This window comes from Phalangium opilio, unplaced genomic scaffold (genome assembly GCF_054372755.1).
Source record: "Phalangium opilio isolate 3A_F unplaced genomic scaffold, DU_Popi_V2 ptg000082l_1, whole genome shotgun sequence".
In the NCBI taxonomy this organism is placed as follows: Eukaryota; Metazoa; Arthropoda; class Arachnida; order Opiliones; family Phalangiidae; genus Phalangium; species Phalangium opilio.
Genome location: NW_028324189.1, coordinates 15732633 through 15873508, shown reverse-complemented (window position 1 = coordinate 15873508; position 140876 = coordinate 15732633). Strand labels below are relative to the sequence as shown.

Below are 140876 nucleotides of genomic sequence, written 5' to 3'. Positions count from 1 at the left end.
ACCACTGAAACCATTATTTTTATCCTTTTTGCTTTAATTCAAGCAAATGTAACGATATTCATTCAAAAAACTGTTAAAATTCAATTTTTCAATAAGAAATCGTTGTCACGGATTTTGTATCTTGAAGAAGAAAAACATGCGATTTTTTCGGTACTTTTTTGAATGCATTTTTTTCAGGAGAAATTTTTGACCGAATTCAGCTTAATTCCCTATAAAACACTCATTAAAAGTGATTTCATCTCGATTGAACAATAATAAAGATGTACCTCGATTTTTAATAATATTTTCAAAATCGACGTTTCACGGCCAAAGAAGCATATTTTGAGTATTTCTTCACTATTTTCAAAAATAACCACTGAAACCATTATTTTTATACTTTTTACTTTAATTCAAGCAAATGTAACGATATTCATTCAACAAACTGTTAAAATTCAATTTTAAATAAGAAATCGTTGTCACGGATTTTGTATCTTGAAGAAAAAAACATGCGATTTTTTCGGTACTTTTTTGAATGCATTTTTTTCTGGAGAAATTTTTGACCGAATTCAGCTTAATTCCCTATAAAACACTCAATAAAAGTGATTTCATCTCGATTGAACAATAAATAAAAATGTACCTCGATTTTTAATAACATTTTCAAAATCGACGTAACTCGGCCTAAGAAAAACATTTTGAGTATTTGTTCACTATTTACAAATATATTCACTGAAACCATTATTTTTATACTTTTTGCTTTAATTCAAGCAAATGTAACGATATTCATTCAAAAAACTGTTAAAATTCAATTTTTCAATAAGAAATCGTTGTCACGAATTTTGTATCTTGAAGAAGAAAAACATGCGATTTTTTCGGTACTTTTTTGAATGCATTTTTTTCTGGAGACATTTTTGACCGAATTCAGCTTAATTCCCTATAAAACACTCATTGAAAGTGATTTCATCTCGATTGAACAATAATTAAAAATTTACCTCGATTTTTAATAACATTTTCAAAATCGACGTTTCACGGCCAAAGAAGCTTACTTTGAGTATTTCTTCACTATTTTCAAATATGTTCACTGAAACCATTATTTTTATACTTTTTGCTTTAATTCAAGCAAATGTAACGATATTCAATCAAAAAACTGTTAAAATTAAATTTTTCAATAAGAAATCGTTGTCACGGATTTTGTATCTTGAAGAAGAAAAACATGCGATTTTTTCGGTACTTTTTTGAATGCATTTTTTTCTGGAGAAATCCTTGACCGAATTCAGCTTAATTCCCTATTAAACACTCATTAAAAGTGATTTCATCTCGATTGAACAATAAATAAAAATGTACCTCGATTTTTAATAACATTTTCAAAATCGACGTTTCACGGCCAAAGAAGCATATTTTGAGTATTTCTTCACTATTTTCAAAAATAACCACTGAAACCATTATTTTTATACTTTTTACTTTAATTCAAGCAAATGTAACGATATTCATTCAACAAACTGTTAAAATTCAATTTTAAATAAGAAATCGTTGTCACGGATTTTGTATCTTGAAGAAAAAAACATGCGATTTTTTCGGTACTTTTTTGAATGCATTTTTTTCTGGAGAAATTTTTGACCGAATTCAGCTTAATTCCCTATAAAACACTCAATAAAAGTGATTTCATCTCGATTGAACAATAAATAAAAATGTACCTCGATTTTTAATAACATTTTCAAAATCGACGTAACTCGGCCTAAGAAAAACATTTTGAGTATTTGTTCACTATTTACAAATATATTCACTGAAACCATTATTTTTATACTTTTTGCTTTAATTCAAGCAAATGTAACGATATTCATTCAAAAAACTGTTAAAATTCAATTTTTCAATAAGAAATCGTTGTCACGAATTTTGTATCTTGAAGAAGAAAAACATGCGATTTTTTCGGTACTTTTTTGAATGCATTTTTTTCTGGAGACATTTTTGACCGAATTCAGCTTAATTCCCTATTAAACACTCATTGAAAGTGATTTCATCTCGATTGAACAATAATTAAAAATTTACCTCGATTTTTAATAACATTTTCAAAATCGACGTTTCACGGCCAAAGAAGCTTACTTTGAGTATTTCTTCACTATTTTCAAATATGTTCACTGAAACCATTATTTTTATACTTTTTGCTTTAATTCAAGCAAATGTAACGATATTCAATCAAAAAACTGTTAAAATTAAATTTTTCAATAAGAAATCGTTGTCACGGATTTTGTATCTTGAAGAAGAAAAACATGCGATTTTTTTCGGTACTTTTTTGAATGCATTTTTTTCTGGAGAAATCCTTGACCGAATTCAGCTTAATTCCCTATTAAACACTCATTAAAAGTGATTTCATCTCGATTGAACAATAAATAAAAATGTACCTCGATTTTTAATAACATTTTCAAAATCGACGTTTCACGGCCAAAGAAGCATATTTTGAGTATTTCTTCACTATTTTCAAAAATAACCACTGAAACCATTATTTTTATACTTTTTGCTTTAATTCAAGCAAATGTAACGATATTCATTCAAAAAACTGTTAAAATTCAATTTTTCAATAAGAAATCGTTGTCACGGATTTTGTATCTTGAAGAAGAAAAACATGCGATTTTTTCGGTACTTTTTTGAATGCATTTTTTTCAGGAGAAATTTTTGACCGAATTCAGCTTAATTCCCTATAAAACACTCATTAAAAGTGATTTCATCTCGATTGAACAATAATAAAGATGTACCTCGATTTTTAATAATATTTTCAAAATCGACGTTTCACGGCCAAAGAAGCATATTTTGAGTATTTCTTCACTATTTTCAAAAATAACCACTGAAACCATTATTTTTATACTTTTTACTTTAATTCAAGCAAATGTAACGATATTCATTCAACAAACTGTTAAAATTCAATTTTAAATAAGAAATCGTTGTCACGGATTTTGTATCTTGAAGAAAAAAACATGCGATTTTTTCGGTACTTTTTTGAATGCATTTTTTTCTGGAGAAATTTTTGACCGAATTCAGCTTAATTCCCTATAAAACACTCAATAAAAGTGATTTCATCTCGATTGAACAATAAATAAAAATGTACCTCGATTTTTAATAACATTTTCAAAATCGACGTAACTCGGCCTAAGAAAAACATTTTGAGTATTTGTTCACTATTTACAAATATATTCACTGAAATCATTATTTTTATACTTTTTGCTTTAATTCAAGCAAATGTAACGATATTCATTCAAAAAACTGTTAAAATTCAATTTTTCAATAAGAAATCGTTGTCACGAATTTTGTATCTTGAAGAAGAAAAACATGCGATTTTTTCGGTACTTTTTTGAATGCATTTTTTTCTGGAGACATTTTTGACCGAATTCAGCTTAATTCCCTATAAAACACTCATTGAAAGTGATTTCATCTCGATTGAACAATAATTAAAAATTTACCTCGATTTTTAATAACATTTTCAAAATCGACGTTTCACGGCCAAAGAAGCTTACTTTGAGTATTTCTTCACTATTTTCAAATATGTTCACTGAAACCATTATTTTTATACTTTTTGCTTTAATTCAAGCAAATGTAACGATATTCAATCAAAAAACTGTTAAAATTAAATTTTTCAATAAGAAATCGTTGTCACGGATTTTGTATCTTGAAGAAGAAAAACATGCGATTTTTTCGGTACTTTTTTGAATGCATTTTTTTCTGGAGAAATCCTTGACCGAATTCAGCTTAATTCCCTATTAAACACTCATTAAAAGTGATTTCATCTCGATTGAACAATAAATAAAAATGTACCTCGATTTTTAATAACATTTTCAAAATCGACGTTTCACGGCCAAAGAAGCATATTTTGAGTATTTCTTCACTATTTTCAAAAATAACCACTGAAACCATTATTTTTATACTTTTTACTTTAATTCAAGCAAATGTAACGATATTCATTCAACAAACTGTTAAAATTCAATTTTAAATAAGAAATCGTTGTCACGGATTTTGTATCTTGAAGAAAAAAACATGCGATTTTTTCGGTACTTTTTTGAATGCATTTTTTTCTGGAGAAATTTTTGACCGAATTCAGCTTAATTCCCTATAAAACACTCAATAAAAGTGATTTCATCTCGATTGAACAATAAATAAAAATGTACCTCGATTTTTAATAACATTTTCAAAATCGACGTAACTCGGCCTAAGAAAAACATTTTGAGTATTTGTTCACTATTTACAAATATATTCACTGAAACCATTATTTTTATACTTTTTGCTTTAATTCAAGCAAATGTAACGATATTCATTCAAAAAACTGTTAAAATTCAATTTTTCAATAAGAAATCGTTGTCACGAATTTTGTATCTTGAAGAAGAAAAACATGCGATTTTTTCGGTACTTTTTTGAATGCATTTTTTTCTGGAGACATTTTTGACCGAATTCAGCTTAATTCCCTATAAAACACTCATTGAAAGTGATTTCATCTCGATTGAACAATAATTAAAAATTTACCTCGATTTTTAATAACATTTTCAAAATCGACGTTTCACGGCCAAAGAAGCTTACTTTGAGTATTTCTTCACTATTTTCAAATATGTTCACTGAAACCATTATTTTTATACTTTTTGCTTTAATTCAAGCAAATGTAACGATATTCAATCAAAAAACTGTTAAAATTAAATTTTTCAATAAGAAATCGTTGTCACGGATTTTGTATCTTGAAGAAGAAAAACATGCGATTTTTTTCGGTACTTTTTTGAATGCATTTTTTTCTGGAGAAATCCTTGACCGAATTCAGCTTAATTCCCTATTAAACACTCATTAAAAGTGATTTCATCTCGATTGAACAATAAATAAAAATGTACCTCGATTTTTAATAACATTTTCAAAATCGACGTTTCACGGCCAAAGAAGCATACTTTGAGTATTTCTTCACTATTTTCAAAAATAACCACCGAAACCATTATTTTTATACTTTTTGCTTTAATTCAAGCAAATGTAACGATATTCATTCAAAAAACTGTTAAAATTCAATTTTTCAATAAGAAATCGTTGTCACGAATTTTGTATCTTGAAGAAGAAAAACATGCGATTTTTTCGGAACTTTTTTGAATACTTTTTTTTCTGGAGAAATTTTTGACCGAATTCAGCTTAATTGCCTATAAAACACTCAATAAAAGTGATTTCATCTCGATTGAACAATAAATAAAAATGTACCTCGATTTTTAATAACATTTTCAAAATCGACGTAACTCGGCCTAAGAAAAACATTTTGAGTATTTGTTCACTGTTTTCAAATATAACCACTGAAACCATTATTTTTGTAATTTTTGCTTTAATTCAAGCAAATGTAACGATATTCATTCAACAAACTGTTAAAATTCAATTTTAAATAAGAAATCGTTGTCACGAATTTTGTATCTTGAAGAAGAAAAACATGCGATTTTTTCGGTACTTTTTTGAATGCATTTTTTTCAGGAGAAATTTTTGACCGAATTCAGCTTAATTCCCTATAAAACACTCATTAAAAGTGATTTCATCTCGATTGAACAATAAATAAAAATGTACCTCGATTTTTAATAACATTTTCAAGATCGACGTTTCACGGCCAAAGAAGCATATTTTGAGTATTTCTTCACTATTTTCAAATATAACCACTGAAACCATTATTTTTATACTTTTTGCTTTAATTCAAGCAAATGTAACGATATTCATTCAAAAAACTGTTAAAATTCAATTTTTCAATAAGAAATCGTTGTCACTGATTTTGTATCTTGAAGAAGAAAAACATGCGATTTTTTGGTACTTTTTTGAATGCATTTTTTTCTGGAGAAATTTTTGACCGAATTCAGCTTAATTTCCTATAAAACACTCATTGAAAGTGATTTCATCTCGATTGAACAATAATTAAAAATTTACCTCGATTTTTAATAACATTTTCAAAATCGACGTTTCACGGCCAAAGAAGCATATTTTGAGTATTTGTTCACTGTTTTCAAAAATAACCACTGAAACCATTATTTTTATACTTTTTGCGTTAATTCAAGCAAATGTAACGATATTCACTCAACAAACTGTTAAAATTCAATTTTAAATAAGAAATCGTTGTCACGGATTTTGTATCTTGAAGTAGAAACACATGCGATTTTTTCGGTACTTTTTTGAATGCATTTTTTTCTGGGGAAATTTTTGACCGAATTCAGCTTAATTCCCTATAAAACACTCATTAAAAGTGATTTCATCTCGATTGAACAATAATTAAAAATTTACCTTGATTTTTAATAACGTTTTCAAAATCGACGTAACTCGGCCTAAGAAAAACATTTTGAGTATTTCTTCACTGTTTTCAAATATAACCACTGAAACCATTATTTTTGTAATTTTTGCGTTAATTCAAGCAAATGTAACGATATTCATTCAACAAACTGTTAAAATTAAATTTTAAATAAGAAATCGTTGTCACGGATTTTGTATCTTGAAGAAAAAAAACATGCGATTTTTTTCGGTACACTTTTGAATGCATTTTTTTCTGGAGAAATGTTTGTCCGAATTCATCTTAATTCCCTATAAAATACTCATTAAAAGTGATTTCATCTCGATTGAACAATAAATAAAAATGTACCTCGATTTTTAATAACATTTTCAAAATCGAGGTTTCACGGCCAAAGAAGCATATTTTGAGTATTTCTTCACTATTTTCAAAAATAACCACTGAAACCATTATTTTTATACTTTTTGCTTTAATTCAAGCAAATGTAACGATATTCATTCAAAAAACTGTTAAAATTCAATTTTTCAATAAGAAATCGTTGTCACGGATTTTGTATCTTGAAGAAGAAAAACATGCGATTTTTTCGGTACTTTTTTGAATGCATTTTTTTCAGGAGAAATTTTTGACCGAATTCAGCTTAATTCCCTATAAAACACTCATTAAAAGTGATCTCATCTCGATTGAACAATAATTAAAAATTTACCTCGATTTTTAATAACATTTTAAAAATCGACGTTTCACGGCCAAAGAAGCATATTTTGAGTATTTCTTCACTATTTTCAAAAATAACCACTGAAACCATTATTTTTATACTTTTTGCGTTAATTCAAGCAAATGTAACGATATTCACTCAACAAACTGTTAAAATTCAATTTTAAATAAGAAATCGTTGTCACGGATTTTGTATCTTGAAGAAGAAACACATGCGATTTTTTCGGTACTTTTTTGAATGCATTTTTTTCTGGGGAAATTTTTGACCGAATTCAGCTTAATTCCCTATAAAACACTCATTAAAAGTGATTTCATCTCGATTGAACAATAATTAAAAATTTACCTTGATTTTTAATAACGTTTTCAAAATCGACGTAACTCGGCCTAAGAAAAACATTTTGAGTATTTCTTCACTGTTTTCAAATATAACCACTGAAACCATTATTTTTGTAATTTTTGCGTTAATTCAAGCAAATGTAACGATATTCATTCAACAAACTGTTAAAATTAAATTTTAAATAAGAAATCGTTGTCACGGATTTTGTATCTTGAAGAAAAAAAACATGCGATTTTTTTCGGTACACTTTTGAATGCATTTTTTTCTGGAGAAATGTTTGTCCGAATTCATCTTAATTCCCTATAAAATACTCATTAAAAGTGATTTCATCTCGATTGAACAATAAATAAAAATGTACCTCGATTTTTAATAACATTTTCAAAATCGAGGTTTCACGGCCAAAGAAGCATATTTTGAGTATTTCTTCACTATTTTCAAAAATAACCACTGAAACCATTATTTTTATACTTTTTGCTTTAATTCAAGCAAATGTAACGATATTCATTCAAAAAACTGTTAAAATTCAATTTTTCAATAAGAAATCGTTGTCACGGATTTTGTATCTTGAAGAAGAAAAACATGCGATTTTTTCGGTACTTTTTTGAATGCATTTTTTTCAGGAGAAATTTTTGACCGAATTCAGCTTAATTCCCTATAAAACACTCATTAAAAGTGATCTCATCTCGATTGAACAATAATTAAAAATTTACCTCGATTTTTAATAACATTTTAAAAATCGACGTTTCACGGCCAAAGAAGCATATTTTGAGTATTTCTTCACTATTTTCAAAAATAACCACTGAAACCATTATTTTTATACTTTTTGCTTTAATTCAAGCAAATGTAACGATATTCATTCAACAAACTGTTAAAATTCAATTTTAAATAAGAAATCGTTGTCACGGATTTTGTATCTTGAAGAAAAAACATGGGATTTTTTCGGTACACTTTTGAATGCATTTTTTTCTGGAGAAATTTTTGACCGAATTCAGCTTAATTCCCTATAAAACACTCAATAAAAGTGATTTCATCTCGATTGAACAATAAATAAAAATGTACCTCGATTTTTAATAACATTTTAAAAATCGACGTTTCACCGCCAACGAAGCATATTTTGAGTATTTCTTCACTATTTTCAAAAATAACCACTGAAACCATTATTTTTATACTTTTTGCTTTAATTGAAGCAAATGTAACGATATTCATTCAACAAACTGTTAAAATTCAATTTTAAATAAGAAATCGTTGTCACGGATTTTGTATCTTGAAGAAAAAAAACATGCGATTTTTTCGGTACTTTTTTGAATGCATTTTTTTCTGGAGAAATTTTTGACCGAATTCAGCTTAATTCCCTATAAAACACTCAATAAAAGTGATTTCATCTCGATTGAACAATAATTAAAAATTTACCTCGATTTTTAATAACATTTTCAAAATCGACGTTTCACGGCCAAAGAAGCTTACTTTGACTATTTCTTCACTATTTTCAAATATGTTCACTGAAACCATAATTTTTATACTTTTTGCTTTAATTCAAGCAAATGTAACGATATTCAATCAAAAAACTGTTAAAATTAAATTTTTCAATAAGAAATCGTTGTCACGGATTTTGTATCTTGAAGAAAAAAAACATGCGATTTTTTCGGTACTTTTTTGAATGCATTTTTTTCTGGAGAAATTTTTGACCGAATTCAGCTTAATTCCCTATAAAACACTCAATAAAAGTGATTTCATCTCGATTGAACAATAATTAAAAATTTACCTCGATTTTTAATAACATTTTCAAAATCGACGTTTCACGGCCAAAGAAGCTTACTTTGACTATTTCTTCACTATTTTCAAATATGTTCACTGAAACCATTATTTTTATACTTTTTGCTTTAATTCAAGCAAATGTAACGATATTCAATCAAAAAACTGTTAAAATTAAATTTTTCAATAAGAAATCGTTGTCACGGATTTTGTATCTTGAAGAAAAAAAACCTGCGATTTTTTCGGTACTTTTTTGAATGAATTTTTTTCTGGAGAAATTTTTGACCGAATTCAGCTTAATTCCCTATAAAACACTCATTTAAAGTGATTTCATCTCGATTGAACAATAATTAAAAATTTACCTCGATTTTTAATAACATTTTCAAAATCGACGTTTCACGGCCAAAGAAGCATATTTTGAGTATTTCTTCACTATTTTCAAAAATAACCACTGAAACCATTATTTTTATACTTTTTGCTTTAATTCAAGCAAATGTAACGATATTCATTCAACAAACTGTTAAAATTCAATTTTAAATAAGAAATCGTTGTCACGGATTTTGTATCTTGAAGAAAAAAACATGGGATTTTTTCGGTACACTTTTGAATGCATTTTTTTCTGGAGAAATTTTTGACCGAATTCAGCTTAATTCCCTATAAAACACTCAATAAAAGTGATTTCATCTCGATTGAACAAGTATACTGCTTCCACTAATGGGTTTATACTCCTTGTTACTGTTGTATAGAGTAATCATGAGAAAAGCTTTAAAAATAAAGAGAGGACAGACCTTTTTTATCCTCATTCAAAAATATTTTTTGGTGCTAGAAAGCTTTAAAAAATCCAAACGGTTAGGCATTGGTAAAAAAGACAAATGATAATTTTCAAATCTAATGAGATAACGCCCACCTAGTTGAAAATTGCCGTTTTTTATCCGCGGGAGCCATTCTTAATGAGAATTTCGATGCTAGTAGGTTGTCAATTAAACTACCGGTATATTATTGTTGTTGGAAATTGGATATTAAGTCAAATTAAGTGGTTGTAAAGAGCCAGCAGGTTTTTGAAACTTCTTTTTGTGAGTATTTGATTTTTATATGTAAAATGGAGGAAGATAATGTTGAGAGTAAGTATGAAATGCGGAAGCGCAAAGCGCGGGAAAGGATGAGGGCAAAAAGGTCGACGTTTCCATTGGATACTTAAGGTTATATAATCTTCTCGACACGGAGAGGTAATATTTTGGTTTTCCCGACTTGTTACATCATATCTGAGACCTCACAACACCGCTCACGGATGGGCTCGAACCACCAACCTTTCGGTTAACAGCCGAACGCGCTAACCATTGCACCACGGAAGCCCAAAAATTAAATGGTCGTCAAGTATTGTGGAAAAACTTTGGCTTTTTACGTTACATTTGAGATCTTAAATCACCGCTCCCGGGTGGGCTCGAACCACCAGTCTTTTGAATAACATCCGAACGCGCTAACTATGGAGCCAAAGAAGCTCAAAAATAAAATGGTCGTCAGGTATTGTGGAAAAACTTTGACTTTTTACGTCACATCTGGGACCTCACAACACCGCACCCGGATGGGCTCGAACCACCAACCTTTCGGTTAACAGCCGAACGCGCTAGTCATTGCGCCACGGAAGCCCGAAAATGATATGGTCGTCAGGTATTGTGGAAAAACTTTGGATTTTTACGTTACATTTGAGATCTCACAACACCGCTCCCGAGTGGGCTCGAACCACTAAACTTTCTTTTAACAGCTGAACGCGCTAACCATTGCGCAACGGAAGCCCAAAAATTAAATGTTCGTCAGGTATTGTGGAAAAACTTTGAATTTTTACGTTACATTTGAGACTTCACAACACCGCTCCCGGGTGGGCTCGAACCACCAACCTTTTGGTTAACATCCGAACGCGCTAACCATGGAGATAAGGAAGCTCAGAAATGAAATGGTCGTCAGGTATTGTAGAAAAACTTTGACTTTTTACCTCTCCGTGTGACGTAGTCCAGGAGAGGTTCTGTAACGGCCGTGTCTGTGTGTCTGTCTGTGTGTCTGTGTGTCTGTGTGTCTGTCTGTTGTTACACCCACGTGACCGCGTTCGCAGTTTGCGTATCGGAGCAAACGTTTTCGCCATTTCCGAACTGCTTTCACAGTCACGGAAATGGCTCCTCTACTTGAGTTCTCACACCACCATCTTCTGGTCTTTATCCATCCCACACGGACACTAGTCTGTTCTTACTGGCTTCTAATCACCACCATCTTCTGTTCTTTGTCAATCCCACATTGACACCCGTCTGCACTTACACTGCCTTCTAACACCACCATCCACTGGTCTACCGTCTATTCCACATAGACACCAATCTGTATCATTGGCTTCTACTCCATTATCATCGTTTGGTTTTAGGATATACGCGGCGATCAGCTAGGGTTACGAGAAACGTCTTGCCGCTCCCTAAGGTAGGATCGCTACCAAAGGTTTTCGCATTTGCGGTTTTTCCTTACTATTATAATGGAAACGAATCGTATATATACCCCAAAATCTGAAGAAAGCGGGAAGAGGGGTATCCTTCACTTTAAACGTCAATATTAGCAAAGTTTGAGAAGGTAATAGGTATAACTTTATTTTAAACGATTTAACTATTATTAATGTTAATTATTGAAGATTAAAATAATTAAAAATAATTATATTTATTTAAATATTAAAGATAAACCTCTCGTGCAAAGAGAGAGATTATCATTGCCTCCTATATCTACCAAGGCCCGTGCATGCGATATATTTCCTTCATTGCCTCCTATATCTATCAAGGCCCGTGCATTGTGATATATTTCATTCATTGCATAAACATAAGCGAGATTGTTTTGGGAAAAAAATACTGCTTCCACTAATGGGTTTATACTCCTTGTTACTGTTGTATAGAGTAATCATGAGAAAAGCTTTAAAAATAAAGAGAGGACAGACCTTTTTTATCCTCATTCAAAAATATTTTTTGGTGCTAGAAAGCTTTAAAAAATCCAAACGGTTAGGCATTGGTAAAAAAGACAAATGATAATTTTCAAATCTAATGAGATAACGCCCACCTAGTTGAAAATTGCCGTTTTTTATCCGCGGGAGCCATTCTTAATGAGAATTTCGATGCTAGTAGGTTGTCAATTAAACTACCGGTATATTATTGTTGTTGGAAATTGGATATTAAGTCAAATTAAGTGGTTGTAAAGAGCCAGCAGGTTTTTGCCACTTCTTTTTGTGAGTATTTGATTTTTATATGTAAAATGGAGGAAGATAATGTTGAGAGTAAGTATGAAATGCGGAAGCGCAAAGCGCGGGAAAGGATGAGGGCAAAAAGGTCGACGTTTTCATTGGATACTTAAGGTTATATAATCTTCTCGACACGGAGAGGTAATATTTTGGTTTTCCCGACTTGTTACATCATATCTGAGACCTCACAACACCGCTCACGGATGGGCTCGAACCACCAACCTTTCGGTTAACAGCCGAACGCGCTAACCATTGCACCACGGAAGCCCAAAAATTAAATGGTCGTCAAGTATTGTGGAAAAACTTTGGCTTTTTACGTTACATTTGAGATCTTAAATCACCGCTCCCGGGTGGGCTCGAACCACCAGTCTTTTGAATAACAGCTGAACGCGCTAACCATTGCGCTACGGAAGCCCAAAAATTAAATGGTCGTCAGGTATTGTGGAAAAACTTTGGCTTTTTACGTTACATTTGAGACTTCACAACACCGCTCCCGGGTGGGCTCGAACCACCGACCTTTTGCTTAACATCCGAACGCGCTAACCATGGAGCCAAGGAAGCTCAGGAATGAAATGGTCGTCAGGTATTGTGGAAAAACTTTGAGTTTTTACGTCACATCTGAGACCTCACAACACCGCTCCCGGATGGGCTCGAACCACCAACCTTTCGGTTAACAGCCGAACGCGCTAACCATTGCGCCACGGAAGCCCAAAAATTAAATGGTCGTCAGGTATTGTGGAAAAACTTTGGCTTTTTACGTCACATTTGAGATTCCACAACACCGCTCCCGGGTGGGCTCGAACCACCAACCTTTCGGTTAATAGCCGAACGCGCTAACCATGGTGCCAAGGAAGCTCAGGAGTGAAATGGTCGTCAGGTATTGTGGAAAAACTTTGAGTTTTTACGTCACATCTGAGACCTCACAACACCGCTCCCGGATGGGCTCGAACCACCAACCTTTCGGTTAACAGCCGAACACGCTAACCATTGCGCCACGGAAGCCCAAAAATTAAATGTTCGTCAGGTATTGTGGAAAAACTTTGAATTTTTACGTTACATTTGAGATCTCACAACACCGCTCCCGGTTGGGCTCGAACCACCAACCTTTCGATTAACAGCCGAACGCGCTAACCATTGAGCCATGGAAGCTCAGAAAACATATGGTCGTCAGGTATTGTGGAAAAACTTTGGATTTTTACGTTACATTTGAGATCTCACAACACCGCACCCGGATGGGCTCGAACCACCAACCTTTCTATTAACAGCCGAACGCGCTAACCATTGCGCCACGGAAGCCCGAAAATTAAATGTTCGTCAGGTATTGTGGAAAAACTTTTGATTTTTACGTTACATTTGAGATCTCACAACACCGCTCCCGAGTGGGCTCGAACCACCAAACTTTCTTTTAACAGCTGAACGCGCTAACCATTGCGCAACGGAAGCCCAAAAATTAAATGTTCGTCAGGTATTGTGGAAAAACTTTGAATTTTTACGTTACATTTGAGATCTCACAACACCGCTCCCGGTTGGGCTCGAACCACCAACCTTTCGATTAACAGCCGAACGCGCTAACCATTGAGCCATGGAAGCTCAGAAAACATATGGTCGTCAGGTATTGTGGAAAAACTTTGGATTTTTACGTTACATTTGAGATCTCACAACACCGCTCCCGAGTGGGCTCGAACCACCAACCTTTCTATTAACATCCGAACGCGCTAACCATTGCGCAATGGAAGCCCAAAAATTAATTGTTCGTCAGGTATTGTGGAAAAGTTTTGGATTTTTACGTTACATTTGAGATCTCACAACACCGCTCCCGAGTGGGCTCGAACCACCAGCTTTCGGTTAACAGCCGAACGTGCTAACCTTTGCGCCACGGAAGCCCAAAAAGTAAATGGTCGTCAGGTATTGTGGAAAAACTTTGGCTTTTTACGTTACATTTGAAACTTCACAACACCGCACCCGGGTGGGCTCGAACCACCAACCTTTTGTTTAACATCCGAACGCGCTAACCATGGAGCCAAAGAAGCTCAAAAATGAAATGGTCGTCAGGTATTGTGGAAAAACTTTGACTTTTACGTCACATCTGGGACCTCACAACACCGCACCCGGATCGGCTCGAACCACCAACCTTTCGTTTAACAGCCGAACGCGCTGACCATTGCGCAACGGAAGCCCAAAAATTAAATTTTCGTCAGGTATTGTAAAAAAAATTTGGATTTTTACGTTACATTTGAGATCTCACAACACCGCACCCGGGTGGGCTCGAACCACCAACCTTTTGTTTAACATCCGAACGCGCTAACCATGGAGCCAAAGAAGCTCAAAAATGAAATGGTCGTCAGGTATTGTGGAAAAACTTTGACTTTTTACGTCACATCTGGGACCTCACAACACCGCACCCGGATGGACTCGAACCACCAATCTTTCGGTTAACAGCCGAACGCGCTAACCATTGCGCCACGGAAGCCCGAAAATGATATGGTCGTCAGGTATTGTGGAAAAACTTTGGATTTTTACGTTACATTTGAGATCTCACAACACCGCTCCCGAGTGGGCTCGAACCACCAAACTTTCTTTTAACAGCTGAACGCGCTAACCATTGCGCAACGGAAGCCCAAAAATTAAATGTTCGTCAGGTATTGTGGAAAAACTTTGAATTTTTACGTTACATTTGAGATCTCACAACACCGCTCCCGGTTGGGCTCGAACCACCAACCTTTCGATTAACAGCCGAACGCGCTAACCATTGAGCCATGGAAGCTCAGAAAACATATGGTCGTCAGGTATTGTGGAAAAACTTTGGATTTTTACGTTACATTTGAGATCTCACAACACCGCTCCCGAGTGGGCTCGAACCACCAACCTTTCTATTAACATCCGAACGCGCTAACCATTGCGCAATGGAAGCCCAAAAATTAAATGTTCGTCAGGTATTTTGGAAAAGTTTTGGATTTTTACGTTACATTTGAGATCTCACAACACCGCTCCCGAGTGGGCTCGAACCACCAGCCTTTCGGTTAACAGCCGAACGTGCTAACCTTTGCGCCACGGAAGCCCAAAAAGTAAATGGTCGTCAGGTATTGTGGAAAAACTTTGGCTTTTTACGTTACATTTGAAACTTCACAACACCGCACCTGGGTGGGCTCGAACCACCAACCTTTTGTTTAACATCCGAACGCGCTAACCATGGAGCCAAAGAAGCTCAAAAATGAAATGGTCGTTAGGTATTGTGGAAAAACTTTGACTTTTACGTCACATCTGGGACCTCACAACACCGCACCCGGATCGGCTCGAACCACCAACCTTTCGTTTAACAGCCGAACGCGCTGACCATTGCGCAACGGAAGCCCAAAAATTAAATTTTCGTCAGGTATTGTAAAAAAAATTTGGATTTTTACGTTACATTTGAGATCTCACAACACCGCACCCGGGTGGGCTCGAACCACCAACCTTTTGTTTAACATCCGAACGCGCTAACCATGGAGCCAAAGAAGCTCAAAATAAAAATGGTCGTCAGGTATTGTGGAAAAACTTTGACTTTTTACGTCACATCTGGGACCTCACAACACCGCACCCGGATCGGCTCGAACCACCAACCTTTCGGTTAACAGCCGAACGCGCTAACCATTGCGCCACGGAAGCCCGAAAATGATATGGTCGTCAGGTATTGTGGAAAAACTTTGAATTTTTACGTTACATTTGAGATCTCACAACACCGCTCCCGGTTGGGCTCGAACCACCAACCTTTTGTTTAACATCCGAACGCGCTAACCATGGAGCCAAAGAACTCAAAAATGAAATGGTCGTCAGGTATTGTGGAAAAACTTTGACTTTTTACGTCACATCTGGGACCTCACAACACCGCACCCGGATGGGCTCGAACCACCAACCTTTCGGTTAACAGCCGAACGCGCTAACCATTGCGCCACGGAAGCCCGAAAATTAAATGTTCGTCAGGTATTGTGGAAAAACTTTTGATTTTTACGTTACATTTGAGATCTCACAACACCGCTCCCGAGTGGGCTCGAACCACCAAACTTTCTTTTAACAGCTGAACGCGCTAACCATTGCGCAACGGAAGCCCAAAAATTAAATGTTCGTCAGGTATTGTGGAAAAACTTTGAATTTTTACGTTACATTTGAGATCTCACAACACCGCTCGAGGTTGGGCTCGAACCACCAACCTTTCGATTAACAGCCGAACGCGCTAACCATTGAGCCATGGAAGCTCAGAAAACATATGGTCGTCAGGTATTGTGGAAAAACTTTGGATTTTTACGTTACATTTGAGATCTCACAACACCGCTCCCGAGTGGGCTCGAACCACCAACCTTTCTATTAACATCCGAACGCGCTAACCATTGCGCAATGGAAGCCCAAAAATTAAATGTTCGTCAGGTATTGTGGAAAAGTTTTGGATTTTTACGTTACATTTGAGATCTCACAACACCGCTCCCGAGTGGGCTCGAACCACCAGCCTTTCGGTTAACAGCCGAACGTGCTAACCTTTGCGCCACGGAAGCCCAAAAATTAAATTTTCGTCAGGTATTGTAAAAAAAATTTGGATTTTTACGTTACATTTGAGATCTCACAACACCGCACCCGGGTGGGCTCGAACCACCAACCTTTTGTTTAACATCCGAACGCGCTAACCATGGAGCCAAAGAAGCTCAAAAATGAAATGGTCGTCAGGTATTGTGGAAAAACTTTGACTTTTTACGTCACATCTGGGACCTCACAACACCGCACCCGGATGGACTCGAACCACCAATCTTTCGGTTAACAGCCGAACGCGCTAACCATTGCGCCACGGAAGCCCGAAAATGATATGGTCGTCAGGTATTGTGGAAAAACTTTGGATTTTTACGTTACATTTGAGATCTCACAACACCGCTCCCGAGTGGGCTCGAACCACCAAACTTTCTTTTAACAGCTGAACGCGCTAACCATTGCGCAACGGAAGCCCAAAAATTAAATGTTCGTCAGGTATTGTGGAAAAGTTTTGGATTTTTACGTTACATTTGAGATCTCACAACACCGCTCCCGAGTGGGCTCGAACCACCAGCCTTTCGGTTAACAGCCGAACGTGCTAACCTTTGCGCCACGGAAGCCCAAAAATTAAATTTTCGTCAGGTATTGTAAAAAAAATTTGGATTTTTACGTTACATTTGAGATCTCACAACACCGCACCCGGGTGGGCTCGAACCACCAACCTTTTGTTTAACATCCGAACGCGCTAACCATGGAGCCAAAGAAGCTCAAAAATGAAATGGTCGTCAGGTATTGTGGAAAAACTTTGACTTTTTACGTCACATCTGGGACCTCACAACACCGCACCCGGATGGACTCGAACCACCAATCTTTCGGTTAACAGCCGAACGCGCTAACCATTGCGCCACGGAAGCCCGAAAATGATATGGTCGTCAGGTATTGTGGAAAAACTTTGGATTTTTACGTTACATTTGAGATCTCACAACACCGCTCCCGAGTGGGCTCGAACCACCAAACTTTCTTTTAACAGCTGAACGCGCTAACCATTGCGCAACGGAAGCCCAAAAATTAAATGTTCGTCAGGTATTGTGGAAAAACTTTGAATTTTTACGTTACTTTTGAGATCTCACAACACCGCTCCCGGTTGGGCTCGAACCACCAACCTTTTGTTTAACATCCGAACGCGCTAACTATGGAGCCAAAGAAGCTCAAAAATAAAATGGTCGTCAGGTATTGTAAAAAAATTTTGGATTTTTACGTTACATTTGAGACCTCACAACACCGCACCCGGGTGGGCTCGAACCACCAACCTTTTGTTTAACATCCGAACGCGCTAACTATGGAGCCAAAGAAGCTCAAAATAAAAATGGTCGTCAGGTATTGTGGAAAAACTTTGACTTTTTACGTCACATCTGGGACCTCACAACACCGCACCCGGATCGGCTCGAACCACCAACCTTTCGGTTAACAGCCGAACGCGCTAACCATTGCGCCACGGAAGCCCGAAAATGATATGGTCGTCAGGTATTGTGGAAAAACTTTGGATTTTTACGTTACATTTGAGATCTCACAACACCGCTCCCGAGTGGGCTCGAACCACCAAACTTTCTTTTAACAGCTGAACGCGCTAACCATTGCGCAACGGAAGCCCAAAAATAAAATGTTCGTCAGGTATTGTGGAAAAACTTTGAATTTTTACGTTACATTTGAGATCTCACAACACCGCTCCCGGTTGGGCTCGAACCACCAACCTTTCGATTAACAGCCGAACGCGCTAACCATTGAGCCATGGAAGCTCAGAAAACATATGGTCGTCAGGTATTGTGGAAAAACTTTGGATTTTTACGTTACATTTGAGATCTCACAACACCGCTCCCGAGTGGGCTCGAACCACCAACCTTTCTATTAACATCCGAACGCGCTAACCATTGCGCAATGGAAGCCCAAAAATTAAATGTTCGTCAGGTATTGTGGAAAAGTTTTGGATTTTTACGTTACATTTGAGATCTCACAACACCGCTCCCGAGTGGGCTCGAACCACCAGCCTTTCGGTTAACAGCCGAACGTGCTAACCTTTGCGCCACGGAAGCCCAAAAATTAAATTTTCGTCAGGTATTGTAAAAAAAATTTGGATTTTTACGTTACATTTGAGATCTCACAACACCGCACCCGGGTGGGCTCGAACCACCAACCTTTTGTTTAACATCCGAACGCGCTAACCATGGAGCCAAAGAAGCTCAAAAATGAAATGGTCGTCAGGTATTGTGGAAAAACTTTGACTTTTTACGTCACATCTGGGACCTCACAACACCGCACCCGGATGGACTCGAACCACCAATCTTTCGGTTAACAGCCGAACGCGCTAACCATTGCGCCACGGAAGCCCGAAAATGATATGGTCGTCAGGTATTGTGGAAAAACTTTGGATTTTTACGTTACATTTGAGATCTCACAACACCGCTCCCGAGTGGGCTCGAACCACCAAACTTTCTTTTAACAGCTGAACGCGCTAACCATTGCGCAACGGAAGCCCAAAAATTAAATGTTCGTCAGGTATTGTGGAAAAACTTTGAATTTTTACGTTACTTTTGAGATCTCACAACACCGCTCCCGGTTGGGCTCGAACCACCAACCTTTTGTTTAACATCCGAACGCGCTAACTATGGAGCCAAAGAAGCTCAAAAATAAAATGGTCGTCAGGTATTGTAAAAAAATTTTGGATTTTTACGTTACATTTGAGACCTCACAACACCGCACCCGGGTGGGCTCGAACCACCAACCTTTTGTTTAACATCCGAACGCGCTAACTATGGAGCCAAAGAAGCTCAAAATAAAAATGGTCGTCAGGTATTGTGGAAAAACTTTGACTTTTTACGTCACATCTGGGACCTCACAACACCGCACCCGGATCGGCTCGAACCACCAACCTTTCGGTTAACAGCCGAACGCGCTAACCATTGCGCCACGGAAGCCCGAAAATGATATGGTCGTCAGGTATTGTGGAAAAACTTTGGATTTTTACGTTACATTTGAGATCTCACAACACCGCTCCCGAGTGGGCTCGAACCACCAAACTTTCTTTTAACAGCTGAACGCGCTAACCATTGCGCAACGGAAGCCCAAAAATAAAATGTTCGTCAGGTATTGTGGAAAAACTTTGAATTTTTACGTTACATTTGAGATCTCACAACACCGCTCCCGGTTGGGCTCGAACCACCAACCTTTCGATTAACAGCCGAACGCGCTAACCATTGAGCCATGGAAGCTCAGAAAACATATGGTCGTCAGGTATTGTGGAAAAACTTTGGATTTTTACGTTACATTTGAGATCTCACAACACCGCTCCCGAGTGGGCTCGAACCACCAACCTTTCTATTAACATCCGAACGCGCTAACCATTGCGCAATGGAAGCCCAAAAATTAAATGTTCGTCAGGTATTGTGGAAAAGTTTTGGATTTTTACGTTACATTTGAGATCTCACAACACCGCTCCCGAGTGGGCTCGAACCACCAGCCTTTCGGTTAACAGCCGAACGTGCTAACCTTTGCGCCACGGAAGCCCAAAAAGTAAATGGTCGTCAGGTATTGTGGAAAAACTTTGGCTTTTTACGTTACATTTGAAACTTCACAACACCGCACCTGGGTGGGCTCGAACCACCAACCTTTTGTTTAACATCCGAACGCGCTAACCATGGAGCCAAAGAAGCTCAAAAATGAAATGGTCGTCAGGTATTGTGGAAAAACTTTGACTTTTACGTCACATCTGGGACCTCACAACACCGCACCCGGATCGGCTCGAACCACCAACCTTTCGTTTAACAGCCGAACGCGCTGACCATTGCGCAACGGAAGCCCAAAAATTAAATTTTCGTCAGGTATTGTAAAAAAAATTTGGATTTTTACGTTACATTTGAGATCTCACAACACCGCACCCGGGTGGGCTCGAACCACCAACCTTTTGTTTAACATCCGAACGCGCTAACCATGGAGCCAAAGAAGCTCAAAATAAAAATGGTCGTCAGGTATTGTGGAAAAACTTTGACTTTTTACGTCACATCTGGGACCTCACAACACCGCACCCGGATCGGCTCGAACCACCAACCTTTCGGTTAACAGCCGAACGCGCTAACCATTGCGCCACGGAAGCCCGAAAATGATATGGTCGTCAGGTATTGTGGAAAAACTTTGAATTTTTACGTTACATTTGAGATCTCACAACACCGCTCCCGGTTGGGCTCGAACCACCAACCTTTTGTTTAACATCCGAACGCGCTAACCATGGAGCCAAAGAACTCAAAAATGAAATGGTCGTCAGGTATTGTGGAAAAACTTTGACTTTTTACGTCACATCTGGGACCTCACAACACCGCACCCGGATGGGCTCGAACCACCAACCTTTCGGTTAACAGCCGAACGCGCTAACCATTGCGCCACGGAAGCCCGAAAATTAAATGTTCGTCAGGTATTGTGGAAAAACTTTTGATTTTTACGTTACATTTGAGATCTCACAACACCGCTCCCGAGTGGGCTCGAACCACCAACCTTTTGTTTAACATCCGAACGCGCTAACTATGGAGCCAAAGAAGCTCAAAATAAAAATGGTCGTCAGGTATTGTGGAAAAACTTTGACTTTTTACGTCACATCTGGGACCTCACAACACCGCACCCGGATCGGCTCGAACCACCAACCTTTCGGTTAACAGCCGAACGCGCTAACCATTGCGCCACGGAAGCCCGAAAATGATATGGTCGTCAGGTATTGTGGAAAAACTTTGGATTTTTACGTTACATTTGAGATCTCACAACACCGCTCCCGAGTGGGCTCGAACCACCAAACTTTCTTTTAACAGCTGAACGCGCTAACCATTGCGCAACGGAAGCCCAAAAATTAAATGTTCGTCAGGTATTGTGGAAAAACTTTGAATTTTTACGTTACATTTGAGATCTCACAACACCGCTCCCGGTTGGGCTCGAACCACCAACCTTTTGTTTAACATCCGAACGCGCTAACTATGGAGCCAAAGAAGCTCAAAAATAAAATGGTCGTCAGGTATTGTAAAAAAATTTTGGATTTTTACGTTACATTTGAGACCTCACAACACCGCACCCGGGTGGGCTCGAACCACCAACCTTTTGTTTAACATCCGAACGCGCTAACTATGGAGCCAAAGAAGCTCAAAATAAAAATGGTCGTCAGGTATTGTGGAAAAACTTTGACTTTTTACGTCACATCTGGGACCTCACAACACCGCACCCGGATCGGCTCGAACCACCAACCTTTCGGTTAACAGCCGAACGCGCTAACCATTGCGCCACGGAAGCCCGAAAATGATATGGTCGTCAGGTATTGTGGAAAAACTTTGGATTTTTACGTTACATTTGAGATCTCACAACACCGCTCCCGAGTGGGCTCGAACCACCAAACTTTCTTTTAACAGCTGAACGCGCTAACCATTGCGCAACGGAAGCCCAAAAATTAAATGTTCGTCAGGTATTGTGGAAAAACTTTGAATTTTTACGTTACATTTGAGATCTCACAACACCGCTCCCGGTTGGGCTCGAACCACCAACCTTTCGATTAACAGCCGAACGCGCTAACCATTGAGCCATGGAAGCTCAGAAAACATATGGTCGTCAGGTATTGTGGAAAAACTTTGGATTTTTACGTTACATTTGAGATCTCACAACACCGCTCCCGAGTGGGCTCGAACCACCAACCTTTCTATTAACATCCGAACGCGCTAACCATTGCGCAATGGAAGCCCAAAAATTAAATGTTCGTCAGGTATTGTGGAAAAGTTTTGGATTTTTACGTTACATTTGAGATCTCACAACACCGCTCCCGAGTGGGCTCGAACCACCAGCCTTTCGGTTAACAGCCGAACGTGCTAACCTTTGCGCCACGGAAGCCCAAAAAGTAAATGGTCGTCAGGTATTGTGGATAAACTTTGGCTTTTTACGTTACATTTGAAACTTCACAACACCGCACCTGGGTGGGCTCGAACCACCAACCTTTTGTTTAACATCCGAACGCGCTAACCATGGAGCCAAAGAAGCTCAAAAATGAAATGGTCGTCAGGTATTGTGGAAAAACTTTGACTTTTACGTCACATCTGGGACCTCACAACACCGCACCCGGATCGGCTCGAACCACCAACCTTTCGTTTAACAGCCGAACGCGCTGACCATTGCGCAACGGAAGCCCAAAAATTAAATTTTCGTCAGGTATTGTAAAAAAAATTTGGATTTTTACGTTACATTTGAGATCTCACAACACCGCACCCGGGTGGGCTCGAACCACCAACCTTTTGTTTAACATCCGAACGCGCTAACCATGGAGCCAAAGAAGCTCAAAATAAAAATGGTCGTCAGGTATTGTGGAAAAACTTTGACTTTTTACGTCACATCTGGGACCTCACAACACCGCACCCGGATCGGCTCGAACCACCAACCTTTCGGTTAACAGCCGAACGCGCTAACCATTGCGCCACGGAAGCCCGAAAATGATATGGTCGTCAGGTATTGTGGAAAAACTTTGAATTTTTACGTTACATTTGAGATCTCACAACACCGCTCCCGGTTGGGCTCGAACCACCAACCTTTTGTTTAACATCCGAACGCGCTAACCATGGAGCCAAAGAACTCAAAAATGAAATGGTCGTCAGGTATTGTGGAAAAACTTTGACTTTTTACGTCACATCTGGGACCTCACAACACCGCACCCGGATGGGCTCGAACCACCAACCTTTCGGTTAACAGCCGAACGCGCTAACCATTGCGCCACGGAATCCCGAAAATTAAATGTTCGTCAGGTATTGTGGAAAAACTTTTGATTTTTACGTTACATTTGAGATCTCACAACACCGCTCCCGAGTGGGCTCGAACCACCAAACTTTCTTTTAACAGCTGAACGCGCTAACCATTGCGCAACGGAAGCCCAAAAATTAAATGTTCGTCAGGTATTGTGGAAAAACTTTGAATTTTTACGTTACATTTGAGATCTCACAACACCGCTCCCGGTTGGGCTCGAACCACCAACCTTTCGATTAACAGCCGAACGCGCTAACCATTGAGCCATGGAAGCTCAGAAAACATATGGTCGTCAGGTATTGTGGAAAAACTTTGGATTTTTACGTTACATTTGAGATCTCACAACACCGCTCCCGAGTGGGCTCGAACCACCAACCTTTCTATTAACATCCGAACGCGCTAACCATTGCGCAATGGAAGCCCAAAAATTAAATGTTCGTCAGGTATTGTGGAAAAGTTTTGGATTTTTACGTTACATTTGAGATCTCACAACACCGCTCCCGAGTGGGCTCGAACCACCAGCCTTTCGGTTAACAGCCGAACGTGCTAACCTTTGCGCCACGGAAGCCCAAAAAGTAAATGGTCGTCAGGTATTGTGGAAAAACTTTGGCTTTTTACGTTACATTTGAAACTTCACAACACCGCACCCGGGTGGGCTCGAACCACCAACCTTTTGTTTAACATCCGAACGCGCTAACCATGGAGCCAAAGAAGCTCAAAAATGAAATGGTCGTCAGGTATTGTGGAAAAACTTTGACTTTTACGTCACATCTGGGACCTCACAACACCGCACCCGGATCGGCTCGAACCACCAACCTTTCGTTTAACAGCCGAACGCGCTGACCATTGCGCAACGGAAGCCCAAAAATTAAATTTTCGTCAGGTATTGTAAAAAAAATTTGGATTTTTACGTTACATTTGAGATCTCACAACACCGCACCCGGGTGGGCTCGAACCACCAACCTTTTGTTTAACATCCGAACGCGCTAACCATGGAAACAAAGAAGCTCAAAAATGAAATGGTCGTCAGGTATTGTGGAAAAACTTTGACTTTTTACGTCACATCTGGGACCTCACAACACCGCACCCGGATGGACTCGAACCACCAATCTTTCGGTTAACAGCCGAACGCGCTAACCATTGCGCCACGGAAGCCCGAAAATGATATGGTCGTCAGGTATTGTGGAAAAACTTTGGATTTTTACGTTACATTTGAGATCTCACAACACCGCTCCCGAGTGGGCTCGAACCACCAAACTTTCTTTTAACAGCTGAACGCGCTAACCATTGCGCAACGGAAGCCCAAAAATTAAATGTTCGTCAGGTATTGTGGAAAAACTTTGAATTTTTACGTTACATTTGAGATCTCACAACACCGCTCCCGGTTGGGCTCGAACCACCAACCTTTTGTTTAACATCCGAACGCGCTAACTATGGAGCCAAAGAAGCTCAAAAATAAAATGGTCGTCAGGTATTGTGGAAAAACTTTGACTTTTTACGTCACATCTGGGACCTCACAACACCGCACCCGGATGGGCTCGAACCACCAACCTTTCGGTTAACAGCCGAACGCGCTAGTCATTGCGCCACGGAAGCCCGAAAATGATATGATCGTCAGGTATTGTGGAAAAACTTTGGATTTTTACGTTACATTTGATATCTCACAACACCGCTCCCGAGTGGGCTCGAACCACCAAACTTTCTTTTAACAGCTGAACGCGCTAACCATTGCGCAACGGAAGCCCAAAAATTAAATGTTCGTCAGGTATTGTGGAAAAACTTTGAATTTTTACGTTACATTTGAGATCTCACAACACCGCTCCCGGTTGGGCTCGAACCACCAACCTTTTGTTTAACATCCGAACACGCTAACCATGGAGCCAAAGAAGCTCAAAAATGAAATGGTCGTCAGGTATTGTGGAAAAACTTTGACTTTTACGTCACATCTGGGACCTCACAACACCGCACCCGGATCGGCTCGAACCACCAACCTTTCGATTAACAGCCGAACGCGCTGACCATTGCGCAACGGAAGCCCAAAAATTAAATTTTCGTCAGGTATTGTAAAAAAAATTTGGATTTTTACGTTACATTTGAGATCTCACAACACCGCACCCGGGTGGGCTCGAACCACCAACCTTTTGTTTAACATCCGAACGCGCTAACCATGGAGCCAAAGAAGCTCAAAAATGAAATGGTCGTCAGGTATTGTGGAAAAACTTTGACTTTTTACGTCACATCTGGGACCTCACAACACCGCACCCGGATGGACTCGAACCACCAACCTTTCGGTTAACAGCCGAACGCGCTAACCATTGCGCCACGGAAGCCCGAAAATGATATGGTCGTCAGGTATTGTGGAAAAACTTTGGATTTTTACGTTACATTTGAGATCTCACAACACCGCTCCCGAGTGGGCTCGAACCACCAAACTTTCTTTTAACAGCTGAACGCGCTAACCATTGCGCAACGGAAGCCCAAAAATTAAATGTTCGTCAGGTATTGTGGAAAAACTTTGAATTTTTACGTTACATTTGAGATCTCACAACACCGCTCCCGGTTGGGCTCGAACCACCAACCTTTTGTTTAACATCCGAACGCGCTAACCATGGAGCCAAAGAACTCAAAAATGAAATGGTCGTCAGGTATTGTGGAAAAACTTTGACTTTTTACGTCACATCTGGGACCTCACAACACCGCACCCGGATGGGCTCGAACCACCAACCTTTCGGTTAACAGCCGAACGCGCTAACCATTGCGCCACGGAAGCCCGAAAATTAAATGTTCGTCAGGTATTGTGGAAAAACTTTGGATTTTTACGTTACATTTGAGATCTCACAACACCGCTCCCGAGTGGGCTCGAACCACCAAACTTTCTTTTAACAGCTGAACGCGCTAACCATTGCGCAACGGAAGCCCAAAAATTAAATGTTCGTCAGGTATTGTGGAAAAACTTTGAATTTTTACGTTACATTTGAGATCTCACAACACCGCTCCCGGTTGGGCTCGAACCACCAACCTTTCGATTAACAGCCGAACGCGCTAACCATTGAGCCATGGAAGCTCAGAAAACATATGGTCGTCAGGTATTGTGGAAAAACTTTGGATTTTTACGTTACATTTGAGATCTCACAACACCGCTCCCGAGTGGGCTCGAACCACCAACCTTTCTATTAACATCCGAACGCACTAACCATTGCGCAATGGAAGCCCAAAAATTAAATGTTCGTCAGGTATTGTGGAAAAGTTTTGGATTTTTACGTTACATTTGAGATCTCACAACACCGCTCCCGGTTGGGCTCGAACCACCAACCTTTTGTTTAACATCCGAACGCGCTAACCATGGAGCCAAAGAACTCAAAAATGAAATGGTCGTCAGGTATTGTGGAAAAACTTTGACTTTTTACGTCACATCTGGGACCTCACAACACCGCACCCGGATGGGCTCGAACCACCAACCTTTCGGTTAACAGCCGAACGCGCTAACCATTGCGCCACGGAAGCCCGAAAATTAAATGTTCGTCAGGTATTGTGGAAAAACTTTGGATTTTTACGTTACATTTGAGATCTCACAACACCGCTCCCGGTTGGGCTCGAACCACCAACCTTTTGTTTAACATCCGAACGCGCTAACCATGGAGCCAAAGAACTCAAAAATGAAATGGTCGTCAGGTATTGTGGAAAAACTTTGACTTTTTACGTCACATCTGGGACCTCACAACACCGCACCCGGATGGGCTCGAACCACCAACCTTTCGGTTAACAGCCGAACGCGCTAACCATTGCGCCACGGAAGCCCGAAAATTAAATGTTCGTCAGGTATTGTGGAAAAACTTTGGATTTTTACGTTACATTTGAGATCTCACAACACCGCTCCCGAGTGGGCTCGAACCACCAAACTTTCTTTTAACAGCTGAACGCGCTAACCATTGCGCAACGGAAGCCCAAAAATTAAATGTTCGTCAGGTATTGTGGAAAAACTTTGAATTTTTACGTTACATTTGAGATCTCACAACACCGCTCCCGGTTGGGCTCGAACCACCAACCTTTCGATTAACAGCCGAACGCGCTAACCATTGAGCCATGGAAGCTCAGAAAACATATGGTCGTCAGGTATTGTGGAAAAACTTTGGATTTTTACGTTACATTTGAGATCTCACAACACCGCTCCCGAGTGGGCTCGAACCACCAACCTTTCTATTAACATCCGAACGCACTAACCATTGCGCAATGGAAGCCCAAAAATTAAATGTTCGTCAGGTATTGTGGAAAAGTTTTGGATTTTTACGTTACATTTGAGATCTCACAACACCGCTCCCGGTTGGGCTCGAACCACCAACCTTTCGATTAACAGCCGAACGCGCTAACCATTGAGCCATGGAAGCTCAGAAAACATATGGTCGTCAGGTATTGTGGAAAAACTTTGGATTTTTTCGTTACATTTGAGATCTCACAACACCGCTCCCGAGTGGGCTCGAACCACCAACCTTTCTATTAACATCCGAACGCACTAACCATTGCGCAATGGAAGCCCAAAAATTAAATGTTCGTCAGGTATTGTGGAAAAGTTTTGGATTTTTACGTTACATTTGAGATCTCACAACACCGCTCCCGGTTGGGCTCGAACCACCAACCTTTTGTTTAACATCCGAACGCGCTAACCATGGAGCCAAAGAACTCAAAAATGAAATGGTCGTCAGGTATTGTGGAAAAACTTTGACTTTTTACGTCACATCTGGGACCTCACAACACCGCACCCGGATGGGCTCGAACCACCAACCTTTCGGTTAACAGCCGAACGCGCTAACCATTGCGCCACGGAAGCCCGAAAATTAAATGTTCGTCAGGTATTGTGGAAAAACTTTGGATTTTTACGTTACATTTGAGATCTCACAACACCGCTCCCGAGTGGGCTCGAACCACCAAACTTTCTTTTAACAGCTGAACGCGCTAACCATTGCGCAACGGAAGCCCAAAAATTAAATGTTCGTCAGGTATTGTGGAAAAACTTTGAATTTTTACGTTACATTTGAGATCTCACAACACCGCTCCCGGTTGGGCTCGAACCACCAACCTTTCGATTAACAGCCGAACGCGCTAACCATTGAGCCATGGAAGCTCAGAAAACATATGGTCGTCAGGTATTGTGGAAAAACTTTGGATTTTTACGTTACATTTGAGATCTCACAACACCGCTCCCGAGTGGGCTCGAACCACCAACCTTTCTATTAACATCCGAACGCACTAACCATTGCGCAATGGAAGCCCAAAAATTAAATGTTCGTCAGGTATTGTGGAAAAGTTTTGGATTTTTACGTTACATTTGAGATCTCACAACACCGCTCCCGAGTGGGCTCGAACCATCAACCTTTCGGTTAACAGCCGAACGTGCTAACCATTGCGCCACGGAAGCCCAAAAAGTAAATGGTCGTCAGGTATTGTGGAAAAACTTTGGCTTTTTACGTTAAATTTGAAACTTCACAACACCGCACCCGGGTGGGCTCGAACCACCAACCTTTTGTTTAACATCCGAACGCGCTAACCATGGAGCCAAAGAAGCTCAAAAATGAAATGGTCGTCAGGTATTGTGGAAAAACTTTGACTTTTACGTCACATCTGGGACCTCACAACACCGCACCCGGATGGGCTCGAACCACCAACCTTTCGATTAACAGCCGAACGCGCTGACCATTGCGCAACGGAAGCCCAAAAATTAAATGTTCGTCAGGTATTGTAAAAAATTTTTGGATTTTTACGTTACATTTGAGACCTCACAACACCGCACCCGGGTGGGCTCGAACCACCAACCTTTTGTTTAACATCCGAACGCGCTAACTATGGAGCCAAAGAAGCTCAAAAATTAAATGTTCGTCAGGTATTGTGGAAAAATTTTGGATTTTTACGTTACATTTGAGATCTCACAACACCGCTCCCGGGTGGGCTCGAACCACCAAACTTTCGGTTAACAGCCGAACGCGCTAACCATTGCGCAACATTTTTATTTATTGATGAATCGAGATGAAATCACCTTTAATGAGTATTTTATAGGTAATTAAGCTGAATTCGGTCTAAAATGCATTCAAAAGTGTACCGAAAAAATCGCATGTTTTTTTCTTCAAGAAACAAAATCCGTTACAACGATTTCTTATTGAAAATTGAATTTGACCAGTTTTTTGAACGAATATTGTTATATTTGCTTGAATTAAAGCAAAAAGTATAAAAATAATGGTTTCAGTGGTTATATTTGAAAATAGTGAAAAAATTCTCAAAATGTGCTTCTCTGGCCGAGAAATGTCGATTTTGAAAATGTTTTTAAAAATCGAGGTACATTTTTATTTATTGATCAATCGAGATGAAATCACTTTTAATGAGTATGTTATAGGTAATTAAGCTGAATTCGGTCAAAAATTTGTCCAGAAAAAAATGCATTCAAAAGTGTACCGAAAAAATCGCATGTTTTTTCTTCAAGAAACAAAATCCGTTACAACGATTTCTTATTGAAAATTGAATTTGAACAGTTTTTTGAACGAATATTGTTATATTTGCTTGAATTAAAGAAAAAAGTACAAAAATAATGGTTTCAGTGGTTATATTTGAAAATAGTCAAAAAATTCTCAAAATGTGCTTCTCTGGCCGAGAAACGTCAATTTTGAAAATGTTTTTAAAAATCGAAGTACATTTTTATTTATTGATGAATCGAGATGAAATCAATTTCAATGAGTATTTTATAGGTAATTAAGCTGAATTCGGTCAAAAATTTGTCCAGAAAAAAATGCATTCAAAAGTGTACCGAAAAAATCGCATGTTTTTTTTCTTCAAGAAACAAAATCCGTTACAACGATTTCTTATTGAAAATTGAATTTGAACAGTTTTTTGAACGAATATTGTTATATTTGCTTGAATTAAAGAAAAAAGTACAAAAATAATGGTTTCAGTGGTTATATTTGAAAATAGTCAAAAAATTCTCAAAATGTGCTTCTCTGGCCGAGAAACGTCAATTTTGAAAATGTTTTTAAAAATCGAGGTACATTTTTATTTATTGATCAATCGAGATGAAATCACTTTTAATGAGTATTTGATAGGTAATTAAGCTGAATTCGGTCAAAAATTTGTCCAAAAAAAAATGCATTCAAAAGTGTACCGAAAAAATCGCATGTTTTTTTCTTCAAGAAACAAAATCCGTTACAACGATTTCTTATTGAAAATTGAATTTGACCAGTTTTTTGAACGAATATTGTTACATTTGCTTGAATTAAAGCAAAAAGTACAAAAATATGGGTTTCAGTGGTTATATTTGAAAATAGTGAAAAAAAACTCCAAATGTGCTTCTCTGGCCGAGAAACGTCGATTTTGAAAATGTTATTAAAAATCGAAGTACATTTTTATTTATTGATGAATCGAGATGAAATCACTTTCAATGAGTATTTTATAGGTAATTAAGCTGAATTCGGTCAAAAATTTGTCCAGAAAAAAATGCATTCAAAAGTGAACCGAAAAAATCGCATGATTTTTTCTTCAAGATACAAAATCCGTGACAACGATTTCTTATTGAAAATTGAATTTGAACAGTTTTTGAACGAATATTGTTATATTTGCTTGAAATAAAGGAAAAAGTACAAAAATAATGGTTTCAGTGGTTATATTTGAAAATAGTGAAAAAATTCTCAAAATGTGCTTCTCTGGCCGAGAAACGTCGATTTTGAAAATGTTATTAAAAATCGAAGTACATTTTTATTTATTGATGAATCGAGATGAAATCACTTTTAATGAGTATTTTATAGGTAATTAAGCTGAATTCGGTCAAAAATTTGTCCAGAAAAAAATGCATTCAAATACAAAATCCGTGACAACGATTTCTTATTGAAAATTGAATTTGTCCAGTTTTTTGAACGAATATTGTTATATTTGCTTGAATTAAAGCAAAAAGTATAAAAATAATGGTTTCAGTGGTTATATTTGAAAATCGTGAAAAAATTCTCAAAATGTGCTTCTCTGGCCGAGAAACGTCGATTTTGAAAATGTTTTTAAAAATCGAGGTACATTTTTATTTATTGATCAATCGAGATGAAATCACTTTTAATGAGTATTTTATAGGTAATTAAGCTGAATTCGGTCAAAAATTTGTCCAAAAAAAATGCATTCAAAAGTGTACCGAAAAAATCGCATGTTTTTTTCTTCAAGAAACAAAATCCGTTACAACGATTTCTTATTGAAAATTGAATTTGACCAGTTTTTTGAACGAATATTGTTACATTTGCTTGAATTAAAGCCAAAAGTACAAAAATAATGGTTTCAGTGGTTATATTTGAAAATAGTGAAAAAAAACTCCAAATGTGCTTCTCTGGCCGAGAAACGTCGATTTTGAAAATGTTATTAAAAATCGAAGTACATTTTTATTTATTGATGAATCGAGATGAAATCACTTTCAATGAGTATTTTATAGGTAATTAAGCTGAATTCGGTCAAAAATTTGTCCAGAAAAAAATGCATTCAAAAGTGAACCGAAAAAATCGCATGATTTTTTCTTCAAGATACAAAATCCGTGACAACGATTTCTTATTGAAAATTGAATTTAAACAGTTTTTTGAACGAATATTGTTATATTTGCTTGAAATAAAGGAAAAAGTACAAAAATAATGGTTTCAGTGGTTATATTTGAAAATAGTGAAAAAATTCTCAAAATGTGCTTCTCTGGCCGAGAAACGTCGATTTTGAAAATGTTATTAAAAATCGAAGTACATTTTTATTTATTGATGAATCGAGATGAAATCACTTTTAATGAGTATTTTATAGGTCATTAAGCTGAATTCGGTCAAAAATTTGTCCAGAAAAAAATGCATTCAAAAGTGTACCGAAAAAATCGCATGTTTTTTTCTTCAAGAAACAAAATCCGTTACAACGATTTCTTATTGAAAATTGAATTTGACCAGTTGTGAGATCTCAAATGTAACGTAAAAATCCAAAGTTTTTCCACAATACCTGACGAACATTTAGTTTTTGGGGCTTCCGTTGCGCAATGGTTAGCGCGTTCAGCTGTTAAAAGAAAGGATGGTGGTTCGAGCCCACCCGGGAGCGGTGTTGTGCGATCTCTGATGTAACGTAAAAATCCAAAGTTTTTCCACAATACCTGACGACCATTTATTTTCTGAGCTTCCATGGCTCAATGGTTAGCGCGTTCGGCTGTTAACCGAAAGGTTGGTGGTTCGAGCCCACCCGGGAGCGGTGTTGTGAGATCTCAAATGTAACGTAAAAATTCAAAGTTTTTAAACAATACCTGACGAACATATAATTTTTGGGCTTCCGTTGCGCAATGGTTAGCGCGTTCAGCTGTTAAGTGAAAAGTTGGTGGTTCGAGCCCACTCGGGAGCGGTGTTGTGAGATCTCAAATGTAACGTAAAAATCCAAAGTTTTTCCACAATACCTGACGAACATTTAGTTTTTGGGCTTCCGTTGCGCAATGGTTAGAGCGTTCGGCTGTTAAAAGAAAGGATGGTGGTTCAAGCCCACCCGGGAGCGGTGTTGTGAGATCTCTGATGTAACGTAAAAATCCAAAGTTTTTCCACAATACCTGACGACCATTTATTTTCTGAGCTTCCATGGCTCAATGGTTAGCGCGTTCGACTGTCAATCGAAAGGTTGGTGGTTCGAGCCCATCCGGGAGCGGTGTTGTGAGATCTCAGATGTAACGTAAAAAGTCAAAGTTTTTCCACAATACCTGACGGCCATTTAATTTTTGGGCTTCTTTGGCTTCATGGTTAGCGCGTTCGGATGTTAAAGAAAAGGTTGGTGGTTCAGGCACACCCGGGTGCGGTGTTGTGAAGTTTCAAATGTAACGTAAAAAGCCAAAGTCTTTCCTCAATACCTGACGACCATTTCATTCCTGAGCTTCCTTGGCTCCATGGTTAGCGCGTTCGGATGTTAACCGAAAGGTTGGTGGTTCGATTCCACCCGGGTGCGGTGTTGTGAAGTTTCAAATGTAACGTAAAAAGCCAAAGTTTTTCCACAATACCTGACGACCATTTACTTTTTGGGCTTCCGTGGCGCAATGGTTAGCACGTTCGGCTGTTAACCGAAAGGTTGGTGGTTCGAGCCCACTCGGCAGTGGTGTTGTGAGATCTCAAATGTAACGTAAAAATTAAAAAATTTTTCCACAATACCTGACGAACATTTAATTTTTGGGCTTCCGTTGCGCAATGGTTAGCGCGTTCGGCTGTTAACCGAAAGGTTGGTGGTTCGAGCCCACCCGGGAGCGGTGTTGTGAGATCTCAAATGTAACGTAAAAATCCAAAGTTTTTCCACAATACCTGACGGCCATTTATTTTCTGAGCTTCCATGGCTCAATGGTTAGCGCGTTCGACTGTCAATCGAAAGGTTGGTGGTTCGAGCCCATCCGGGAGCGGTGTTGTGAGATCTCAGATGTAACGTAAAAAGTCAAAGTTTTTCCACAATACCTGACGACCATTTAATTTTTGGGCTTCTTTGGTTCCGTGGTTAGCGCGTTCGGATGTTAAAGAAAAGGTTGGTGGTTCAGGCCCACCCGGGTGCGGTGTTGTGAAGTTTCAAATGTAACGTAAAAAGCCAAAGTCTTTCCACAATACCTGACGAACATTTAATTTTTGGGCTTCCGTGTTGCAATGGTTAGCGCGTTCAGCTGTTAATCGAAAGATTGGTGGTTCGAGCCCACCCGGGAGCGGTGTTGTGAGATCTCTGATGTAACGTAAAAATCCAAAGTTTTTCCACAATACCTGACGAACATTTAATTTTTGGGCTTCCGTGTTGCGATCAATCGAGATGAAATCACTTTCAATGAGTATTTTATAGGTAATTAAGCTGAATTCGGTCAAAAATTTGTCCAGAAAAAAATGCATTCAAAAGTGTACCGAAAAAATCGCATGTTTTTTTTCTTCAAGAAACAAAATCCGTTACAACGATTTCTTATTGAAAATTGAATTTGAACAGTTTTTTGAACGAATATTGTTATATTTGCTTGAATTAAAGAAAAAAGTACAAAAATAATGGTTTCAGTGGTTATATTTGAAAATAGTCAAAAAATTCTCAAAATGTGCTTCTCTGGCCGAGAAACGTCAATTTTGAAAATGTTTTTAAAAATCGAGGTACATTTTTATTTATTGATCAATCGAGATGAAATCACTTTTAATGAGTATTTTATAGGTAATTAAGCTGAATTCGGTCAAAAATTTGTCCAAAAAAAATGCATTCAAAAGTGTACCGAAAAAATCGCATGTTTTTTTCTTCAAGAAACAAAATCCGTTACAACGATTTCTTATTGAAAATTGAATTTGACCAGTTTTTTGAACGAATATTGTTACATTTGCTTGAATTAAAGCAAAAAGTACAAAAATAATGGTTTTAGTGGTTATATTTGAAAATAGTGAAAAAAAACTCCAAATGTGCTTCTCTGGCCGAGAAACGTCGATTTTGAAAATGTTATTAAAAATCGAAGTACATTTTTATTTATTGATGAATCGAGATGAAATCACTTTTAATGAGTATTTTATAGGTAATTAAGCTGAATTCGGTCCAAAATTTGTCCAGAAAAAAATGCATTCAAAAGTGTACCGAAAAAATCGCATGTTTTTTTCTTCAAGATACAAAATCCGTGACAACGATTTCTTATTGAAAATTGAATTTGAACAGTTTTTTGAACGAATATTGTTATATTTGCTTGAATTAAAGCAAAAAGTACAAAAATAATGGTTTCAGTGGTTATATTTGAAAATAGTCAAAAAATTCTCAAAATGTGCTTCTCTGGCCGAGAAACGTCGATTTTGAAAATGTTTTTAAAAATCGAGGTACATTTTTATTTATTGATCAATCGAGATGAAATCACTTTTAATGAGTATTTTATAGGTAATTAAGCTGAATTCGGTCAAAAATTTGTCCAGAAAAAAATGCATTCAAAAGTGTACCGAAAAAATCGCATGTTTTTTTCTTCAAGAAACAAAATCCGTTACAACGATTTCTTATTGAAAATTGAATTTGAACAGTTTTTTGAACGAATATTGTTATATTTGCTTGAATTAAAGAAAAAAGTACAAAAATAATGGTTTCAGTGGTTATATTTGAAAATAGTCAAAAAATTCTCAAAATGTGCTTCTCTGGCCGAGAAACGTCAATTTTGAAAATGTTTTTAAAAATCGAACACGGAAGCCCAAAAATTAAATGTTCGTCAGGTATTGTGGAAAAACTTTGGCTTTTTACGTTACATTTGAAACTTCACAACACCGCACCCGGGTGGGCCCGAACCACCAACCTTTTGTTTAACATCCGAACGCGCTAACCATGGAGCCAAAGAAGCCCAAAAATTAAATGGTCGTCAGGTATTGTGGAAAAACTTTGACTTTTTAAGTTACATCTGAGATCTCACAACACCGCTCCCGGATGGGCTCGAACCACCTTAACCTTTCGCTTAACAGCCGAACGCGCTAACCATTGAGCCATGGAAGCTCAGAAAATAAATGGCCGTCAGGTATTGTGGAAAAACTTTGGATTTTTACGTTACATTTGAGATCTCACAACACCGCTCCCGAGTGGGCTCGAACCACCAACCTTTCTTTTAACAGCTGAACGCGCTAACCATTGCGCAACGGAAGCCCAAAAATTAAATGTTCGTCAGGTATTGTGGAAATGTTTTTTAATTTTTATGTTACATTTGAGATCTCACAACACCGCTGCCGAGTGGGCTCGAACCACCAACCTTTCGGTTAACAGCCGAACGTGCTAACCATTGCGCTACGGAAGCCCAAAAAGTAAATGGTCGTCAGGTATTGTGGAAAAACTTTGGCTTTTTACGTTACATTTGAAACTTCACAACAACGCACCCGGGTGGAATCGAACCACCAACCTTACGGTTAACATCCGAACGCGCTAACCATGGAGCCAAGGAAGCTCAGGAATGAAATGGTCGTCAGGTATTGTGGAAAAACTTTGGCTTTTTACGTTACATTTGAGACTTCACAACACCGCTCTCGGGTGGGCTCGAACCACCAACCTTTTGGTTAACATACGAAAGCGCTAACCATGGAGCCAAGGAAGCTCAGAAATGAAATGGTCGTCAGGTATTGTGGAAAAACTTTGACTTTTTACGTCACATCTGAGACCTCACAACACCGATCCCGGGTGGGCTCGAACCACCAACCTTTCGATTAACAGCTGAACGCGCTAACCATTGCAACACGGAAGCCCAAAAATTAAATGTTCGTCAGGTATTGTGGAAAGACTTTGGCTTTTTACGTTACATTTGAAACTTCACAACACCGCACCCAGGTGGGCCTGAACCACCAACCTTTTCTTTAACATCCGAACGCGCTAACCATGGAGCCAAAGAAGCCCAAAAATTAAATGGTCGTCAGGTATTGTGGAAAAACTTTGACTTTTTACGTTACATCTGAGATCTCACAACACCGCACCCGGATGGGCTCGAACCACCAACCTTTCGATTAACATCCGAACGCGCTGACCATTGCGCAACGGAAGCCCAAAAATTAAATGTTCGTCAGGTATTGTAGAAAAATTTTGGATTTTTACGTCACATCTGGGACCTCACAACACCGCTTCCGGATGGGCTCGAACCACCAACCTTTCGGTTAAAAGCCGAACGCGCTAATTATTGCGCAACGGAAGCCCAAAAATTTAATGTTCGTCAGGTATTGTGGAAAAACTTTGGATTTTTACGTTACATTTGAGATCTCACAACACCGCTCCCGAGTGGGCTCGAACCACCAACCTTTCTGTTAACAGCTGAACGCGCTAACCATTGCGCAACGGAACCCCAAAAATTAAATGTTCGTCAGGTATTGTGGAAAAACTTTGAATTTTTACGTTACAATTGAGATCTCACAACACCGCTCCCGGTTGGGCTCGCACCACCAACCTTTCGATTAACAGCCGAACGCGCTAACCATTGAGCCATGGAAGCTCAGAAAATAAATGTTCGTCAGGTATTGTGGAAAAATTTTGGATTTTTACGTTACATTTGAGATCTCACAACACCGCTCCCGGGTGGGCTCAAACCACCAAACTTTCGGTTAACAGCCGAACGCGCTAAACATTGCGCAACGGAAGACGAAAAATTAAATGTTCGTCAGGTATTGTGGGAAAAACTTTGGATTTTTACGTTACATCTTAGATCTCACAACACCGCTCCCGGGTATTCGAACCAACAACCTTTCGGTTAACAGCCGAACGCGCTAACCATTGAGCCATGGAAGCTCAGAAAATAAATGGTCGTCCGGTATTGTGGAAATACTCTGACATTTTACGTTACATCTGAGACCTCACAACACCGCTCCCGGATGGGCTCGAACCACCAACCTTTCGGTTAACAGCCGAACGCGCTAACCATTGCGCAATGGAAGCCCAAAAATTAAATGTTCGTCAGGTATTGTGGAAAAACTTTGGATTTTTACGTTACATTTGAGATCTCACAACACCGCTCCCGAGTGGGCTCGAACCACCAAACTTTCTTTTAACAGCGGAACGCGCTAACCATTGCGCAACGGAAGCCCAAAAATTAAATGTTCGTCAGGTATTGTGGAAAAATTTTAGATTTTTACGTTACATTTGAGATCTCACAACACCGCTCCCGAGTGGGCTCGAACCACCAACCTTTCGGTTAAGAGCCGAACGTGCTAACCATTGCGCCACGGAAGCCCAAAAAGTAAATCGTCGTCAGGTATTGTGGAAAAACTTTGGCTTTTTACGTTACATTTGAAACTTCACAACACCGCACCCAGGTGGGCCTGAACCACCAACCTTTTCTTTAACATCCGAACGCGCTAACCATGGAGCCAAAGAAGCCCAAAAATTAAATGGTCGTCAGGTATTGTGGAAAAACTTTGACTTTTTACGTTACATCTGAGATCTCACAACACCGCACCCGGATGGGCTCGAACCACCAACCTTTCGATTAACATCCGAACGCGCTGACCATTGCGCAACGGAAGCCCAAAAATTAAATGTTCGTCAGGTATTGTAGAAAAATTTTGGATTTTTACGTCACATCTGGGACCTCACAACACCGCTTCCGGATGGGCTCGAACCACCAACCTTTCGGTTAAAAGCCGAACGCGCTAATTATTGCGCAACGGAAGCCCAAAAATTTAATGTTCGTCAGGTATTGTGGAAAAACTTTGGATTTTTACGTTACATTTGAGATCTCACAACACCGCTCCCGAGTGGGCTCGAACCACCAACCTTTCTGTTAACAGCTGAACGCGCTAACCATTGCGCAACGGAACCCCAAAAATTAAATGTTCGTCAGGTATTGTGGAAAAACTTTGAATTTTTACGTTACAATTGAGATCTCACAACACCGCTCCCGGTTGGGCTCGCACCACCAACCTTTCGATTAACAGCCGAACGCGCTAACCATTGAGCCATGGAAGCTCAGAAAATAAATGTTCGTCAGGTATTGTGGAAAAATTTTGGATTTTTACGTTACATTTGAGATCTCACAACACCGCTCCCGGGTGGGCTCAAACCACCAAACTTTCGGTTAACAGCCGAACGCGCTAAACATTGCGCAACGGAAGACGAAAAATTAAATGTTCGTCAGGTATTGTGGGAAAAACTTTGGATTTTTACGTTACATCTTAGATCTCACAACACCGCTCCCGGGTATTCGAACCAACAACCTTTCGGTTAACAGCCGAACGCGCTAACCATTGAGCCATGGAAGCTCAGAAAATAAATGGTCGTCCGGTATTGTGGAAATACTCTGACATTTTACGTTACATCTGAGACCTCACAACACCGCTCCCGGATGGGCTCGAACCACCAACCTTTCGGTTAACAGCCGAACGCGCTAACCATTGCGCAATGGAAGCCCAAAAATTAAATGTTCGTCAGGTATTGTGGAAAAACTTTGGATTTTTACGTTACATTTGAGATCTCACAACACCGCTCCCGAGTGGGCTCGAACCACCAAACTTTCTTTTAACAGCGGAACGCGCTAACCATTGCGCAACGGAAGCCCAAAAATTAAATGTTCGTCAGGTATTGTGGAAAAATTTTGGATTTTTACGTTACATTTGAGATCTCACAACACCGCTCCCGAGTGGGCTCGAACCACCAACCTTTCGGTTAAGAGCCAAACGTGCTAACCATTGCGCCACGGAAGCCCAAAAAGTAAATGGTCGTCAGGTATTGTGGAAAAACTTTGGCTTTTTACGTTACATTTGAAACTTCACAACACCGCACCCGGGTGGGCTCGAACTACCAACCTTTTATTTAACATCCGAACGCGCTAACCATGGAGCCAAAGAAGCTCAAAAATGAAAAGGTCGTCAGGTATTGTGGAAAAACTTTGACTTTTTACGTCACATCCGGGACCTCACAACACCGCACCCGGATGGGCTCGAACCACCAACCTTTCGATTAACAGCCGAACGCGTTGACCATTGCGCAACGGAAGCCCAAAAATTAAATGTTCGTCAGGTATTGTAGAAAAATTTTGGATTTTTACGTTACATTTGAGATCTCACAACACCGCACCCGGGTGGGCTCGAACCACCAACCTTTTGTTTAACATCCGAACGCGCTAACCATGGAGCCAAAGAAGCTCAAAAATGAAATGGTCGTCAGGTATTGTGGAAAAACTTTGGATTTTACGTTAAATCTAAGACCTCACAACACCGCTTCCGGATGGGCTCTAACCACCAACCTTTCGGTTAAAAGCCGAACGCGCTATTTATTGCGCAACGGAAGCCCAAAAATTTAATGTTCGTCAGGTATTGTGGAAAAACTTTGGATTTTTACGTTACATTTGAGATCTCACAACACCGCTCCCGAGTGGGCTCGAACCACCAACCTTTCTATTAACAGCTGAACGCGCTAACCATTGCGCAACGGAACCCCAAAAATTAAATGTTCGTCAGGTATTGTGGAAAAATTTTGGATTTTTACGTTACATTTGAGATCTCACAACACCGCTCCCGGGTGGGCTCAAACCACCAAACTTTCGGTTAACAGCCGAACGCGCTAACCATTGCGCAACGGAAGACGAAAAATTAAATGTTCGTCAGGTATTGTGGAAAAAACTTTGGATTTTTACGTTACATCTTAGATCTCACAACACCGCTCCCGGGTATTCGAACCAACAACCTTTCGGTTAACAGCAGAACGCGCTAACCATTGAGCCATGGAAGCTCAGAAAATAAATGGCCGTCAGGTATTGTGGAAAAACTTTGGATTTTTACGTTACATTTGAGATCTCACAACACCGCTCCCGAGTGTGCTCAAACCACCAACCTTTCTTTTAACAGCTGAACGCGCTAACCATTGCGCAACGGAAGCCCCAAAAATTAAATGTTCGTCAGGTATTGTGGAAAAACTTTGAATTTTTACGTTACATTTGAGATCTCACAACACCGCTCCCGGGTGGGCTCGAACCACCAACCTTTCGGTTAACAGCCGAACGCGCTAACCATTGAGCCATGGAAGCTCAGAAAATAAATGGTCGTCAGGTATTGTTGAAAAACTTTGACTTTTTACGTCACATCTGAGACCTCACAACACCGCTCCCGGGTGGGCTCGAACCACCAACCTTTCGATTAACAGCTGAACGCGCTAACCATTGCAACACGGAAGCCCAAAAATTAAATGGTCGTCCGGTATTGTGGAAATACTCTGACATTTTACGTTACATCTGAGACCTCACAACACCGCTACCGGATGGGCTCGAACCACCAACCTTTCGGTTAACAACCGAACGCGCTAACCATTGCGCAATGGAAGCCCAAAAATTAAATGTTCGTCAGGTATTGTGGAAAAACTTTGGATTTTTACGTTACATTTGAGATTTCACAACACCGCTCCCGAGTGGGCTCGAACCACCAAACTTTCTTTTAACAGCTGAACACCCTAACCATTGCGCAACGGAAGCCCAAAAATTAAATGCTCGTCAGGTATTGTGGAAAAGTTTTGGATTTTTACGTTACATTTGAGATCTCACAACACCGCTCCCGAGTGGGCTCGAACCACCAACCTTTCGGTTAACAGCCGAACGCGCTAACCATTGAGCCATGGAAGCTCAGAAAATAAATGGTCGTCCGGTATTGTGGAAATACTCTGACATTTTACGTTACATCTGAGACCTCACAACACCGCTCCCGGATGGGCTCGAACCACCAACCTTTCGGTTAACATCCGAACGCGCTAACCATTGCGCAATGGAAGCCCAAAAATTAAATGTTCGTCAGGTATTGTGGAAAAACTTTGGATTTTTACGTTACATTTGAGATCTCACAACACCGCTCCCGGGTGGACTCGAACCACCAAACTTTCTTTTAACAGCTGAACGCCCTAACCATTGCGCAACGGAAGCCCAAAAATTAAATGCTCGTCAGGTATTGTGGAAAAACTTTGGATTTTTACGTTACATTTGAGATCTCACAACACCGCTCCCGGGTGGACTCGAACCACCAACCTTTCGGTGAACAGCCGAACGTGCTAACCATTGCGCCACGGAAGCCCAAAAAGTAAATGGTCGTCAGGTATTGTGGAAAAACTTTGGCTTTTTACGTTACATTTGAAACTTCACAACACCGCACCCGGGTGGGCTCGAACCACCAAACTTTTGTTTAACATCCGAACGCGCTAACCATGGAGCCAAAGAAGCTCAAAAATGAAATGGTCGTCAGGTATTGTGGAAAAACTTTGACGTTTTACGTCACATCTGGGACCTCACAACACCGCACCCGGATGGACTCGAACCACCAACCTTTTGGTTAACATCCGAACGCGCTAACCATGGAGCCAAGGAAGCTCAGGAGTGAAATGGTCGTCGATATTGTGGAAAAACTTTGGCTTTTTACGTTACATTTGAGACTTCACAACACCGCTCTCGGGTGGGCTCGAACCACCAACCTTTTGGTTAACATACGAACGCGCTAAACATGGAGCCAAGGAAGCTCAGGAATAAAATGGTCGTCAGGTATTGTGGAAAAACTTTGACTTTTTACGTCACATCTGAGACCTCGCAACACTGCTCCCGGGTGGGCTCGAACCACCAACCTTTCAGTTAACAGCCGAACGCGCTAACCATTGAGCCACGGAAGCTCAGGAATTAAATGGTCGTCAAGTATTGTGGAAAAACTTTGGCTTTTTTACGTTACATTTGAGATCTTAAAACACCGCTCCCGGGTGGGCTCGAACCACCAGTCTTTTGAATAACAGCTGAACGCGCTAACCATTGCGCCACGGAAGCCCAAAAATTAAACGGTCGTCAGATATTGTGGAAAAACTTTATCTTTTTACGTTACATTTGAGACTTCACAACACCGCTCCCGGGTGGGCTCGAACCATCGACCTTTTGGTTAACATCCGAACGCGCTGACCATGAAGCCAAGGATGCTCAGGAATGAAATGGTCGTCAGGTATTGTGGAAAAACTTTGGCTTTTTACGTTACATTTGAGATTCCACAACACCGCTACCGAGTGGGCTCTAACCACCAACCTTTCGGTTAACAGCTGAACGCGCTAACCATTGCGCCACGGAAGCCCAAAAATTAAATGGACGTCAGGTATTGTGGAAAAACCTTGACTTTTTTCGTCACATCTGAGACCTCACAACACCGCTCCCGGATGGGCTCGAACCAACAACCTTGCGGTTAACAGCCGAACACGCTAACCATTGCGCCACGGAAGCCCGAAAATTAAACGGTCGTCAGGTATTGTGGAAAAACTTTGGCTTTTTACGTTACATTTGAGACTTCACAAAACCGCCCCCGGGTGGGCTCGAACCACCGACCTTTTGGTTAACATCCGAACGCGCTAACCATGGAGCCAAGAAAGCTCAGGAATGAAATGGTCGTCAGGTATTGTGGAAAAACTTTGACTTTTTACATCACATCTGAGACCTCACAACACCGCTCACGGATGGGTTCGAACCACCAACCTTTCGGTTAACAGCCGAACGCGCTAACCATTGAGCCATGGAAGCTCAGAAAATAAATGGCCGTCAGGTATTGTGGAAAAACTTTGGATTTTTTCGTTACATTTGAGATCTCACAACACCGTTCCCGAGTGGGCTCGAACCACCAACCTTTCTTTTAACAGCTGAACGCGCTAATCATTGCGCAACGGAAGCCCAAAAATTAAATGGTCGTCAGGTATTGTGGAAAAACTTTGGCTTTTTACGTTACATTTGAGACTTCACAACACCGCTCCAGGGTGGGCTCGAACCACCACCCTTTTGGTTAACATCCGAAAGCGCTAACCAGGGAGCCAAGGAAGCTCAGGAATGAAATGGTCGTCAGGTATTGTGGAAAAACTTTGGCTTTTTACGTTACATTTGAGATCTTAAAACACCGCTCCCGGGTGGGCTCGAACCACCAGTCTTTTGAATAACAGCTGAACGCGCTAACCATTGCGCCACGGAAGCCCAAAAATTAAACGGTCGTCAGGTATTGTGGAAAAACTTTGGCTTTTTACGTTACTTTTGAGACTTCACAACACCGCCCCCGGGTGGGCTCGAACCACCAACCTTTCGGTTAACAGCCGAACGCGCTAACCATTGCAACACGGAAGCCCAAAAATTAAATGTTCGTCAGGTATTGTGGAAAAACTTTGGATTTTTACGTTACATCTGAGATCTCACAACACCGCTCACGGATGGGTTCGAACCACCAACCTTTCGGTTAACAGCCGAACGCGCTAACCATTGCGCCACGGAAGCCCAAAAATTAAATGGTCGTCAGGTATTGTGGAAAAACTTTGGCTTTTTACGTTACATTTGAGATCCCACAACACCGGTACCGGGTTGGCTCGAACCACCAACCTATTGGTTAACAGTCGAACACGCTAACAATTGAGCCATGGAAGCTCAGAAATTAAACGGTTATCACGTATTGTGGAAAAGTTTTGAATTTTTACGCTACATCTGAGACCCCACAACACCTTTCCCGGGTGGGCTGGAACCACCAACGTTTCGGTTAACAGCTGAACGCGCTAACCATATCGCCACGGAAGCCCAAAAATTAAATGTTCGTCAGTTATTGTGTAAAAACTCTGACATTTTACGTTACATCTGAGACCTCTCAACATCGCTCCCGGGAGGGTTCTAACCACCAGTCTTTTGAATAACAGCTGACCGCGCTAACCATTGCGCCACGGAAGCCCAAAAATTAAATGGTCGTCAGGTATAGTGGAAAAACCTTCACTTTTTACGTCAAATCTGAGACCTCACAATACCGCTCCCGGATTGGCTCGAACCACCAACCTTTCGGTTAACAGCCAACCGCGCTAACCATTGCGCCACGGAAGCCCAAAAATAATATGGTCGTCAGGTATTGTGGAAAATCTTTGGCTTTTTACGTTACATTTGAGATCCCACAACACCGGTACCGGGTGGGCTCGAACCACCAACCTATTGGTTAACAGCCGAACGCGCTAACCATTGAGCCACGGAAGCTCAGAAATTAAATGGTTATCACGTATTGTGGAAAAGTTTTGAATTTTTACGCTACATCTGAGACCCCACAACACCTCTCCTGGGTGGGCTCGAACCACCAAAATTTCAGTTAACAGCTGAACGCGCTAACCATTGCACCACGGAAGAACAAAAATTAAATGTTCGTCAGGTATTGTGGAAAAACTCTGACTTTTTACGTTACATCTGAGACCTCACAACACCGCTCCCGGGTGGGCTCGAACCACCAACCTTTCGGTTAGCAGCCGAACACGCTAACCATTGCGCAACAGAAGCCCAAAAATTAAATGTTCGTCAGGTATTGTGGAAAAATTTTGGATTTTTACGTTACATTTGAGATCTCACAACACCGCTCCCGGGTGGGCTCGAACCACCAACCTTTCGGTTAACAGCCGAACGCGCTAACCATTGCGCAACAGAAGCCCAAAAATTAAATGTTCGTCAGGTATTGTAGAAAAACTCTGGATTTTTACGTTACATATGAGACGTCACAATAACGCTCCCGGGTGGGCTCGAACCACCAACCTATTGGTTAACAGCCGAACGCGCTAACCATTGAGCCACGGAAGCTCAGAAATTAAATGGTTATCACGTATTGTGGAAAAGCTTTGAATTTTTACGCAACATCTGAGACCCCACAACACCTCTCCCGGGTGGGCTCGAACCACCAAAATTTCAGTTAACAGCTGAACGCGCTAACCATTGCGCCACGGAAGAACAAAAATTAAATGTTCGTCAGGTATTGTGGAAAAACTCTGACTTTTTACGTTACATCTGAGACCTCACAACACCGCTCCCGGGTGGGCTCGAACCACCAACCTTTCGGTTAACAGCCGAACGCGCTAACTATTGCGCCACGGAAGCCCAAAAATTAAATGGTCGTCAGGCATTGTGGAAAAACTTTGGTTTTTACGTTTCATTTGAGATCCCACAACACCGCTCCCGGGTGGGCTCGAACCACCAACCTATTGGTTAACAGCCGAACGCGCTAACCATTGAGCCACGGAAGCTCAGAAATTAAATGGTTGTCACGTATTGTGGAAAAGTTTTGACTTTTTACGCTACGTCTGAGACCCCACAACACCCCCCCCCCCGGGTGGACTCGAACCACCAACCTTTTGGTTAACATCCGAACACGCTAACCATTGAGCCATGGAAGCTCAGAAATTAAACGGTTATCACGTATTGTGGAAAAGTTTTGAATTTTTACGCTACATCTGAGACCCCACAACACCACTTCCGGGTGGGCTCGAACCAACAACCTTTCGGTTAACAGCTGAACCGCTAACTTTTGCGCCACGGAAGCCCAAAAATTAAATTTTCGTCAGGTATTGTGGAAAAACTCTGACATTTTACGTTACATCTGAGACCTCACAACACCGCTCCCGGGAGGGTTCAAACCACCAGTCCTTTGAATAACAGCTGATCGCGCTAACCATTGCGCCACGGAAGCCCAAAAATTAATTGGTCGTTGGTAATGTGGTAAAACCTTGACTTTTTACGTCAAATCTGAGACCTCACAACACCGCTCCCGGATGGGCTCGAACCACCAACCTTTCGGTTAACAGCCGAACGCGCTAACCATTGCGCCACGGAAGCCCAAAAATTAAATGGTCGTCAGGTATTGTGGAAAAACTTTGGCTTTTTACGTTACATTTGAGATCCCACAACACCGGTACCGGGTTGGCTCGAACCACCAACCTATTGGTTAACAGTCGAACACGCTAACCATTGAGCCATGGAAGCTCAGAAATTAAACAGTTATCACGTATTGTGGAAAAGTTTTGAATTTTTACGCTACATCTGAGACCCCACAACACCTTTCCCGGGTGGGCTGGAACCACCAACGTTTCGGTTAACAGCTGAACGCGCTAACCATTGCGCCACGGAAGCCCAAAAATTAAATGTTCGTCAGTTATTGTGTAAAAACTCTGACATTTTACGTTACATCTGAGACCTCTCAACATCGCTCCCGGGAGGGTTCTAACCACCAGTCTTTTGAATAACAGCTGACCGCGCTAACCATTGCGCCACAGAAGCCCAAAAATTAAATGGTCGTCAGGTATAGTGGAAAAACCTTGACTTTTTACGTCCAATCTGAGACCTCACAACACCGCTCCCGGATTGGTTCGAACCACCAACCTTTCGGTTAACAGCCGAACACGCTAACCATTGCGCAACAGAAGCCCAAAAATTAAATGTTCGTCAGGTATTGTGGAAAAATTTTGGATTTTTACGTTACATTTGAGATCTCACAACACCGCTCCCGGGTGGGCTCGAACCACCTACCTTTCGGTTAACAGCCGAACGCGCTAACCATTGCGCAACATAAGCCCAAAAATTAAATGTTCGTCAGCTATTGTAGAAAAACTATGGATTTTTACGTTACATATGAGACGTCACAATAACGCTCCCGGGTGGGCTCGAACCACCAACCTATTGGTTAACAGCCGAACGCGCTAACCATTGAGCCACGGAAGCTCAGAAATTAAATGGTTATCACGTATTGTGGAAAAGTTTTGAATTTTTACGCTACATCTGAGACCCCACAACACCTCTCCCGGGTGGGCTCGAACCACCAAAATTTCAGTTAACAGCTGAACGCGCTAACCATTGCGCCACGGAAGAACCAATATTAAATATTCGTCAGGTATTGTGGAAAAACTCTGACTTTTTACGTTACATCTGAGACCTCACAACACCGCTCCCGGGTGGGCTCGAACCACCAACCTATAGGTTAACAGCCGAACGCGCTAACCATTGAGCCACGGAAGCTCAGAAACTAAATGGTTGTCACGTATTGTGGAAAAGGTTTGACTTTTTACGCTACGTCTAAGACCCCACAACACCCCCCCCCCCCCGGGTGGGCTCGAACCACCAACCTTTTGGTTAACATCCGAACACGCTAACCATTGAGCCATGGAAGCTCAGAAATTAAACGGTTATCACGTATTGTGGAAAAGTTTTGAATTTTTACGCTACATCTGAGACTCCACAACACCTCTCCCGGGTGGGCTCGAACCACCAACCTTTCAGTTAACAGCTGAACGCGATAACCATAGCGCCACGGAAGAACAAAAATTAAATGTTCGTCAGGTATTGTGGAAAAACTCTGACTTTTTACGTTACATCTGAGACCTCACAACAACGCTCCCGGGTGGGCTCGAACCACCAACCTATTGGTTAACAGCCGAACGCGCTAACCATTGAGCCACGGTAGCTCAGAAATTAAATGGTTATCACGTATTGTGGAAAAGTTTTGAATTTTTACGCTACATCTGAGACCCCACAACACCACTCCCGGGTGGGCTCGAACCACCAACCTTTCGGTTAACAGCTGAACCGCTAACCATTGCGCCACGGAAGCCCAAAAATTAAATTTTCGTCATGTATTGTGGAAAAACTCTGACATTTTACGTTACATCTGAGACCTCACAACACCGCTCCCGGGAGGGTTCAAACCACCAGTCTTTTGAATAACAGCTGATCGCGCTAACCATTGCGCCACGGAAGCCCAAAAATTAAATGTTCGTCAGGTATTGTGGAAAAACTCTGACTTTTTACGTTACATCTGAGACCTCACAACACCGCTCCCGGGTGGGCTCGAACCACCAACCTTTCGGTTAACAGCCGAACGCGCTAACTATTGCGCCACGGAAGCCCAAAAATTAAATGGTCGTCAGGTATTGTGGAAAAACTTTGGCTTTTTACGTCAAATCTGAGACCTCACAACACCGCTCCCGGATGGGCTCGGACCACCAACCTTTCGGTTAAAAGCCAATCGCGCTAACCATTGCGCCAAGGAAGCCCAAAAATAATATGGTCGTCAGGTATTGTGGAAAAACTTTGGCTTTTTACGTTACATTTGAGATCCCACAACACCGGTACCGGGTGGGCTCGAACCACCAACCTCTTGGTTAACATTCGAACACGCTAACCATTGAGCCATGGAAGCTCAGAAATTAAACGGTTATCACGTATTGTGGAAAAGTTTTGAGTTTTTACGCTACATCTGAGACCCCACATCACCTCTCCCGGGTGGGCTCGAACCACCAAAATTTCAGTTAACAGTTGAACGCGCTAACCATTGCGCCACGGAAGAACAAAAATTAAATGTTCGTCAGGTATTGTGGAAAAACTCTGACTTTTTACGTTACATCTGAGACCTCACAACACCGCTCACGGGTGGGCTCAAACCACCAAAATTTCGGTTAACAGCCGAACGCGCTAACCATTGAGCCACGGAAGCTCAAAAATTAAATGGTTATCACGTATTGTGGAAAAGTTTTGAATTTTCACGCTACATCTGAGACCCCACAACACCACTCCCGGGTGGGCTCGTACCACCAACCTTTCGGTTAACAGCTGAACCGCTATCCATTGCGCCACGGAAGCCCAAAAATTAAATTTTCGTCAGGTATTGTGGAAAAACTCTGACATTTTACGTTACATCTGAGACCTCACAACACCGCTCCCGGGAGGGTTCAAACCACCAGTCTTTTGAATAACAGCTGATCGCGCTAACCATTGCGCCACGGAAGCCAAAAAATTAATTGGTCGTTGGTATTGTGGTAAAACCTTGACTTTTTACGTCAAATCTGAGACCTCACAACACCGCTCCCAGATGGGCTCGAACCACCAACCTTTCGGTTAAGAGCCGAACGCGCTAACCATTGCGCCACGGAAGCCCAAAAATTGAATGGTCATCAGGTATTGTGGAAAAACTTTGGCTTTTTACGTTACATTTGAGATCCCACAACACCGGTACCGGGTTGGCTCGAACCACCAACCTATTGGTTAACAGTCGAACACGCTAACCATTGAGCCATGCAAGCTCAGAAATTAAACGGTTATCACGTATTGTGGAAAAGTTTTGAATTTTTACGCTACATCTGAGACCCCACAACACCTTTCCCGGGTGGGCTCGAACCACCAACGTTTCGGTTAACAGCTGAACGCGCTAACCATTGCGCCACGGAAGAACAAAAATTAAATGTTCGTAAGGTATTGTGGAAAAAACTCTGACTTTTTACGTTACATCTGAGACCTCACAACACCGCTCCCGGGTGGGCTCGAACCACCAACCTATAGGTTAACAGCCGAACGCGCTAACCATTGAGCCACGGAAGCTCAGAAACTAAATGGTTGTCACGTATTGTGGAAAAGGTTTGACTTTTTACGCTACGTCTGAGACCCCACAACACCCCCCCCCCCCCGGGTGGGCTCGAACCACCAACCTTTTGGTTAACATCCGAACACGCTAACCATTGAGCCATGGAAGCTCAGAAATTAAACGGTTATCACGTATTGTGGAAAAGTTTTGAATTTTTACGCTACATCTGAGACTCCACAACACCTCTCCCGGGTGGGCTCGAACCACCAACCTTTCAGTTAACAGCTGAACGCGATAACCATAGCGCCACGGAAGAACAAAAATTAAATGTTCGTCAGGTATTGTGGAAAAACTCTGACTTTTTACGTTACATCTGAGACCTCACAACAACGCTCCCGAGTGGGCTCGAACCACCAACCTATTGGTTAACAGCCGAACGCGCTAACCATTGAGCCACGGTAGCTCAGAAATTAAATGGTTATCACGTATTGTGGAAAAGTTTTGAATTTTTACGCTACATCTGAGACCCCACAACACCACTCCCGGGTGGGCTCGAACCACCAACCTTTCGGTTAACAGCTGAACCGCTAACCATTGCGCCACGGAAGCCCAAAAATTAAATTTTCGTCATGTATTGTGGAAAAACTCTGACATTTTACGTTACATCTGAGACCTCACAACACCGCTCCCGGGAGGGTTCAAACCACCAGTCTTTTGAATAACAGCTGATCGCGCTAACCATTGCGCCACGGAAGCCCAAAAATTAAATGTTCGTCAGGTATTGTGGAAAAACTCTGACTTTTTACGTTACATCTGAGACCTCACAACACCGCTCCCGGGTGGGCTCGAACCACCAACCTTTCGGTTAACAGCCGAACGCGCTAACTATTGCGCCACGGAAGCCCAAAAATTAAATGGTCGTCAGGTATTGTGGAAAAACTTTGGCTTTTTACGTCAAATCTGAGACCTCACAACACCGCTCCCGGATGGGCTCGGACCACCAACCTTTCGGTTAAAAGCCAACCGCGCTAACCATTGCGCCAAGGAAGCCCAAAAATAATATGGTCGTCAGGTATTGTGGAAAAACTTTGGCTTTTTACGTTACATTTGAGATCCCACAACACCGGTACCGGGTGGGCTCGAACCACCAACCTCTTGGTTAACATTCGAACACGCTAACCATTGAGCCATGGAAGCTCAGAAATTAAACGGTTATCACGTATTGTGGAAAAGTTTTGAGTTTTTACGCTACATCTGAGACCCCACATCACCTCTCCCGGGTGGGCTCGAACCACCAAAATTTCAGTTAACAGTTGAACGCGCTAACCATTGCGCCACGGAAGAACAAAAATTAAATGTTCGTCAGGTATTGTGGAAAAACTCTGACTTTTTACGTTACATCTGAGACCTCACAACACCGCTCCCGGGTGGGCTCAAACCACCAAAATTTCGGTTAACAGCCGAACGCGCTAACCATTGAGCCACGGAAGCTCAAAAATTAAATGGTTATCACGTATTGTGGAAAAGTTTTGAATTTTCACGCTACATCTGAGACCCCACAACACCACTCCCGGGTGGGCTCGTACCACCAACCTTTCGGTTAACAGCTGAAACGCTATCCATTGCGCCACGGAAGCCCAAAAATTAAATTTTCGTCAGGTATTGTGGAAAAACTCTGACATTTTACGTTACATCTGAGACCTCACAACACCGCTCCCGGGAGGGTTCAAACCACCAGTCTTTTGAATAACAGCTGATCGCGCTAACCATTGCGCCACGGAAGCCAAAAAATTAATTGGTCGTTGGTATTGTGGTAAAACCTTGACTTTTTACGTCAAATCTGAGACCTCACAACACCGCTCCCGGATGGGCTCGAACCACCAACCTTTCGGTTAAGAGCCGAACGCGCTAACCATTGCGCCACGGAAGCCCAAAAATTGAATGGTCATCAGGTATTGTGGAAAAACTTTGGCTTTTTACGTTACATTTGAGATCCCACAACACCGGTACCGGGTTGGCTCGAACCACCAACCTATTGGTTAACAGTCGAACACGCTAACCATTGAGCCATGCAAGCTCAGAAATTAAACGGTTATCACGTATTGTGGAAAAGTTTTGAATTTTTACGCTACATCTGAGACCCCACAACACCTTTCCCGGGTGGGCTCGAACCACCAACGTTTCGGTTAACAGCTGAACGCGCTAACCATTGCGCCACGGAAGAACAAAAATTAAATGTTCGTCAGGTATTGTGGAAAAAACTCTGACTTTTTACGTTACATCTGAGACCTCACAACACCGCTCCCGGGTGGGCTCGAACCACCAGTCTTTTGAATAACAGCTGACCGCGCTAACCATTGCGCCACAGAAGACCAAAAATTAAATGGTCGTCAGGTATAGTGGAAAAACCTTGACTTTTTACGTCAAATCTGAGACCTCACAACACCGCTCCCGGATGGGCTCGAACCACCAACCTTTCGGTTAACAGCCAACCGCGCTAACCATTGCGCCACGGAAGCCCAAAAATAATATGGTCGTCAGGTATTGTGGAAAAACTTTGGCTTTTTCGTTACATATGAGATCCCACAACACCGGTACCGGGTGGGCTCGAACCAACAACCTCTTGGTTAACAGCCGAACGCTCTAACCATTGAGCCACGGAAGCTCAGAAATTAAATGGTTATCACGTATTGTGGAAAAGTTTTGAATTTTTACGCTACATCTGAGACCCCACAACACCTCTCCCGGGTGGGCTCGAACCACCAAAATTTCAGTTAACAGCTGAACGCGGTAACCATTGCGCCACGGAAGAACAAAAATTAAATGTTCGTCAGGTATTGTGGAAAAAACTCTGACTTTTTACGTTACATCTGAGACCTCACAACACCGCTCCCGGGTGGGCTCGAACCACCAAAATTTCGGTTAACAGCCGAACGCGCTAACCATTGCGCGACGGAAGCCCAAAACTTAAATGGTCGTCAGGTATTGTGGAAAAACTTTGGCTTTTTACGTTACATTTGACATCCCACAACACCGGTACCGGGTTGGCTCGAACCACCAACCTATTGGTTAACAGTCGAACACGCTAACCATTGAGCCATGGAAGCTCAGAAATTAAACGGTTATCACGTATTGTGGAAAAGTTTTGAATTTTTACGCTACATCTGAGACCCCACAACACCTCTCCCGGGTGGGCTCGAACCACCAAAATTTCAGTTAACAGCTGAACGCGCTAACCATTGCGCCACGGAAGCCCAAAAATTAAATGTTCGTCAGTTATTGTGTAAAAACTTTGGCTTTTTACGTTACATTTGAGATCCCACAACACCGGTACCGGGTGGGCTCGAACCACCAACCTCTTGGTTAACAGCCGAACGATCTAACCATTGAGCCACGGAAGCTCAGAAATTAAATGGTTATCACGTATTGTGGAAAAGTTTTGAATTTTTACGCTACATCTGAGACCCCACAACACCTCTCCCGGGTGGGCTCGAACCACCAAAATTTCAGTTAACAGCTGAACGCGCTAACCTTTGCGCCACGGAAGAACAAAAATTAAATGTTCGTCAGGTATTGTGGTTAGCGCGTTCGGCTGTTAACTGAAAGGTTGGTGGTTCGAGCCCACCCGGGAGCATTGTTGTGAGTTCTCAGATGTGAAGTTTTTCCACAATACCTGACGACCATTTCATTCCTGAGCTTCCTTGGCTCCATGGTTATCGCGTTCGGATGTTAACCAAAAGGTTGGTGGTTCGAGCCCACCCGGGAGCGGTGTGGAATCTCAAATGTAACGTAAAAAGCCAAAGTTTTTCCACAATACCTGACGACCATTTAATTTTTGGGCTTTCGTGGCGCGATTGTTAGCGCGTTCGGCTGTTAACCGAAAGGTAGCTGGTTCGAGCCCATCCGGGAGCGGTGTTGTGAGATCTCAGATGTAACGTAAAAAGTCAAAGTTTTTCCACAATACCTGACGGCCATTTATTTTCTGAGCTTCCATGGCTCAATGGTTAGCAAGTTCGGCTGTTAAGCGAAAGGTTGGTGGTTGTAGCCCATCCGGGAGCGGTGTTGTGAAGTTTCAAATGTAACGTAAAAAGCCAAAGTTTTTCCACAATACCTGACGAACATTTAATTTTTGGGCTTCCGTGTTGCAATGGTTAGCGCGTTCAGCTGTTAATCGAAAGGTTGGTGGTTCGAGCCCACCCGGGTGCGGTGTTGTGAAGTTTCAAATGTAACGTAAAAAGCCAAAGTTTTTCCACAATACCTGACGAACATTTAATTTTTGGGCTTCCGTGTTGCAATGGTTAGCCCGTTCAGCTGTTAATCGGAAGGTTGGTATTTCGAGCCCACCCGGGAGCGGTGTTGTGAGATCTCTGATGTAACGTAAAAATCCAAAGTTTTTCCACAATACCTGACGAACATTTAATTTTTGGGCTTCCGTGTTGCAATGGTTAGCGCGTTCAGCTGTTAATCGAAAGGTTGGTGGTTCGAGCCCACCCGGGAGCGGTGTTGTGAGGTCTCAGATGTGACGTAAAAAGTCAAAGTTTTTCAACAATACCTGACGACCATTTATTTTCTGAGCTTCCATGGCTCAATGGTTAGCGCGTTCGGCTGTTAACCGAAAGGTTGGTGGTTCGAGTCCACCCGGGAGCGGTGTTGTGAGATCTCAAATGTAACGTAAAAATTCAAAGTTTTTCCACAATACCTGACGGCCATTTATTTTCTGAGCTTCCATGGCTCAATGGTTAGCGCGTTCGACTGTCAATCGAAAGGTTGGTGGTTCGAGCCCATCCGGGAGCGGTGTTGTGAGATCTATGATGTAACGTAAAAAGTCAAAGTTTTTCCACAATACCTGACTACCATTTAATTTTTGGGCTTCTTTGGCTCCATGGTTAGCGCGTTCGGATGTTAAAGAAAAGGTTGGTGGTTCAGGCCCACCCGGGTGCGGTGTTGTGAAGTTTCAAATGTAACGTAAAAAGCCAAAGTTTTTCCACAATACCTGACGAACATTTAATTTTTGGGCTTCCGTGTTGCAATGGTTAGCGCGTTCAGCTGTTAATCGAAAGGTTGGTGGTTCGAGCCCACCCGGGAGCGGTGTTGTGAGATCTCAGATGTAACGTAAAAATCCAAAGTTTTTCCACAATACCTGACGAATACTTAATTTTTGGGCTTCCGTGTTGCAATGGTTAGCGCGTTCAGCTGTTAATCGAAAGGTTGGTGGTTCGAGCCCACCCGGGAGCGGTGTTGTTAGGTCTCAGATGTGACGTAAAAATCCAAAGTTTTTCCACAATACCTGACGGCCATTTATTTTCTGAGCTTCCATGGCTCAATGGTTAGCAAGTTCGGCTGTTAAGCGAAAGGTTGGTGGTTGTAGCCCATCCGGGAGCGGTGTTGTGAGATCTCAGATGTAACTTAAAAAGTCAAAGTTTTTCCACAATACCTGACGACCATTTAATTTTTGGGCTTCTTTGGCTCCATGGTTAGCGCGTTCGGATGTTAAACAAAAGGTTGGTGGTTCGGGCCCACCCGGGTGCGGTGTTGTGAAGTTTCAAATGTAACGTAAAAAGCCAAAGTTTTTCCACAATACCTGACGAACATTTAATTTTTGGGCTTCCGTGTTGCAATGGTTAGCGCGTTCAGCTGTTAATCGAAAGGTTGGTATTTCGAGCCCACCCGGGAGCGGTGTTGTGAGATCTCTGATGTAACGTAAAAATCCAAAGTTTTTCCACAATACCTGACGAACATTTAATTTTTGGGCTTCCGTGTTGCAATGGTTAGCGCGTTCAGCTGTTAATCGAAAGGTTGGTGGTTCGAGCCCACCCGGGAGCGGTGTTGTGAGGTCTCAGATGTGACGTAAAAAGTCAAAGTTTTTCAACAATACCTGACGACCATTTATTTTCTGAGCTTCCATGGCTCAATGGTTAGCGCGTTCGGCGATTAACCGAAAGGTTGGTGGTTCGAGCCCACCCGGGAGCGGTGTTGTGAGATCTCAAATGTAACGTAAAAATTCAAAGTTTTTCCACAATACCTGACGAACATATAATTTTTGGGCTTCCGTTGCGCAATGGTTAGCGCGTTCAGCTGTTAAGAGAAAGGTTGGTATTTCGAGCCCACCCGGGAGCGGTGTTGTGAGATCTCTGATGTAACGTAAAAATCCAAAGTTTTTCCACAATACCTGACGAATATTTAATTTTTGGGCTTCCGTGTTGCAATGGTTAGCGCGTTCAGCTGTTAATCGAAAGGTTGGTGGTTCGAGCCCACCCGGGAGCGGTGTTGTTAGGTCTCAGATGTGACGTAAAAAGTCAAAGTTTTTCCACAATACCTGACGACCATTTATTTTCTGAGCTTCCATGGCTCAATGGTTAGCGCGTTCGGCTGTTAACCGAAAGGTTGGTGGTTCGAGCCCACCCGGGAGCGGTGTTGTGAGATCTCAAATGTAACGTAAAAATCCAAAGTTTTTCCACAATACCTGACGAACATTTAATTTTTGGGCTTCCGTTGCGCAATGGTTAGCGCGTTCGGCTGTTAACCGAAAGGTTGGTGGTTCGAGCCCATCCGGGAGCGGTGTTGTGAGGTCTTAGATGTATTGTAAAATCCAAAGTTTTTCCACAATACCTGACGGCCATTTATTTTCTGAGCTTCCATGGCTCAATGGTTAGCAAGTTCGGCTGTTAAGCGAAAGGTTGGTGGTTGTAGCCCATCCGGGAGCGGTGTTGTGAGATCTCAGATGTAACTTAAAAAGTCAAAGTTTTTCCACAATACCTGACGACCATTTAATTTTTGGGCTTCTTTGGCTCCATGGTTAGCGCGTTCGGATGTTAAACAAAAGGTTGGTGGTTCGGGCCCACCCGGGTGCGGTGTTGTGAAGTTTCAAATGTAACGTAAAAAGCCAAAGTTTTTCCACAATACCTGACGAACATTTAATTTTTGGGCTTCCGTGTTGCAATGGTTAGCGCGTTCAGCTGTTAATCGAAAGGTTGGTATTTCGAGCCCACCCGGGAGCGGTGTTGTGAGATCTCTGATGTAACGTAAAAATCCAAAGTTTTTCCACAATACCTGACGAACATTTAATTTTTGGGCTTCCGTGTTGCAATGGTTAGCGCGTTCAGCTGTTAATCGAAAGGTTGGTGGTTCGAGCCCACCCGGGAGCGGTGTTGTGAGGTCTCAGATGTGACGTAAAAAGTCAAAGTTTTTCAACAATACCTGACGACCATTTATTTTCTGAGCTTCCATGGCTCAATGGTTAGCGCGTTCGGCGATTAACCGAAAGGTTGGTGGTTCGAGCCCACCCGGGAGCGGTGTTGTGAGATCTCAAATGTAACGTAAAAATTCAAAGTTTTTCCACAATACCTGACGAACATATAATTTTTGGGCTTCCGTTGCGCAATGGTTAGCGCGTTCAGCTGTTAAGAGAAAGGTTGGTATTTCGAGCCCACCCGGGAGCGGTGTTGTGAGATCTCTGATGTAACGTAAAAATCCAAAGTTTTTCCACAATACCTGACGAATATTTAATTTTTGGGCTTCCGTGTTGCAATGGTTAGCGCGTTCAGCTGTTAATCGAAAGGTTGGTGGTTCGAGCCCACCCGGGAGCGGTGTTGTTAGGTCTCAGATGTGACGTAAAAAGTCAAAGTTTTTCCACAATACCTGACGACCATTTATTTTCTGAGCTTCCATGGCTCAATGGTTAGCGCGTTCGGCTGTTAACCGAAAGGTTGGTGGTTCGAGCCCACCCGGGAGCGGTGTTGTGAGATCTCAAATGTAACGTAAAAATCCAAAGTTTTTCCACAATACCTGACGAACATTTAATTTTTGGGCTTCCGTTGCGCAATGGTTAGCGCGTTCGGCTGTTAACCGAAAGGTTGGTGGTTCGAGCCCATCCGGGAGCGGTGTTGTGAGGTCTTAGATGTATTGTAAAATCCAAAGTTTTTCCACAATACCTGACGGCCATTTATTTTCTGAGCTTCCATGGCTCAATGGTTAGCAAGTTCGGCTGTTAAGCGAAAGGTTGGTGGTTGTAGCCCATCCGGGAGCGGTGTTGTGAGATCTCAGATGTAACTTAAAAAGTCAAAGTTTTTCCACAATACCTGACGACCATTTAATTTTTGGGCTTCTTTGGCTCCATGGTTAGCGCGTTCGGATGTTAAACAAAAGGTTGGTGGTTCGGGCCCACCCGGGTGCGGTGTTGTGAAGTTTCAAATGTAACGTAAAAAGCCAAAGTTTTTCCACAATACCTGACGAACATTTAATTTTTGGGCTTCCGTGTTGCAATGGTTAGCGCGTTCAGCTGTTAATCGAAAGGTTGGTATTTCGAGCCCACCCGGGAGCGGTGTTGTGAGATCTCTGATGTAACGTAAAAATCCAAAGTTTTTCCACAATACCTGACGAACATTTAATTTTTGGGCTTCCGTGTTGCAATGGTTAGCGCGTTCAGCTGTTAATCGAAAGGTTGGTGGTTCGAGCCCACCCGGGAGCGGTGTTGTGAGGTCTCAGATGTGACGTAAAAAGTCAAAGTTTTTCAACAATACCTGACGACCATTTATTTTCTGAGCTTCCATGGCTCAATGGTTAGCGCGTTCGGCTGTTAACCGAAAGGTTGGTGGTTCGAGCCCACCCGGGAGCGGTGTTGTGAGATCTCAAATGTAACGTAAAAATTCAAAGTTTTTCCACAATACCTGACGAACATATAATTTTTGGGCTTCCGTTGCGCAATGGTTAGCGCGTTCAGCTGTTAAGAGAAAGGTTGGTGGTTCGAGCCCACTCGGGAGCGGTGTTGTGAGATCTCAAATGTAACGTAAAAATCCAAAGTTTTTCCACAATACCTGACGAACATTTAATTTTTGGGGCTTCCGTTGCGCAATGGTTAGCGCGTTCAGCTGTTAAAAGAAAGGTTGGTGGTTCGAGCACACTCGGGAGCGGTGTTGTGAGATCTCAAATGTAACGTAAAAATCCAAAGTTTTTCCACAATACCTGACGAACATTTAATTTTTGGGCTTCCGTTGCGCAATGGTTAGCGCGTTCGGCTGTTAACCGAAAGGTTGGTGGTTCGAGCCCATCCGGGAGCGGTGTTGTGAGGTCTTAGATGTATTGTAAAATCCAAAGTTTTTCCACAATACCTGACGGCCATTTATTTTCTGAGCTTCCATGGCTCAGTGGTTAGCAAGTTCGGCTGTTAAGCGAAAGGTTGGTGGTTGTAGCCCATCCGGGAGCGGTGTTGTGAGATCTCAGATGTAACTTAAAAAGTCAAAGTTTTTCCACAATACCTGACGACCATTTAATTTTTGGGCTTCTTTGGCTCCATGGTTAGCGCGTTCGGATGTTAAACAAAAGGTTGGTGGTTCGGGCCCACCCGGGTGCGGTGTTGTGAAGTTTCAAATGTAACGTAAAAAGCCAAAGTTTTTCCACAATACCTGACGAACATTTAATTTTTGGGCTTCCGTGTTGCAATGGTTAGCGCGTTCAGCTGTTAATCGAAAGGTTGGTATTTCGAGCCCACCCGGGAGCGGTGTTGTGAGATCTCTGATGTAACGTAAAAATCCAAAGTTTTTCCACAATACCTGACGAACATTTAATTTTTGGGCTTCCGTGTTGCAATGGTTAGCGCGTTCAGCTGTTAATCGAAAGGTTGGTGGTTCGAGCCCACCCGGGAGCGGTGTTGTGAGGTCTCAGATGTGACGTAAAAAGTCAAAGTTTTTCAACAATACCTGACGACCATTTATTTTCTGAGCTTCCATGGCTCAATGGTTAGCGCGTTCGGCTGTTAACCGAAAGGTTGGTGGTTCGAGCCCACCCGGGAGCGGTGTTGTGAGATCTCAAATGTAACGTAAAAATCCAAAGTTTTTCCACAATACCTGACGAACATTTAATTTTTGGGGCTTCCGTTGCGCAATGGTTAGCGCGTTCAGCTGTTAAAAGAAAGGTTGGTGGTTCGAGCACACTCGGGAGCGGTGTTGTGAGATCTCAAATGTAACGTAAAAATCCAAAGTTTTTCCACAATACCTGACGGCCATTTATTTTGTGAGCTTCCATGGCTCAATGGTTAGCGCGTTTGACTGTCAATCGAAAGGTTGGTGGTTCGAGCCCACCCGGGAGCGGTGTTGTGAGATCTCAAATGTAACGTAAAAAGTCAAAGTTTTTCAACAATACCTGACGACCATTTATTTTCTGAGCTTCCATGGCTCAATGGTTAGCGCGTTCGGCTGTTAACCGAAAGGTTGGTGGTTCGAGCCCACCCGGGAGCGGTGTTGTGAGATCTCAAATGTAACGTAAAAATTCAAAGTTTTTCCACAATACCTGACGAACATATAATTTTTGGGCTTCCGTTGCGCAATGGTTAGCGCGTTCAGCTGTTAAGAGAAAGGTTGGTGGTTCGAGCCCACTCGGGAGCGGTGTTGTGAGATCTCAAATGTAACGTAAAAATCCAAAGTTTTTCCACAATACCTGACGAACATTTAATTTTTGGGGCTTCCGTTGCGCAATGGTTAGCGCGTTCAGCTGTTAAAAGAAAGGTTGGTGGTTCGAGCACACTCGGGAGCGGTGTTGTGAGATCTCAAATGTAACGTAAAAATCCAAAGTTTTTCCACAATACCTGACGAACATTTAATTTTTGGGCTTCCGTTGCGCAATGGTTAGCGCGTTCGGCTGTTAACCGAAAGGTTGGTGGTTCGAGCCCATCCGGGAGCGGTGTTGTGAGGTCTTAGATGTATTGTAAAATCCAAAGTTTTTCCTCAATACCTGACGGCCAATTATTTTCTGAGCTTCCATGGCTCAATGGTTAGCAAGTTCGGCTGTTAAGCGAAAGGCTGGTGGTTGTAGCCCATCCGGGAGCGGTGTTGTGAGATCTCAGATGTAACTTAAAAAGTCAAAGTTTTTCCACAATACCTGACGACCATTTAATTTTTGGGCTTCTTTGGCTCCATGGTTAGCGCGTTCGGATGTTAAACAAAAGGTTGGTGGTTCGGGCCCACCCGGGTGCGGTGTTGTGAAGTTTCAAATGTAACGTAAAAAGCCAAAGTTTTTCCACAATACCTGACGAACATTCAATTTTTGGGCTTCCGTGTTGCAATGGTTAGCGCGTTCAGCTGTTAATCGAAAGGTTGGTATTTCGAGCCCACCCGGGAGCGGTGTTGTGAGATCTCTGATGTAACGTAAAAATCCAAAGTTTTTCCACAATACCTGACGAACATTTAATTTTTGGGCTTCCGTGTTGCAATGGTTAGCGCGTTCAGCTGTTAATCGAAAGGTTGGTGGTTCGAGCCCACCCGGGAGCGGTGTTGTGAGGTCTCAGATGTGACGTAAAAAGTCAAAGTTTTTCAACAATACCTGACGACCATTTATTTTCTGAGCTTCCATGGCTCAATGGTTAGCGCGTTCGGCTGTTAACCGAAAGGTTGGTGGTTCGAGCCCACCCGGGAGCGGTGTTGTGAGATCTCAAATGTAACGTAAAAATTCAAAGTTTTTCCACAATACCTGACGAACATATAATTTTTGGGCTTCCGTTGCGCAATGGTTAGCGCGTTCAGCTGTTAAGAGAAAGGTTGGTGGTTCGAGCCCACTCGGGAGCGGTGTTGTGAGATCTCAAATGTAACGTAAAAATCCAAAGTTTTTCCACAATACCTGACGAACATTTAATTTTTGGGGCTTCCGTTGCGCAATGGTTAGCGCGTTCAGCTGTTAAAAGAAAGGTTGGTGGTTCGAGCACACTCGGGAGCGGTGTTGTGAGATCTCAAATGTAACGTAAAAATCCAAAGTTTTTCCACAATACCTGACGAACATTTAATTTTTGGGCTTCCGTTGCGCAATGGTTAGCGCGTTCGGCTGTTAACCGAAAGGTTGGTGGTTCGAGCCCATCCGGGAGCGGTGTTGTGAGGTCTTAGATGTATTGTAAAATCCAAAGTTTTTCCACAATACCTGACGGCCATTTATTTTCTGAGCTTCCATGGCTCAATGGTTAGCAAGTTCGGCTGTTAAGCGAAAGGTTGGTGGTTGTAGCCCATCCGGGAGCGGTGTTGTGAGATCTCAGATGTAACTTAAAAAGTCAAAGTTTTTCCACAATACCTGACGACCATTTAATTTTTGGGCTTCTTTGGCTCCATGGTTAGCGCGTTCGGATGTTAAACAAAAGGTTGGTGGTTCGGGCCCACCCGGGTGCGGTGTTGTGAAGTTTCAAATGTAACGTAAAAAGCCAAAGTTTTTCCACAATACCTGACGAACATTTAATTTTTGGGCTTCCGTGTTGCAATGGTTAGCGCGTTCAGCTGTTAATCGAAAGGTTGGTATTTCGAGCCCACCCGGGAGCGGTGTTGTGAGATCTCTGATGTAACGTAAAAATCCAAAGTTTTTCCACAATACCTGACGAACATTTAATTTTTGGGCTTCCGTGTTGCAATGGTTAGCGCGTTCAGCTGTTAATCGAAAGGTTGGTGGTTCGAGCCCACCCGGGAGCGGTGTTGTGAGGTCTCAGATGTGACGTAAAAAGTCAAAGTTTTTCAACAATACCTGACGACCATTTATTTTCTGAGCTTCCATGGCTCAATGGTTAGCGCGTTCGGCTGTTAACCGAAAGGTTGGTGGTTCGAGCCCACCCGGGAGCGGTGTTGTGAGATCTCAAATGTAACGTAAAAATCCAAAGTTTTTCCACAATACCTGACGAACATTTAATTTTTGGGGCTTCCGTTGCGCAATGGTTAGCGCGTTCAGCTGTTAACCGAAAGGTTGGTGGTTCGAGCCCATCCGGGAGCGGTGTTGTGAGATCTCAGATGTAACTTAAAAAGTCAAAGTTTTTCCACAATACCTGACGACCATTTAATTTTTGGGCTTCTTTGGCTCCATGGTTAGCGCGTTCGGATGTTAAACAAAAGGTTGGTGGTTCGGGCCCACCCGGGTGCGGTGTTGTGAAGTTTCAAATGTAACGTAAAAAGCCAAAGTTTTTCCACAATACCTGACGAACATTTAATTTTTGGGCTTCCGTTGCGCAATGGTTAGCGCGTTCGGCTGTTAACCGAAAGGTTGGTGGTTCGAGCCCATCCGGGAGCGGTGTTGTGAGGTCTTAGATGTATTGTAAAATCCAAAGTTTTTCCACAATACCTGACGGCCATTTATTTTCTGAGCTTCCATGGCTCAATGGTTAGCAAGTTCGGCTGTTAAGCGAAAGGTTGGTGGTTGTAGCCCATCCGGGAGCGGTGTTCTGAGATCTCAGATGTAACTTAAAAAGTCAAAGTTTTTCCACAATACCTGACGACCATTTAATTTTTGGGCTTCTTTGGCTCCATGGTTAGCGCGTTCGGATGTTAAACAAAAGGTTGGTGGTTCGGGCCCACCCGGGTGCGGTGTTGTGAAGTTTCAAATGTAACGTAAAAAGCCAAAGTTTTTCCACAATACCTGACGAACATTTAATTTTTGGGCTTCCGTGTTGCAATGGTTAGCGCGTTCAGCTGTTAATCGAAAGGTTGGTATTTCGAGCCCACCCGGGAGCGGTGTTGTGAGATCTCTGATGTAACGTAAAAATCCAAAGTTTTTCCACAATACCTGACGAACATTTAATTTTTGGGCTTCCGTGTTGAAATGCTTAGCGCGTTCAGCTGTTAATCGAAAGGTTGGTGGTTCGAGCCCACCCGGGAGCGGTGTTGTGAGGTCTCAGATGTGACGTAAAAAGTCAAAGTTTTTCAACAATACCTGACGACCATTTATTTTCTGAGCTTCCATGGCTCAATGGTTAGCGCGTTCGGCTGTTAACCGAAAGGTTGGTGGTTCGAGCCCACCCGGGAGCGGTGTTGTGAGATCTCAAATGTAACGTAAAAATTCAAAGTTTTTCCACAATACCTGACGAACATATAATTTTTGGGCTTCCGTTGCGCAATGGTTAGCGCGTTCAGCTGTTAAGAGAAAGGTTGGTGGTTCGAGCCCACTCGGGAGCGGTGTTGTGAGATCTCAAATGTAACGTAAAAATCCAAAGTTTTTCCACAATACCTGACGAACATATAATTTTTGGGCTTCCGTTGCGCAATGGTTAGCGCGTTCAGCTGTTAAGAGAAAGGTTGGTGGTTCGAGCCCACTCGGGAGCGGTGTTGTGAGATCTCAAATGTAACGTAAAAATCCAAAGTTTTTCCACAATACCTGACGAACATTTAATTTTTGGGGCTTCCGTTGCGCAATGGTTAGCGCGTTCAGCTGTTAAAAGAAAGGTTGGTGGTTCGAGCACACTCGGGAGCGGTGTTGTGAGATCTCAAATGTAACGTAAAAATCCAAAGTTTTTCCACAATACCTGACGAACATTTAATTTTTGGGCTTCCGTGTTGCAATGGTTAGCGCGTTCAGCTGTTAATCGAAAGGTTGGTGGTTCGAGCCCACCCGGGAGCGGTGTTGTGAGGTCTCAGATGTGACGTAAAAAGTCAAAGTTTTTCAACAATACCTGACGACCATTTATTTTCTGAGCTTCCATGGCTCAATGGTTAGCGCGTTCGGCTGTTAACCGAAAGGTTGGTGGTTCGAGCCCACCCGGGAGCGGTGTTGTGAGATCTCAAATGTAACGTAAAAATCCAAAGTTTTTCCACAATACCTGACGAACATTTAATTTTTGGGGCTTCCGTTGCGCAATGGTTAGCGCGTTCAGCTGTTAAAAGAAAGGTTGGTGGTTCGAGCACACTCGGGAGCGGTGTTGTGAGATCTCAAATGTAACGTAAAAATCCAAAGTTTTTCCACAATACCTGACGAACATTTAATTTTTGGGCTTCCGTTGCGCAATGGTTAGCGCGTTCGGCTGTTAACCGAAAGGTTGGTGGTTCGAGCCCATCCGGGAGCGGTGTTGTGAGATCTCAGATGTAACTTAAAAAGTCAAAGTTTTTCCACAATACCTGACGACCATTTAATTTTTGGGCTTCTTTGGCTCCATGGTTAGCGCGTTCGGATGTTAAACAAAAGGTTGGTGGTTCGGGCCCACCCGGGTGCGGTGTTGTGAAGTTTCAAATGTAACGTAAAAAGCCAAAGTTTTTCCACAATACCTGACGAACATTTAATTTTTGGGCTTCCGTTGCGCAATGGTTAGCGCGTTCGGCTGTTAACCGAAAGGTTGGTGGTTCGAGCCCATCCGGGAGCGGTGTTGTGAGGTCTTAGATGTATTGTAAAATCCAAAGTTTTTCCACAATACCTGACGGCCATTTATTTTCTGAGCTTCCATGGCTCAATGGTTAGCAAGTTCGGCTGTTAAGCGAAAGGTTGGTGGTTGTAGCCCATCCGGGAGCGGTGTTCTGAGATCTCAGATGTAACTTAAAAAGTCAAAGTTTTTCCACAATACCTGACGACCATTTAATTTTTGGGCTTCTTTGGCTCCATGGTTAGCGCGTTCGGATGTTAAACAAAAGGTTGGTGGTTCGGGCCCACCCGGGTGCGGTGTTGTGAAGTTTCAAATGTAACGTAAAAAGCCAAAGTTTTTCCACAATACCTGACGAACATTTAATTTTTGGGCTTCCGTGTTGCAATGGTTAGCGCGTTCAGCTGTTAATCGAAAGGTTGGTATTTCGAGCCCACCCGGGAGCGGTGTTGTGAGATCTCTGATGTAACGTAAAAATCCAAAGTTTTTCCACAATACCTGACGAACATTTAATTTTTGGGCTTCCGTGTTGAAATGCTTAGCGCGTTCAGCTGTTAATCGAAAGGTTGGTGGTTCGAGCCCACCCGGGAGCGGTGTTGTGAGGTCTCAGATGTGACGTAAAAAGTCAAAGTTTTTCAACAATACCTGACGACCATTTATTTTCTGAGCTTCCATGGCTCAATGGTTAGCGCGTTCGGCTGTTAACCGAAAGGTTGGTGGTTCGAGCCCACCCGGGAGCGGTGTTGTGAGATCTCAAATGTAACGTAAAAATTCAAAGTTTTTCCACAATACCTGACGAACATATAATTTTTGGGCTTCCGTTGCGCAATGGTTAGCGCGTTCAGCTGTTAAGAGAAAGGTTGGTGGTTCGAGCCCACTCGGGAGCGGTGTTGTGAGATCTCAAATGTAACGTAAAAATCCAAAGTTTTTCCACAATACCTGACGAACATTTAATTTTTGGGGCTTCCGTTGCGCAATGGTTAGCGCGTTCAGCTGTTAAAAGAAAGGTTGGTGGTTCGAGCACACTCGGGAGCGGTGTTGTGAGATCTCAAATGTAACGTAAAAATTCAAAGTTTTTCCACAATACCTGACGAACATATAATTTTTGGGCTTCCGTTGCGCAATGGTTAGCGCGTTCAGCTGTTAAGAGAAAGGTTGGTGGTTCGAGCCCACTCGGGAGCGGTGTTGTGAGATCTCAAATGTAACGTAAAAATCCAAAGTTTTTCCACAATACCTGACGAACATTTAATTTTTGGGGCTTCCGTTGCGCAATGGTTAGCGCGTTCAGCTGTTAAAAGAAAGGTTGGTGGTTCGAGCACACTCGGGAGCGGTGTTGTGAGATCTCAAATGTAACGTAAAAATCCAAAGTTTTTCCACAATACCTGACGAACATTTAATTTTTGGGCTTCCGTTGCGCAATGGTTAGCGCGTTCGGCTGTTAACCGAAAGGTTGGTGGTTCGAGCCCATCCGGGAGCGGTGTTGTGAGATCTCAGATGTAACTTAAAAAGTCAAAGTTTTTCCACAATACCTGACGACCATTTAATTTTTGGGCTTCTTTGGCTCCATGGTTAGCGCGTTCGGATGTTAAACAAAAGGTTGGTGGTTCGGGCCCACCCGGGTGCGGTGTTGTGAAGTTTCAAATGTAACGTAAAAAGCCAAAGTTTTTCCACAATACCTGACGAACATTTAATTTTTGGGCTTCCGTTGCGCAATGGTTAGCGCGTTCGGCTGTTAACCGAAAGGTTGGTGGTTCGAGCCCATCCGGGAGCGGTGTTGTGAGGTCTTAGATGTATTGTAAAATCCAAAGTTTTTCCACAATACCTGACGGCCATTTATTTTCTGAGCTTCCATGGCTCAATGGTTAGCAAGTTCGGCTGTTAAGCGAAAGGTTGGTGGTTGTAGCCCATCCGGGAGCGGTGTTGTGAGATCTCAGATGTAACTTAAAAAGTCAAAGTTTTTCCACAATACCTGACGACCATTTAATTTTTGGGCTTCTTTGGCTCCATAGTTAGCGCGTTCGGATGTTAAACAAAAGGTTGGTGGTTCGGGCCCACCCGGGTGCGGTGTTGTGAAGTTTCAAATGTAACGTAAAAAGCCAAAGTTTTTCCACAATACCTGACGAACATTTAATTTTTGGGCTTCCGTGTTGCAATGGTTAGCGCGTTCAGCTGTTAATCGAAAGGTTGGTATTTCGAGCCCACCCGGGAGCGGTGTTGTGAGATCTCTGATGTAACGTAAAAATCCAAAGTTTTTCCACAATACCTGACGAACATTTAATTTTTGGGCTTCCGTGTTGCAATGGTTAGCGCGTTCAGCTGTTAATCGAAAGGTTGGTGGTTCGAGCCCACCCGGGAGCGGTGTTGTGAGGTCTCAGATGTGACGTAAAAAGTCAAAGTTTTTCAACAATACCTGACGACCATTTATTTTCTGAGCTTCCATGGCTCAATGGTTAGCGCGTTCGGCTGTTAACCGAAAGGTTGGTGGTTCGAGCCCACCCGGGAGCGGTGTTGTGAGATCTCAAATGTAACGTAAAAATCCAAAGTTTTTCCACAATACCTGACGAACATTTAATTTTTGGGGCTTCCGTTGCGCAATGGTTAGCGCGTTCAGCTGTTAAAAGAAAGGTTGGTGGTTCGAGCACACTCGGGAGCGGTGTTGTGAGATCTCAAATGTAACGTAAAAATCCAAAGTTTTTCCACAATACCTGACGAACATTTAATTTTTGGGCTTCCGTTGCGCAATGGTTAGCGCGTTCGGCTGTTAACCGAAAGGTTGGTGGTTCGAGCCCATCCGGGAGCGGTGTTGTGAGATCTCAGATGTAACTTAAAAAGTCAAAGTTTTTCCACAATACCTGACGACCATTTAATTTTTGGGCTTCTTTGGCTCCATGGTTAGCGCGTTCGGATGTTAAACAAAAGGGTGGTGGTTCGGGCCCACCCGGGTGCGGTGTTGTGAAGTTTCAAATGTAACGTAAAAAGCCAAAGTTTTTCCACAATACCTGACGAACATTTAATTTTTGGGCTTCCGTTGCGCAATGGTTAGCGCGTTCGGCTGTTAACCGAAAGGTTGGTGGTTCGAGCCCATCCGGGAGCGGTGTTGTGAGGTCTTAGATGTATTGTAAAATCCAAAGTTTTTCCACAATACCTGACGGCCATTTATTTTCTGAGCTTCCATGGCTCAATGGTTAGCAAGTTCGGCTGTTAAGCGAAAGGTTGGTGGTTGTAGCCCATCCGGGAGCGGTGTTCTGAGATCTCAGATGTAACTTAAAAAGTCAAAGTTTTTCCACAATACCTGACGACCATTTAATTTTTGGGCTTCTTTGGCTCCATGGTTAGCGCGTTCGGATGTTAAACAAAAGGTTGGTGGTTCGGGCCCACCCGGGTGCGGTGTTGTGAAGTTTCAAATGTAACGTAAAAAGCCAAAGTTTTTCCACAATACCTGACGAACATTTAATTTTTGGGCTTCCGTGTTGCAATGGTTAGCGCGTTCAGCTGTTAATCGAAAGGTTGGTATTTCGTGCCCACCCGGGAGCGGTGTTGTGAGATCTCTGATGTAACGTAAAAATCCAAAGTTTTTCCACAATACCTGACGAACATTTAATTTTTGGGCTTCCGTGTTGAAATGCTTAGCGCGTTCAGCTGTTAATCGAAAGGTTGGTGGTTCGAGCCCACCCGGGAGCGGTGTTGTGAGGTCTCAGATGTGACGTAAAAAGTCAAAGTTTTTCAACAATACCTGACGACCATTTATTTTCTGAGCTTCCATGGCTCAATGGTTAGCGCGTTCGGCTGTTAACCGAAAGGTTGGTGGTTCGAGCCCACCCGGGAGCGGTGTTGTGAGATCTCAAATGTAACGTAAAAATTCAAAGTTTTTCCACAATACCTGACGAACATATAATTTTTGGGCTTCCGTTGCGCAATGGTTAGCGCGTTCAGCTGTTAAGAGAAAGGTTGGTGGTTCGAGCCCACTCGGGAGCGGTGTTGTGAGATCTCAAATGTAACGTAAAAATCCAAAGTTTTTCCACAATACCTGACGAACATTTAATTTTTGGTGCTTCCGTTGCGCAATGGTTAGCGCGTTCAGCTGTTAAAAGAAAGGTTGGTGGTTCGAGCACACTCGGGAGCGGTGTTGTGAGATCTCAAATGTAACGTAAAAATTCAAAGTTTTTCCACAATACCTGACGAACATATAATTTTTGGGCTTCCGTTGCGCAATGGTTAGCGCGTTCAGCTGTTAAGAGAAAGGTTGGTGGTTCGAGCCCACTCGGGAGCGGTGTTGTGAGATCTCAAATGTAACGTAAAAATCCAAAGTTTTTCCACAATACCTGACGAACATTTAATTTTTGGGGCTTCCGTTGCGCAATGGTTAGCGCGTTCAGCTGTTAAAAGAAAGGTTGGTGGTTCGAGCACACTCGGGAGCGGTGTTGTGAGATCTCAAATGTAACGTAAAAATCCAAAGTTTTTCCACAATACCTGACGAACATTTAATTTTTGGGCTTCCATGGCTCAATGGTTAGCGCGTTTGACTGTCAATCGAAAGGTTGGTGGTTCGAGCCCACCCGGGAGCGGTGTTGTGAGATCTCAAATGTAACGTAAAAAGTCAAAGTTTTTCAACAATACCTGACGACCATTTATTTTCTGAGCTTCCATGGCTCAATGGTTAGCGCGTTCGGCTGTTAACCGAAAGGTTGGTGGTTCGAGCCCACCCGGGAGCGGTGTTGTGAGATCTCAAATGTAACGTAAAAATTCAAAGTTTTTCCACAATACCTGACGAACATATAATTTTTGGGCTTCCGTTGCGCAATGGTTAGCGCGTTCAGCTGTTAAGAGAAAGGTTGGTGGTTCGAGCCCACTCGGGAGCGGTGTTGTGAGATCTCAAATGTAACGTAAAAATCCAAAGTTTTTCCACAATACCTGACGAACATTTAATTTTTGGGGCTTCCGTTGCGCAATGGTTAGCGCGTTCAGCTGTTAAAAGAAAGGTTGGTGGTTCGAGCACACTCGGGAGCGGTGTTGTGAGATCTCAAATGTAACGTAAAAATCCAAAGTTTTTCCACAATACCTGACGAACATTTAATTTTTGGGCTTCCGTTGCGCAATGGTTAGCGCGTTCGGCTGTTAACCGAAAGGTTGGTGGTTCGAGCCCATCCGGGAGCGGTGTTGTGAGATCTCAGATGTAACTTAAAAAGTCAAAGTTTTTCCACAATACCTGACGACCATTTAATTTTTGGGCTTCTTTGGCTCCATGGTTAGCGCGTTCGGATGTTAAACAAAAGGTTGGTGGTTCGGGCCCACCCGGGTGCGGTGTTGTGAAGTTTCAAATGTAACGTAAAAAGCCAAAGTTTTTCCACAATACCTGACGAACATTTAATTTTTGGGCTTCCGTGTTGCAATGGTTAGCGCGTTCAGCTGTTAATCGAAAGGTTGGTGGTTCGAGCCCACCCGGGAGCGGTGTTGTGAGATCTCAAATGTAACGTAAAAATTCAAAGTTTTTCCACAATACCTGACGAACATATAATTTTTGGGCTTCCGTTGCGCAATGGTTAGCGCGTTCAGCTGTTAAGAGAAAGGTTGGTGGTTCGAGCCCACTCGGGAGCGGTGTTGTGAGATCTCAAATATAACGTAAAAATCCAAAGTTTTTCCACAATACCTGACGAACATTTAATTTTTGGGGCTTCCGTTGCGCAATGGTTAGCGCGTTCAGCTGTTAAAAGAAAGGTTGGTGGTTCGAGCACACTCGGGAGCGGTGTTGTGAGATCTCAAATGTAACGTAAAAATCCAAAGTTTTTCCACAATACCTGACGAACATTTAATTTTTGGGCTTCCGTTGCACAATGGTTAGCGCGTTCGGCTGTTAACCGAAAGGTTGGTGGTTCGAGCCCATCCGGGAGCGGTGTTGTGAGATCTCAGATGTAACTTAAAAAGTCAAAGTTTTTCCACAATACCTGACGACCATTTAATTTTTGGGCTTCTTTGGCTCCATGGTTAGCGCGTTCGGATGTTAAAAAAAAGGTTGGTGGTTCGGGCCCACCCGGGTGCGGTGTTGTGAAGTTTCAAATGTAACGTAAAAAGCCAAAGTTTTTCCACAATACCTGACGAACATTTAATTTTTGGGCTTCCGTGTTGCAATGGTTAGCGCGTTCAGCTGTTAATCGAAAGGTTGGTATTTCGAGCCCACCCGGGAGCGGTGTTGTGAGATCTCAAATGTAACGTAAAAATTCAAAGTTTTTCCACAATACCTGACGAACATTTAATTTTTGGGGCTTCCGTTGCGCAATGGTTAGCGCGTTCAGCTGTTAAAAGAAAGGTTGGTGGTTCGAGCACACTCGGGAGCGGTGTTGTGAGATCTCAAATGTAACGTAAAAATCCAAAGTTTTTCCACAATACCTGACGGCCATTTATTTTGTGAGCTTCCATGGCTCAATGGTTAGCGCGTTTGACTGTCAATCGAAAGGTTGGTGGTTCGAGCCCACCCGGGAGCGGTGTTGTGAGATCTCAAATGTAACGTAAAAATCCAAAGTTTTTCCACAATACCTGACGGCCATTTATTTTCTGAGCTTCCATGGCTCAATGGTTAGCGCGATCGACTGTCAATCGAAAGGTTGGTGGTTCGAGCCCACCCGGGAGCGGTGTTGTGAGATCTCAGATGTAACGTAAAAATCCAAAGTTTTTCCACAATACCTGACGAACATTTAATTTTTGGGCTTCCAAGGCTCAATGGTTAGCGCGTTCGGCTGTTAACCGAAAGGTTGGTGGTTCGAGCCCACCCGGGAGCGGTGTTGTGAGATCTCAAATGTAACGTAAAAATCCAAAGCTTTTCCACAATACCTGACGAACATTTAATTTTTGGGCTTCCGTTGCGCAATGGTTAGCGCGTTCGGCTGTTAACCGAAAGGTTGGTGGTTCGAGCCCATCCGGGAGCGGTGTTGTGAGGTCTTAGATGTATTGTAAAATCCAAAGTTTTTCCACAATACCTGACGGCCATTTATTTTCTGAGCTTCCATGGCTCAATGGTTAGCAAGTTCGGCTGTTAAGCGAAAGGTTGGTGGTTGTAGCCCATCCGGGAGCGGTGTTGTGAGATCTCAGATGTAACTTAAAAAGTCAAAGTTTTTCCACAATACCTGACGACCATTTAATTTTTGGGCTTCTTTGGCTCCATGGTTAGCGCGTTCGGATGTTAAACAAAAGGTTGGTGGTTCGGGACCACCCGGGTGCGGTGTTGTGAAGTTTCAAATGTAACGTAAAAAGCCAAAGTTTTTCCACAATACCTGACGAACATTTAATTTTTGGGCTTCCGTGTTGCAATGGTTAGCGCGTTCAGCTGTTAATCGAAAGGTTGTTATTTCGAGGCCACCCGGGAGCGGTGTTGTGAGATCTCTGATGTAACGTAAAAAGTCAAAGTTTTTCCACAATACCTGACGAACATTTAATTTTTGGGCTTCCGTGTTGCAATGGTTAGCGCGTTCAGCTGTTAATCGAAAGGTTGGTGGTTCGAGCCCACCCGGGAGCGGTGTTGTGAGGTCTCAGATGTGACGTAAAAAGTCAAAGTTTTTCCATAATACCTGACGGCCATTTATTTTCTGAGCTTCCATGGCTCAATGGTTAGCGCGTTCGACAGTCAATCGAAAGGTTGGTGGTTCGAGCCCATCCGGGAGCGGTGTTGTGAGATCTCAGATGTAACGTAAAAAGTCAAAGTTTTTCCACAATACCTGACGACCATTTAATTTTTGGGCTTCTTTGGCTCCGTGGTTAGCGCGTTCGGATGTTAAAGAAAAGGTTGGTGATTCAGGCCCACCCGGGTGCGGTGTTGTGAAGTTTCAAATGTAACGTAAAAAGCCAAAGTCTTTCACAATACCTGACGAACATTTAATTTTTGGGCTACCGTGTTGCAATGGTTAGCGCGTTCAGCTGTTAATCGAAAGGTTGGTGGTTCGAGCCCACCCGGGAGCGGTGTTGTGAGATCTCTGATGTAACGTAAAAATCCAAAGTTTTTCCACAATACCTGACGAACATTTAATTTTTGGGCTTCCGTGTTGCAATGGTTAGCGCGTTCAGCTGTTAATCGAAAGGTTGGTGGTTCGAGCCCACCCGGGAGCGGTGTTGTGAGGTCTCAGATGTGACGTAAAAAGTCAAAGTTTTTCCACAATACCTGACGACCATTTATTTTCTGAGCTTCCATGGCTCAATGGTTAGCGCGTTCGGCTGTTAATCGAAAGGTTGGTGGTTCGAGCCCACCCGGGAGCGGTGATGTGAGATCTCAAATGTAACGTAAAAAGCCAAAGTTTTTCCACAATACCTGACGAACATATAATTTTTGGGCTTCCGTTGCGCAATGGCTAGCGCGTTCAGCTGTTAAGAGAAAGGTTGGTGGTTCGAGCCCACTCGGGAGCGGTGTTGTGAGATCTCAAATGTAACGTAAAAATTAAAAAAATTTTCCACAATAACTGACGAACATTTAATTTTTGGGCTTCCGTTGCGCAATGGTTAGCGCGTTCAGCTGTTGAAAGAAAGGTTGGTGGTTCGAGCCCACTCGGGAGCGGTGTTGTGAGATCTCAAATGTAACGTAAAAATCCAAAGTTTTTCCACAATACCTGACGGCCATTTATTTTCTGAGCTTCCATGGCTCAATGGTTAGCGCGTTCGGCTGTTAAGCGAAAGGTTGGTGGTTCGAGCCCATCCGGGAGCGGTGTTGTGAGATCTCAGATGTAACGTAAAAAGTCAAAGTTTTCCCACAATACCTGACGGCCATTTAATTTTTGAGCGTCCATGGCTCAATGGTTAGCGCGTTCGGCTGTTAATCGAAAGGTTGGTGGTTCGAGCCCACCCGGGAGCGGTGATGTGAGATCTCAAATGTAACGTAAAAAGCCAAAGTTTTTCCACAATACCTGACGAACATATAATTTTTGGGCTTCCGTTGCGCAATGGCTAGCGCGTTCAGCTGTTAAGAGAAAGGTTGGTGGTTCGAGCCCACTCGGGAGCGGTGTTGTGAGATCTCAAATGTAACGTAAAAATTAAAAAAATTTTCCACAATAACTGACGAACATTTAATTTTTGGGCTTCCGTTGCGCAATGGTTAGCGCGTTCAGCTGTTGAAAGAAAGGTTGGTGGTTCGAGCCCACTCGGGAGCGGTGTTGTGAGATCTCAAATGTAACGTAAAAATCCAAAGTTTTTCCACAATACCTGACGGCCATTTATTTTCTGAGCTTCCATGGCTCAATGGTTAGCGCGTTCGGCTGTTAAGCGAAAGGTTGGTGGTTCGAGCCCATCCGGGAGCGGTGTTGTGAGATCTCAGATGTAACTTAAAAAGTCAAAGTTTTTCCACAATACCTGACGACCATTTAATTTTTGGGCTTCTTTGGCTCCATGGTTAGCGCGTTCGGATGTTAAACAAAAGGTTGGTGGTTCGGGCCCACCCGGGTGCGGTGTTGTGAAGTTTCAAATGTAACGTAAAAAGCCAAAGTTTTTCCACAATACCTGAAGACCATTTATTTTCTGAGCTTCCATGGCTCAATGGTTAGCGCGTTCGGCTGTTAACCGAAAGGTTGGTGGTTCGAGCCCACTCGGGAGCGGTGTTGTGAGATCTCAAATGTAAGTTAAAAATCCAAAGTTTTTCCACAATACCTGACGAACATTTAATTTTTGGGGCTTCCGTTGCGCAATGGTTAGCGCGTTTAGCTGTTAAAAGAAAGGATGGTGGTTCAAGCACACTCGGGAGCGGTGTTGTGAGATCTCAAATGTAACGTAAAAATCCAAAGTTTTTCCACAATACCTGACGGCCATTTATTTTCTGAGCTTCCATGGCTCAATGGTTAGCGCGTTCGACTGTCAATCGAAAGGTTGGTGGTTCGAGCCCATCCGGGAGCGGTGTTGTGAGATCTCAGATGTAACGTAAAAAGTCAAAGTTTTTCCACAATACCTGACGGCCATTTAATTTTTGGGCTTCTTTGGCTCCATGGTTAGCGCGTTCGGATGTTAAAGAAAAGGTTGGTGGTTCAGGCCCACCCGGGTGCGGTGATGTGAAGTTTCAAATGTAACGTAAAAAGCCAAAGTCTTTCCACAATACCTGACGACCATTTCATTCCTGAGCTTCCTTGGCTCCATGGTTAGCGCGTTCGGATGTTAACCGAAAGGTTGGTAGTTCGATTCCACCCGGGTGCGGTGTTGTGAAGTTTCAAATGTAACGTAAAAAGCCAAAGTTTTTCCACAATACCTGACGACCATTTACTTTTTGGGCTTCCGTGGCGCAATGGTTAGCACGTTCGGCTGTTAACCGAAAGGTTGGTGGTTCGAGCCCACTCGGCAGCGGTGTTGTGAGATCTCAAATGTAACGTAAAAATTAAAAAATTTTTCCACAATACCTGACGAACATTTAATTTTTGGGCTTCCGTTGCGCAATGGTTAGCGCGTTCAGCTGTTAAAAGAAAGGTTGGTGGTTCGAGCCCACTCGGGAGCGGTGTTGTGAGATCTCAAATGTAACGTAAAAATCCAAAGTTTTTCCACAATACCTGACGGCCATTTATTTTCTGAGCTTCCATGGCTCAATGGTTAGCGCGTTCGGCTGTTAAGCGAAAGGTTGGTGGTTCGAGCCCATCCGGGAGCGGTGTTGTGAGATCTCAGATGTAACTTAAAAAGTCAAAGTTTTTCACAATACCTGACGACCATTTAATTTTTGGGCTTCTTTGGCTCCATGGTTAGCGCGTTCGGATGTTAAACAAAAGGTTGGTGGTTCGGGCCCACCCGGGTGCGGTGTTGTGAAGTTTCAAATGTAACGTAAAAAGCCAAAGTTTTTCCACAATACCTGACGACCATTTATTTTCTGAGCTTCCATGGCTCAATGGTTAGCGCGTTCGGCTGTTAATCGAAAGGTTGGTGGTTCGAGCCCACCCGGGAGCGGTGTTGTGAGGTCTCAGATGTGACGTAAAAAGTCAAAGTTTTTCCACAATACCTGACGACCATTTATTTTCTGAGCTTCCATGGCTCAATGGTTAGCGCGTTCGGCTGTTAATCGAAAGGTTGGTGGTTCGAGCCCACCCGGGAGCGGTGTTGTGAGGTCTCAGATGTGACGTAAAAAGTCAAAGTTTTTCCACAATACCTGACGACCATTTATTTTCTGAGCTTCCATGGCTCAATGGTTAGCGCGTTCGGCTGTTAACCGAAAGGTTGGTGGTTCGAGCCCACCCGGGAGCGGTGTTGTTAGATGTCAAATGTAACGTAAAAATTCAAAGCTATTCCACAATACCTGACGAACATATAACTTTTGGGCTTCCGTTGCGCAATGGTTAGCGCGTTCAGCTGTTAAGAGAAAGGTAGGTGGTTCGAGCCCACTCGGGAGCGGTGTTGTGAGATCTCAAATGTAACTTAAAAATCCAAAGTTTTTCCACAATACCTGACGAACATTTAATTTTTGGGGCTTCCGTTGCGCAATGGTTAGCGCGTTTAGCTGTTAAAAGAAAGGATGGTGGTTCAAGCACACTCTTGAGCGGTGTTGTGAGATCTCAAATGTAACGTAAAAATCCAAAGTTTTTCCACAATACCTGACGGCCATTTATTTTCTGAGCTTCCATGGCTCAATGGTTAGCGCGTTCGACTGTCAATCGAAAGGTTGGTGGTTCGAGCCCATCCGGGAGCGGTGTTGTGAGATCTCAGATGTAACGTAAAAAGTCAAAGTTTTTCCACAATACCTGACGGCCATTTAATTTTTGGGCTTCTTTGGCTCCATGGTTAGCGCGTTCGGATGTTAAAGAAAAGGTTGGTGGTTCAGGCCCACCCGGGTGCGGTGATGTGAAGTTTCAAATGTAACGTAAAAAGCCAAAGTCTTTCCACAATACCTGACGACCATTTCATTCCTGAGCTTCCATGGCTCAATGGTTAGCGCGTTCGGCTGTTAAGCGAAAGGTTGGTGGTTCGAGCCCATCCGGGAGCGGTGTTGTGAGATCTCAGATGTAACTTAAAAAGTCAAAGTTTTTCACAATACCTGACGACCATTTAATTTTTGGGCTTCTTTGGCTCCATGGTTAGCGCGTTCGGATGTTAAACAAAAGGTTGGTGGTTCGGGCCCACCCGGGTGCGGTGTTGTGAAGTTTCAAATGTAACGTAAAAAGCCAAAGTTTTTCCACAATACCTGACGACCATTTATTTTCTGAGCTTCCATGGCTCAATGGTTAGCGCGTTCGGCTGTTAATCGAAAGGTTGGTGGTTCGAGCCCACCCGGGAGCGGTGTTGTGAGGTCTCAGATGTGACGTAAAAAGTCAAAGTTTTTCCACAATACCTGACGACCATTTATTTTCTGAGCTTCCATGGCTCAATGGTTAGCGCGTTCGGCTGTTAATCGAAAGGTTGGTGGTTCGAGCCCACCCGGGAGCGGTGTTGTGAGGTCTCAGATGTGACGTAAAAAGTCAAAGTTTTTCCACAATACCTGACGACCATTTATTTTCTGAGCTTCCATGGCTCAATGGTTAGCGCGTTCGGCTGTTAACCGAAAGGTTGGTGGTTCGAGCCCACCCGGGAGCGGTGTTGTTAGATGTCAAATGTAACGTAAAAATTCAAAGCTATTCCACAATACCTGACGAACATATAACTTTTGGGCTTCCGTTGCGCAATGGTTAGCGCGTTCAGCTGTTAAGAGAAAGGTAGGTGGTTCGAGCCCACTCGGGAGCGGTGTTGTGAGATCTCAAATGTAACTTAAAAATCCAAAGTTTTTCCACAATACCTGACGAACATTTAATTTTTGGGGCTTCCGTTGCGCAATGGTTAGCGCGTTTAGCTGTTAAAAGAAAGGATGGTGGTTCAAGCACACTCTTGAGCGGTGTTGTGAGATCTCAAATGTAACGTAAAAATCCAAAGTTTTTCCACAATACCTGACGGCCATTTATTTTCTGAGCTTCCATGGCTCAATGGTTAGCGCGTTCGACTGTCAATCGAAAGGTTGGTGGTTCGAGCCCATCCGGGAGCGGTGTTGTGAGATCTCAGATGTAACGTAAAAAGTCAAAGTTTTTCCACAATACCTGACGGCCATTTAATTTTTGGGCTTCTTTGGCTCCATGGTTAGCGCGTTCGGATGTTAAAGAAAAGGTTGGTGGTTCAGGCCCACCCGGGTGCGGTGATGTGAAGTTTCAAATGTAACGTAAAAAGCCAAAGTCTTTCCACAATACCTGACGACCATTTCATTCCTGAGCTTCCTTGGCTCCATGGTTAGCGCGTTCGGATGTTAACCGAAAGGTTGGTAGTTCGATTCCACCCGGGTGCGGTGTTGTGAAGTTTCAAATGTAACGTAAAAAGCCAAAGTTTTTCCACAATACCTGACGACCATTTACTTTTTGGGCTTCCGTGGCGCAATGGTTAGCACGTTCGGCTGTTAACCGAAAGGTTGGTGGTTCGAGCCCACTCGGCAGCGGTGTTGTGAGATCTCAAATGTAACGTAAAAATTAAAAAATTTTTCCACAATACCTGACGAACATTTAATTTTTGGGCTTCCGTTGCGCAATGGTTAGCGCGTTCAGCTGTTAAAAGAAAGGTTGGTGGTTCGAGCCCACTCGGGAGCGGTGTTGTGAGATCTCAAATGTAACGTAAAAATCCAAAGTTTTTCCACAATACCTGACGGCCATTTATTTTCTGAGCTTCCATGGCTCAATGGTTAGCGCGTTCGGCTGTTAAGCGAAAGGTTGGTGGTTCGAGCCCATCCGGGAGCGGTGTTGTGAGATCTCAGATGTAACTTAAAAAGTCAAAGTTTTTCACAATACCTGACGACCATTTAATTTTTGGGCTTCTTTGGCTCCATGGTTAGCGCGTTCGGATGTTAAACAAAAGGTTGGTGGTTCGGGCCCACCCGGGTGCGGTGTTGTGAAGTTTCAAATGTAACGTAAAAAGCCAAAGTTTTTCCACAATACCTGACGACCATTTATTTTCTGAGCTTCCATGGCTCAATGGTTAGCGCGTTCGGCTGTTAATCGAAAGGTTGGTGGTTCGAGCCCACCCGGGAGCGGTGTTGTGAGGTCTCAGATGTGACGTAAAAAGTCAAAGTTTTTCCACAATACCTGACGACCATTTATTTTCTGAGCTTCCATGGCTCAATGGTTAGCGCGTTCGGCTGTTAATCGAAAGGTTGGTGGTTCGAGCCCACCCGGGAGCGGTGTTGTGAGGTCTCAGATGTGACGTAAAAAGTCAAAGTTTTTCCACAATACCTGACGACCATTTATTTTCTGAGCTTCCATGGCTCAATGGTTAGCGCGTTCGGCTGTTAATCGAAAGGTTGGTGGTTCGAGCCCACCCGGGAGCGGTGTTGTGAGATCTCAAATGTAACGTAAAAATTAAAAAAATTTTCCACAATAACTGACGAACATTTAATTTTTGGGCTTCCGTTGCGCAATGGTTAGCGCGTTCAGCTGTTGAAAGAAAGGTTGGTGGTTCGAGCCCACTCGGGAGCGGTGTTGTGAGATCTCAAATGTAACGTAAAAATCCAAAGTTTTTCCACAATACCTGACGGCCATTTATTTTCTGAGCTTCCATGGCTCAATGGTTAGCGCGTTCGACTGTCAATCGAAAGGTTGGTGGTTCGAGCCCATCCGGGAGCGGTGTTGTGAGATCTCAGATGTAACGTAAAAAGTCAAAGTTTTTCCACAATACCTGACGGCCATTTAATTTTTGGGCTTCTTTGGCTCCATGGTTAGCGCGTTCGGATGTTAAAGAAAAGGTTGGTGGTTCAGGCCCACCCGGGTGCGGTGATGTGAAGTTTCAAATGTAACGTAAAAAGCCAAAGTCTTTCCACAATACCTGACGACCATTTCATTCCTGAGCTTCCTTGGCTCCATGGTTAACGCGTTCGGATGTTAACCGAAAGGTTGGTAGTTCGATTCCACCCGGGTGCGGTTTTGTGAAGTTTCAAATGTAACGTAAAAAGCCAAAGTTTTTCCACAATACCTGACGACCATTTACTTTTTGGGCTTCCGTGGCGCAATGGTTAGCACGTTCGGCTGTTAACCGAAAGGTTGGTGGTTCGAGCCCACTCGGCAGCGGTGTTGTGAGATCTCAAATGTAACGTAAAAATTAAAAAAATTTTCCACAATACCTGACGAACATTTAATTTTTGGGCTTCCGTTGCGCAATGGTTAGCGCGTTCAGCTGTTAAAAGAAAGGTTGGTGGTTCGAGCCCACTCGGGAGCGGTGTTGTGAGATCTCAAATGTAACGTAAAAATCCAAAGTTTTTCCACAATACCTGACGGCCATTTATTTTCTGAGCTTCCATGGCTCAATGGTTAGCGCGTTCGGCTGTTAAGCGAAAGGTTGGTGGTTCGAGCCCATCCGGGAGCGGTGTTGTGAGATCTCAGATGTAACTTAAAAAGTCAAAGTTTTTCACAATACCTGACGACCATTTAATTTTTGGGCTTCTTTGGCTCCATGGTTAGCGCGTTCGGATGTTAAACAAAAGGTTGGTGGTTCGGGCCCACCCGGGTGCGGTGTTGTGAAGTTTCAAATGTAACGTAAAAAGCCAAAGTTTTTCCACAATACCTGACGAACATTTAATTTTTGGGCTTCCGTGTTGCAATGGTTAGCGCGTTCAGCTGTTAATCGAAAGGTTGGTATTTCGAGCCCACCCGGGAGCGGTGTTGTGAGATCTCTGATGTAACGTAAAAATCCAAAGTTTTTCCACAATACCTGACGAACATTTAATTTTTGGGCTTCCGTGTTGCAATGGTTAGCGCGTTCAGCTGTTAATCGAAAGGTTGGTGGTTCGAGCCCACCCGGGAGCGGTGTTGTGAGGTCTCAGATGTGACGTAAAAAGTCAAAGTTTTTCAACAATACCTGACGACCATTTATTTTCTGAGCTTCCATGGCTCAATGAGATCTCAAATGTAACGTAAAAATCCAAAGTTTTTCCACAATACCTGACGACCATATGTTTTCTGAGCTTCCATGGCTCAATGGTTAGCGCGTTCGGCTGTTAATCGAAAGGTTGGTGGTTCGAGCCCAAACGGGAGCGGTGTTGTGAGATCTCAAATTTAACGTAAAAATTCAAAGTTTTTCCACAATACCTGACGACCATTTTATTTTTGAGCTTCTTTGGCTCCATAGTTAGCGCGTTCGCATGTTAAACAAAAGGTTGGTGGTTCGAGCCCACCCGGGTGCGGTGTTGTGAGATCTCAAATGTAACGTAAAAATCCAAAATTTTTTTACAATACCTGACGAAAATTTAATTTTTGGGCTTCCGTTGCGCAATGGTCAGCGCGTTCGGCTGTTAATCGAAAGGTTGGTGGTTCGAGCCGATCCGGGTGCGGTGTTGTGAGGTCCCAGATGTGACGTAAAATCAAAGTTTTTCCACAATACCTGACGACCATTTCATTTTTGAGCTTCTTTGGCTCCATGGTTAGCGTGTTCGGATGTTAAACAAAAGGTTGGTGGTTCGAGCCCAACCGGGAGCGGTGTTGTGAGATCTCCCGGGTGGGCTCGAACCACCAACCTTTCGATTAACAGCTGAACGCGCTACCATTGCAACACGGAAGCCCAAAAATTAAATGGTCGTCAGGTATTGTGGAAAAACTTTGACTTTTTACGTTACATCTGAGATCTCACAACACCGCTCCCGGATGGGCTCGAACCACCAACCTTTCGATTGACAGTCGAACGCGCTAACCATTGAGCCATGGAAGCTCAGAAAATAAATGGCCGTCAGGTATTGTGGAAAAACTTTGGATTTTTACGTTACATTTGAGATCTCACAACACCGCTCCCGGATGGGCTCGAACCACCAACCTTTCGATTGACAGTCGAACGCGCTAACCATTGAGCCATGGAAGCTCACAAAATAAATGGCCGTCAGGTATTGTGGAAAAACTTTGGATTTTTACGTTACATTTGAGATCTCACAACACCGCTCCCGGGTGGGCTCGAACCACCAACCTTTCGGTTAACAGCCGAACGCGCTAACCATTGAGCCATGGAAGCTTAGAAAATAAATGGTCGTCAGGTATTGTGGAAAAACTTTGACTTTTTACGTCACATCTGAGACCTCACAACACCGCTCCCGGGTGGGCTCGAACCACCAACCTTTCGATAAACAGCTGAACGCGCTAAGCATTGCAACACGGAAGCCCAAAAATTAAATGTTCGTCAGGTATTGTGGAAAAACTTTGGCTTTTTACGTTACATTTGAAACTTCACAACACCGCACCCGGGTGGGCCCGAACCACCAACCTTTTGTTTAACATCCGAACGCGCTAACCATAGAGCCAAAGAAGCCCAAAAATTAAATGGTCGTCAGGTATTGTGGAAAAACTTTGACTTTTTACGTTACATCTGAGATCTCACAACACCGCTCCCGGATGGGCTCGAACCACCAACCTTTCGATTGACAGTCGAACGCGCTAACCATTGAGCCATGGAAGCTCAGAAAATAAATGGCCGTCAGGTATTGTGGAAAAACTTTGGATTTTTACGTTACATTTGAGATCTCACAACACCGCTCCCGAGTGTGCTCGAACCACCAACCTTTCTTTTAACAGCTGAACGCGCTAACCATTGCGCAACGGAAGCCCCAAAAATTAAATGTTCGTCAGGTATTGTGGAAAAACTTTGGATTTTTACGTTACATTTGAGATCTCACAACACCGCTCCCGAGTGGGCTCGAACCACCAACCTTTCTCTTAACAGCTGAACGCGCTAACCATTGCGCAACGGAAGCCCAAAAATTATATGTTCGTCAGGTATTGTGGAAAAACTTTGAATTTTTACGTTACATTTGAGATCTCACAACACCGCTCCCGGGTGGGCTCGAACCACCAACCTTTCGGTTAACAGCCGAACGCGCTAACCATTGAGCCATGGAAGCTCAGAAAATAAATGGTCGTCAGGTATTGTTGAAAAACTTTGACTTTTTACGTTACATCAGAGATCTCACAACACCGCTCCCGGGTGGGCTCGAAATAACAACCTTTCGATTAACAGCTGAACGCGCTAACCATTGCAACACGGAAGCCCAAAAATTAAATGTTCGTCAGGTATTGTGGAAAAACTTTGGCTTTTTACGTTACATTTGAAACTTCACAACACCGCACCCGGGTGGTCCCGAACCACCAACCTTTTGTTTAACATCCGAACGCGCTAACCATGGAGCCAAAGAAGCCCAAAAATTAAATGGTTGTCAGGTATTGTGGAAAAACTTTGACTTTTTAAGTTACATCTGAGATCTCACAACACCGCTCCCGGATGGGCTACAACCACCAACCTTTCGCTTAAAAGCCGAACTTGCTAACCATTGACCCATGGAAGCTCAGAAAATAAATGGCCGTCAGGTATTGTGGAAAAGCTTTGGATTTTACAATACATCTAAGACCTCACAACACCGCTCCCGGATGGGCTCGAACGACCAACCTTTCGGTTAACAGCCGAACGCGCTAACCATTGCGCAACGGAAGCCCAAAAATTAAATGTTCGTCAGGTATTGTGGAAAAACTTTGGATTTTTACGTTACATTTGAGATCTCACAACACCGCTCCCGGGTGGGCTCGAACCACCAACCTTTCGATTAACAGCTGAACGCGCTACCATTGCAACACGGAAGCCCAAAAATTAAATGGTCGTCAGGTATTGTGGAAAAACTTTGACTTTTTACGTTACATCTGAGATCTCACAACACCGCTCCCGGATGGGCTCGAACCACCAACCTTTCGATTGACAGTCGAACGCGCTAACCATTGAGCCATGGAAGCTCAGAAAATAAATGGCCGTCAGGTATTGTGGAAAAACTTTGGATTTTTACGTTACATTTGAGATCTCACAACACCGCTCCCGGGTGGGCTCGAACCACCAACCTTTCGATTGACAGTCGAACGCGCTAACCATTGAGCCATGGAAGCTCACAAAATAAATGGCCGTCAGGTATTGTGGAAAAACTTTGGATTTTTACGTTACATTTGAGATCTCACAACACCGCTCCCGAGTGTACTCGAACCACCAACATTTCTTTTAACAGCAGCGCGTTCGGATGTTAAACAAAAGGTTGGTGGTTCGGGCCCACCCGGGTGCGGTGTTGTGAAGTTTCAAATGTAACGTAAAAAGCCAAAGTTTTTCCACAATACCTGACGAACATTTAATTTTTGGGCTTCCGTGTTGCAATGGTTAGCGCGTTCAGCTGTTTATCGAAAGGTTGGTGGTTCGAGCCCACCCGGGAGCGGTGTTGTGAGGTCTCAGATGTGACGTAAAAAGTCAAAGTTTTTCCACAATACCTGACGACCATTTATTTTCTAAGCTTCCATGGCTCAATGGTTAGCGCGTTCGGCTGTTAACCGAAAGGTTGGTGGTTCGAGCCCACCCGGGAGCGGTGTTGTGAGATCTCAAATGTAACGTAAAAATCCAAAGTTTTTCCACAATACCTGACGGCCATTTATTTTGTGAGCTTCCATGGCTCAATGGTTAGCGCGTTCGACTGTCAATCGAAAGGTTGGTGGTTCGAGCCCATCCGGGAGCGGTGTTGTGAGATCTCAAATGTAACGTAAAAATCCAAAGTTTTTCCACAATACCTGACGGCCATTTATTTTCTGAGCTTCCATGGCTCAATGGTTAGCGCGTTCGACTGTCAATCGAAAGGTTGGTGGTTCGAGCCCATCCGGGAGCGGTGTTGTGAGATCTCAGATGTAACGTAAAAAGTCAAAGTTTTTCCACAATACCTGACGACCATTTAATTTTTGGGCTTCCGTGTTGCAATGGTAGCGCGTTCAGCTGTTAATCGAAAGGTTGGTGGTTCGAGCCCACCCGGGAGATCTCACAACACCGCTCCCGGTTGGGCTCGAACCACCAACCTTTTGTTTAACATCCGAACACGCTAACCATGGAGCCAAAGAAGCTCAAAAATGAAATGGTCGTCAGGTATTGTGGAAAAACTTTGATTTTACGTCACATCTGGGACCTCACAACACCGCACCCGGATCGGCTCGAACCACCAACCTTTCGATTAACAGCCGAACGCGCTGACCATTGCGCAACGGAAGCCCAAAAATTAAATTTTCGTCAGGTATTGTAAAAAAATTTTGGATTTTTACGTTACATTTGAGATCTCACAACACCGCACCCGGGTGGGCTCGAACCACCAACCTTTTGTTTAACATGCGAACGCGCTAACTATGGAGCCAAAGAAGCTCAAAAATAAAATGGTCGTCAGGTATTGTGGAAAAACTTTGAATTTTTACGTTAAATTTGAGATCTCACAACACCGCTCCCGTTTGGGCTCGAACCACCAACCTTTCGATTAACAGCCGAACGCGCTAACCATTGAGCCATGGAAGCTCAGAAAACATATGGTCGTCAGGTATTGTGGAAAAACTTTGGATTTTTACGTTACATTTGAGATCTCATTGAGCCATGGAAGCTCAGAAAATAAATGGTCGTCAGGTATTGTTGAAAAACTTTGACTTTTTACGTCACATCTGAGACCTCACAACACCGCTCCCGGGTGGGCTCGAACCACCAACCTTTCGATTAACAGCTGAACGCGCTAACCATTGCAACACGGAAGCCCAAAAATTAAATGTTCGTCAGGTATTGTGGAAAAACTTTGGATTTTTACGTTACATCAGAGATCTCACAACACCGCTCCCGGGTGGGCTCGAAATACCAACCTTTCGATTAACAGCTGAACGCGCTAACCATTGCAACACGGAAGCCCAAAAATTAAATGTTCGTCAGGTATTGTGGAAAAACTTTGGCTTTTTACGTTACATTTGAAACTTCACAACACCGCACCCGGGTGGAATCGAACTACCAACCTTTCGGTTAACATCCGAACGCGCTAACCATGGAGCCAAGGAAGCTCAGGAATGAAATGGTCGTCAGGTATTGTGGAAAGACTTTGGCTTTTTACGTTACATTTGAAACTTCACATCACCGCACCCGGGTGGGCCTGAACCACCAACCTTTTCTTTAACATCCGAACGCGCTAACCATGGAGCCAAAGAAGCCCAAAAATTAAATGGCCGTCAGGTATTGTTAAAAAACTTTGACTTTTTACGTTACATCATAGATCTCACAACACCGCTCCCGGATGGGCTCGAACCACCAACCTTTCGATTGACAGTCGAACGCGCTAACCATTGAGCCATGGAAGCTCAGAAAATAAATTGCCGTCAGGTATTGTGGAAAAACTTCGGATTTTTACGTTACATCAGAGATCTCACAACACCGCTCCCGGGTGGGCTCGAAATACCAACCTTTCTCTTAACAGCTGAACGCGCTAACCATTGCGCAACGGAAGCCCAAAAATTATATGTTCGTCAGGTATTGTGGAAAAACTTTGAATTTTTACGTTACATTTGAGATCTCACAACACCGCTCCCGGGTGGGCTCGAACCACCAACCTTTCGGTTAACAGCCGAACGCGCTAACCATTGCGCAACGGATGCCCCAAAAATTAAATGTTCGTCAGGTATTGTGGAAAAACTTTGGATTTTTACGTTACATTTGAGATCTCACAACACCGCTCCCGAGTGGGCTCGAACCACCAACCTTTCACTTAACAGCTGAACGCGCTAACCATTGCGCAACGGAAGCCCAAAAATTATATGTTTGTCAGGTATTGTGGAAAAACTTTGAATTTTTACGTTACATTTGAGATCTCACAACACCGCTCCCGGGTGGGCTCGAACCACCAACCTTTCGGTTAACAGCCGAACGCGCTAACCATTGAGCCATGGAAGCTCAGAAAATAAATGGTCGTCAGGTATTGTGGAAAAACTTTGGCTTTTTACGTTACATTTGAAACTTCACAACACCGCACCCGGGTGGGCCCGAACCACCAACCTTTTGTTTAACATCCGAACGCGCTAACCATGGAGCCAAAGAAGCCCAAAAATTAAATGGTCGTCAGGTATTGTGAAAAACTTTGACTTTTTAAGTTACATCTGAGATCTCACAACACCGCTCCCGGATGGGCTCGAACCACCAACCTTTCGCTTAACAGCCGAACGCGCTAACCATTGAGCCATGGAAGCTCAGAAAATAAATGGCCGTCAGGTATTGTGGAAAAACTTTGGATTTTTACGTTACATTTGAGATCTCACAACACCGCTCCCGAGTGGGCTCGAACCACCAACCTTTCTTTTAACAGCTGAACGCGCTAACCATTGCGCAACGGAAGCCCAAAAATTAAATGTTCGTCAGGTATTGTGGAAAATTTTTTTAATTTTTACGTTACATTTGAGATCTCACAACACCGCTGCCGAGTGGGCTCGAACCACCAACCTTTCGGTTAACAGCCGAACGTGCTAACCATTGCGCCACGGAAGCCCAAAAAGTAAATGGTCGTCAGGTATTGTGGAAAAACTTTGGCTTTTTACGTTACATTTGAAACTTCACAAAACCGCACCCGGGTGGAATCGAACTACCAACCTTTCGGTTAACATCCGAACGCGTTAACCATGGAGCCAAGGAAGCTCAGGAATGAAATGGTCGTCAGGTATTGTGGAAAGACTTTGGCTTTTTACGTTACATTTGAAACTTCACATCACCGCACCCGGGTGGGCCTGAACCACCAACCTTTTCTTTAACATCCGAACGCGCTAACCATGGAGCCAAAGAAGCCCAAAAATTAAATGGCCGTCAGGTATTGTGGAAAAACTTTGACTTTTTACGTTACATCTGAGATCTCACAACACCGCTCCCGGATGGGCTCGAACCACCAACCTTTCGATTGACAGTCGAACGCGCTAACCATTGAGCCATGGAAGCTCAGAAAATAAATGGCCGTCAGGTATTGTGGAAAAACTTTGGATTTTTACGTTACATTTGAGATCTCACAACACCGCTCCCGAGTGGGCTCGAACCACCAACCTTTCTTTCAACAGCTGAACGCGCTAACCATTGCGCAACGGAAGCCCAAAAATTAAATGTTCGTCAGTTATTGTGGAAAATTTTTTTAATTTTTACGTTACATTTGAGATCTCACAACACCGCTCCCGGGTGGGCTCGAACCACCAACCTTTCGATTAACAGCCGAACGCGCTAACCATTGAGCCATGGAAGCTCAGAAAATAAATGGTCGTCAGGTATTGTGGAAAAACTTTGACTTTTTACGTCACATCTGAGACCTCACAACACCGCTCCCGGGTGGGCTCGAACCACCAACCTTTCGATTAACAGCCGAACGCGCTAACCATTGAGCCATGGAAGCTCAGAAAATAAATGGTCGTCAGGTATTGTGGAAAAACTTTGACTTTTTACGTCACATCTGAGACCTCACAACACCGCTCCCGGGTGGGCTCGAACCACCAACCTTTCGATTAACAGCCGAACGCGCTAACCATTGAGCCATGGAAGCTCAGAAAATAAATGGTCGTCAGGTATTGTGGAAAAACTTTGGCTTTTTACGTTACATTTGAAACTTCACAACACCGCACCCGGGTGGGCCCGAACCACCAACCTTTTGTTTAACATCCGAACGCGCTAACCATGGAGCCAAAGAAGCCCAAAAATTAAATGGTCGTCAGGTATTGTGAAAAACTTTGACTTTTTAAGTTACATCTGAGATCTCACAACACCGCTCCCGGATGGGCTCGAACCACCAACCTTTCGCTTAACAGCCGAACGCGCTAACCATTGAGCCATGGAAGCTCAGAAAATAAATGGCCGTCAGGTATTGTGGAAAAACTTTGGATTTTTACGTTACATTTGAGATCTCACAACACCGCTCCCGAGTGGGCTCGAACCACCAACCTTTCTTTTAACAGCTGAACGCGCTAACCATTGCGCAACGGAAGCCCAAAAATTAAATGTTCGTCAGGTATTGTGGAAAATTTTTTTAATTTTTACGTTACATTTGAGATCTCACAACACCGCTGCCGAGTGGGCTCGAACCACCAACCTTTCGGTTAACAGCCGAACGTGCTAACCATTGCGCCACGGAAGCCCAAAAAGTAAATGGTCGTCAGGTATTGTGGAAAAACTTTGGCTTTTTACGTTACATTTGAAACTTCACAACACCGCACCCGGGTGGAATCGAACTACCAACCTTTCGGTTAACATCCGAACGCGCTAACCATGGAGCCAAGGAAGCTCAGGAATGAAATGGTCGTCAGGTATTGTGGAAAGACTTTGGCTTTTTACGTTACATTTGAAACTTCACATCACCGCACCCGGGTGGGCCTGAACCACCAACCTTTTCTTTAACATCCGAACGCGCTAACCATGGAGCCAAAGAAGCCCAAAAATTAAATGGCCGTCAGGTATTGTGGAAAAACTTTGACTTTTTACGTTACATCTGAGATCTCACAACACCGCTCCCGGATGGGCTCGAACCACCAACCTTTCGATTGACAGTCGAACGCGCTAACCATTGAGCCATGGAAGCTCAGAAAATAAATGGCCGTCAGGTATTGTGGAAAAACTTTGGATTTTTACGTTACATTTGAGATCTCACAACACCGCTCCCGAGTGTGCTTGAACCACCATCCTTTCTTTTAACAGCTAAACGCGCTAACCATTGCGCAACGGAAGCCCCAAAAATTAAATGTTCGTCAGGTATTGTGGAAAAACTTTGGATTTTTAAGTTACATTTGAGATCTCACAACACCGCTCCCGAGTGGGCTCGAACCACCAACCTTTCTCTTAACAGCTGAACGCGCTAACCATTGCGCAACGGAAGCCCAAAAGTTATATGTTCGTCAGGTATTGTGGAAAAGCTTTGAATTTTTACGTTACATTTGACATCTAACAACACCGCTCCCGGGTGGGCTCGAACCACCAACCTTTCGGTTAACAGCCGAACGCGCTAACCATTGAGCCATGGAAGCTCAGAAAATAAATGGTCGTCAGGTATTGTGGAAAAACTTTGACTTTTTACGTCACATCTGAGACCTCACAACACCGCTCCCGGGTGGGCTCGAACCACCAACCTTTCGATTAACAGCCGAACGCGCTAACCATTGAGCCATGGAAGCTCAGAAAATAAATGGTCGTCAGGTATTGTGGAAAAACTTTGACTTTTTACGTCACATCTGAGACCTCACAACACCGCTCCCGGGTGGGCTCGAACCACCAACCTTTCGATTAACAGCCGAACGCGCTAACCATTGAGCCATGGAAGCTCAGAAAATAAATGGTCGTCAGGTATTGTGGAAAAACTTTGGCTTTTTACGTTACATTTGAAACTTCACAACACCGCACCCGGGTGGGCCCGAACCACCAACCTTTTGTTTAACATCCGAACGCGCTAACCATGGAGCCAAAGAAGCCCAAAAATTAAATGGTCGTCAGGTATTGTGAAAAACTTTGACTTTTTAAGTTACATCTGAGATCTCACAACACCGCTCCCGGATGGGCTCGAACCACCAACCTTTCGCTTAACAGCCGAACGCGCTAACCATTGAGCCATGGAAGCTCAGAAAATAAATGGCCGTCAGGTATTGTGGAAAAACTTTGGATTTTTACGTTACATTTGAGATCTCACAACACCGCTCCCGAGTGGGCTCGAACCACCAACCTTTCTTTTAACAGCTGAACGCGCTAACCATTGCGCAACGGAAGCCCAAAAATTAAATGTTCGTCAGGTATTGTGGAAAAATTTTTTAATTTTTACGTTACATTTGAGATCTCACAACACCGCTGCCGAGTGGGCTCGAACCACCAACCTTTCGGTTAACAGCCGAACGTGCTAACCATTGCGCCACGGAAGCCCAAAAAGTAAATGGTCGTCAGGTATTGTGGAAAAACTTTGGCTTTTTACGTTACATTTGAAACTTCACAACACCGCACCCGGGTGGAATCGAACTACCAACCTTTCGGTTAACATCCGAACGCGCTAACCATGGAGCCAAGGAAGCTCAGGATTGAAATGGTCGTCAGGTATTGTGGAAAGACTTTGGCTTTTTACGTTACATTTGAAACTTCACATCACCGCACCCGGGTGGGCCTGAACCACCAACCTTTTCTTTAACATCCGAACGCGCTAACCATGGAGCCAAAGAAGCCCAAAAATTAAATGGCCGTCAGGTATTGTGGAAAAACTTTGACTTTTTACGTTACATCTGAGATCTCACAACACCGCTCCCGGATGGGCTCGAACCACCAACCTTTCGATTGACAGTCGAACGCGCTAACCATTGAGCCATGGAAGCTAAGAAAATAAATGGCCGTCAGGTATTGTGGAAAAACTTTGGATTTTTACGTTACATTTGAGATCTCACAACACCGCTCCCGAGTGTGCTTGAACCACCATCCTTTCTTTTAACAGCTAAACGCGCTAACCATTGCGCAACGGAAGCCCAAAAGTTATATGTTCGTCAGGTATTGTGGAAAAGCTTTGAATTTTTACGTTACATTTGACATCTCACAACACCGCTCCCGGGTGGGCTCGAACCACCAACCTTTCGGTTAACAGCCGAACGCGCTAACCATTGAGCCATGGAAGCTCAGAAAATAAATGGTCTTCAGGTATTGTGGAAAAACTTTGGCTTTTTACGTTACATTTGAAACTTCACAACACCGCACCCGGGTGGGCCCGAACCACCAACCTTTTGTTTAACATCCGAACGCGCTAACCATGGAGCCAAAGAAGCCCAAAAATTAAATGGTCGTCAGGTATTGTGGAAAAACTTTGACTTTTTAAGTTACATCTGAGATCTCACAACACGCTCCCGGATGGGCTCGAACCACCAACCTTTCGCTTAACAGCCGAACGCGCTAACCATTGAGCCATGGAAGCTCAGAAAATAAATGGCCGTCAGGTATTGTGGAAAAACTTTGGATTTTTACGTTACATTTGAGATCTCACAACACCGCTCCCGAGTGGGCTCGAACCACCAACCTTTCTTTCAACAGCTGAACGCGCTAACCATTGCGCAACGGAAGCCCAAAAATTAAATGTTCGTCAGTTATTGTGGAAAATTTTTTTAATTTTTACGTTACATTTGAGATCTCACAACACCGCTCCCGAGTGGGCTCGAACCACCAACCTTTCTCTTAACAGCTGAACGCGCTAGCCATTGCGCAACGGAAGCCCAAAAATTATATGTTCGTCAGGTATTGTGGAAAAACTTTGGCTTTTTACGTTACATTTGAGATCTCACATCACCGCTCCCGGGTGGGCTCGAACCACCAACCTTTCGATTAACAGCCGAACGCGCTAACCATTGAGCCATGGACGCTCAAAAATTAAATGGCCGTCAGGTATTGTGGGAAAACTTTGACTTTTTACGTTACATCTGAGATCTCACAACACCGCTCCCGGATGGGCTCGAACCACCAACCTTTCGCTTAACAGCCGAACGCGCTAACCATTGAGCCATGGAAGCTCAGAAAATAAATGGCCGTCAGGTATTGTGGAAAAACTTTGGATTTTTACGTTACATTTGAGATCTCACAACACCGCTCCCGAGTGGGCTCGAACCACCAACCTTTCTTTCAACAGCTGAACGCGCTAACCATTGCGCAACGGAAGCCCAAAAATTAAATGTTCGTCAGTTATTGTGGAAAATTTTTTTAATTTTTACGTTACATTTGAGATCTCACAACACCGCTCCCGAGTGGGCTCGAACCACCAACCTTTCTCTTAACAGCTGAACGCGCTAGCCATTGCGCAACGGAAGCCCAAAAATTATATGTTCGTCAGGTATTGTGGAAAAACTTTGGCTTTTTACGTTACATTTGAGATCTCACATCACCGCTCCCGGGTGGGCTCGAACCACCAACCTTTCGATTAACAGCCGAACGCGCTAACCATTGAGCCATGGAAGCTCAGAAAATAAATGGTCGTCAGGTATTGTGGAAAAACTTTGACTTTTTACGTCACATCTGAGACCTCACAACACCGCTCCCGGGTGGGCTCGAACCACCAACCTTTCGATTAACAGCTGAACGCGCTAACCATTGCAACACGGAAGCCCAAAAATTAAATGTTCGTCAGGTATTGTGGAAAAACTTTGGATTTTTACGTTACATCAGAGATCTCACAACACCGCTCCCGGGTGGGCTCGAACCACCAACCTTTCGATTAACAGCTGAACGCGCTAACCATTGCAACACGGTAGCCCAAAAATTAAATGTTCGTCAGGTATTGTGAAAGACTTTGGCTTTTTACGTTACATTTGAAACTTCACAACACCGCACCCGGGTGGGCCTGAATCACCAACCTTTTCTTTAACATCCGAACGCGCTAACCACGGAGCCAAAGAAGCCCAAAAATTAAATGGTCGTCAGGTATTGTGGAAAAACTTTGACTTTTTACGTTACATCTGAGATCTCACAACACCGCTCCCGGATGGGCTCGAACCACCAACCTTTCGATTGACTGTCGAACGCGCTAACCATTGAGCCATGGAAGCTCAGAAAATAAATGGCCGTCAGGTATTATGGAAAAACTTTGACTTTTTACGTCACATCTGAGACCTCACAACACCGCTCCCGGGTGGGCTCGAACCACCAACCTTTCGATTAACAGCTGAACGCGCTAACCATTGCAACACGGAAGCCCAAAAATTAAATGTTCGTCAGGTATTGTGGAAAAACTTTGACTTTTTACGTTACATCAGAGATCTCACAACACCGCTCCCGGGTGGCCTCGAAATAACAACCTTTCGATTAACAGCTGAACGCGCTAACCATTGCAACACGGAAGCCCAAAAATTAAATGTTCGTCAGGTATTGTGGAAAAACTTTGGCTTTTTACGTTACATTTGAAACTTCACAACACCGCACCCGGGTGGTCCCGAACCACCAACCTTTTGTTTAACATCCGAACGCGCTAACCATGGAGCCAAAGAAGCCCAAAAATTAAATGGTCGTCAGGTATTGTGGAAAAACTTTGACTTTTTAAGTTACATCTGAGATCTCACAACACCGCTCCCGGATGGGCTACAACCACCAACCTTTCGCTTAACAGCCGAACTTGCTAACCATTGAGCCATGGAAGCTCAGAAAATAAATGGCCGTCAGGTATTGTGGAAAAACTTTGGATTTTACAATACATCTAAGACCTCACAACACCGCTCCCGGATGGGCTCGAACCACCAACCTTTCGGTTAACAGCCGAACGCGCTAACCATTGCGCAACGGAAGCCCAAAAATTAAATGTTCGTCAGGTATTGTGGAAAAGCTTTGGATTTTTACGTTACATTTGAGATCTCACAACACCGCTCCCGGGTGGGCTCGAACCACCAACCTTTCGGTTAACAGCCGAACGCGCTAACCATTGAGCCTTGGAAGCCCAAAAATTAAATGTTCGTCAGGTATTGTGGAAAAACTTTGGATTTTTACGTTACATCTGAGATCTCACAACACCGCTCCCGGGTGGGCTCGAACCACCAACCTTTCGATTGACAGTCGATCGCGCTAACCATTGAGCCATGGAAGCTCAGAAAATAAATGGCCGTCAGGTATTGTGGAAAAACTTTGGATTTTTACGTTACATTTGAGATCTCACAACACCGCTCCCGGGTGGGCTCGAACCACCAACCTTTCGATTGACAGTCAAACGCGCTAACCATTGAGCCATGGAAGCTCACAAAATAAATGGCCGTCAGGTATTGTGGAAAAACTTTGGATTTTTACGTTACATTTGAGATCTCACAACACCGCTACCGAGTGTGCTCGAACCACCAACCTTTCTTTTAACAGCTGAACGCGCTAACCATTGCGCAACGGAAGCCCCAAAAATTAAATGTTCGTCAGGTATTGTGGAAAAACTTTGAATTTTTACGTTACATTTGAGATCTCACAACACCGCTCCCGGGTGGGCTCGAAATACCAACCTTTCGATTAACAGCTGAACGCGCTAACCATTGCAACACGGAAGCCCAAAAATTAAATGTTCGTCAGGTATTGTGGAAAAACTTTGGCTTTTTACGTTACATTTGAAACTTCACAACACCGCACCCGGGTGGGCCCGAACCACCAACCTTTTTTTTAACATCCGAACGCGCTAACCATGGAGCCAAAGAAGCCCAAAAATTAAATGGTCGTCAGGTATTGTGGAAAAACTTTGACTTTTTAAGTTACATCTGAGATCTCACAACACCGCTCCCGGATGGGCTCGAACCACCAACCTTTCGGTTAACAGCCGAACGCGCTAACCATTGTGCAACGGAAGCCCAAAAATTAAATGTTCGTCAGGTATTGTGGAAAAACTTTGGATTTTTACGTTACATTTGAGATCTCACAACACCGCTCCCGAGTGTGCTCGAACCACCAACCTTTCTTTTAACAGCTGAACGCGCTAACCATTGCGCAACGGAAGCCCCAAAAATTAAATGTTCGTCAGGTATTGTGGAAAAACTTTGGATTTTTACGTTATATTTGAGATCTCACAACACCGCTCCCGAGTGGGCTCGAACCACCAACCTTTCTCTTAACAGCTGAACGCGCTAACCATTGCGCAACGGAAGCCCAAAAATTATATGTTCGTCAGGTATTGTGGAAAAACTTTGAATTTTTACGTTACATTTGAGATCTCACAACACCGCTCCCGGGTGGGCTCGAACCACCAACCTTTCGATTAACAGCTGAACGCGCTAACCATTGCAACACGGAAGCCCAAAAATTAAATGTTCGTCAGGTATTGTGGAAAAACTTTGGCTTTTTACGTTACATTTGAAACTTCACAACACCGCACCCGGGTGGGCCCGAACCACCAACCTTTTGTTTAACATCCGAACGCGCTAACCATGGAGCCAAAGAAGCCCAAAAATTAAATGGTCGTCAGGTATTGTGGAAAAACTTTGACTTTTTAAGTTACATCTGAGATCTCACAACACCGCTCCCGGATGGGCTCGAACCACCAACCTTTCGGTTAACAGCCGAACGCGCTAACCATTGCGCAACGGAAGCCCAAAAATTAAATGTTCGTCAGGTATTGTGGAAAAACTTTGGATTTTTACGTTACATTTGAGATCTCACAACACCGCTCCCGAGTGTGCTCGAACCACCAACCTTTCTTTTAACAGCTGAACGCGCTAACCATTGCGCAACGGAAGCCCCAAAAATTAAATGTTCGTCAGGTATTGTGGAAAAACTTTGGATTTTTACGTTACATTTGAGATCTCACAACACCGCTCCCGAGTGGGCTCGAACCACCAACCTTTCTCTTAACAGCTGAACGCGCTAACCATTGCGCAACGGAAGCCCAAAAATTATATGTTCGTCAGGTAATGTGGAAAAACTTTGAATTTTTACGTTACATTTGAGATCTCACAACACCGCTCCCGGGTGGGCTCGAACCACCAACCTTTCGGTTAACAGCCGAACGCGCTAACCATTGAGCCATGGAAGCTCAGAAAATAAATGGTCGTCAGGTATTGTTGAAAAACTTTGACTTTTTACGTTACATTTGAGATCTCACAACACCGCTAACGGGTGGGCTCGAACCACCAACCTTTCGATTGACAGTCAAACGCGCTAACCATTGAGCCATGGAAGCTCACAAAATAAATGGCCGTCAGGTATTGTGGAAAAACTTTGGATTTTTACGTTACATTTGAGATCTCACAACACCGCTCCCGAGTGGGCTCGAACCACCAACCTTTCTCTTAACAGCTGAACGCGCTAACCATTGCGCAACGGAAGCCCAAAAATTATATGTTCGTCAGGTATTGTGGAAAAACTTTGAATTTTTACGTTACATTTGAGATCTCACAACACCGCTCCCGGGTGGGCTCGAACCACCAACCTTTCGGTTAACAGCCGAACGCGCTAACCATTGAGCCATGGAAGCTCAGAAAATAAATGGTCGTCAGGTATTGTTGAAAAACTTTGACTTTTTACGTCACATCTGAGACCTCACAACACCGCTCCCGGGTGGGCTCGAACCACCAACCTTTCGATTAACAGCTGAACGCGCTAAGCATTTCAACACGGAAGCCCAAAAATTAAATGTTCGTCAGGTATTGTGGAAAAACTTTGGATTTTTACGTTACATCAGAGATCTCACAACACCGCTCCCGGGTGGGCTCGAAATACCAACCTTTCGATTAACAGCTGAACGCGCTAACCATTGCAACACGGAAGCCCAAAAATTAAATGTTCGTCAGGTATTGTGGAAAAACTTTGGCTTTTTACGTTACATTTGAAACTTCACAACACCGCACCCGGGTGGGCCCGAACCACCAACCTTTTGTTTAACATCCGAACGCGCTAACCATGGAGCCAAAGAAGCCCAAAAATTAAATGGTCGTCAGGTATTGTGGAAAAACTTTGACTTTTTAAGTTACATCTGAGATCTCAGAACACCGCTCCCGGATGGGCTACAACCACCAACCTTTCGCTTAACAGCCGAACTTGCTAACCATTGAGCCATGGAAGCTCAGAAAATAAATGGCCGTCAGGTATTGTGGAAAAACTTTGGATTTTACAATACATCTAAGACCTCACAACACCGCTCCCGGATGGGCTCGAACCACCAACCTTTCGGTTAACAGCCGAACGCGCTAACCATTGCGCAACGGAAGCCCAAAAATTAAATGTTCGTCAGGTATTGTGGAAAAACTTTGGCTTTTTACGTTACATTTGAAACTTCACAACACCGCACCCGGGTGGGCCCGAACCACCAACCTTTTGTTTAACATCCGAACGCGCTAACCATGGAGCCAAAGAAGCCCAAAAATTAAATGGTCGTCAGGTATTGTGGAAAAACTTTGACTTTTTAAGTTACATCTGAGATCTCACAACACCGCTCCCGGATGGGCTCGAACCACCAACCTTTCGGTTAACAGCCAAACGCGCTAACCATTGCGCAACGGAAGCCCAAAAATTAAATGTTCGTCAGGTATTGTGGAAAAACTTTGGATTTTTACGTTACATTTGAGATCTCACAACACCGCTCCCGAGTGTGCTCGAACCACCAACCTTTCTTTTAACAGCTGAACGCGCTAACCATTGCGCAACGGAAGCCCCAAAAATTAAATGTTCGTCAGGTATTGTGGAAAAACTTTGGATTTTTACGTTACATTTGAGATCTCACAACACCGCTCCCGAGTGGGCTCGAACCACCAACCTTTCTCTTAACAGCTGAACGCGCTAACCATTGCGCAACGGAAGCCCAAAAATTATATGTTCGTCAGGTATTGTGGAAAAACTTTGAATTTTTACGTTACATTTGAGATCTCACAACACCGCTCCCGAGTGTGCTCGAACCACCAACCTTTCTTTTAACAGCTGAACGCGCTAACCATTGCGCAACGGAAGCCCCAAAAATTAAATGTTCGTCAGGTATTGTGGAAAAACTTTGGATTTTTACGTTACATTTGAGATCTCACAACACCGCTCCCGAGTGGGCTCGAACCACCAACCTTTCTCTTAACAGCTGAACGCGCTAACCATTGCGCAACGGAAGCCCAAAAATTATATGTTCGTCAGGTATTGTGGAAAAACTTTGAATTTTTACGTTACATTTGAGATCTCACAACACCGCTCCCGGGTGGGCTCGAACCACCAACCTTTCGGTTAACAGCCGAACGCGCTAACCATTGAGCCATGGAAGCTCAGAAAATAAATGGTCGTCAGGTATTGTTGAAAAACTTTGACTTTTTACGTCACATCTGAGACCTCACAACACCGCTCCCGGGTGGGCTCGAACCACCAACCTTTCGATTAACAGCTGAACGCGCTAAGCATTTCAACACGGAAGCCCAAAAATTAAATGTTCGTCAGGTATTGTGGAAAAACTTTGGATTTTTACGTTACATCAGAGATCTCACAACACCGCTCCCGGGTGGGCTCGAAATACCAACCTTTCGATTAACAGCTGAACGCGCTAACCATTGCAACACGGAAGCCCAAAAATTAAATGTTCGTCAGGTATTGTGGAAAAACTTTGGCTTTTTACGTTACATTTGAAACTTCACAACACCGCACCCGGGTGGGCCCGAACCACCAACCTTTTGTTTAACATCCGAACGCGCTAACCATGGAGCCAAAGAAGCCCAAAAATTAAATGGTCGTCAGGTATTGTGGAAAAACTTTGACTTTTTAAGTTACATCTGAGATCTCAGAACACCGCTCCCGGATGGGCTACAACCACCAACCTTTCGCTTAACAGCCGAACTTGCTAACCATTGAGCCATGGAAGCTCAGAAAATAAATGGCCGTCAGGTATTGTGGAAAAACTTTGGATTTTACAATACATCTAAGACCTCACAACACCGCTCCCGGATGGGCTCGAACCACCAACCTTTCGGTTAACAGCCGAACGCGCTAACCATTGCGCAACGGAAGCCCAAAAATTAAATGTTCGTCAGGTATTGTGGAAAAACTTTGGCTTTTTACGTTACATTTGAAACTTCACAACACCGCACCCGGGTGGGCCCGAACCACCAACCTTTTGTTTAACATCCGAACGCGCTAACCATGGAGCCAAAGAAGCCCAAAAATTAAATGGTCGTCAGGTATTGTGGAAAAACTTTGACTTTTTAAGTTACATCTGAGATCTCAGAACACCGCTCCCGGATGGGCTACAACCACCAACCTTTCGCTTAACAGCCGAACTTGCTAACCATTGAGCCATGGAAGCTCAGAAAATAAATGGCCGTCAGGTATTGTGGAAAAACTTTGGATTTTACAATACATCTAAGACCTCACAACACCGCTCCCGGATGGGCTCGAACCACCAACCTTTCGGTTAACAGCCGAACGCGCTAACCATTGCGCAACGGAAGCCCAAAAATTAAATGTTCGTCAGGTATTGTGGAAAAACTTTGGATTTTTACGTTACATTTGAGATCTCACAACACCGCTCCCGAGTGTGCTCGAACCACCAACCTTTCTTTTAACAGCTGAACGCGCTAACCATTGCGCAACGGAAGCCCCAAAAATTAAATGTTCGTCAGGTATTGTGGAAAAACTTTGGATTTTTACGTTACATTTGAGATCTCACAACACCGCTCCCGAGTGGGCTCGAACCACCAACCTTTCTCTTAACAGCTGAACGCGCTAACCATTGCGCAACGGAAGCCCAAAAATTATATGTTCGTCAGGTATTGTGGAAAAACTTTGAATTTTTACGTTACATTTGAGATCTCACAACACCGCTCCCGGGTGGGCTCGAACCACCAACCTTTCGGTTAACAGCCGAACGCGCTAACCATTGAGCCATGGAAGCTCAGAAAATAAATGGTCGTCAGGTATTGTTGAAAAACTTTGACTTTTTACGTTACATTTGAGATCTCACAACACCGCTCCCGGGTGGGCTCGAACCACCAACCTTTCGATTGACAGTCAAACGCGCTAACCATTGAGCCATGGAAGCTCGCAAAATAAATGGCCGTCAGGTATTGTGGAAAAACTTTGGATTTTTACGTTACATTTGAGATCTCACAACACCGCTCCCGAGTGTGTTCGAACCACCAACCTTTCTTTTAACAGCTGAACGCGCTAACCATTGCGCAACGGAAGCCCCAAAAATTAAATGTTCGTCAGGTATTGTGGAAAAACTTTGGATTTTTACGTTACATTTGAGATCTCACAACACCGCTCCCGAGTGGGCTCGAACCACCAACCTTTCTCTTAACAGCTGAACGCGCTAACCATTGCGCAACGGAAGCCCAAAAATTATATGTTCGTCAGGTATTGTGGAAAAACTTTGAATTTTTACGTTACATTTGAGATCTCACAACACCGCTCCCGGGTGGGCTCGAACCACCAACCTTTCGGTTAACAGCCGAACGCGCTAACCATTGAGCCATGGAAGCTCAGAAAATAAATGGTCGTCAGGTATTGTTGAAAAACTTTGACTTTTTACGTCACATCTGAGACCTCACAACACCGCTCCCGGGTGGGCTCGAACCACCAACCTTTCGATTAACAGCTGAACGCGCTAACCATTGCAACACGGAAGCCCAAAAATTAAATGTTCGTCAGGTATTGTGGAAAAACTTTGGATTTTTACGTTACATCAGAGATCTCACAACACCGCTCCCGGGTGGGCTCGAAATACCAACCTTTCGATTAACAGCTGAACGCGCTAACCATTGCAACACGGAAGCCCAAAAATTGAATGTTCGTCAGGTATTGTGGAAAAACTTTGGCTTTTTACGTTACATTTGAAACTTCACAACACCGCACCCGGGTGGGCCCGAACCACCAACCTTTTGTTTAACATCCGAACGCGCTAACCATGGAGCCAAAGAAGCCCAAAAATTAAATGGTCGTCAGGTATTGTGGAAAAACTTTGACTTTTTAAGTTACATCTGAGATCTCACAACACCGCTCCCGGATGGGCTACAACCACCAGCCTTTCGCTTAACAGCCGAACTTGCTAACCATTGAGCCATGGAAGCTCAGAAAATAATTGGCCGTCAGGTATTGAGGAAAAACTTTGGATTTTACAATACATCTAAGACCTCACAACACCGCTCCCGGATGGGCTCGAACCACCAACCTTTCGGTTAACAGCCGAACGCGCTAACCATTGCGCAACGGAAGCCCAAAAATTAAATGTTCGTCAGGTATTGTGGAAAAACTTTGGATTTTTACGTTACATTTGAGATCTCACAACACCGCTCCCGAGTGTGCTCGAACCACCAACCTTTCTTTTAACAGCTGAACGCGCTAACCATTGCGCAACGGAAGCCCCAAAAATTAAATGTTCGTCAGGTATTGTGGAAAAACTTTGGATTTTTACGTTACATTTGAGATCTCACAACACCGCTCCCGAGTGGGCTCGAACCACCAACCTTTCTCTTAACAGCTGAACGCGCTAACCATTGCGCAACGGAAGCCCAAAAATTATATGTTCGTCAGGTATTGTGGAAAAACTTTGAATTTTTACGTTACATTTGAGATCTCACAACACCGCTCCCGGGTGGGCTCGAACCACCAACCTTTCGGTTAACAGCCGAACGCGCTAACCATTGAGCCATGGAAGCTCAGAAAATAAATGGTCGTCAGGTATTGTTGAAAAACTTTGACTTTTTACGTTACATTTGAGATCTCACAACACCGCTCCCGGGTGGGCTCGAACCACCAACCTTTCGATTGACAGTCAAACGCGCTAACCATTGAGCCATGGAAGCTCACAAAATAAATGGCCGTCAGGTATTGTGGATAAACTTTGGATTTTTACGTTACATTTGAGATCTCACAACACCGCTCCCGAGTGTGCTCGAACCACCAACCTTTCTTTTAACAGCTGAACGCGCTAACCATTGCGCAACGGAAGCCCCAAAAATTAAATGTTCGTCAGGTATTGTGGAAAAACTTTGGATTTTTACGTTACATTTGAGATCTCACAACACCGCTCCCGAGTGGGCTCGAACCACCAACCTTTCTCTTAACAGCTGAACGCGCTAACCACTGCGCAACGGAAGCCCAAAAATTATATGTTCGTCAGGTATTGTGGAAAAACTTTGAATTTTTACGTTACATTTGAGATCTCACAACACCGCTCCCGGGTGGGCTCGAACCACCAACCTTTCGGTTAACAGCCGAACGCGCTAACCATTGAGCCATGGAAGCTCAGAAAATAAATGGTCGTCAGGTATTGTTGAAAAACTTTGACTTTTTACGTCACATCTGAGACCTCACAACACCGCTCCCGGGTGGGCTCGAACCACCAACCTTTCGATTAACAGCTGAACGCGCTAACCATTGCAACACGGAAGCCCAAAAATTAAATGTTCGTCAGGTATTGTGGAAAAACTTTGGATTTTTACGTTACATCAGAGATCTCACAACACCGCTCCCGGGTGGGCTCGAAATACCAACCTTTCGATTAACAGCTGAACGCGCTAACCATTGCAACACGGAAGCCCAAAAATTAAATGTTCGTCAGGTATTGTGGAAAAACTTTGGCTTTTTACGTTACATTTGAAACTTCACAACACCGCACCCGGGTGGGCCCGAACCACCAACCTTTTGTTTAACATCCGAACGCGCTAACCATGGAGCCAAAGAAGCCCAAAAATTAAATGGTCGTCAGGTATTGTGGAAAAACTTTGACTTTTTAAGTTACATCTGAGATCTCACAACACCGCTCCCGGATGGGCTACAACCACCAACCTTTCGCTTAACAGCCGAACTTGCTAACCACTGAGCCATGGAAGCTCAGAAAATAAATGGCCGTCAGGTATTGTGGAAAAACTTTGGATTTTACAATACATCTAAGACCTCACAACACCGCTCCCGGATGGGCTCGAACCACCAACCTTTCGGTTAACAGCCGAACGCGCTAACCATTGCGCAACGGAAGCCCAAAAATTAAATGTTCGTCAGGTATTGTGGAAAAACTTTGGATTTTTACGTTACATTTGAGATCTCACAACACCGCTCCCGAGTGTGCTCGAACCACCAACCTTTCTTTTAACAGCTGAACGCGCTAACCATTGCGCAACGGAAGCCCCAAAAATTAAATGTTCGTCAGGTATTGTGGAAAAACTTTGGATTTTTACGTTACATTTGAGATCTCACAACACCGCTCCCGAGTGGGCTCGAACCACCAACCTTTCTCTTAACAGCTGAACGCGCTAACCATTGCGCAACGGAAGCCCAAAAATTATATGTTCGTCAGGTATTGTGGAAAAACTTTGAATTTTTACGTTACATTTGAGATCTCACAACACCGCTCCCGGGTGGGCTCGAACCACCAACCTTTCGGTTAACAGCCGAACGCGCTAACCATTGAGCCATGGAAGCTCAGAAAATAAATGGTCGTCAGGTATTGTTGAAAAACTTTGACTTTTTACGTCACATCTGAGACCTCACAACACCGCTCCCGGGTGGGCTCGAACCACCAACCTTTCGATTAACAGCTGAACGCGCTAACCATTGCAACACGGAAGCCCAAAAATTAAATGTTCGTCAGGTATTGTGGAAAAACTTTGGATTTTTACGTTACATCAGAGATCTCACAACACCGCTCCCGGGTGGGCTCGAAATACCAACCTTTCGATTAACAGCTGAACGCGCTAACCATTGCAACACGGAAGCCCAAAAATTAAATGTTCGTCAGGTATTGTGGAAAAACTTTGGCTTTTTACGTTACATTTGAAACTTCACAACACCGCACCCGGGTGGGCCCGAACCACCAACCTTTTGTTTAACATCCGAACGCGCTAACCATGGAGCCAAAGAAGCCCAAAAATTAAATGGTCGTCAGGTATTGTGGAAAAACTTTGACTTTTTAAGTTACATCTGAGATCTCACAACACCGCTCCCGGATGGGCTACAACCACCAACCTTTCGCTTAACAGCCGAACTTGCTAACCATTGAGCCATGGAAGCTCAGAAAATAAATGGCCGTCAGGTATTGTGGAAAAACTTTGGATTTTTACGTCACATCTGAGACCTAACAACACCGCTCCCGGGTGGGCTCGAACCACCAACCTTTCGATTAACAGCTGAACGCGCTAACCATTGCAACACGGAAGCCCAAAAATTAAATATTCGTCAGGTATTGTGGAAAAACTTTGGATTTTTACGTTACATCTGAGATCTCACAACACCGCTCCCGGGTGGGCTCGAACCACCAACCTTTCGATTAACAGCTGAACGCGCTAACCATTGCAACACGGAAGCCCAAAAATTAAATGTTCGTCAGGTATTGTGGAAAAACTTTGGCTTTTTACGTTACATTTGAAACTTCACAACACCGCACCCGGGTGGGCCTGAACCACCAACCTTTTCTTTAACATCCGAACGCGCTAACCATGGAGCCAAAGAAGCCCAAAAATTAAATGGTAGTCAGGTATTGTGGAAAAACTTTGACTTTTTACGTTACATCATAGATCTCACAACACCGCTCCCGGATGGGCTCGAACCACCAACCTTTCGATTGACAGTCGAACGCGCTAACCATTGAGCCATGGAAGCTCAGAAAATAAATGGCCGTCAGGTATTGTGGAAAAACTTTGAATTTTTACGTTACATTTGAGATCTCACAACACCGCTCCCGGGTGGACTCGAACCACCAACCTTTCGGTTAACAGCCGAACGCGCTAACCATTGAGCCATGGAAGCTCAGAAAATAAATGGTCGTCAGGTATTGTTGAAAAACTTTGACTTTTTACGTCACATCTGAGACCTCACAACACCGCTCCCGGGTGGGCTCGAAATACCAACCTTCCGATTAACAGCTGAACGGGCTAACCATTGCAACACGGAAGCCCAAAAATTAAATGTTCGTCAGGTATTGTGGAAAAACTTTGGCTTTTTACGTTACATTTGAAACTTCACAACACCGCACCCGGGTGGGCTCGAACCACCAACCTTTCGATTAACAGCTGAACGCGCTAACCATTGCAACACGGAAGCCCAAAAATTAAATGTTCGTCAGGTATTGTGGAAAAACTTTGGCTTTTTACGTTACATTTGAAACTTCACAACACCGCTCCCGGATGGGCTACAACCACCAACCTTTCGCTTAACAGCCGAACTTGCTAACCATTGAGCCATGGAAGCTCAGAAAATAAATGGCCGTCAGGTATTGTGGAAAAACTTTGACTTTTTACGTTACATCTGAGATCTCACAACACCGCTCCCGGATGGGCTCGAACCAGCTACCTTTCGGTTAACAGCCGAACGCGCTAACAATCGCGCCACGAAAGCCCAAAAATTAAATGGTCGTCAGGTATTGTGGAAAAACTTTGGCTTTTTACGTTACATTTGAGATTCCACACCGCTCCCGGGTGGGCTCGAACCACCAACCTTTTGGTTAACATCCGAACGCGATAACCATGGAGCCAAGGAAGCTCAGGAATGAAATGGTCGTCAGGTATTGTGGAAAAACTTCACATCTGAGAACTCACAACAATGCTCCCGGGTGGGCTCGAACCACCAACCTTTCAGTTAACAGCCGAACGCGCTAACCACAATACCTGACGAACATTTAATTTTTGTTCTTCCGTGGCGCAAAGGTTAGCGCGTTCAGCTGTTAACTGAAATTTTGGTGGTTCGAGCCCACCCGGGAGAGGTGTTGTGGGGTCTCAGATGTAGCGTAAAAATTCAAAACTTTTCCACAATACGTGATAACCATTTAATTTCTGAGCTTCCGTGGCTCAATGGTTAGATCGTTCGGCTGTTAACCAAGAGGTTGGTGGTTCGAGCCCACCCGGTACCGGTGTTGTGGGATCTCAAATGTAACGTAAAAAGCCAAAGTTTTTACACAATAACTGACGAACATTTAATTTTTGGGCTTCCGTGGCGCAATGGTTAGCGCGTTCAGCTGTTAACTGAAATTTTGGTGGTTCGAGCCCACCCGGGAGAGGTGTTGTGGGGTCTCAGATGTAGCGTAAAAATTCAAAACTTTTCCACAATACGTGATAACCGTTTAATTTCTGAGCTTCCATGGCTCAATGGTTAGCGTGTTCGACTGTTAACCAATAGGTTGGTGGTTCGAGCCAACCCGGTACCGGTGTTGTGGGATGTCAAATGTAACGTAAAAAGCCAAAGTTTTTCCACAATACCTGACGACCATTTAAGTTTTGGGCTTCCGTCGCGCAATGGTTAGCGCGTTCGGCTGTTAACCGAAAGGTTGGTGGTTCGAGCCCATCCGGGAGCGGCGTTGTGAGGTCTCAGATTTGACGTAAAAAGTCAAGGTTTTACCACAATATCAACGACCATTTAATTTTTGGGCTTCAGTGGCGCAATGGTTAGTGCGATCAGCTGTTATTCAAAAGACTGGTGGTTTGAACCCTCCCGGGAGCGGTGTTGTGAGGTCTCAGATGTAACGTAAAATGTCAGAGTTTTTCCACAATACCTGACGAAAATTTAATTTTTGGGCTTCCGTGGCGCAATGGTTAGCGGTTCAGCTGTTAATCGAAAGGTTGGTGGTTCGAGCCCACCCGGGAGTGGTGTTGTGGGGTCTCAGATGTAGCGTAAAAATTCAAAACTTTTCCACAATACGTGATAACCATTTAATTTCTGAGCTTCCGTGGCTCAATGGTTAGCGCGTTCGGCTGTTAACCAATAGGTTGGTGGTTCGAGCCCACCCGAGAGCGGTGTTGTGGGATCTCAAATGAAACGTAAAAAGCCCAAGTTTTTCCACAATACCTGACGACCACTTATTTTTTGGGCTTCCGTGGCGCAATAGTTAGCGCGTTCGGCTGTTAACCGAAATTTTGGTGGTTCGAGCCCACCCGGGAGCGGTGTTGTGAGGTCTCAGATGTAACGTAAAAAGTCAGAGTTTTTTCCACAATACCTGACGAACATTTAATTTTTGTTCTTCCGTGGCGCAATGGTTACCGCGTTCAGCTGTTAACTGAAATTTTGGTGGTTCGAGCCCACCCGGGAGAGGTGTTGTGGGGTCTCAGATGTAGCGTAAAAATTCAAAACTTTTCCACAATACGTGATAACCATTTAATTTCTGAGCTTCCGTGGCTCAATGGTTAGAGCGTTCGGCTGTTAACCAAGAGGTTGTTGGTTCGAGCCCACCCGGTACCGGTGTTGTGGGATCTCATATGTAACGAAAAAGCCAAAGTTTTTCCACAATACCTGACGACCATATTATTTTTGGGCTTCCGTGGCGCAATGGTTAGCGCGGTTGGCTGTTAACCGAAAGGTTGGTGGTTCGAGCCCATCCGGGAGCGGTGTTGTGAGGTCTCAGATTTGACGTAAAAAGTCAAGGTTTTTCCACTATACCTGACGACCATTTAATTTTTGGTCTTCTGTGGCGCAATGGTTAGCGCGGTCAGCTGTTATTCAAAAGACTGGTGGTTCGAGCCCACCCGGGAGCGGTGTTGTGAGGTCTCAGATGTAACGTAAAAAGTCAGAGTTTTTTCCACAATACCTGACGAACATTTAATTTTTGTTCTTCCGTGGCGCAATGGTTAGCGCGTTCAGCTGTTAACCGAAACGTTGGTGGTTCGAGCCCACCCGGGAAAGGTGTTGTGGGGTCTCAGATGTAGCGTAAAAATTCAAAACTTTTCCACAATACGTGATAACCGTTTAATTTCTGAGCTTGCATGGCTCAATGGTTAGCGTGTTCGACTGTTAACCAATAGGTTGGTGGTTCGAGCCAACCCGGTACCGGTGTTGTGGGATCTCAAATGTAACGTAAAAAGCCAAAGTCTTTCCACAATACCTGATGACCATTCAATTTTTGGGCTTCCGTGGCGCAATGGTTAGCGCGTTCGGCTCTTAACCGAAAGGTTGGTGGTTCGAGCCCATCCGGGAGCGGTGTTGTGAGGTCTCAGATTTGACGTAAAAAGTCAAGGTTTTACCACAATACCAACGACCAATTAATTTTTTGGCTTCCGTGGCGCAATGGTTAGCGCGATCAGCTGTTATTCAAAAGACTGGTGGTTTGAACCCTCCCGGGAGCGGTGTTGTGAGGTCTCAGATGTAACGTAAAATGTCAGAGTTTTTCCACAATACCTGACGAAAATTTAATTTTTGGGCTTATGTGGCGCAATGGATAGCGGTTCAGCTGTTAACCGAAAGGTTGGTGGTACGAGCCCACCCGGGAGTGGTGTTGTGGGGTCTCAGATGTAGCGTGAAAATTCAAAACTTTTCCACAATACGTGATAACCATTTAATTTTTGAGCTTCCGTGGCTCAATGGTTAGCGCGTTCGGCTGTTAACCGAAATTTTGGTGGTTTGAGCCCACCCGGGAGCGGTGTTGTGAGGTCTCAGATGTAACGTAAAAAGTCAGAGTTTTTCCACAATACCTGACGAACATTTAATTTTTGTTCTTCCGTGGCGCAATGGTTAGCGCGTTCAACTGTTAACTGAAATTTTGGTGGTTCGAGCCCACCCGGGAGAGGTGATGTGGGGTCTCAGATGTAGCGTAAAAACTCAAAACTTTTCCACAATACGTGATAACCGTTTAATTTCTGAGCTTCCATGGCTCAATGGTTAGCGTGTTCGAATGTTAACCAAGAGGTTGGTGGTTCGAGCCCACCCGGTACCGGTGTTGTGGGATCTCAAATGTAACGTAAAAAGCCAAAGTTTTTCCACAATACCTGACGACCATATTATTTTTGGGCTTCCTTGGCGCAATGGTTAGCGCGGTTGGCTTTTAACCGAAAGGTTGGTGGTCCGAGCCCATCCGGGAGCGGTGTTGTGAGGTCTCAGATTTGACGTAAAAAGCCAAAGTTTTTCCACAATACCTGACGACCATTTAATTTTTGGGCTTCCGTGGCGCAATAGTTAGCGCGTTCGGCTGTTAACCGAAAGGTTGGTGGTTCGAGCCCACCCGGTACCGGTGTTGTGGGATCTCAAATGTAACGTAAAAAGCCAAAGTTTTTACACAATAACTGACGAACATTTAATTTTTGGGCTTCCGTGGCGCAATGGTTAGCGCGTTCAGCTGTTAACTGAAATTTTGGTGGTTCGAGCCCACCCGGGAGAGGTGTTGTGGGGTCTCAGATGTAGCGTAAAAATTCAAAACTTTTCCACAATACGTGATAACCGTTTAATTTCTGAGCTTCCATGGCTCAATGTTTAGCGTGTTCGACTGTTAACCAATAGGTTGGTGGTTCGAGCCAACCCGGTACCGGTGTTGTGGGATGTCAAATGTAACGTAAAAAGCCAAAGTTTTTCCACAATACCTGACGACCATTTAAGTTTTGGGCTTCCGTCGCGCAATGGTTAGCGCGTTCGGCTGTTAACCGAAAGGTTGGTGGTTCGAGCCCATCCGGGAGCGGCGTTGTGAGGTCTCAGATTTGACGTAAAAAGTCAAGGTTTTACCACAATACCAACGACCATTTAATTTTTGGGCTTCAGTGGCGCAATGGTTAGTGCGATCAGCTGTTATTCAAAAGACTGGTGGTTTGAACCCTCCCGGGAGCGGTGTTGTGAGGTCTCAGATGTAACGTAAAATGTCAGAGTTTTTCCACAATACCTGACGAAAATTTAATTTTTGGGCTTCCGTGGCGCAATGGTTAGCGGTTCAGCTGTTAATCGAAAGGTTGGTGGTTCGAGCCCACCCGGGAGTGGTGTTGTGGGGTCTCAGATGTAGCGTAAAAATTCAAAACTTTTCCACAATACGTGATAACCATTTAATTTCTGAGCTTCCGTGGCTCAATGGTTAGCGCGTTCGGCTGTTAACCAATAGGTTGGTGGTTCGAGCCCACCCGAGAGCGGTGTTGTGGGATCTCAAATGAAACGTAAAAAGCCCAAGTTTTTCCACAATACCTGACGACCACTTATTTTTTGGGCTTCCGTGGCGCAATAGTTAGCGCGTTCGGCTGTTAACCGAAATTTTGGTGGTTCGAGCCCACCCGGGAGCGGTGTTGTGAGGTCTCAGATGTAACGTAAAAAGTCAGAGTTTTTTCCACAATACCTGACGAACATTTAATTTTTGTTCTTCCGTGGCGCAATGGTTACCGCGTTCAGCTGTTAACTGAAATTTTGGTGGTTCGAGCCCACCCGGGAGAGGTGTTGTGGGGTCTCAGATGTAGCGTAAAAATTCAAAACTTTTCCACAATACGTGATAACCATTTAATTTCTGAGCTTCCGTGGCTCAATGGTTAGAGCGTTCGGCTGTTAACCAAGAGGTTGTTGGTTCGAGCCCACCCGGTACCGGTGTTGTGGGATCTCATATGTAACGAAAAAGCCAAAGTTTTTCCACAATACCTGACGACCATATTATTTTTGGGCTTCCGTGGCGCAATGGTTAGCGCGGTTGGCTGTTAACCGAAAGGTTGGTGGTTCGAGCCCATCCGGGAGCGGTGTTGTGAGGTCTCAGATTTGACGTAAAAAGTCAAGGTTTTTCCACTATACCTGACGACCATTTAATTTTTGGTCTTCTGTGGCGCAATGGTTAGCGCGGTCAGCTGTTATTCAAAAGACTGGTGGTTCGAGCCCACCCGGGAGCGGTGTTGTGAGGTCTCAGATGTAACGTAAAAAGTCAGAGTTTTTTCCACAATACCTGACGAACATTTAATTTTTGTTCTTCCGTGGCGCAATGGTTGGCGCGTTCAGCTGTTAACCGAAACGTTGGTGGTTCGAGCCCACCCGGGAAAGGTGTTGTGGGGTCTCAGATGTAGCGTAAAAATTCAAAACTTTTCCACAATACGTGATAACCGTTTAATTTCTGAGCTTGCATGGCTCAATGGTTAGCGTGTTCGACTGTTAACCAATAGGTTGGTGGTTCGAGCCAACCCGGTACCGGTGTTGTGGGATCTCAAATGTAACGTAAAAAGCCAAAGTTTTTCCACAATACCTGATGACCATTCAATTTTTGGGCTTCCGTGGCGCAATGGTTAGCGCGTTCGGCTCTTAACCGAAAGGTTGGTGGTTCGAGCCCATCCGGGAGCGGTGTTGTGAGGTCTCAGATTTGACGTAAAAAGTCAAGGTTTTACCACAATACCAACGACCAATTAATTTTTTGGCTTCCGTGGCGCAATGGTTAGCGCGATCAGCTGTTATTCAAAAGACTGGTGGTTTGAACCCTCCCGGGAGCGGTGTTGTGAGGTCTCAGATGTAACGTAAAATGTCAGAGTTTTTCCACAATACCTGACGAAAATTTAATTTTTGGGCTTCCGTGGCGCAATGGATAGCGGTTCAGCTGTTAACCGAAAGGTTGGTGGTACGAGCCCACCCGGGAGTGGTGTTGTGGGGTCTCAGATGTAGCGTGAAAATTCAAAACTTTTCCACAATACGTGATAACCATTTAATTTTTGAGCTTCCGTGGCTCAATGGTTAGCGCGTTCGGCTGTTAACCGAAATTTTGGTGGTTTGAGCCCACCCGGGAGCGGTGTTGTGAGGTCTCAGATGTAACGTAAAAAGTCAGAGTTTTTCCACAATACCTGACGAACATTTAATTTTTGTTCTTCCGTGGCGCAATGGTTAGCGCGTTCAACTGTTAACTGAAATTTTGGTGGTTCGAGCCCACCCGGGAGAGGTGATGTGGGGTCTCAGATGTAGCGTAAAAACTCAAAACTTTTCCACAATACGTGATAACCGTTTAATTTCTGAGCTTCCATGGCTCAATGGTTAGCGTGTTCGAATGTTAACCAAGAGGTTGGTGGTTCGAGCCCACCCGGTACCGGTGTTGTGGGATCTCAAATGTAACGTAAAAAGCCAAAGTTTTTCCACAATACCTGACGACCATATTATTTTTGGGCTTCCTTGGCGCAATGGTTAGCGCGGTTGGCTTTTAACCGAAAGGTTGGTGGTCCGAGCCCATCCGGGAGCGGTGTTGTGAGGTCTCAGATTTGACGTAAAAAGCCAAAGTTTTTCCACAATACCTGACGACCATTTAATTTTTGGGCTTCCGTGGCGCAATAGTTAGCGCGTTCGGCTGTTAACCGAAAGGTTGGTGGTTCGAGCCCACCCGGGAGCGGTGTTGTGAGGTCTCAGATGTAACGTAAAAAGTCAGAGTTTTTCCACAATACCTGACGAACATTTAATTTTTGGGCTTCCGTGGCGCAATGGTTAGCGCGATCAGCTGTTATTCAAAAGACTGGTGGTTTGAACCCTCCCGGGAGCGGTGTTGTGAGGTCTCAGATGTAACGTAAAATGTCAGAGTTTTTCCACAATACATGACGAAAATTTAATTTTTGGGCTTCCGTGGCGCAATGGTTAGCGGTTCAGCTGTTAACCGAAAGGTTGGTGGTTCGAGCCCACCCGGGAGTGGTGTTGTGGGGTCTCAGATGTAGCGTAAAAATTCAAAACTTTTCCACAATACGTGATAACCATTTAATTTCTGAGCTACCGTGGCTCAATGGTTAGCGCGTTCGGCTGTTAACCAATAGGTTGGTGGTTCGAGCCCACTCGGGAGCGTTGTTGTGAGGTCTCAGATGTAACGTAAAAAGTCAGAGTTTTTCCACAATACCTGACGAACATTTAATTTTTGTTCTTCCGTGGCGCTATGGTTATCGCGTTCAGCTGTTAACTGAAAGGTTGGTGGTTCGAGCCCACCCGGGAAAGGTGTTGTGGGGTCTCAGATGTAGCGTAAAAATTCAAAACTTTTCCACAATACGTGATAACCGTTTAATTTCTGAGCTTCCATGGCTCAATGGTTAGCGTGTTCGGATGTTAACCAAAAGGTTGGTGGTTCGAGCCCACCCGGGGGGGGGGGTGTTGTGGGGTCTCAGACGTAGCGTAAAAAGTCAAACCTTTTCCACAATACGTGACAACCATTTAGTTTCTGAGCTTCCGTGGCTCAATGGTTAGCGCGTTCGGCTGTTAACCTATAGGTTGGTGGTTCGAGCCCACCCGGGAGCGGTGTTGTGAGGTCTCAGATGTAACGTAAAAAGTCAGAGTTTTTTCCACAATACCTGACGAACATTTAATTTTTGTTCTTCCGTGGCGCAATGGTTAGCGCGTTCAGCTGTTAACCGAAACGTTGGTGGTTCGAGCCCACCCGGGAAAGGTGTTGTGGGGTCTCAGATGTAGCGTAAAAATTCAAAACTTTTCCACAATACGTGATAACCGTTTAATTTCTGAGCTTGCATGGCTCAATGGTTAGCGTGTTCGACTGTTAACCAATAGGTTGGTGGTTCGAGCCAACCCGGTACCGGTGTTGTGGGATCTCAAATGTAACGTAAAAAGCCAAAGTTTTTCCACAATACCTGATGACCATTCAATTTTTGGGCTTCCGTGGCGCAATGGTTAGCGCGTTCGGCTCTTAACCGAAAGGTTGGTGGTTCGAGCCCATCTGGGAGCGGTGTTGTGAGGTCTCAGATTTGACGTAAAAAGTCAAGGTTTTACCACAATACCAACGACCAATTAATTTTTTGGCTTCCGTGGCGCAATGGTTAGCGCGATCAGCTGTTATTCAAAAGACTGGTGGTTTGAACCCACCCGGGAGCGGTGTTGTGAGGTCTCAGATGTAACGTAAAAAGTCAGAGTTTTTCCACAATACCTGACGAACATTTAATTTTTGTTCTTCCGTGGCGCAATGGTTAGCGCGTTCAACTGTTAACTGAAATTTTGGTGGTTCGAGCCCACCCGGGAGAGGTGATGTGGGGTCTCAGATGTAGCGTAAAAACTCAAAACTTTTCCACAATACGTGATAACCGTTTAATTTCTGAGCTTCCATGGCTCAATGGTTAGCGTGTTCGAATGTTAACCAAGAGGTTGGTGGTTCGAGCCCACCCGGTACCGGTGTTGTGGGATCTCAAATGTAACGTAAAAAGCCAAAGTTTTTCCACAATACCTGACGACCATATTATTTTTGGGCTTCCTTGGCGCAATGGTTAGCGCGGTTGGCTTTTAACCGAAAGGTTGGTGGTCCGAGCCCATCCGGGAGCGGTGTTGTGAGGTCTCAGATTTGACGTAAAAAGCCAAAGTTTTTCCACAATACCTGACGACCATTTAATTTTTGGGCTTCCGTGGCGCAATGGTTAGCGCGATCAGCTGTTATTCAAAAGACTGGTGGTTTGAACCCTCCCGGGAGCGGTGTTGTGAGGTCTCAGATGTAACGTAAAATGTCAGAGTTTTTCCACAATACATGACGAAAATTTAATTTTTGGGCTTCCGTGGCGCAATGGTTAGCGGTTCAGCTGTTAACCGAAAGGTTGGTGGTTCGAGCCCACCCGGGAGTGGTGTTGTGGGGTCTCAGATGTAGCGTAAAAATTCAAAACTTTTCCACAATACGTGATAACCATTTAATTTCTGAGCTACCGTGGCTCAATGGTTAGCGCGTTCGGCTGTTAACCAATAGGTTGGTGGTTCGAGCCCACCCGGGAGCGTTGTTGTGAGGTCTCAGATGTAACGTAAAAAGTCAGAGTTTTTCCACAATACCTGACGAACATTTAATTTTTGTTCTTCCGTGGCGCTATGGTTATCGCGTTCAGCTGTTAACTGAAAGGTTGGTGGTTCGAGCCCACCCGGGAGAGGTGTTGTGGAGTCTCAGATGTAGCGTAAAAATTCAAAACTTTTCCACAATACGTGATAACCGTTTAATTTCTGAGCTTCCATGGCTCAATGGTTAGCGTGTTCGGATGTTAACCAAAAGGTTGGTGGTTCGAGCCCACCCGGGGGGGGTGTTGTGGGGTCTCAGACGTAGCGTAAAAAGTCAAACCTTTTCCACAATACGTGACAACCATTTAGTTTCTGAGCTTCCGTGGCTCAATGGTTAGCGCGTTCGGCTGTTAACCTATAGGTTGGTGGTTCGAGCCCACCCGGGAGCAGTGTTGTGAGGTCTCAGATGTAACGTAAAAAGTCAGAGTTTTTCCACAATACCTTACGAATATTTAATTTTGGTTCTTCCGTGGCGCAATGGTTAGCGCGTTCAGCTGTTAACTGAAATTTTGGTGGTTCGAGCCCACCCGGGAGAGGTGTTGTGGGGTCTCAGATGTAGCGTAAAAATTCAAAACTTTTCCACAATACGTGATAACCATTTAATTTCTGAGCTTCCGTGGCTCAATGGTTAGCGCGTTCGGCTGTTAACCAATAGGTTGGTGGTTCGAGCCCACCCGGGAGCGTTATTGTGACGTCTCATATGTAACGTAAAAATCCATAGTTTTTCTACAATAGCTGACGAACATTTAATTTTTGGGCTTATGTTGCGCAATGGTTAGCGCGTTCGGCTGTTAACCGAAAGGTAGGTGGTTCGAGCCCACCCGGGAGCGGTGTTGTGAGATCTCAAATGTAACGTAAAAATCCAAAATTTTTCCACAATACCTGACGAACATTTAATTTTTGGGCTTCTGTTGCGCAATGGTTAGCGTGTTCGGCTGTTAACCGAAAGGTTGGTGGTTTGAACCAATCCGGGAGCGGTGTTGTGAGGTCTCAGATTGGACGTAAAAAGTCAAGGTTTTTCCACTATACCTGACGACCATTTAATTTTTGGGCTTCTGTGGCGCAATGGTTAGCGCGGTCAGCTGTTATTCAAAAGACTGGTGGTTAGAACCCTCCCGGGAGCGATGTTGAGAGGTCTCAGATGTAACGTAAAATGTCAGAGTTTTTACACAATAACTGACGAACATTTAATTTTTGGGCTTCCGTGGCGCAATGGTTAGCGCGTTCAGCTGTTAACCGAAACGTTGGTGGTTCCAGCCCACCCGGGAAAGGTGTTGTGGGGTCTCAGATGTAGCGTAAAAATTCAAAACTTTTCCACAATACGTGATAACTGTTTAATTTCTGAGCTTCCATGGCTCAATGGTTAGCGTGTTCGACTGTTAACCAATAGGTTGGTGGTTCGAGCCAACCCGGTACCGGTGTTGTGGGATCTCAAATGTAACGTAAAAAGCCAAAGTTTTTCCACAATACCTGACGACCATTTAATTTTTGGGCTTCCGTGGCGCAATGGTTAGCGCGTTCGGCTGTTAACCGAAAGGTTGGTGGTTCGAGCCCATCCGGGAGCGGTGTTGTGAGGTCTCAGATTTGACGTAAAAAGTCAAGGTTTTACCACATTACCAACGACCAATTAATTTTTGGGCTTCCGTGGCGCAATGGTTAGCGCGATCAGCTGTTATTCAAAGGACTGGTGGTTTGAACCCTCCCGGGAGCGGTGTTCTGAGGTCTCAGATGTAACGTAAAATGTCAGAGTTTTTCCACAATACCTGACGAAAATTTAATTTTTGGGCTTCCGTGGCGCAATGGTTAGCGGTTCAGCTGTTAACCGAAAGGTTGTTGGCTCGAGCCCACCCGGAAGTGGTGTTGTGGGGTCTCAGATGTAGCGTAAAAATTCAAAACTTTTCCACAATACGTGATAACCGTTTAATTTCTGAGCTTCCGTGGCTCAATGGTTAGCGCGTTCGGCTGTTAACCAATAGGTTGGTGGTTCGAGCCCACCCGGGAGCGGTGTTGTGGGATCTCAAATGAAACGTAAAAACCAAAGTTTTTCCACAATGCCTGACGACCATTTAATTTTTGGGCTTCCGTGGCGCAATAGTTAGCGCGTTCGGCTGTTAACCGAAAGGTTGGTGGTTCGAGCCCACCCGGGAGCGGTGTTGTGAGGTCTCAGATGTAACGTAAAAAGTCAGAGTTTTTCCACAATACCTGACGAACATTTAATTTTTGTTCTTCCGTGGCGCAATGGTTAGCGCGTTCAGCTGTTAACTGAAATTTTGGTGGTTCGAGCCCACCCGGGAGAGGTGTTGTGGGGTCTCAGATGTTGCGTAAAAATTCAAAGCTTTTCCACAATACGTGATAACCATTTAATTTCTGAGCTTCCGTGGCTCAATGGTTAGCGCGTTCGGCTGTTAACCAATAGGTTGGTGGTTCGAGCCCACCCGGGAGCGTTATTGTGACGTCTCATATGTAACGTAAAAATCCAGAGTTTTTCTACAATACCTGACGAACATTTAATTTTTGGGCTTCTGTTGCGCAATGGTTAGCGCGTTCGGCTGTTAACCAATAGGTTGGTGGTTCGAGCCCACCCGGGAGCGGTGTTGTGAGATCTCAAATGTAACGTAAAAATCCAAAATTTTTCCACAATACCTGACGAACATTTAATTTTTGGGCTTCTGTTGCGCAATGGTTAGCGTGTTCGGCTGCTAACCGAAAGGTTGGTGGTTCGAGCCCACCCGGGAGCGGTGTTGTGAGGTCTCAGATGTAACGTAAAAAGTCAGAGTTTTTCCACAATACCTGACGAACATTTAATTTTTGTTCTTCCGTGGTGCAATGGTTAGCGCGTTCAGCTGTTAACTGAAATTTTGGTGGTTCGAGCCCACCCAGGAGAGGTGTTGTGGGGTCTCAGATGTAGCGTAAAAATTCAAAACTTTTCCACAATACGTGATAACCATTTAATTTCTGAGCTTCCGTGGCTCAATGGTTAGCGCGTTCGGCTGTTAACCAATAGGTTGGTGGTTCGAGCCCACCCGGTACCGGTGTTGTGGGATCTCAAATGTAACGTAAAAAGCCAAAGATTTTCCACAATACCTGACGACCATATTATTTTTGGGCTTCCGTGGCGCAATGGTTAGCGCGGTTGGCTGTTAACCGAAAGGTTGGTGGTTCGAGCCAATCCGGGAGCGGTATTGTGAGGTCTCAGATTTGACGTAAAAAGTCAAGGTTTTTCCACTATACCTGACGACCATTTAGTTTTTGGGCTTCCGTGGCGCAATGGTTAGCGCGGTCAGCTGTTATTCAAAAGACTGGTGGTTAGAACCCTCCCGGGAGCGATGTTGAGAGGTCTCAGATGTAACGTAAAATGTCAGAGTTTTTACACAATAACTGACGAACATTTAATTTTTGGGCTTCCGTGGCGATATGGTTAGCGCGTTCAGCTGTTAACCGAAACGTTGGTGGTTCCAGCCCACCCGGGAAAGGTGTTGTGGGGTCTCAGATGTAGCGTAAAAATTCAAAACTTTTCCACAATACGTGATAACCGTTTAATTTCTGAGCTTCCATGGCTCAATTGTTAGAGTGTTCGACTGTTAACCAATAGGTTGGTGGTTCGAGCCAACCCGGTACCGGTGTTGTGGGATCTCAAATGTAACGTAAAAAGCCAAAGTTTTTCCACAATACCTGACGACCATTTAATTTTTGGGCTTCCGTGGCGCAATGGTTAGCGCGTTCGGCTGTTAACCGAAAGGTTGGTGGTTCGAACCCATCCGTGAGCGGTGTTGTGAGATCTCAGATGTAACGTAAAAATCCAAAGTTTTTCCACAATACCTGACGAACATTTAATTTTTGGGCTTCCGTGTTGCAATGGTTAGCGCGTTCGGCTGTTAACCGAAAGGTTGGTGGTTCGAGCCAACCCGGTACCGGTGTTGTGAAGTCTCAAAAGTAACGTAAAAAGCCAAAGTTTTTCCACAATACCTGACGACCGTTTAATTTTTGGGCTTCCGTGGCGCAATGGTTAGCGCGTTCAGCTGTTATTCAAAAGACTGGTGGTTCGAGCCCACCCGGGAGCGGTGTTTTAAGATCTCAAATGTAACGTAAAAAGCCAAAGTTTTTCCACAATACCTGACGACCATTTCATTCCTGAGCTTCCTTGGCTCCCTGGTTAGCGCTTTCGGATGTTAACCAAAAGGGTGGTGGTTCGAGCCCACCCTGGAGCGGTGTTGTGAAGTCTCAAATGTAACGTAAAAAGCCAAAGTTTTTCCACAATACCTGACGACCATTTAATTTTTGGGCTTCCGTTGCGCAATGATTAGCGCGTTCAGCTGTTAAAAGAAAGGTTGGTGGTTCGAGCCCACTCGGGAACGGTGTTGTGAGATCTCAAATGTAACGAAAAAATCCAAAGTTTTTCCACAATACCTGACGGCCATTTATTTTCTGAGCTTCCATGGCTCAATGGTTAGCGCGTTCGGCTGTTAACCGAAAGGTTGGTGGTTCGAACCCATCCGTGAGCGGTGTTGTGAGGTCTCAGATGTGATGTAAAAAGTCAAAGTTTTTCCACAATACCTGACGACCATTTCATTCCTGAGCTTTCTTGGCTCCATGGTTAGCGCGTTCGGATGTTAACCAAAAGGTCGGTGGTTCGAGCCCACCCGGGGGCGGTTTTGTGAAGTCTCAAATGTAACGTAAAAAGCCAAAGTTTTTCCACAATACCTGACGACCGTTTAATTTTTGGGCTTCCGTGGCGCAATGGTTAGCGTGTTCGGCTGTTAACCGCAAGGTTGTTGGTTCGAGCCCATCCGGGAGCGGTGTTGTGAGGTCTCAGATGTGACGAAAAAAGTCAAGGTTTTTCCACAATACCTGACGTCCATTTAATTTTTGGGCTTCCGTGGCGCAATGGTTAGCGCGTTCAGCTGTTAACCGAAAGGTTGGTGGTTAGAGCCCACTCGGTAGCGGTGTTGTGGAATCTCAAATGTAACGTAAAAAGCCAAAGTTTTTCCACAATACCTGACGACCATTTCATTCCTGAGCATCCTTGGCTTCATGGTCAGCGCGTTCGGATGTTAACCAAAAGGTCGATGGTTCGAGCCCACCCGGGAGCGGTGTTGTGAAGTCTCAAATGTAACGTAAAAAGATAAAGTTTTTCCACAATATCTGACGACCGTTTAATTTTTGGGCTTCCGTGGCGCAATGGTTAGCGCGTTCAGCTGTTATTCAAAAGACTGGTGGTTCGAGCCCACCCGGGAGCGGTGTTTTAAGATCTCAAATGTAACGTAAAAAAGCCAAAGTTTTTCCACAATACTTGACGACCATTTAATTCCTGAGCTTCCGTGGCTCAATGGTTAGCGCGTTCGGCTGTTAACTGAAAGGTTGGTGGTTCGAGCCCACCCGAGAGCGGTGTTGTGAAGTCTCAAATGTAACGTAAAAAGCCAAAGTTTTTCCACAATATCGACGACCATTTCACTCCTGAGCTTCCTTGGCTCCATGGTTAGCGCGTTCGGATGTTAACCAAAAGGTTGGTGGTTCGAGTCCATCCGGGTGCGGTGTTGTGAGGTCCCAGATGTGACGTAAAACGTCAAAGTTTTTCCACAATACCTGACGACCATTTCATTTTTGAGCTTCTTTGGCTCCATGGTTAGCGCGTTCGGATGTTAAACAAAAGTTTGGTGGTTCGAGCCCACCCGGGTGCGGTGTTGTGAAGTTTCAAATGTAACGTAAAAAGCCAAAGTTTTTCCACAATACCTGACGACCATTTACTTTTTGGGCTTCCGTGGCGCAATGGTTAGCACGTTCGGCTGTTCACCGAAAGGTTGGTGGTTCGAGTCCACCCGGGAGCGGTGTTGTGAGATCTCAAATGTAACGTAAAAATCCAAAGTTTTTCCACAATACCTGACGAGCATTTAATTTTTGGGCTTCCGTTGCGCAATGGTTAGGGCGTTCAGCTGTTAAAAGAAAGTTTGGTGGTTCGAGCACACTCGGGAGCGGTGTTGTGAGATCTCAAATGTAACGTAAAAATCCAAAGTTTTTCCACAATACCTGACGAACATTTAATTTTTGGGCTTCCATTGCGCAATGGTTAGCGCGTTCGGATGTTAACCGAAAGGTTGGTGGTTCGAGCCCATCCGGGAGCGGTGTTGTGAGGTCTCAGATGTAACGTAAAATGTCAGAGTATTTCCACAATACCGGACGACCATTTATTTTCTGAGCTTCCATGGCTCAATGGTTAGCGCGTTCGGCTGTTAACCGAAAGGTTGGTGGTTCGAGCCCACTCGGGAGCGGTGTTGTGAGATCTCAAATGTAACGTAAAAATCCAAAACTTTTCCACAATACCTGACGAGCATTTAATTTTTGGGCTTCCGTTGCGCAATGGTTAGGGTGTTCAGCTGTTAAAAGAAAGTTTGGTGGTTCGAGCCCACTCGGGAGCGGTGTTGTGAAATCTCAAATGTAACGTAAAAATCCAAAGTTTTTCCACAATACCTGACGAACATTTAATTTTTGGGCTTCCATTGCGCAATGGTTAGCGCGTTCGGTTGTTAACCGAAAGGTTGGTGGTTCGAGCCCATCCGGTAGCGGTGTTGTGAGGTCTCAGATGTAACGTAAAATGTCAGAGTATTTCCACAATACCGGACGACCATTTAATTTTTGGGCTTCCGTGTTGCAATGGTTAGCGCGTTCAGCTGTTAATCGAAAGGTTGGTGGTTCGAGCCCACCCGGGAGCGGTGTTGTGAGGTCTCAGATGTGACGTAAAAAGTCAAAGTTTTTCAACAATACCTGACGACCATTTATTTTCTGAGCTTCCATGGCTCAATGGTTAGCGCGTTCGGCTGTTAACCGAAAGGTTGGTGGTTCGAGCCCACCCGGGAGCGGTGTTGTGAGATCTCAAATGTAACGTAAAAATTCAAAGTTTTTCCACAATACCTGACGAACATTTAATTTTTGGGGCTTCCGTTGCGCAATGGTTAGCGCGTTCAGCTGTTAAAAGAAAGGTTGGTGGTTTGAGCACACTCGGGAGCGGTGTTGTGAGATCTCAAATGTAACGTAAAAATCCAAAGTTTTTCCACAATACCTGACGGCCATTTATTTTCTGAGCTTCCATGGCTCAATGGTTAGCGCGTTCTGCTGTTAACCGAAAGGTTGTTGGTTCGAATACCCGGGAGCGGTGTTGTGAGATCTAAGATGTAACGTAAAAATCCAAAGTTTTTTCCACAATACCTGACGAACATTTAATTTTTCGTCTTCCGTTGCGCAATGGTTAGCGCGGTCGGCTGTTAACCGAAAGTTTGGTGGTTTGAGCCCACCCGGGAGCGGTGTTGTGAGATCTCAAATGTAACGTAAAAATCCAAAATTTTTCCACAATACCTGACGAACATTTAATTTTTGGGGTTCCGTTGCGCAATGGTTAGCGCGTTCGGATGTTAAACAAAAGGTTGGTGGTTCGAGCCCACCCGGGTGCGGTGTTGTGAGATCTCAAATGTAAGGTAAAAATCCAAAATTTTTCTACAATACCTGACGAACATTTAATTTTTGGGCTTCCGTTGCGCAATGGTCAACGCGTTCGGCTGTTAATCGAAAGGTTGGTGGTTCGAGCCCATCCGGGTGCGGTGTTGTGAGGTCCCGGATGTGACGTAAAAAGTCAAAGTTTTTCCACAATACCTGACGACCTTTTCATTTTTGAGCTTCTTTGGCTCCATGGTTAGCGCGTTCGGATGTTAAATAAAAGGTTGGTAGTTCGAGCCCACCCGGGTGCGGTGTTGTGAAGTTTCAAATGTAACGTAAAAAGCCAAAGTTTTTCCACAATACCTGACGACCATTTACTTTTTGGGCTTCCGTGGCGCAATGGTTAGCACGTTTGGCTCTTAACCGAAAGGTTGGTGTTTCGAGCCCACTCGGGAGCGGTGTTGTGAGATCTCAAATGTAACGTAAAAATCCAAAATTTTTCCACAATACCTGACGAACATTTAATTTTTGGGCTTCCGTTGCGCAATGGTTAGCGCGTTCCGCTGTTAAAAGAAAGTTTGGTGGTTCGAGCCCACTCGGGAGCGGTGTTGTGAGATCTCAAATGTAACGTAAAAATCCAAAGTTTTTCCACAATACCTGACGAACATTTAATTTTTGGGCTTCCATTGCGCAATGGTTAGCGCGTTCGGCTGTTAACCGAAAGGTTGGTGGTTCGAGCCCATCCGGGAGCGGTGTTGTGAGGTCTCAGATGTAACGTAAAATGTCAGAGTATTTCCACAATACCGGACGACCATTTATTTTCTGAGCTTCCATGGCTCAATGGTTAGCGCGTTCGGCTGTTAACCGAAAGGTTGGTGGTTCGAGCCCACTCGGGAGCGGTGTTGTGAGATCTCAAATGTAACGTAAAAATCCAAAACTTTTCCACAATACCTGACGAGCATTTAATTTTTGGGCTTCCGTTGCGCAATGGTTAGGGTGTTCAGCTGTTAAAAGAAAGTTTGGTGGTTCGAGCCCACTCGGGAGCGGTGTTGTGAAATCTCAAATGTAACGTAAAAATCCAAAGTTTTTCCACAATACCTGACGAACATTTAATTTTTGGGCTTCCATTGCGCAATGGTTAGCGCGTTCGGTTGTTAACCGAAAGGTTGGTGGTTCGAGCCCATCCGGTAGCGGTGTTGTGAGGTCTCAGATGTAACGTAAAATGTCAGAGTATTTCCACAATACCGGACGACCATTTAATTTTTGGGCTTCCGTGTTGCAATGGTTAGCGCGTTCAGCTGTTAATCGAAAGGTTGGTGGTTCGAGCCCACCCGGGAGCGGTGTTGTGAGGTCTCAGATGTGACGTAAAAAGTCAAAGTTTTTCAACAATACCTGACGACCATTTATTTTCTGAGCTTCCATGGCTCAATGGTTAGCGCGTTCGGCTGTTAACCGAAAGGTTGGTGGTTCGAGCCCACCCGGGAGCGGTGTTGTGAGATCTCAAATGTAACGTAAAAATTCAAAGTTTTTCCACAATACCTGACGAACATTTAATTTTTGGGGCTTCCGTTGCGCAATGGTTAGCGCGTTCAGCTGTTAAAAGAAAGGTTGGTGGTTTGAGCACACTCGGGAGCGGTGTTGTGAGATCTCAAATGTAACGTAAAAATCCAAAGTTTTTCCACAATACCTGACGAACATTTAATTTTTGGGCTTCCATTGCGCAATGGTTAGCGCGTTCGGCTGTTAACCGAAAGGTTGGTGGTTCGAGCCCATCCGGGAGCGGTGTTGTGAGGTCTCAGATGTAACGTAAAATGTCAGAGTATTTCCACAATACCGGACGACCATTTATTTTCTGAGCTTCCATGGCTCAATGGTTAGCGCGTTCGGCTGTTAACCGAAAGGTTGGTGGTTCGAGCCCACTCGGGAGCGGTGTTGTGAGATCTCAAATGTAACGTAAAAATCCAAAACTTTTCCACAATACCTGACGAGCATTTAATTTTTGGGCTTCCGTTGCGCAATGGTTAGGGTGTTCAGCTGTTAAAAGAAAGTTTGGTGGTTCGAGCCCACTCGGGAGCGGTGTTGTGAAATCTCAAATGTAACGTAAAAATCCAAAGTTTTTCCACAATACCTGACGAACATTTAATTTTTGGGCTTCCATTGCGCAATGGTTAGCGCGTTCGGTTGTTAACCGAAAGGTTGGTGGTTCGAGCCCATCCGGTAGCGGTGTTGTGAGGTCTCAGATGTAACGTAAAATGTCAGAGTATTTCCACAATACCGGACGACCATTTAATTTTTGGGCTTCCGTGTTGCAATGGTTAGCGCGTTCAGCTGTTAATCGAAAGGTTGGTGGTTCGAGCCCACCCGGGAGCGGTGTTGTGAGGTCTCAGATGTGACGTAAAAAGTCAAAGTTTTTCAACAATACCTGACGACCATTTATTTTCTGAGCTTCCATGGCTCAATGGTTAGCGCGTTCGGCTGTTAACCGAAAGGTTGGTGGTTCGAGCCCACCCGGGAGCGGTGTTGTGAGATCTCAAATGTAACGTAAAAATTCAAAGTTTTTCCACAATACCTGACGAACATTTAATTTTTGGGGCTTCCGTTGCGCAATGGTTAGCGCGTTCAGCTGTTAAAAGAAAGGTTGGTGGTTTGAGCACACTCGGGAGCGGTGTTGTGAGATCTCAAATGTAACGTAAAAATCCAAAGTTTTTCCACAATACCTGACGGCCATTTATTTTCTGAGCTTCCATGGCTCAATGGTTAGCGCGTTCTGCTGTTAACCGAAAGGTTGTTGGTTCGAATACCCGGGAGCGGTGTTGTGAGATCTAAGATGTAACGTAAAAATCCAAAGTTTTTTCCACAATACCTGACGAACATTTAATTTTTCGTCTTCCGTTGCGCAATGGTTAGCGCGTTCGGCTGTTAACCGAAAGTTTGGTGGTTTGAGCCCACCCGGGAGCGGTGTTGTGAGATCTCAAATGTAACGTAAAAATCCAAAATTTTTCCACAATACCTGACGAACATTTAATTTTTGGGGTTCCGTTGCGCAATGGTTAGCGCGTTCGGATGTTAAACAAAAGGTTGGTGGTTCGAGCCCACCCGGGTGCGGTGTTGTGAGATCTCAAATGTAACGTAAAAATCCAAAATTTTTCTACAATACCTGACGAACATTTAATTTTTGGGCTTCCGTTGCGCAATGGTCAACGCGTTCGGCTGTTAATCGAAAGGTTGGTGGTTCGAGCCCATCCGGGTGCGGTGTTGTGAGGTCCCGGATGTGACGTAAAAAGTCAAAGTTTTTCCACAATACCTGACGACCTTTTCATTTTTGAGCTTCTTTGGCTCCATGGTTAGCGCGTTCGGATGTTAAATAAAAGGTTGGTAGTTCGAGCCCACCCGGGTGCGGTGTTGTGAAGTTTCAAATGTAACGTAAAAAGCCAAAGTTTTTCCACAATACCTGACGACCATTTACTTTTTGGGCTTCCGTGGCGCAATGGTTAGCACGTTTGGCTCTTAACCGAAAGGTTGGTGTTTCGAGCCCACTCGGGAGCGGTGTTGTGAGATCTCAAATGTAACGTAAAAATCCAAAATTTTTCCACAATACCTGACGAACATTTAATTTTTGGGCTTCCGTTGCGCAATGGTTAGCGCGTTCCGCTGTTAAAAGAAAGTTTGGTGGTTCGAGCCCACTCGGGAGCGGTGTTGTGAGATCTCAAATGTAACGTAAAAATCCAAAGTTTTTCCACAATACCTGACGAACATTTAATTTTTGGGCTTCCATTGCGCAATGGTTAGCGCGTTCGGCTGTTAACCGAAAGGTTGGTGGTTCGAGCCCATCCGGGAGCGGTGTTGTGAGGTCTCAGATGTAACGTAAAATGTCAGAGTATTTCCACAATACCGGACGACCATTTATTTTCTGAGCTTCCATGGCTCAATGGTTAGCGCGTTCGGCTGTTAACCGAAAGGTTGTTGGTTCGAATACCCGGGAGCGGTGTTGTGAGATCTAAGATGTAACGTAAAAATTCAAAGTTTTTCCCACAATACCTGACGAACATTTAATTTTTCGTCTTCCGTTGCGCAATGTTTAGCGCGTTCGGCTGTTAACCGAAAGTTTGGTGGTTTGAGCCCACCCGGGAGCGGTGTTGTGAGATCTCAAATGTAACGTAAAAATCCAAAATTTTTCCACAATACCTGACGAACATTTATTTTCTGAGCTTCCATGGCTCAATGGTTAGCGCGTTCGGCTGTTAATCGAAAGGTTGGTGGTGCGAGCCCAACCGGGAGCGGTGTTGTGAGATCTCAATTGTAACGTAAAAATTCAAAGTTTTTCCACAATACCTGACGAACATTTAATTTTTGGGGTTCCGTTGCGCAATGGTTAGCGCGTTCAGCTGTTAACAGAAAGGTTGGTGGTTCGAGCCCACTCGGGAGCGGTGTTGTGAGATCTCAAATGTAACGTAAAAATCCAAAGTTTTTCCACAATACCTGACGAACATTAAATTTTTGGGCTTCCGTTGCGCAATAATTAGCGCGTTCGGCTTTTAACCGAAAGGTTGGTGGTTCGAGCCCATCCGGAAGCGGTGTTGTGAGGTCCCAGATGTGACGTAAAAATCCAAAATTTTTCTACAATACCTGACGAACATTTAATTTTTGGGCTTCCGTTGCGCAATGGTCAGCGCGTTCGGATGTTAATCGAAAGGATGGTGGTTCGAGCCCATCCGGGTGCGGTGTTGTGAGATCTCAGATGTAACGTAAAAAGTCAAAGTTTTTCCACAATACCTGACGACCATTTAATTTTTGGGCTTCTTTGGCTCCATGGTTAGCGCGTTCGGATGTTAAAGAAAAGGTTGGTGGTTCAGGCCCACCTGGGTGCGGTGTTGTGAAGTTTCAAATGTAACGTAAAAAGCCAAAGTTTTTCCACAATACCTGACGACCATTTACTTTTTGGGCTTCCGTGGCGCAATGGTTAGCACGTTCGGCTCTTAACCGAAAGGTTGGTGGTTCGAGCCCACTCGGGAGCGGTGTTGTGAGATCTCAAATGTAACGTAAAAATCCAAAATTTTTCCACAATACCTGACGAACATTTAATTTTTGGGCTTCCGTTGCGCAATGGTTAGCGCGTTCCGCTGTTAAAAGAAAGTTTGGTGGTTCGAGCCCACTCGGGAGCGGTGTTGTGAGATCTCAAATGTAACGTAAAAATCCAAAGTTTTTCCACAATACCTGACGAACATTTAATTTTTGGGCTTCCATTGCGCAATGGTTAGCGCGTTCGGCTGTTAACCGAAAGGTTGGTGGTTCGAGCCCATCCGGGAGCGGTGTTGTGAGGTCTCAGATGTAACGTAAAATGTCAGAGTATTTCCACAATACCGGACGACCATTTATTTTCTGAGCTTCCATGGCTCAATGGTTAGCGCGTTCGGCTGTTAACCGAAAGGTTGTTGGTTCGAATACCCGGGAGCGGTGTTGTGAGATCTAAGATGTAACGTAAAAATCCAAAGTTTTTCCCACAATACCTGACGAACATTTAATTTTTCGTCTTCCGTTGCGCAATGTTTAGCGCGTTCGGCTGTTAACCGAAAGTTTGGTGGTTTGAGCCCACCCGGGAGCGGTGTTGTGAGATCTCAAATGTAACGTAAAAATCCAAAATTTTTCCACAATACCTGACGAACATTTATTTTCTGAGCTTCCATGGCTCAATGGTTAGCGCGTTCGGCTGTTAATCGAAAGGTTGGTGGTGCGAGCCCAACCGGGAGCGGTGTTGTGAGATCTCAATTGTAACGTAAAAATTCAAAGTTTTTCCACAATACCTGACGAACATTTAATTTTTGGGGTTCCGTTGCGCAATGGTTAGCGCGTTCAGCTGTTAACAGAAAGGTTGGTGGTTCGAGCCCACTCGGGAGCGGTGTTGTGAGATCTCAAATGTAACGTAAAAATCCAAAGTTTTTCCACAATACCTGACGAACATTAAATTTTTGGGCTTCCGTTGCGCAATAATTAGCGCGTTCGGCTTTTAACCGAAAGGTTGGTGGTTCGAGCCCATCCGGAAGCGGTGTTGTGAGGTCCCAGATGTGACGTAAAAATCCAAAATTTTTCTACAATACCTGACGAACATTTAATTTTTGGGCTTCCGTTGCGCAATGGTCAGCGCGTTCGGATGTTAATCGAAAGGATGGTGGTTCGAGCCCATCCGGGTGCGGTGTTGTGAGATCTCAGATGTAACGTAAAAAGTCAAAGTTTTTCCACAATACCTGACGACCATTTAATTTTTGGGCTTCTTTGGCTCCATGGTTAGCGCGTTCGGATGTTAAAGAAAAGGTTGGTGGTTCAGGCCCACCTGGGTGCGGTGTTGTGAAGTTTCAAATGTAACGTAAAAAGCCAAAGTTTTTCCACAATACCTGACGACCATTTACTTTTTGGGCTTCCGTGGCGCAATGGTTAGCACGTTCGGCTCTTAACCGAAAGGTTGGTGGTTCGAGCCCACTCGGGAGCGGTGTTGTGAGATCTCAAATGTAACGTAAAAATCCAAAATTTTTCCACAATACCTGACGAACATTTAATTTTTGGGCTTCCGTTGCGCAATGGTTAGCGCGTTCCGCTGTTAAAAGAAAGTTTGGTGGTTCGAGCCCACTCGGGAGCGGTGTTGTGAGATCTCAAATGTAACGTAAAAATCCAAAGTTTTTCCACAATACCTGACGAACATTTAATTTTTGGGCTTCCATTGCGCAATGGTTAGCGCGTTCGGCTGTTAACCGAAAGGTTGGTGGTTCGAGCCCATCCGGGAGCGGTGTTGTGAGGTCTCAGATGTAACGTAAAATGTCAGAGTATTTCCACAATACCGGACGACCATTTATTTTCTGAGCTTCCATGGCTCAATGGTTAGCGCGTTCGGCTGTTAACCGAAAGGTTGTTGGTTCGAATACCCGGGAGCGGTGTTGTGAGATCTAAGATGTAACGTAAAAATCCAAAGTTTTTCCCACAATACCTGACGAACATTTAATTTTTCGTCTTCCGTTGCGCAATGTTTAGCGCGTTCGGCTGTTAACCGAAAGTTTGGTGGTTTGAGCCCACCCGGGAGCGGTGTTGTGAGATCTCAAATGTAACGTAAAAATCCAAAATTTTTCCACAATACCTGACGAACATTTATTTTCTGAGCTTCCATGGCTCAATGGTTAGCGCGTTCGGCTGTTAATCGAAAGGTTGGTGGTGCGAGCCCAACCGGGAGCGGTGTTGTGAGATCTCAATTGTAACGTAAAAATTCAAAGTTTTTCCACAATACCTGACGAACATTTAATTTTTGGGGTTCCGTTGCGCAATGGTTAGCGCGTTCAGCTGTTAACAGAAAGGTTGGTGGTTCGAGCCCACTCGGGAGCGGTGTTGTGAGATCTCAAATGTAACGTAAAAATCCAAAGTTTTTCCACAATACCTGACGAACATTAAATTTTTGGGCTTCCGTTGCGCAATAATTAGCGCGTTCGGCTTTTAACCGAAAGGTTGGTGGTTCGAGCCCATCCGGAAGCGGTGTTGTGAGGTCCCAGATGTGACGTAAAAATCCAAAATTTTTCTACAATACCTGACGAACATTTAATTTTTGGGCTTCCGTTGCGCAATGGTCAGCGCGTTCGGATGTTAATCGAAAGGTTGGTGGTTCGAGCCCATCCGGGTGCGGTGTTGTGAGATCTCAGATGTAACGTAAAAAGTCAAAGTTTTTCCACAATACCTGACGACCATTTAATTTTTGGGCTTCTTTGGCTCCATGGTTAGCGCGTTCGGATGTTAAAGAAAAGGTTGGTGGTTCAGGCCCACCTGGGTGCGGTGTTGTGAAGTTTCAAATGTAACGTAAAAAGCCAAAGTCTTTCCACAATACCTGACGAACATTTAATTTTTGGGCTTCCGTGTTGCAATGGTTAGCGCGTTCAGCTGTTAATCGAAAGGTTGGTGGTTCGAGCCCACCCGGGATCGGTGTTGTGAGGTCTCAGATGTGACGTAAAAAGTCAAAGTTTTTCCACAATACCTGACGACCATTTCATTTCTGAGCTTCCTTGGCTCCATGGTTAGCGCTTTCGTATGTTAACCAAAAGGTTGGTGGTTCGAGCCCACCCGAGAGCGGTGTTGTGAAGTCTCAAATGTAACGTAAAAAGCCAAAGTTTTTCCACAATACCTGACGACCATTTCATTCCTGAGCTTCCTTGGCTCCATGGTTAGCGCGTTCGGATGTTAACCGTAAGGTTGGTGGTTCGATTCCACCCGGGTGCGTTGTTGTGAAGTTTCAAATGTAACGTAAAAAGCCAAAGTTTTTCCACAATACCTGACGACCATTTACTTTTTGGGCTTCCGTAGCGCAATGGTTAGCACGTTCGGCTGTTAACCGAAAGGTTGGTGGTTCGAGCCCACTCGGCAGCGGTGTTGTGAGATCTCAAATGTAACATAAAAATTAAAAAACATTTCCACAATACCTGACGAACATTTAATTTTTGGGCTTCCGTTGCGCAATGGTTAGCGCGTTCAGCTGTTAAAAGAAAGGTTGGTGGTTCGAGCCCACTCGGGAGCGGTGTTGTGAGATCTCAAATGTAACGTAAAAAGTCAAAGTTTTTCCACAATACCTGACGACCATTTAATTTTTGGGCTTCTTTGGCTCCATGGTTAGCGCGTTCGGATGTTAAACAAAAGGTTGGTGGTTCGGGCCCACCCGGGTGCGGTGTTGTGAAGTTTCAAATGTAACGTAAAAAGCCAAAGTTTTTCCACAATACCTGACGAACATTTAATTTTTGGGCTTCCGTGTTCGATTTTTAAAAACATTTTCAAAATTGACGTTTCTCGGCCAGAGAAGCACATTTTGAGAATTTTTTGACTATTTTCAAATATAACCACTGAAACCATTATTTTTGTACTTTTTTCTTTAATTCAAGCAAATATAACAATATTCGTTCAAAAAACTGTTCAAATTCAATTTTCAATAAGAAATCGTTGTAACGGATTTTGTTTCTTGAAGAAAAAAACATGCGATTTTTTCGGTACACTTTTGAATGCATTTTTTTCTGGACAAATTTTTGACCGAATTCAGCTTAATTACCTATAAAATACTCATTAAAAGTGATTTCATCTCGATTGATCAATAAATAAAAATGTACCTCGATTTTTAAAAACATTTTCAAAATCGACGTTTCTCGGCCAGAGAAGCACATTTTGAGAATTTTTTGACTATTTTCAAATATAACCACTGAAACCATTATTTTTGTACTTTTTGCTTTAATTCAAGCAAATATAACAATATTCGTTCAAAAAACTGTTCAAATTCAATTTTCAATAAGAAATCGTTGTCACGGATTTTGTATCTTGAAGAAAAAAACATGCGATTTTTTCGGTACACTTTTGAATGCATTTTTTTCTGGACAAATTTTGGACCGAATTCAGCTTAATTACCTATAAAATACTCATTAAAAGTGATTTCATCTCGATTCATCAATAAATAAAAATGTACTTCGATTTTTAATAACATTTTCAAAATCGACGTTTCTCGGCCAGAGAAGCACATTTGGAGTTTTTTTTCACTATTTTCAAATATAACCACTAAAACCATTATTTTTGTACTTTTTGCTTTAATTCAAGCAAATGTAACAATATTCGTTCAAAAAACTGGTCAAATTCAATTTTCAATAAGAAATCGTTGTAACGGATTTTGTTTCTTGAAGAAAAAAACATGCGATTTTTTCGGTACACTTTTGAATGCATTTTTTTTGGACAAATTTTTGACCGAATTCAGCTTAATTACCTATAAAATACTCATTAAAAGTGATTTCATCTCGATTGATCAATAAATAAAAATGTACCTCGATTTTTAAAAACATTTTCAAAATTGACGTTTCTCGGCCAGAGAAGCACATTTTGAGAATTTTTTGACTATTTTCAAATATAACCACTGAAACCATTATTTTTGTACTTTTTTCTTTAATTCAAGCAAATATAACAATATTCGTTCAAAAAACTGTTCAAATTCAATTTTCAATAAGAAATCGTTGTAACGGATTTTGTTTCTTGAAGAAAAAAACATGCGATTTTTTCGGTACACTTTTGAATGCATTTTTTTCTGGACAAATTTTTGACCGAATTCAGCTTAATTACCTATAAAATACTCATTGAAAGTGATTTCATCTCGATTGATCGCAACACGGAAGCCCAAAAATTAAATGTTCGTCAGGTATTGTGGAAAAACTTTGGATTTTTACGTTACATCAGAGATCTCACAACACCGCTCCCGGGTGGGCTCGAACCACCAATCTTTCGATTAACAGCTGAACGCGCTAACCATTGCAACACGGAAGCCCAAAAATTAAATGTTCGTCAGGTATTGTGGAAAGACTTTGGCTTTTTACGTTACATTTGAAACTTCACAACACCGCACCCGGGTGGGCCTGAACCACCAACCTTTTCTTTAACATCCGAACGCGCTAACCACGGAACCAAAGAAGCCCAAAAATTAAATGGTCGTCAGGTATTGTGGAAAAACTTTGACTTTTTACGTTACATCTGAGATCTCACAACACCGCTCCCGGATGGGCTCGAACCACCAACCTTTCGATTGACAGTCGAACGCGCTAACCATTGAGCCATGGAAGCTCAGAAAATAAATGGCCGTCAGGTATTGTGGAAAAACTTTGGATTTTTACGTTACATTTGAGATCTCACAACACCGCTCCCGGGTGGGCTCGAACCACCAACCTTTCGGTTAACAGCCGAACGCGCTAACCATTGCGCAACGGAAGCCCAAAAATTAAATGTTCGTCAGGTATTGTGGAAATTTTTTTTAATTTTTACGTTACATTTGAGATCTCACAACACCACTGCCGAGTGGGCTCGAACCACCAACCTTTCGGTTAACAGCCGAACGTGCTAACCATTGCGCCACGGAAGCCCAAAAAGTAAATGGTCGTCAGGTATTGTGGAAAAACTTTGGCTTTTTACGTTACATTTGAAACTTCACAACACCGCACCCGGGTGGAATCGAACCACCAACCTTTCGGTTAACATCCGAACGCGCTAACCATGGAGCCAAGGAAGCTCAGGAATGAAATGGTCGTCAGGTATTGAGGAAAGACTTTGGCTTTTTACGTTACATTTGAAACTTCACAACACCGCACCCGGGTGTGCCTGAACCACCAACCTTTTCTTTAACATCCGAACGCGCTAACCATGAAGCCAAAGAAGCCCAAAAATTAAATGGCCGTCAGGTATTGTGGAAAAACTTTGACTTTTTACGTTACATCTGAGATCTCACAACACCGCTCCCGGATGGGCTCGAACCACCAACCTTTCGATTGACAGTCGAACGCGCTAACCATTGAGCCATGGAAGCTCAGAAAATAAATGGTCGTCAGGTATTGTGGAAAAACTTTGGATTTTTACGTTACATCAGAGATCTCACAACACCGCTCCCGGGTGGGCTTGAACCACCATCCTTTCTTTTAACAGCCGAACGCTCTAACCATTGCGCAACGGAAGCCCAAAAACTAAATGTTCGTCAGGTATTGTGGAAAAACTTTGGATTTTTACGTTACATTTGAGATCTCACAACACCGCTCCCGAGTGGGCTCGAACCACCAACTTTTCACTTAACAGCTGAACGCGCTAACCATTGCGCAACGGAAGCCCAAAAATTATATGTTCGTCAGGTATTGTTTAAAAACTTTGAATTTTTACGTTACATTTGAGATCTCACAACACCGCTCCCGGGTGGGCTCGAACCACCAACCTTTCGGTTAACAGCCGAACGCGCTAACCATTGAGCCATGGAAGCTCAGAAAATTAATGGTCGTCAGGTATTGTGGAAAAACTTTGGCTTTTTACGTTACATTTGAAACTTCACAACACCGCTCCCGGGTGGGCTCGAACCACCAACCTTTCGATTAACAGCCGAACGCGCTAACCATTGAGCCATGGAAGCTCAGAAAATAAATGGTCGTCAGGTATTGTGGAAAAACTTTGGATTTTTACGTTACATCAGAGATCTCACAACACCGCTCCCGGGTGGGCTCGAACCACCATCCTTTCTTTTAACAGCTGAACGCGCTAACCATTGCGCAACGGAAGCCCCAAAAACTAAATGTTCGTCAGGTATTGTGGAAAAACTTTGGATTTTTACGTTACATTTGAGATCTCACAACTGGTCAAATTCAATTTTCAATAAGAAATCGTTGTAACGGATTTTGTTTCTTGAAGAAAAAAACATGCGATTTTTTCGGTACACTTTTGAATGCATTTTTTTCTGGACAAATTTTTGACCGAATTCAGCTTAATGACCTATAAAATACTCATTAAAAGTGATTTCATCTCGATTCATCAATAAATAAAAATGTACTTCGATTTTTAATAACATTTTCAAAATCGACGTTTCTCGGCCAGAGAAGCACATTTTGAGAATTTTTTCACTATTTTCAAATATAACCACTGAAACCATTATTTTTGTACTTTTTCCTTTATTTCAAGCAAATATAACAATATTCGTTCAAAAAACTGTTCAAATTCAATTTTCAATAAGAAATCGTTGTCACGGATTTTGTATCTTGAAGAAAAAATCATGCGATTTTTTCGGTTCACTTTTGAATGCATTTTTTTCTGGACAAATTTTTGACCGAATTCAGCTTAATTACCTATAAAATACTCATTGAAAGTGATTTCATCTCGATTCATCAATAAATAAAAATGTACTTCGATTTTTAATAACATTTTCAAAATCGACGTTTCTCGGCCAGAGAAGCACATTTGGAGTTTTTTTTCACTATTTTCAAATATAACCACTGAAACCATTATTTTTGTACTTTTGGCTTTAATTCAAGCAAATGTAACAATATTCGTTCAAAAAACTGGTCAAATTCAATTTTCAATAAGAAATCGTTGTAACGGATTTTGTTTCTTGAAGAAAAAAACATGCGATTTTTTCGGTACACTTTTGAATGCATTTTTTTTGGACAAATTTTTGACCGAATTCAGCTTAATTACCTATAAAATACTCATTAAAAGTGATTTCATCTCGATTGATCAATAAATAAAAATGTACCTCGATTTTTAAAAACATTTTCAAAATCGACGTTTCTCGGCCAGAGAAGCACATTTTGAGAATTTTTTCACGATTTTCAAATATAACCACTGAAACCATTATTTTTATACTTTTTGCTTTAATTCAAGCAAATATAACAATATTCGTTCAAAAAACTGGACAAATTCAATTTTCAATAAGAAATCGTTGTCACGGATTTTGTATTTGAATGCATTTTTTTCTGGACAAATTTTTGACCGAATTCAGCTTAATTACCTATAAAATACTCATTAAAAGTGATTTCATCTCGATTCATCAATAAATAAAAATGTACTTCGATTTTTAATAACATTTTCAAAATCGACGTTTCTCGGCCAGAGAAGCACATTTTGAGAATTTTTTCACTATTTTCAAATATAACCACTGAAACCATTATTTTTGTACTTTTTCCTTTATTTCAAGCAAATATAACAATATTCGTTCAAAAACTGTTCAAATTCAATTTTCAATAAGAAATCGTTGTCACGGATTTTGTATCTTGAAGAAAAAATCATGCGATTTTTTCGGTTCACTTTTGAATGCATTTTTTTCTGGACAAATTTTTGACCGAATTCAGCTTAATTACCTATAAAATACTCATTGAAAGTGATTTCATCTCGATTCATCAATAAATAAAAATGTACTTCGATTTTTAATAACATTTTCAAAATCGACGTTTCTCGGCCAGAGAAGCACATTTGGAGTTTTTTTTCACTATTTTCAAATATAACCACTGAAACCCATATTTTTGTACTTTTTGCTTTAATTCAAGCAAATGTAACAATATTCGTTCAAAAAACTGGTCAAATTCAATTTTCAATAAGAAATCGTTGTAACGGATTTTGTTTCTTGAAGAAAAAAACATGCGATTTTTTCGGTACACTTTTGAATGCATTTTTTTCTGGACAAATTTTTGACCGAATTCAGCTTAATTACCTATCAAATACTCATTAAAAGTGATTTCATCTCGATTGATCAATAAATAAAAATGTACCTCGATTTTTAAAAACATTTTCAAAATTGACGTTTCTCGGCCAGAGAAGCACATTTTGAGAATTTTTTGACTATTTTCAAATATAACCACTGAAACCATTATTTTTGTACTTTTTGCTTTAATTCAAGCAAATATAACAATATTCGTTCAAAAAACTGGACAAATTCAATTTTCAATAAGAAATCGTTGTCACGGATTTTGTATTTGAATGCATTTTTTTCTGGACAAATTTTTGACCGAATTCAGCTTAATTACCTATAAAATACTCATTAAAAGTGATTTCATCTCGATTCATCAATAAATAAAAATGTACTTCGATTTTTAATAACATTTTCAAAATCGACGTTTCTCGGCCAGAGAAGCACATTTTGAGAATTTTTTCACTATTTTCAAATATAACCACTGAAACCATTATTTTTGTACTTTTTCCTTTATTTCAAGCAAATATAACAATATTCGTTCAAAAACTGTTCAAATTCAATTTTCAATAAGAAATCGTTGTCACGGATTTTGTATCTTGAAGAAAAAATCATGCGATTTTTTCGGTTCACTTTTGAATGCATTTTTTTCTGGACAAATTTTTGACCGAATTCAGCTTAATTACCTATAAAATACTCATTGAAAGTGATTTCATCTCGATTCATCAATAAATAAAAATGTACTTCGATTTTTAATAACATTTTCAAAATCGACGTTTCTCGGCCAGAGAAGCACATTTGGAGTTTTTTTTCACTATTTTCAAATATAACCACTGAAACCCATATTTTTGTACTTTTTGCTTTAATTCAAGCAAATGTAACAATATTCGTTCAAAAAACTGGTCAAATTCAATTTTCAATAAGAAATCGTTGTAACGGATTTTGTTTCTTGAAGAAAAAAACATGCGATTTTTTCGGTACACTTTTGAATGCATTTTTTTCTGGACAAATTTTTGACCGAATTCAGCTTAATTACCTATCAAATACTCATTAAAAGTGATTTCATCTCGATTGATCAATAAATAAAAATGTACCTCGATTTTTAAAAACATTTTCAAAATTGACGTTTCTCGGCCAGAGAAGCACATTTTGAGAATTTTTTGACTATTTTCAAATATAACCACTGAAACCATTATTTTTGTACTTTTTGCTTTAATTCAAGCAAATATAACAATATTCGTTCAAAAAACTGGACAAATTCAATTTTCAATAAGAAATCGTTGTCACGGATTTTGTATTTGAATGCATTTTTTTCTGGACAAATTTTTGACCGAATTCAGCTTAATTACCTATAAAATACTCATTAAAAGTGATTTCATCTCGATTCATCAATAAATAAAAATGTACTTCGATTTTTAATAACATTTTCAAAATCGACGTTTCTCGGCCAGAGAAGCACATTTTGAGAATTTTTTCACTATTTTCAAATATAACCACTGAAACCATTATTTTTGTACTTTTTCCTTTATTTCAAGCAAATATAACAATATTCGTTCAAAAACTGTTCAAATTCAATTTTCAATAAGAAATCGTTGTCACGGATTTTGTATCTTGAAGAAAAAATCATGCGATTTTTTCGGTTCACTTTTGAATGCATTTTTTTCTGGACAAATTTTTGACCGAATTCAGCTTAATTACCTATAAAATACTCATTGAAAGTGATTTCATCTCGATTCATCAATAAATAAAAATGTACTTCGATTTTTAATAACATTTTCAAAATCGACGTTTCTCGGCCAGAGAAGCACATTTGGAGTTTTTTTTCACTATTTTCAAATATAACCACTGAAACCCATATTTTTGTACTTTTTGCTTTAATTCAAGCAAATGTAACAATATTCGTTCAAAAAACTGGTCAAATTCAATTTTCAATAAGAAATCGTTGTAACGGATTTTGTTTCTTGAAGAAAAAAACATGCGATTTTTTCGGTACACTTTTGAATGCATTTTTTTCTGGACAAATTTTTGACCGAATTCAGCTTAATTACCTATCAAATACTCATTAAAAGTGATTTCATCTCGATTGATCAATAAATAAAAATGTACCTCGATTTTTAAAAACATTTTCAAAATTGACGTTTCTCGGCCAGAGAAGCACATTTTGAGAATTTTTTGACTATTTTCAAATATAACCACTGAAACCATTATTTTTGTACTTTTTTCTTTAATTCAAGCAAATATAACAATATTCGTTCAAAAAACTGTTCAAATTCAATTTTCAATAAGAAATCGTTGTAACGGATTTTGTTTCTTGAAGAAAAAAAAACATGCGATTTTTTCGGTACACTTTTGAATGCATTTTTTTCTGGACAAATTTTTGACCGAATTCAGCTTAATTACCTATAAAATACTCATTGAAATTGATTTCATCTCGATTCATCAATAAATAAAAATGTACTTCGATTTTTAAAAACATTTTCAAAATTGACGTTTCTCGGCCAGAGAAGCACATTTTGAGAATTTTTTGACTATTTTCAAATATAACCACTGAAACCATTATTTTTGTACTTTTTTCTTTAATTCAAGCAAATATAACAATATTCGTTCAAAAAACTGTTCAAATTCAATTTTCAATAAGAAATCGTTGTAACGGATTTTGTTTCTTGAAGAAAAAACATGCGATTTTTTCGGTACACTTTTGAATGCATTTTTTTCTGGACAAATTTTTGACCGAATTCAGCTTAATTACCTATAACATACTCATTAAAAGTGATTTCATCTCGATTGATCAATAAATAAAAATGTACCTCGATTTTTAAAAACATTTTCAAAATCGACATTTCTCGGCCAGAGAAGCACATTTTGAGAATTTTTTCACTATTTTCAAATATAACCACTGAAACCATTATTTTTATACTTTTTGCTTTAATTCAAGCAAATATAACAATATTCGTTCAAAAAACTGGTCAAATTCAATTTTCAATAAGAAATCGTTGTAACGGATTTTGTTTCTTGAAGAAAAAAACATGCGATTTTTTCGGTACACTTTTGAATGCATTTTAGACCGAATTCAGCTTAATTACCTATAAAATACTCATTAAAGGTGATTTCATCTCGATTCATCAATAAATAAAAATGTTGCGCAATGGTTAGCGCGTTCGGCTGTTAACCGAAAGTTTGGTGGTTCGAGCCCACCCGGGAGCGGTGTTGTGAGATCTCAAATGTAACGTAAAAATCCAAAATTTTTCCACAATACCTGACGAACATTTAATTTTTGAGCTTCTTTGGCTCCATAGTTAGCGCGTTCGGATGTTAAACAAAAGGTTGGTGGTTCGAGCCCACCCGGGTGCGGTGTTGTGAGGTCTCAAATGTAACGTAAAAATCCAAAAATTTTTTACAATACCTGACGAACATTTAATTTTTGGGCTTCCGTTGCGCAATGGTCAGCGCGTTCGGCTGTTAATCGAAAGGTTGGTGGTTCGAGCCCATCCGGGTGCGGTGTTGTGAGGTCCCAGATGTGACGTAAAAGTCAAAGTTTTTCCACAATACCTGACGACCATTTCATTTTTGAGCTTCTTTGGCTCCATGGTTAGCGCGTTCGGATGTTAAACAAAAGGTTGGTGGTTCGAGCCCACCCGGGTGCGGTGTTGTGAAGTTTCAAATTTAACGTAAAAAGCCAAAGTTTTTCCACAATACCTGACGACCATTTACTTTTTGGGCTTCCGTGGCGCAATGGTTAGCACGTTCGGCTGTTAACCGAAAGGTTGATGGTTCGAGCCCACTCGGGAGCGGTGTTGTGAGATCTCAAATGTAACGTAAAAATCCAAAACTTTTCCACAATACCTGACGAACATTTAATTTTTGGGCTTCCATTGCGCAATGGTTAGTGCGTTCGGATGTTAATAGAAAGGTTGGTGGTTCGAGCCCACTCGGGAGCGGTGTTGTGAGATCTCAAATGTAACGTAAAAATCCAAAGTTTTTCCACAATACCTGACGACCATATGTTTTCTGAGCTTCCATGGCTCAATGGTTAGCGCGTTCGGCTGTTAATCGAAAGGTTGGTGGTTCGAGCCCAACCGGGAGCGGTGTTGTGAGATCTCAAATGTAACGTAAAAATTCAAAGTTTTTCCACAATACCTGACGAACATTTAATTTTTGGGCTTCCGTTGCGCAATGGTTAGCGCGTTCAGCTGTTAAAAGAAAGTTTGGTGGTTCGAGCCCACTCGGGAGCGGTGTTGTGAGATCTCAAATGTAACGTAAAAATCCAAAGTTTTTCCACAATACCTGACGAACATTTAATTTTCGGGCTTCCGTGGCGCAATGGTTAGCGCGTTCGGCTGTTAACCGAAAGGTTGGTGGTTCGAGCCCATCCGGGTGCGGTGTTGTGAGGTCCCAGATGTGACGTAAAAAGTCAAAGTTTTTCCACAATACCTGACGACCATTTCATTTTTGAGTTCTTTGGCTCCATGGTTAGCGCGTTCGGATGTTAAACAAAAGGTTGGTGGTTCGAGCCCAACCGGGAGCGGTGTTGTGAGATCTCAAATGTAACGTAAAAATCCAAAACTTTTCCACAATACCTGACGAACATTTAATTTTTGGGCTTCCATTGCGCAATGGTTAGTGCGTTCGGATGTTAATAGAAAGG

General features: G+C 43.0%; 47 non-coding genes across 47 annotated transcripts; 24 read left to right on the top strand and 23 right to left on the bottom strand.

Moving 5' to 3' along the window:
• Nucleotides 1-13082: 13082 nt before the first annotated feature.
• On the bottom strand, nt 13083-13155 carry TRNAN-AUU (transfer RNA asparagine (anticodon AUU)). Its single transcript has one exon. It is a non-coding gene; the product is annotated as a tRNA-Asn (tRNA).
• Nucleotides 13156-33194: 20039 nt separating this feature from the next.
• TRNAD-GUC (transfer RNA aspartic acid (anticodon GUC)) lies at nt 33195-33267 on the top strand. The gene has a single exon. It is a non-coding gene; the product is annotated as a tRNA-Asp (tRNA).
• A 663-nt stretch (nt 33268-33930) lies between these two features.
• Nucleotides 33931-34003, top strand: TRNAD-GUC (transfer RNA aspartic acid (anticodon GUC)). Its single transcript has one exon. It is a non-coding gene; the product is annotated as a tRNA-Asp (tRNA).
• A 4201-nt stretch (nt 34004-38204) lies between these two features.
• Nucleotides 38205-38277, bottom strand: TRNAK-CUU (transfer RNA lysine (anticodon CUU)). The gene has a single exon. It is a non-coding gene; the product is annotated as a tRNA-Lys (tRNA).
• A 1396-nt stretch (nt 38278-39673) lies between these two features.
• Nucleotides 39674-39746, bottom strand: TRNAK-CUU (transfer RNA lysine (anticodon CUU)). The gene has a single exon. It is a non-coding gene; the product is annotated as a tRNA-Lys (tRNA).
• A 5512-nt stretch (nt 39747-45258) lies between these two features.
• On the bottom strand, nt 45259-45331 carry TRNAS-GCU (transfer RNA serine (anticodon GCU)). Its single transcript has one exon. It is a non-coding gene; the product is annotated as a tRNA-Ser (tRNA).
• Nucleotides 45332-49670: 4339 nt separating this feature from the next.
• On the bottom strand, nt 49671-49743 carry TRNAK-CUU (transfer RNA lysine (anticodon CUU)). The gene has a single exon. It is a non-coding gene; the product is annotated as a tRNA-Lys (tRNA).
• Nucleotides 49744-52025: 2282 nt separating this feature from the next.
• Nucleotides 52026-52098, bottom strand: TRNAK-CUU (transfer RNA lysine (anticodon CUU)). The gene has a single exon. It is a non-coding gene; the product is annotated as a tRNA-Lys (tRNA).
• Nucleotides 52099-54889: 2791 nt separating this feature from the next.
• TRNAD-GUC (transfer RNA aspartic acid (anticodon GUC)) lies at nt 54890-54962 on the top strand. Its single transcript has one exon. It is a non-coding gene; the product is annotated as a tRNA-Asp (tRNA).
• A 1103-nt stretch (nt 54963-56065) lies between these two features.
• On the top strand, nt 56066-56138 carry TRNAN-AUU (transfer RNA asparagine (anticodon AUU)). Its single transcript has one exon. It is a non-coding gene; the product is annotated as a tRNA-Asn (tRNA).
• A 1249-nt stretch (nt 56139-57387) lies between these two features.
• TRNAN-AUU (transfer RNA asparagine (anticodon AUU)) lies at nt 57388-57460 on the top strand. The gene has a single exon. It is a non-coding gene; the product is annotated as a tRNA-Asn (tRNA).
• A 2720-nt stretch (nt 57461-60180) lies between these two features.
• Nucleotides 60181-60253, top strand: TRNAD-GUC (transfer RNA aspartic acid (anticodon GUC)). The gene has a single exon. It is a non-coding gene; the product is annotated as a tRNA-Asp (tRNA).
• A 9486-nt stretch (nt 60254-69739) lies between these two features.
• TRNAD-GUC (transfer RNA aspartic acid (anticodon GUC)) lies at nt 69740-69812 on the top strand. Its single transcript has one exon. It is a non-coding gene; the product is annotated as a tRNA-Asp (tRNA).
• Nucleotides 69813-71653: 1841 nt separating this feature from the next.
• Nucleotides 71654-71726, top strand: TRNAD-GUC (transfer RNA aspartic acid (anticodon GUC)). The gene has a single exon. It is a non-coding gene; the product is annotated as a tRNA-Asp (tRNA).
• A 74-nt stretch (nt 71727-71800) lies between these two features.
• Nucleotides 71801-71873, top strand: TRNAD-GUC (transfer RNA aspartic acid (anticodon GUC)). Its single transcript has one exon. It is a non-coding gene; the product is annotated as a tRNA-Asp (tRNA).
• A 955-nt stretch (nt 71874-72828) lies between these two features.
• On the top strand, nt 72829-72901 carry TRNAD-GUC (transfer RNA aspartic acid (anticodon GUC)). The gene has a single exon. It is a non-coding gene; the product is annotated as a tRNA-Asp (tRNA).
• A 2134-nt stretch (nt 72902-75035) lies between these two features.
• On the top strand, nt 75036-75108 carry TRNAD-GUC (transfer RNA aspartic acid (anticodon GUC)). Its single transcript has one exon. It is a non-coding gene; the product is annotated as a tRNA-Asp (tRNA).
• Nucleotides 75109-76800: 1692 nt separating this feature from the next.
• TRNAD-GUC (transfer RNA aspartic acid (anticodon GUC)) lies at nt 76801-76873 on the top strand. Its single transcript has one exon. It is a non-coding gene; the product is annotated as a tRNA-Asp (tRNA).
• Nucleotides 76874-78123: 1250 nt separating this feature from the next.
• On the top strand, nt 78124-78196 carry TRNAD-GUC (transfer RNA aspartic acid (anticodon GUC)). Its single transcript has one exon. It is a non-coding gene; the product is annotated as a tRNA-Asp (tRNA).
• Nucleotides 78197-79741: 1545 nt separating this feature from the next.
• Nucleotides 79742-79814, top strand: TRNAD-GUC (transfer RNA aspartic acid (anticodon GUC)). The gene has a single exon. It is a non-coding gene; the product is annotated as a tRNA-Asp (tRNA).
• Nucleotides 79815-81815: 2001 nt separating this feature from the next.
• TRNAD-GUC (transfer RNA aspartic acid (anticodon GUC)) lies at nt 81816-81888 on the bottom strand. Its single transcript has one exon. It is a non-coding gene; the product is annotated as a tRNA-Asp (tRNA).
• Nucleotides 81889-81962: 74 nt separating this feature from the next.
• On the bottom strand, nt 81963-82035 carry TRNAD-GUC (transfer RNA aspartic acid (anticodon GUC)). The gene has a single exon. It is a non-coding gene; the product is annotated as a tRNA-Asp (tRNA).
• A 515-nt stretch (nt 82036-82550) lies between these two features.
• TRNAD-GUC (transfer RNA aspartic acid (anticodon GUC)) lies at nt 82551-82623 on the bottom strand. The gene has a single exon. It is a non-coding gene; the product is annotated as a tRNA-Asp (tRNA).
• Nucleotides 82624-83872: 1249 nt separating this feature from the next.
• TRNAD-GUC (transfer RNA aspartic acid (anticodon GUC)) lies at nt 83873-83945 on the bottom strand. Its single transcript has one exon. It is a non-coding gene; the product is annotated as a tRNA-Asp (tRNA).
• Nucleotides 83946-84019: 74 nt separating this feature from the next.
• On the bottom strand, nt 84020-84092 carry TRNAD-GUC (transfer RNA aspartic acid (anticodon GUC)). The gene has a single exon. It is a non-coding gene; the product is annotated as a tRNA-Asp (tRNA).
• A 538-nt stretch (nt 84093-84630) lies between these two features.
• TRNAD-GUC (transfer RNA aspartic acid (anticodon GUC)) lies at nt 84631-84703 on the top strand. The gene has a single exon. It is a non-coding gene; the product is annotated as a tRNA-Asp (tRNA).
• Nucleotides 84704-84777: 74 nt separating this feature from the next.
• TRNAD-GUC (transfer RNA aspartic acid (anticodon GUC)) lies at nt 84778-84850 on the top strand. Its single transcript has one exon. It is a non-coding gene; the product is annotated as a tRNA-Asp (tRNA).
• A 1413-nt stretch (nt 84851-86263) lies between these two features.
• On the bottom strand, nt 86264-86336 carry TRNAD-GUC (transfer RNA aspartic acid (anticodon GUC)). Its single transcript has one exon. It is a non-coding gene; the product is annotated as a tRNA-Asp (tRNA).
• A 1545-nt stretch (nt 86337-87881) lies between these two features.
• Nucleotides 87882-87954, bottom strand: TRNAD-GUC (transfer RNA aspartic acid (anticodon GUC)). The gene has a single exon. It is a non-coding gene; the product is annotated as a tRNA-Asp (tRNA).
• A 1545-nt stretch (nt 87955-89499) lies between these two features.
• TRNAD-GUC (transfer RNA aspartic acid (anticodon GUC)) lies at nt 89500-89572 on the bottom strand. Its single transcript has one exon. It is a non-coding gene; the product is annotated as a tRNA-Asp (tRNA).
• A 1692-nt stretch (nt 89573-91264) lies between these two features.
• Nucleotides 91265-91337, bottom strand: TRNAD-GUC (transfer RNA aspartic acid (anticodon GUC)). Its single transcript has one exon. It is a non-coding gene; the product is annotated as a tRNA-Asp (tRNA).
• Nucleotides 91338-93469: 2132 nt separating this feature from the next.
• Nucleotides 93470-93542, bottom strand: TRNAD-GUC (transfer RNA aspartic acid (anticodon GUC)). Its single transcript has one exon. It is a non-coding gene; the product is annotated as a tRNA-Asp (tRNA).
• Nucleotides 93543-94497: 955 nt separating this feature from the next.
• TRNAD-GUC (transfer RNA aspartic acid (anticodon GUC)) lies at nt 94498-94570 on the bottom strand. Its single transcript has one exon. It is a non-coding gene; the product is annotated as a tRNA-Asp (tRNA).
• A 74-nt stretch (nt 94571-94644) lies between these two features.
• TRNAD-GUC (transfer RNA aspartic acid (anticodon GUC)) lies at nt 94645-94717 on the bottom strand. The gene has a single exon. It is a non-coding gene; the product is annotated as a tRNA-Asp (tRNA).
• Nucleotides 94718-100380: 5663 nt separating this feature from the next.
• Nucleotides 100381-100453, bottom strand: TRNAD-GUC (transfer RNA aspartic acid (anticodon GUC)). Its single transcript has one exon. It is a non-coding gene; the product is annotated as a tRNA-Asp (tRNA).
• A 1692-nt stretch (nt 100454-102145) lies between these two features.
• TRNAD-GUC (transfer RNA aspartic acid (anticodon GUC)) lies at nt 102146-102218 on the bottom strand. The gene has a single exon. It is a non-coding gene; the product is annotated as a tRNA-Asp (tRNA).
• A 2721-nt stretch (nt 102219-104939) lies between these two features.
• Nucleotides 104940-105012, bottom strand: TRNAD-GUC (transfer RNA aspartic acid (anticodon GUC)). Its single transcript has one exon. It is a non-coding gene; the product is annotated as a tRNA-Asp (tRNA).
• A 3230-nt stretch (nt 105013-108242) lies between these two features.
• Nucleotides 108243-108315, top strand: TRNAK-CUU (transfer RNA lysine (anticodon CUU)). Its single transcript has one exon. It is a non-coding gene; the product is annotated as a tRNA-Lys (tRNA).
• Nucleotides 108316-111326: 3011 nt separating this feature from the next.
• Nucleotides 111327-111399, top strand: TRNAK-CUU (transfer RNA lysine (anticodon CUU)). Its single transcript has one exon. It is a non-coding gene; the product is annotated as a tRNA-Lys (tRNA).
• Nucleotides 111400-113679: 2280 nt separating this feature from the next.
• TRNAK-CUU (transfer RNA lysine (anticodon CUU)) lies at nt 113680-113752 on the top strand. Its single transcript has one exon. It is a non-coding gene; the product is annotated as a tRNA-Lys (tRNA).
• A 3744-nt stretch (nt 113753-117496) lies between these two features.
• TRNAS-GCU (transfer RNA serine (anticodon GCU)) lies at nt 117497-117569 on the top strand. The gene has a single exon. It is a non-coding gene; the product is annotated as a tRNA-Ser (tRNA).
• Nucleotides 117570-122641: 5072 nt separating this feature from the next.
• On the top strand, nt 122642-122714 carry TRNAK-CUU (transfer RNA lysine (anticodon CUU)). Its single transcript has one exon. It is a non-coding gene; the product is annotated as a tRNA-Lys (tRNA).
• Nucleotides 122715-125729: 3015 nt separating this feature from the next.
• TRNAK-CUU (transfer RNA lysine (anticodon CUU)) lies at nt 125730-125802 on the top strand. Its single transcript has one exon. It is a non-coding gene; the product is annotated as a tRNA-Lys (tRNA).
• Nucleotides 125803-127198: 1396 nt separating this feature from the next.
• TRNAK-CUU (transfer RNA lysine (anticodon CUU)) lies at nt 127199-127271 on the top strand. Its single transcript has one exon. It is a non-coding gene; the product is annotated as a tRNA-Lys (tRNA).
• A 1396-nt stretch (nt 127272-128667) lies between these two features.
• TRNAK-CUU (transfer RNA lysine (anticodon CUU)) lies at nt 128668-128740 on the top strand. Its single transcript has one exon. It is a non-coding gene; the product is annotated as a tRNA-Lys (tRNA).
• Nucleotides 128741-132791: 4051 nt separating this feature from the next.
• On the bottom strand, nt 132792-132864 carry TRNAD-GUC (transfer RNA aspartic acid (anticodon GUC)). The gene has a single exon. It is a non-coding gene; the product is annotated as a tRNA-Asp (tRNA).
• Nucleotides 132865-133527: 663 nt separating this feature from the next.
• Nucleotides 133528-133600, bottom strand: TRNAD-GUC (transfer RNA aspartic acid (anticodon GUC)). The gene has a single exon. It is a non-coding gene; the product is annotated as a tRNA-Asp (tRNA).
• Between the last annotated feature and the right edge of the window lie 7276 nt (nt 133601-140876).